Raw genomic sequence first — 105589 nt, 5'->3', positions numbered from 1 at the left:
CAAAGGAAAGATTGCTCTGAGCTGGGAGTCATCTAAGGCAAACTTAATCTGTCATAATTTTCATAATGATAATAATACTTATAATCATCAGAGCTATGGCATTTTTATAGAACTTTAAAATTTGAAAAACATTTTACAAGTAGTATCTCATTTGATCCTCACAATAAGCTTGGAAGGGGGCAGTTAGATGGTCCAGTGAACAGAACATTCATTCCTGAATTTGGGAGGACTTGAGTTCAAATCCAGCCTTGGACATGTAACACTTCCTAGCTGTGTGACCCTGGGCAAATCACTTAACCTCAATTGCCCGGCCAAAAACAATAAACAAAATTAATTGGAAGGTAGATACTATTATTATCCCCCATTTTATAGATAGGGAAACTGAAGCAACAGCAATAAAGTGACTTGCCTAATATCACACATTTGAGATTAGATTATGAACTCAGATATTCTTGACTTTAGATCTAACTACTCAAGTCCCCTAGATGTCAATGGAATTAATTCAATTGTTTTTTGGGGGAGTTTGGGGTTTTTTTGTTTTTTGTTTTTGTTTTTTTGTCGAGGCAACTGGGGTTAAGTAACTAGTGGGTAAGAAACAAGATATCTTATGAGGTTTCAATGATCCAAATTTACATTTCTTTGAGTAGAACATGCACAGGAAAGTATATGAAACCCTATGTAGACAGAGGGAAGAGAAAAAAGAAAGAAAAGAACAAACTAGGGGCAAGTAACTGAGACAATGAAATATTAGGGTGTTCCCCTTTCAATTTAACCTAATTTGCCTAAAGTTTTTTTTTAAAAGCCAAACAGGCTAGAAGTGATATGGAGCCAATAGAGTTTACAAGGTAGTAGGCTGACCTGCTCTTTAGGAAGATCACTGAGTAGAGGATGGACCTGAGTGGAGAAAGCTTTGAATTGGAGAGATCCACCACTAGCAGGCTATTGCAACAGTCCAGATATGAGGTGATAACAACCTGTATCAAGTGGTAACAGTGTTAGAGAAAAGAAGGGGGCACGTGAGAAAAATATTACAAAACTAAAATGGGTGGTCTTGGGCAACAGATTGGGAAAGAAAGCCTCAACTTCAAACAAGGGTGAGGAAGAATTTTGGGAATGCAATGACAGGAAATTTTGGAAGGGGGAGGCTTTGGAAGGAAAGATAATGAATTCAGTTCTGGGCATACTGAGTTTAAGATATTTATAGGACATTCGATTCAAGATAGCTAATAGATAATTAGAGATGTGAGACTGAAAGCAGACAGGTTAGGGCTGGATAAGTAAATCTGAGAATTATGTAAATATATGCATATATATTTATATACACACATATGTATATCTGTATTTAACATAGTAAGTTCAATTCATAAATTCAATCATTGAATCCATAGGAGCTATATATTTAACATAGTAAATTCTGTTTATGAATTTAATCATTAAATCCATGGGAGCTGAAATGATCACCAAATGAAAAAGATGGCCCATAACAGAGCCCTGTGGGACATGACCTGGATGAAGAGATTTCAAAGAAGACTGAGAGAGATGGTCAGGTGGGTAGGAGAACGAGGGGAGAGAGGAGATAGCAAGAAGAAAAGGGTGAACAACAATGTGAAAGGTTACAGAGAGGTGAAGAAATATGAGGATTGAGAACAGGCTATTGGATTTAGCAGGTTAAGAGATCACTGGTAATTTTGGAGAGAATAATTTCAGTTGGGAAGCCAGATTGTAGAAAGGAGAGAGTGAGAGAAAAGGAAGTGAAAGCACCTAGTATAGAGGGTTTTCTCAAGGAGATTAGCCACAAAAGGCAGAAGAGATAAGTGACCATAGTTTCGGGGGACCAAGGGGACAATCTGCTGAAGAAGATGAGATGGAATGGGATTTTTTGTGCAAGTACAGGGGTTTGCCTTGGCAAATACCTCTTTGTGTGTGAGATAGAGGTGGAGGGAATAGGGGCAGCAGGCTTGTGGCTGATATGAGATGAGAAGGGGGAAAAAAGAGAGTGTCAACAAATAGCCTCCTTTTTTTTTTTTTTTTTTTTGTAAAAATATAAGACAGGATTCTCAGTTAAGGTGTTGAGGAAGACTTATGGGAAGTCTGGGGAGGAATGGAAAAGTTTGGAAGAGCTATTATGGTAAGTTAAAAGCATTGAAGGCCATTGAGTGATTTTCTGCACTTTTGTTCAATAGCTTGTGGACGTCCTACAATTGTTTTTGGTTGGTCAACTACAAAACTTTTTTTCCATTGGCTGAGTAGACAGAAATGGATTGAACTTTGAAGAGCCTGAATCAGCACCTACCAGACTTTTTATAACATTCCTATCTTGTGACTTCTATAGCATTCCTTTCTAATGACTTCTAGTGAGAGATCCATGCTCTAAGGTTGTATAAACGGCCTATCTCTCCTTGAAGCCATATGGCCCTGAGAAATGGGCCTGAGTCCTTGGTGCTTTAATCTAAATACAAAAAGTAAATACTTTAGCTGAACCAGATTGGGCCAGGAGCATAAAGTGCTGAGGATCCAGGAGCTCAGGAATCTAAGCAACCATTGCAGCCAGTCCAGCAGTGATGCCCTTAGTTGCGAGTCTGGGAGTCCAGCCCTCAGAAGCAGCAGCAAAGTCAGCTTTAGATATGAACTTGTTAGGACCAATGTTACCTAGAACTGAGATAAATGGTCAGCCTGCCTTCCCACAGCTGCTGGGGACATGCACTGATGAGAGGAAACAGATACTCTAATCCTTTGTGTTGGAGAACATCAGTGAACTGCATGCTCCTTGACCCGATCTACATGGAGGGGTTCCAGCCACACAAATTTTCTTTTTTTTCTTTTTTTTTTTTTTCACACAAATTTTCTATATGTAAGCCTCTCTAGTTGGGACCTCAGCATGATGTACCTAAATGTACCTGGAGAAGAATGCACCCATTTATGGTAAAGACATTTAGTTGCTTCTTTTCTGACTCTGCCAAACATTTCTTTCAGCTAATTGTGTCTTTTAATTGATAACTGAAAGGAAAACACATTGGTGGGGGCTAGTAAGCAACGCTTTAGACGTACAGAATGACAGAATGCTTCTGAAAAATCTGTCCCGCAATTTGGGGAGGGGGGGAGATGGTTATAAATATAGCAAAAGATAATTTGAAGAAAGAACTAGAGGGATCAGGTAACACTTTATGGTAGTGCCTGAATTGAACTCTGAAGGAAGATAAGAATTTTGAAAGCAAAAAATTGCATTCCAGAGATTGCATTCCAGTTTGTGAAACTACACAGAGGCAAAACACATGATGGTGGTCCAAAGTGGCTGAACTATAAGTAGATATAAAGACATAATGTGAAATAAAGCTGGGAAAATATGTATTGGTGAAATTATGGAGAACCTTGAAGGATAACCTAATGAATTCATATTTTATCCTAGGGAAAATAGGAAACTAATAAGGCTTTTTAAACAGAGGAGTGACATGGTCTGACTGGTATGTGAAGAAGATTCTTTTGCAGCTATAAGAGAAAAAAAAATAACCAAATGCAGAGAGAATTATTAGGGTACTATTCTAACAGTTCAGGCTTAAGGTAATGAGGGATGGAATCATGGCTTTCTGAAGTGATCTACATTTACTTAGCCAACAACCTAAGGAGCAAAATATCAATGATGGAGGAAGTAGTAAAATCTAAATTAAGACAGTGAGAGAACCCGAACATTTTGCAATACATATTTATTTAGACTCACAGGGCCTTCTTTTGCACATTTTGCTCTTTCAGTCTGCCCTGATGGGCAAATGGGCTTCCAGGCTTCTCCAGAGAATCTCCACCCTTCCAGAAACCCCAAGTTATACAGCTCCCATTCCCTCCTGGCAGCCAACCCATGTTGCCACATGTGCCGGAATCCAGCAGCCTTGCCTAAGAGCTCTTTCTCTCTCTTCCAGTTTCCATGGAGACGCAACAGTTTACTTTTTCCCCAACTGTAAGCCATGGTTATTTTTGAAACACAAAACTCTGAGCCAGGTCACAGCTGGGATCTGGATGATGCAATGACGTTCATATCCACCCTTTTCTCCCACAGACTCTTCCTTTCTGCAGTCGGGGATGGGGGTGGGCGGAAGAGGGAAGCAGGCACTTCTCAGAGATTTTTCACTCTTGTGTAATTCTTCCTCATAAAGTTAAAGCCATGCCCTATAGTACCTTCCGATATTTGAAGCTATGAGTAAATACCTGAATGGATCATGGTCCCAGGATCATAAATCTAGAGGTGGAGAGGCCCCTGACAGGCCATTGAGTTCAACTCTTTCATTTCACAGACCAGGAAACTGAGAGTAAATGAGGTGAATTACTTTGCCCAGGGAAACACAGCTACCTTAGCATCTGAGATCTTCCTGACTCCAAGTTGCATCATATTGCTGTAAAGACTCAGGTTGACTCAATGGGGTTACTTCTCAGTGGCTGGTTTTTGGAAAATATGCTTTGGCCAATTCCAAGACTTGTGATGGAGAGAGCCATCTACACCCAGAGAGAGGACTATGGGATCTGAATGTGGATCACAACATAGTATTTTCAACTATTTTATTGTCATTTGTTTACTTGTTTCTCATTTTCCCCCTTTTTAGCCTAATTTTTCTTGTGCATCATGATATGCTCACATTAAAAATTATACTTTTTAGCCAGACAGCTCCCCCAAATTGGAAGACAAAATAAGGAGCTCTGAATTGTAATAGGCAAACCCCAATTTGAGTAACAACTCATATTGGCTTAAGGGTTTAAGGTTTGCAAAATACTTTTCTACATATCTTATCTCTGGATTCTGACAACAGCCTGGTAAGATAAAGTGCTATTAACTATTATTGCTATTAATCATTTTGCAAATGAGCTAAGCAAGATTCAGAGAGATTGAATAACTTATCCAGGGTCACACAGCTAATCTCTGAAGATGCATTTGAACTATCTTTCTATGTCCAAGTCTATTCCACCCAGCTGCCTCTCTAAATTTAAGAAATTCTCCTTCCAAATCCTTAAATCCCTGAAGTCTCCAGGCTGTAAATGCCTAGGCAAAGGAGGCGGGAAGGGAGGAAGGTGGACTCAAACTTGTTATTGGGTAACACAACCTTAGAAGGGGATGTTAAATGAGGGATTCACAAGTTCCATTTAAATGTCTGCTGACACTAGAAGGGAAAATTCCAAAGAAATAGTTGTCTGGAGCTTAATGGAAGACAATTGAAGCTCTAATCCCCTGATATAATTTAAGAATAAGGGAGTACAAATTGGCAGAATTGCTGTTAGAGGAGGAGGAGAATGGGGAGGAGGAGGAGGAGGAAGAAAAGGAGGAGGAGGAGAGGACGGATGCATTAGAGGTGTCAGGAGTTAGCGCTTAGCTGTCAGTTCCCTCCCTGAAGAAGGGTGTTAAGATGACAGCATTTTTAGCATCTTTGTTTGGATGAGCTAGGACTAGGAAGGAAGACAATTCTGAGTATTTCTTTCTTTGCCTTTCTCCCCAGTGGGTTCCAGGTGTGTTTTCATATTCCCAAAGGCATCCTGGAAGCTTTCTGCTTAGTAAGGCTTGTGCTCCCCCCAGGCCAAAGCTGAATGAGAAAAATTATTGGTTGGGTAAAACAGGGAGATTAATCCAGCCCAATGAACAGTTTGGGACCATAGAAATCCATCCCTTGAGCTCTGGTGCTGATAACAGCCATCACACACAATCAACCAGCTGTAAAACAAAAGCAAGGAAGTTCTTGCTGCCCCGAGCCCTCCCTAGGGTTTTCCTGGATGAGGGAGATGAGGCGCACACACACTAGAAGCCCCATTTTGGAAGCAGCATAGATTTCTATATTCTCACACAGCCTTCAGCCTGTGATTCTTAAGGTTTTCAATTGTACCTACTCACCTGGCACTATCTGCGTTCATCCCCTTTCTTCCTAAGCCAGGATTGCAGCAGGAAGGATCTCTGTAAGAGTGATAGGTTCATAGACTTAGAAGTGGAAGGTGACCCTGTGAAGTGATAGGTGATTAAACTGAGGCTTGGAGAAATGAAATGACAAGGTCACCTTGGCCAAGCGGGAACTAGAGTCTGGGTCCTGGTACTTCAGTATATCTCACTGCTTCCCATGACAAGTGAGCCAAAATGACATGGGAGGATTTTTTTTTTTTTAATGTCATAGCCTTTTCCAAATGTAGCCACTTCACATTTACAAGTTTAGTAAGTGGCTCAAAAGGCAGTAACACCCCTAAAAATGACTGACATTTAGATAGCACCTGAAGGTTTTCAAAGCACTTTATATACATTTTCTTATTTGATGCCATAAAGTAGGCTCTATTACCTCCATTTTAAATATACTTAGATCAAGATAGGTTATAATCTGTCCAGGATTGGAGCAGGGAGATTTGAACCCAAGGCTTCCTGATTCCTGATTTAGCTTTCTAGTTATTACCCATACTACTATAGTAATGGCCAAAAAAAAAAAAAAAAAAAAAAAAAAAAAAAAAAAAAAGTAGACCAAGAATCCCTCTGCCCACAAAGAGCACTGGGGATACAAAGAAGAGCAAAAGACATCCCTTTCACTTGGCTCTTTTCAGCAATGAGGTGATTCAAGTCAATTCCAATAGACTTGTAATGGAGAGAGCCATCTGCATCCAAAGAGAGGACTGAATGTGGATCATAACATAGTATTTTCACCATTTTTGCTGTTTGCTTGCTTTTTTCCTCTCATTTTTCCCTTTTTTATCTTATTTTTCTTATGCATCATGATAAATATGGAAATGTTTAGAATTGTTTAACCTATATGAATTATTTGCTGTCTAGGGGAGTTGGGAAGAAGAGAGAGAAAAATTTGGAACACAAGATTTTACAAGGGTGAATAATGAAAACTATTTTTGCATGTATTTTTTAAATAAAAACTATTATCAAAAATTTATTTAAAAAGACTCATCCCAACATGTATTGGTCAACCTTCCATCTGGGGAGGGTGGGGGGAAGGAGGGGAAAAATGAGAACAAAAGGTTTGGCAATTGTCAATGTTGTAAAATTACCCATGCATATATCTGGTAAATAAAAACTATTAAATAAAAAAATACATGCAACTAGCAGTATATGTTATATGTTACACATATAGACCAATGCCTGGCACATAGTAGATATTTAATAAATGATTATTGATTGACCAAAAAAAAAAAAAAAAGGATTCATCTCTGTCCTCAAGGAGCTCACAGCTTAATGGAGATTAGTCAAGTTTTGCCTCCCTTCCCTCCCCAGCCTCTTGGGTTTTTTTGCTCTTTTGGGAAAAGTTGAAACTCATGGTTAAACACTGGTCCAGTGGAACCTAAGAGCTGGTCCCAGGCTCAAGAAAACATGGATTTAAGTCCAGCCTGTGACACATTCTGCCAGAAGACTCCAGGCAAGTCAGACCCCAAACCTCTCAGTGCTCTAAGCAAGTCTCTTGGACTATAGATTGCAGAGAAAGTATAAACTGCCAGGGTGAAACAATTTTCTCACAAAATCTTTTAATAATAACAGAAAGATTGGCTTTATAATTTACAACAAAGTATTTATGGGGCAGCTAAGTGGCCTAGTGGACAATGCATTGGTCCTGGAGTCAAGAGGATCCAAGTTCAAATCCACCCTCAGACACAACTAGGTGTATGATCCTGGGCAAACTGACCTGACAAACAAAACAAAAAAGCCCCTAAAGTATTTGCTCTGTGCTTTCTCATTTGGACTTCACTAAAACCTTGTGAGGCTGGTGCAATTATCCTTATTTATGAGGAAACAGGCAGAGATGAAGTGATATGCCCTTGGTTACAGACCTAATTGTATCTAAAGTCACATTTGAACTTGGAGCTTCCTGACTCCAAGTCTAGTGTTCTATCCACTGTACTACCTAGCTGCTTGTCAATATGGATAAAATTATAGGTTAACCTAAAAAAACCAACCAAACAAACAACAACAACAACAAAAAAAAAAAAAAAAAAAAAAACCCGACCCTGCAGATTCTTAGTTATGCACCTATTCTCTCCTCAAAGACAGCAAGATGACAAAACAAATCCCACATTCTGTAGACACCTTCAGGCAACTGGTTAGAAATAGCTACTGGAGAACACAGGTATTTCTATTTAATTTTTACTCCCAAAGAGTATCAATTCGGGGGTGATCCTGACGAAGGAGATTCCTTTCATTCCTTTGTCATCCCTACTATTATTATGAAACTAAAGGGAATGTTCTTCCTTAGCCAGAATAGCCTAGGAGACCCTTTCACAAATTTCTTAAATCTTAAACATGGAAAGAGGCCATCTTTAGAGTTTGTCTAATCCAGCTGGCACCCCCCCTCCCTCTATGTTGTTGTTGTTCATTATTTTTCAGCTGTGTCTGACATCTTGGCAAAGATACTAGAGTGGTTTGTTATTTCCTTCTCCGGCACATTTGACACCCTGAGGCAAACAGGGTGAAGTGACTTGCCCAGTCACATAGTTACTGTCTTAGACCAGATTTAAATTTAGGAAGATAAGTCTTCCTTACTCCAGGCCCAGCACTCTATGCACTATGGCTCCTAGCTGCCCACCTCTCCCTCTATATTTGGCAACAAGGGTTGCTTGTCAACAAGTCAACAGCAATTATTCAATACCTATTATGTGCCAGGCACAGTGCTGAGCAAGTAGGGGTCCAAAGAAAGGCATCAAAAGTCTCTGCCTTCATTGACACTTCCAGTCCAGTGGGAGAGACATGTTAAGGAAATAAGTTACATATAGAATAGAGAAGTGATTTTAGAAAGACACACTTGTAAAAAAAAGCAGTTCTTGAGTTGGGTCTTGAAAGAAAGTCAAGAATTCTAAATCAAAGATGAAGGAATGAGGACATTTCCAGGCCTGAGAGGTAGCAAGTACAAAGACCCTGAAATAGGAAATGGGATACCCAGTGTGAGGAAGCCCTGTGTCTATACAATTGGATCAGAGTGTATAAAGGAGAACAAAAATATATGAAGCCTGGAAAGGTAGGAAAAGGTCAAGTTTTGAAAGACAATGGCATTCTCTCACTGGACTAAAGGACATCTTTTCTAGTTGAGGAAAAAAAAGACAGCTGCCTGGATAGTAACTGAGAGAAAAGCCAGGCTTTCAGAACAATTATAGAAGAAAACATTGGATCCCAAAGGCAACACTTTCGCTCCTATCCTATTAGAAATTTCTTATACCTGTATTAATTCCTTCATCAGATCTACAAAACTCAATCTGGTTCCTAGGCTTCCAAAATGTCCCACTTCCCTTGGGTTCAAGTTGGAGTAAAGGTGGGTTCTTCTTCTTAGATATCTTCACAGAGCAGTTTATTCCCAGGAGGGCTGGCTTTACAAAAAGAACATTTTGAAATTCTGGACTTAGTTGCAGGACAGAACTAAGAGATGCCATGGAAATATACTTGGGAGTAGATACAGAAATATTCCAGAAGGCTATTTGGGAACAAAAACAAACTGCCTCAAATAAGGTAGAAAGTAATTTTTCAAGGTGAATATGAAATAAAGAGTTTCTGATTAACGAAATCATTTGACATTCTCACTGACTAGTTATAATTCCCTTGCTGCATTTTTTCCTAAACTAGGTTAATTTAACAACTGGTATTTTGTTGTTGGAAGGCAGAGTGATACAATGCTGGATTCAGAAGCAGGGATCTAAATTTGAATTCTCCCTCTGCATCTCACTATCTGTATACACTCTCTACCTCAATGGTTCTGCTTCTTCATCTTTTAAATGAGGGTGGTTCCAGCCTCTTTCTACTTCTATGATCTTAGGATGTCTCTGAAATTTTCTGATTTTATTTAAATTTGTCTTCATCTTTTTCTGTGTGTGTGTGTGTGTAGTGTGTTTAAATTTATTAATTTTCAACATTTATTATTATTGCATTTTGATTTCCTTTTATCCTTCCTCTTCCTCCCTTACCCTCTCCCCAAGAGGGAAATAATCAATCTGATAAAGATTATACATGTACAATTACATTAAACATATTTCCACATTAGTCATGTGAAAAAAAATAAACAGAAACTAAAAGGAAAAACAAGGGAAAAAAAATGAAAATAGTATGCTTCGATTTGCATTCAGACTCCATAATTCTCTCTAAATGTGGATAGCATTTTCATCTTAGAATTTTTCTAACTAACTATCAATGCATGCTGATAATTTATTAAATCAACAGGAAGCTACTGTTCTCACTAAAAAGTCCCAGGCATTAGGATTCAGAGAGTTCAGAGGAAAGAAAGAATAGTGAACAAAAAATGTTTAATTATTTTTAATAGCGTTTTCCCCCCATTGCATGGCAAGACAATTTTTACCATTCATCTTTACAAGATTTTGAGTTCCAAATATTTCTCTCTCCCTCCTTGCCTTCCTTCCCCTCTTCCTAAAATGGAAGGCAATTTGATATAGGTTATACATGTGTTACCATATAAAACATTCTCATATAAGTCACAATTATGAAAAAAGAGAAAAAAAACCATGAAAAAGAATAAAATAAGTGAAAAAAGTATCCTTTTGTGATATAAAAAGTATCCAGACTCCATCAGTTCTTTACCTGGATGTGGATAGTATTTTCCTCTGCAAGTCCTTTATACTTGTCTAGATCATTCATTCATTCATAGTAGATCATTCCATAATGCTGTTGATGCTGATACTGTCTATGTTTTCCTAGTTTTGTTCATTTCACTTTGCATCAATTCATACAACTCTATTTTTCTGAAATCTGCCTGTTCATCATTTCTTATTGCATAATTGTATTATATTATATTCATATACCACAATTTGTTCAGCCATTCCCCAGTTGTAAGCATCTTTCAGTTTTCAATATCTTGCCACTATGGAAAGGGCTACTATAAATATTTTTGCACAAATGGGCCTTTTTCCCTATTATTTGTTCTCTTTGAGATACAGACCTAGTATTGGTAATGCTGATCAAAGGATATATCCTCTAGGCATAGTTTCAAATTGCTCTTCAGAATGCTTAAGGTCCCAATTTTCCCACATCCTCTCCAATATTTAACTTTTTCCTTTTTTGTCATATTAACCAATATGATAGGTGTGAGGCAATACCATAGAGTTGTTTTAATTTGCATTTCTCTAATCAAAAGTAATTTGGATTGCTTTTCCCTACGCCTATAGATAGCTCAGATTTCTTCCTCTGAAAACTTCCTGTTTATATCCTTTGAACATTTGTCAATTGGGGAATGACTTGGATTCTTTTAAGTTTGACTCCATTTTCTACAGATTGAGAAATGAGGCCTATATCAGAGACATTTGCTACAAAGATTGTTACACAGCTTTATGCTTTCTAATCTTGGTTGCATCGGTTTTATTTGTGCAAAAACTATTTAATTTAATCAAAATTATCTATTTTACATTTCATAATACTCTCTATCTTATTTGGTCATGAATGATTTTTTTCCTGTGAGGCAATTGGGGTTAAGTGACTTGCCCAGAGTTACATAGCTAGTAAATATTGTCTGTGGGCAGATTTGAACTCAAGTCCTCCTGACTCCATGGGCCAGTGCTCTATCTACTGTGCCATCTAGCTGCCTCCTCCTCTCCTTCTCTCTCCCTCCCCCCCTGACTAAACTTCAGAATTTGGATATTATATCACTTGATAGATATATATATATATATATATATATATAGTATTGATATTACTTCATTGTCTATGGTATCTTTTAGCAAGATATAGTTTCCTTCCTTCTCTCTTTTCATTTGGTCTATTTTTGCTTTTGCTTTATCTGAAATCAGATTTTTTAACTTCAGCTGAGCTATAATAGATTCCACTCTAGCCCCTTATTTTACTCTGTGTGTCTCTCTGTTTCAAGCGTGTTTCTTATAAATAACATATTGTAGAACTATTTGTTTTTGAGCCACTCTGTAATCCACTTTTGTTTTATGGGAGAGTTCATATCATTCACCTTTACAATTATGATTAGCAATCATGTATTTCCCTGTATCTTATTTTTCCTCTCTCCTTTCACCCTTTCTCTCCTTAACATTATTTTGTTTCTGTTTATCATCTCCCCTGATCTGCTCTTTTTCTTTCAGTCCCTCTTTGCCTTTATTTAATCTTCTCCCCTCTTACTTTCCTGTTGGGTAACATAGGTTTTCATATTCAAATGATTATGTATTTTATTCCCTTTTCAAGTCAGTACTGATGAGAGTAAAATCCAAGAGATGTCTATGATCCACTCTCCCATCTTTTCCTCCACTAATAGGTTTTTTGCACCTCTTCATGTGAAATAATTTACCCCATTCTACTTTTCCCTTCTTTCTGTACCTAATGCATTATTTTTTTGTCATTCTCTCAAATTCACTTTATACCCATACCCATTATGTATTATAAGTATCATCTTCTCACATATGGATGGAAACAGTTCAACTCCATTGAGTCCCTTAAAAAAGGGACTCTCTTTTTAAGAGTTCTCTTGGATATTGATTAGAAATCACATTTTTGTTCAATTCTTGTCTTCCCCTTGTGAGAGCTTGAAATCCTATTTCACTGAATGATCATTATTTCCTTTGAAGTATTAAATTTAATTTTGCTGGGCAACTGATTCTTATTAGATTCTTTGCCTTCTGAAACATTTTCCTTAACCTCTGATCCTTCAAAGTTGCAGCTGCTAAGTCCTATATAATCCTAATTGTGGCTCCCCAATAATTTGAATTGTTTCTTTCTGGCCACTTGCTTTACTTTTTCTTTGACCTTACAGTTCTGTAATTTGGCTATAATGCTCCTTGGAGTTTTTGTTTTGAGATCTCTTTCCTTAAGTGATCAGTAGAGTCTTTCAATACTTATTTTGCCCTCTAATTTCAGGATATCATGATAGTTTTCCCTGACAATTTCTTGAAAGAGGCTGTCCAGGTCCTGTTTTTGATTTAAGCTTTCAAATAGTTCAGTGACTCTGACATTATTTCTCCTAGATCTATTTTCCAGGTCAATTGTTTTTCCAATGAGGTATCTTATTTTCTTCTGTTTTTTCATCCTGAATTTGATGATTTTTTCTTGATGTTACATAGTCATTGACTTCTAACTGCCCAATTCTGGCTTTGAAGATGTTTTACTCAGCTTTTGTACTTTCTTTTCCACTTGACCAATTCTGCTTTTTAAGCAGTTTTCTTTTTTCAAACTTTTTCCCCATAATTTTATTGTATCATTTTCCTTTCTTTCCCCAAGTTTTCTTCTATCTCACTTATATGGTTTTTAATCTCCCTTTTGAGCCTCTTCCATTAATTCCTCCCCCCCTCCCCCCCGCTTGATGCTACTTCCTGTTTTACTTTGGGGATTGTTTTTTAACATCACTAACCTCTTCCGAATCTGTGTCTTGATCTTCCCTGTCACCATAATAGCTTTCTATGATCAGATTCTTTTTTTGTTGTTTTTTGCTGATCTTTTTGACCTTTTTCCTTTCTTTTAAATTTGAGCTCAGCTTCTAGGGTAGAAAAGGGACTGTCTCAGGCTTGTGCCAGGAACTGCAGATTCTGGCTGTTTACCTGGTGCAGGAGTGATGTTTCCCTGAGGCCCCCAGCGGACCCTTGTATCTGGTGCTGGCTGAGGGGATAGGGAAATTGGAGGCTGTAGCAGTCTGGCAGTTTACCTGGTACTAAGTCTAGCATATGCTAAGGCCATTGGGGTATTTCTGCATTTCCCCAGCACTGAAGCACATGAAGAAGGTCTGGTCACTAGACTGCCTGTTTTCCCAGGGCTATGTTGAAGCACATGATGGTTCTCAGAGTTCAGAATGCCCATTCCCCTGGCTATACTGAGGCATGTGGGGGGATCGGTGTTGGCGTTTACCTGTTTCATAGCACTGGGGCTCAGGATCTCCCACTGCTTTGTTGAAGTGGGGTTGTTACTGGCTTGCTGAGAAGCTTCCTGTTTTAGATTCTCTTTCACCTGAAACAGACCTTTTTTGCCAATCTTCCAAATTTCTTGGGTTAAAAGATTGTTTCATCCCACCTTTGTGCTGGTTCTGATGTTCTAGGATTTGTTTGGAGGTGACTATGGAGGAGATCCTATGATTTACTGCTTACATCATCATCTTGCCTCCAATTGTCCAATTGTTTAGGACCCCATTTGGAGTATTCTTGGCAAAGATACTGGAGTGGTGTGCCATTTCCTTCTCTGGCTCATTTTACAGGTGAAGAAAATGAGACAAACAGGTTAAATGACTTGCCCAAGATCACATAGCTAACAGAATGTCTAAGACCAGATCGGAACTCAGGAAGAGAAGTCTGACTTCAGGCATGGCACTGTATCCCTTGGACCACCCAGCTACCCCCCAAAAAAAAAAACCAAAAATAGGGCTGGAAATTGGGACCTAGGAAAAGGGCCAAGAAAATGGATGGCTAAAGTTTTTAATTGGAGGGATTCTATTTCTACTCTGAGCAGGCTTAAAACCAAAACAAGAATGATTAAGATTAGACAAATATTAAGAATTTTATTTTATTAAGAATCTCAAAGCAGTTGACTGAGTTACAGAGGAAGGCTAAAGAATCTCCCTCTTCAAACTCTTTGAGATTAAAATGGAACTACACCAGAACAGGTTGAGTTACCAGATGGTAAGTGTGAGAAAAAGGGATTTTGGATGCTTTTTGGTGGATCCTGCTAGGCCTAGATTTACAGGATAGAATCAGTGACATAACGATAGTCTTCACTCGGTAACAACAATGTGGGAGAGGAAATGGTATGTAAAATATGGTCACAACAGACATAGACAATTGCTTTTTTACTGCTAAATATGCAGAATGGTAACTCAGTGGTTCTGTAAAGACCCGTTTTTCATTAGAGCTAGTCAAATATGGTGGTTCTCAACTTTACCCAAAAGCGGGACCTTGGCACTTCCTAAAACAGCTCTCCAAGCAGCCTTTTTCACTCTAATTAATTGTTTCAACCTTTCACTTCTCTTCTTATAACTCTACTAATTTCTTATCAGATCTACAAAACCCAATCTGGTTTAAAGGCTTCCAGATTATCCCGCTTCCCTCCCACTCATAAGTACCCCAGCTGCCCCTTCTGTTCTAGCCAAACAAATTACTAGGCACTTCTCTCCCTCCCACTGCTGCCTCCACATCTTCCACCCACTGTCTAAAATGTCTTCCCACTTCCATCTGCCCAAGCCATCCCTCTTTTCTCATTCCCATCATTTCCAAAATCCACCTCCTCCAGGGAGCCTTCCTCAGTTGATAGGATAGATTAAGATAGGATAAGGATAGCAGCAACTCCATTCTCTAATCAAAATTGATGGTATGGATTGCAAACTAAACTTGAAATCAAGGAGAACGTCCCTTGCCCCCAAAACACACACACACACACACAAGAGGTTCCCTGGGATTTACCCTATTTCAATAGAATGTTCTTTTTCCAAAGACAAGGAAATCCTACAGGGTCAATCAATAATCTGATGGAGAGGCAACTGTGGAATGGTGCAAAGAACACTGTTTGGATGGATAAGTGGATAAAAAAGCATTTATTAGGCATTTACTATGTTCCAGGCACTGAGGCAAGTGTAAGGAACTTAGGATTTAAGATTAAGATTTCAGATCCAAGCATACAGCCTAGCACATAGTAAGTGTTCAATAAATGTTGATTGGTTTAACAAAAAAAAAAAAAAAAAAAAAAAAAGCTGGGAACTAGGTAAGACGATATGGAAATTGCCAGGAAGAAATGTGAGAGTGAAAGTTCACATCCACAGCCCCATGGGAAAAATAAAAGATTTGTGGGAGGGATGAGGGTGGCCAGAGTGGAGGCAACATGGATGGATACATCCATCCATAGCAATGGATGATGTATCTAAGTATAGAGAAGATAGACTATAAGTTTTGGGGGGAAGGAAAGGAAAATCTCTGCAGAAAAAGGAACCTTCAAGGACAAAGAAACTGAACTATAGGGTTGTATAAACAGACAGCTCCTCAGTCTGTATTTAATTCAGCAGCATGACAGGCCTACTGACTTTATCTTGAAGGAGACTAGCATTATTAAGAAACTTTCTGCCTGCTGGAATATTTGACAAGAGTAAATATTTCACTGTTACAACCGATCTTTGGAATCTCCATACGTCCCCAAGATTAACCCTTCTAATCCCAAACTTAACAAATTCCCCCTCTGAATCATCTGCATCCTTTTCCTGTTGCTTAACTTCCCAAATAAGGAAAGTGGATGAGCAATCTCAGTCACCTCCTTTGGCTGCCTGAAATATCTCCTCAGACTGTGTAAAACCCCACATCTATATGCATCTTTCCTTGTTCTGTGGAGTTACTGTAGTCAACTCCCCATCAGCTGAGGCCAATTAAAATTTTTCTCTTCCCACATTTACTGCCCTTTAGTCAAACTGACAAAAGATAGGAGCTCCAGCAGGATCTTAGGAGTTTGAGGAATTCCCCAATATGAGTCCTTCCTGGAGTCTGGAGACCTTCCCAAATGAGTTTCACCTCCAAATTATGTTCACTATGTTCCAGATCCACATAAATCCCATGTCTAGTTACTTCATTGTATCCCTGTTGATGTGAGCTTTCTCTCTACATTTTTTGCTGACCTTGCTGTTGGGAGGTTGTATTTACAATGGATATTAATTTTCTTGACTCATTTTAAGACAGTGGAAAGAGCACCAATGTCACCTCTGCCACCTTGCCACCTGTGTCAGCTTCGGGCAAAACTCTAAAGCTTTCTGAGATTCCACTTCTTTATCTATAAAAATGAGGAGGGAAAATGAGAGCCCTTCCAGTTTTGAGTCTGATCCTATGAAATAATATTCAAAATGCTATTCAGAGCAGGGATTGTTCCTTTCTTCCCTTTTCTCCTTTCCTTCCTTTATTTTGATTGATTTATTTTGCATTTATATGCCTTGTGCTGAACCTGATAACATAGTTCATTGCCTATAAAGTAACAAAATCAACTGGGATTCTTTCCACTCATACCAGGATACTCTGGAAGCTTCCTCCAACTGTACTTCCATCTTTAAAGAGTTCTCTATTTTAATTCCTTCATTTGCTAGGAGGTTCTCTTTCCATTCTTTCCAACCCTTGAGGAAATGGGATCCATCTGTTCAGTTTACAAACCCCTCAGAAGCCAAAAGGTCTGAGCCTTACTTAGAGTCCAAGGCTGCTTTCAGGAGAAGCTTGGATGGCAAATAGAAGTTTGAATTTCAATAACAAAGGGTTTGGCCCAACCAAAGTTGCTACCTGGCACAATGTTTCCAGGGAGGCAGGCAGCCTGACTCTGTGAATTGGCTGGTCCTTCTTATGCCCTAGGAAGGCACACTGAGACCTCAGTTTCAGGTTTGGTCAAACTTCCCATCCTTAGACCTGCAAAGGGATATATTTGAACTGGCCACTGTTCAGAATTAATTGTATATGCTCTGGTTTTCTTCCTTTTTCACCCACTGTATTTGTAAACCCATAAAAGTTTGGAATAGTGGACAATGCTAGGCTTGGAGTCAGGAGGACTTGGTTCTTGGCCAGTCTTCAACATCCTAGCAGTGTGACTTACCCAAATCACTTAACCTCTTGTTGCCCCAGCAAACTTTCTAAGACAATAAATGAATAAATGCAGATTTGCATTTGTGGAGGGAGTTTCTACACTAGGAATTCCCCACATGAATAAAATCATAGGTCTAGCCTCCCTATCAAAAAATAAAATAAAGTAGCACACTTCTTGCCTTTCATTCCTGAGACCTAAAGTTCAAATCTCACAAATCAGGAATATCATTTCCATCCATCAGGTCCTTGGGTCCCAGGATGAGATAAGCAGAGAAATCTAGGTAGGTCCTGTTGTAGGGTATTCATTCCCTTGAGGGGTGGGACCAAGTTTCTGTGTTAATTCATATCCTCCAGAGATTAGCCATTAGTGAGTTCTTAATAAAGGCTTGTTGACTGACTGATAGTTAGGAGGGGAAGAAGGTTTAAGGGGGAAGAGCCAATGCCCAGCTCAGAGCTCTTCAACTGCACCAGCATTTGACACACCCACAAATTAAAAAGCAAAACATTTTAATCCATTAGTTCTAAAAATAACAGAGACAGCTTCCAGCCGGTGGGCGCCACACTCTGCCACAGACTGATTAGAGAGCTAGCTTGACTGCAGTAAGTACCAGGCTAAAACCAGTTGATTGGAAGACACAGTTCGAGACAAAACGACACAGACACAGGGAGACTGGCAGTCCCTCTCTCACCAGGATCAAGGGAGCTTCCAGTTGTTGGCTTAAAAAAATATACTTAGAAGGGTCAAATTTCCTCATGATCTCTAAAAACATTTCCTTGTCTTCAAGGCACTACCCTCTCTGACTGTAAGGTATTCAAAAAGCTTGTGTCTCAGCTACCAAGCTATTGAGCTGGGCCCCTGGGCCCCTGGTCCTCTGGACCCCTAGGCCCCTGAGTTTGGTGTTAGTTCGACCAGCACTGACATGTGAGGTCCTATGATTCTCATTTTAGTCACCAAGAGGCGTGAGGAATGGATGCCCACTCATGTTAAGTAACAGCTTGGATAGCACACAACTCTGTAGCGGAATACTGATGATGACGATGGGAGCCTTCTAAAGCAGGGTGGGGGAGAGAAAGTAGACACTCTGATACAAAACTGACAAAATGCCCACGTCCCCAACACAACTCGCTGGAATTCCCTCGGCCATCCTTCCATCGACCACATTCCAAGCACCTGTGCTCTGGTCCCAGGCCCTGCAGGTCTCATGCTTTGGTGATGTACCCTTCTCGAATGAGGAAGTCATAGATTTTCCGAGTCTTGTTCACGTCTATCTTGATGAGAGCTCTAGCCTGTGCCAGTCTCAAGCTGCCCTGTTTGTTGCACTCGTTCACTAGAGCTGATTTGTATTCTAAATAGGCTCCAGGGACCAACCTCACCATCTGACAGAGCTGGAAGACATGGCAAATTTAATAATCGTTAACATCTGTCACTCTCATCATTTTACCCAACAGGTATCACCAAAAAGACAGAGAGTGACTTCATCCCATTGGTATTTCCACAGGAGCCACGGGCTGGCTGGGCCACATTCCACCAAGTGGCTTCTCCTTTAGAACAAGCCCTAAGGGGAGAGAGCCACGTGGGAGAGAAAGCCAGGGCAGGATGCTCAGAGAGCTCAAGAAGGAGGTTGGCTCTGGGCCCGGCACTTATTGGAGGAGACCCAAGTGCTCCTGAGGGGGTAGGAGACCTCTCTCTCCCTAAGGAGATAACAAGCTCCATCCACACTCATCTCTTGGGGCATATGGCCAAATGTGGCAGTGAGGAGGGAAAAGGTACTCTGATTTCCAAAGCCAAGATGCTTTTTAAAGTCTCAACCAAAGGAAAAAACTCCTCGACAGTCTCTTGCTTTGGGGCCAAAATTCCCTGTCAACAGGGGTTGTGGGGAAGGAGGGACGGAGTGTTAACAAATACTATGAGAAAGCAGCAGAGACTCCAATAAATATAGCATTACAGACCTATGTCAGTTCACTGGCCTGCCTGATTTGAACTCCCTTGTCATTCTGCATTGAAATTAATCTCAGTCTGGGATCCTCAAACCAGGGTCAACCAAAACCTTAAACTGTTTCCACTATCCCTAACAGGGACAAAAAGCAAAACAAAACAACCCCAAACCTCAAACATCAATCAAATAAGTTTTTTTTTAATTGCTTACTATGAGCTAGGCATTGTGCTAACTGCTGGAAATATAAAGGCATTTTATGAGAACTTCACTCATCCCCATACCCCCATGTCCCCAGCTCCTTCTAATATGGCCTGGAATAAAATAGGTCTCTCACTTGTGTAGGAAGCTTGATTTTGATTGGTAGTTTAAAGACCAGACTAGATCCTCTGAACATGAGTATGCAAACTCATTACAAGTAAAAACTGCTTCTTTCTTTGTCTGGGACAGTACTAGGCACATAAATATGTGCTGATTGAGCAATTAAACATTCCTCACCCTCAACCCACCCCACCCATTACTCCAGTAGCTAAAAGAGAAAAGAATGTTTCATTTCTATCTCAGATTTCCACAGTACCTAGCACAATGCCCGGCACATAGTAAGTACTTAATATAGAATTGAATTAGCAACTCAGGTATTTATTATTAATATCTATCACTCAGGTTAGATGAGAGAAGGGCTAACCTTTAGGGAAATCCTCACGGAACTTTAAGAGAATATTGAAAAACACAAAAAGAATTGTAGTTTTGACAGAGCTTTTGACAGTGAATCATTTTTGGAAGTAGTCAAAAGAACAATCAAATAAAATGGTAAACAAAATGGGCAATTAGAGTGAGCTATACTATTTTTGAATCAAAACAAATAAAAAGATGAAGGTGTGATCATAACAAACTGATTTTCCTAAGTGACTCCAAGTATCTGCATTTCAGCAACTTAAAAAAGAGGTATTGCAACCAAGTTCATCCTAGAATAAGCTTACAACCCTTCTGGAGGGTTTCTTTTAAAGGACAATACTCATTTAGATGTGAAAGTTCTATTCTGTTGGGGGGGTTTTAAATCAGTCACAGTATTTTCTAGTTATGTATTACCAAAGAAATGGATAGGAGTATCCTTCTACCCTCGCAAAAATCAAAGGTCAGAGGGAAGATATCATAGAGGCATGGAAATGTATTCTTGCATTCTTCTCTGCCCGGAAACACCGAGAAGCCTAGACAGCCCTCTGCCTCCCATTTCTCCCTGGCTGGGTCACGGCTCTGCTATGCCCGGCCCTGAATTCGGCTCTTGGGACAGATTAATTCAGTGAGAAACCAGCCCCAGAACTGTGGATCCTGCTCCTTTTGTTACCTCTTTTTCCTTCTCATTTAGCTTCTCGGTGCCTGGGAGGCCAGTGAGATTCAAGGGAGGTGCACTCCGTCTACCTAAAGTCAATGAAAGAAAGAAAGACACTCAGTAAGCCTGGCAGTTGCACAGGGGCACATGCAACACTGGGGACCACAAGAGCACAATGAAAAGAAAGCTAAATTTGGAGGCAGAGGACATGGGTTCCAATCCCAGGTGGCTCTGCTACTTTTAGCTTTGGGTAAGTCTAAGAGCCTTTTAAATGAAAAGGTTGAAATAGATGACATCTAAGGACCTTTCTGATTCTAAATCAACCAACCAATTAATAATATTAAGGACCAATTAAATGCCAGCCAGCCACTGTGCTAAGGGTTGGGGAGACAAGAGACAAAAATGAAACATTCCTTGTTCTCAAGGAATCTATATATGTATGACTCCATACAAAATAAAGACAGGATGGTTCTGAAGGATGGCACTGGCAGCTAGAGAAAGAATAAGAAAAGGCTTTATGTGGGAGGTAGTGGATTGAGCAGAGCATTGAAGCAAATGAAGGATAGGTGAAGATGATGTAGTCAGACTGGCAAAGAAAATATTGGTATCTTAGTCTAGAGACTGTTGGCCTGGACCCTTGGGCCTCTGTCAGCAAACGTGCTATATACACAATGCTTTGGGCATGGTAGCCAGAAGACCAAAGATGGAACTGAGACATTTCCATCCCTCCTGGGCACCGCCCTGTCCCCATCCCAAACACACATACAGACATTTCATGAAATTCACACAATAATAAGGAAAGGGAGCAGCCAGGTGAGGCCCCCACAGCCTCCTACTTTAAAAGGATTCACTTGAGGAAAAGATGCTTTTCTATTCACCTTAATCAAATACTCCAGTTAAACATTATCAATTCCCATCTTAAACTAAAATAATCAGTTCTAATATTTAAGGGCTGGATGTCTGGGTAAGTCACTTTTTGACTATAGCAGCTTCTACCAATGAAGCAGGAAATCCCATCTATCATTTTTAGAACAAACTTTATTGAAATCTTGTTTTTTTAATCCACTTTCATTTCCAAATAGCACCATGCCCCTGCCTAGCAGGCTATTTCTTGGAAATGTAGAATAATAGAAAAAAAATTTGAGCAAAACTAACCAACCTATCAACAGAGTTTGCCACTCTATGCAGTGTTCCATATCCATAGTATCCTACCTCTGCAAAGGGAAGGAAATGTGGTTTTTGTTTTTCTTGGATTAGACCTGTCTTTTCACTGGCCAGTAAGAAACTTCCCTTTAACAAGGCAGAATTTTATCTCCTTAGTAACTTCTTGGGTCCTGGGAGCACTGGTAGGCTAAGTGATATTTGTCCATGGTCACCCCAGAATGTGTCAGACTCAGGCCTTGAACCTGGGTTTTCCTGACTCCAAAGCCAGGTCTTGATCCACCACTCTCTAGTATTTTCCTTCTTTCTTCACCAGGACTGAGTCTAGTCAGTATAATTAAGCAACATTCAGATTTGAATTTCTGTTCTTTCCCTTTGCATGGTTGTTGTAGTCACTAAGTATTTTGTTTTCCTGATTCTCCATACTTTACTCTGAATTTTTCCTAATTATTACTTCTCAAAACACAGTAAATCTTTTATGATTTATTTAGCTATTTCCCAGCTCATGAGTACCCTGTTTCCAATTTTTTGCTGCCACCAAAAATGTTGAAGAGCAGTTGGAAGACTTAAGAACTAGTCCTTCCTACTGCCACCTCTAAACTGCCAGGCTGAAGGAGACATTGGTTCCCCCACACAAGCTTGCCAACTAACTGACTTGCAGGACAGGACTATAAGGGTAAATTATCCAGACACTATTTGACTTTAGATCAAAGGGAGACTGTTAGGCTTTCTTATTTACTATATGAGGGAATATCTGCTCTTTCTATACCTGCCCTGTTTACCTGAGAGATTCAGGTAATGAGGCACTCATAATTCAGGGTACAGCCTAGGGTTACCTCAAATACTGGAGTAGAGAGTCAGAGCAGCAGATCCTGGGAAAAATGCTGTCCTAAATAAGGCTTTTCATCTGAATCTGGAATTATGATTCAAGAACAGAAGAGAGTAGAGAGTAGGGGAAAAAAGGGTACAAGAAGTCTGTTTAACCTCTGAGGCAAAGGGACTGTTAACAAAGGCCAGTCTGTTAGAAAACAGGCCCTTCTGTAATCAGAGAGGATGAGGGCTTCTTTCTAGCCAAAAGGCCTAACCAAACATGGTCTGGAGGAAAGACAACCATTAGAGAGAGAGACCACCAAAAGAGGGCTGAAGTCTAGGATATCAGTTTTAAGGAGACAGAGAACAATACAGAGAGGGCAGAGGAAAAAAGGGTTCAAAAGCCTACAAAGCACAAAGTGCTGAGGTTAGCCCAGGAAACCTCAGGGAATAACTGAAAGAGTTAAAAAACTAAGGTCAAATTTAGGGAATCAGTGCTTCAAGATTTAGGCCCAAATTAGTCACTCTGGGGTATGTGTCTTTCTGAACTTATCTGCCTAAGATTTTTTTTTTCCAAGTTTCTATCAAATAACCTAGATCTGACCTTTCCTGTTTTATTATTGAAAAAATAAAAAAGCAATTAAAAGAAAATTGATCTGTACAAAATTTGGTGCAAGACATGAGAGTAAAACTGGAATATGTACAACAAATAGATAAGAAGAAATAACAGGAAAAAAAAATTTCTCTCTCCCAGCAGTGGAATATCCTCTGAGCAGTTCATTTCAATCAGAAGCCTTGAGAGATCCTTTTATGACTGAGGTCATGTCACTTAATCTACCTGAGCCTCAATCTCTTCATTTGTAAAATGAAAGAGCTGGAGACCTGATGGCTTCTGAAGCCCTTTCCAGCTCTAGAACTATAATCCTATGACTAATTGTGAATGAGATGGTAATAGCTTCTCCTTCAAGTCTTCAAAATGCTGAAAAAGCTTAGGGTGAAATATATATATACATATACACACACACATATATTCACATATGTATATAGAGAATATTCATAGCAGTACCTTTTATGGTAGCAAAAAACTGGAAACAAAATGGGTGGCTCATTGCCTAGGGAATGGTTCAACAAAGCAAGGTCTATGAATATAAATGTCTGGGATAATAACTAAAGAATTCAGAGAATCATGAGAAAGCCTGTAAGAACCGATACAGAATGAAGCAAGCAGAACCAAGAGAACAATACTGCAGCAATACAAATAAAAATAACACTGAAAAGCAGCCAGACTCTCATTGATTTTAATGATCCAATCCAGTCTAGGAGATAGAAGATGAACTTTTTCTCCTTTAGAAAGAGAGACAAAAGGGAACTAGGATTATATGATGTTCTATATACTATCAATACTATCAAATATGGTGATGGGGTTGATTGGTTTTTCTTAATTTTTTTTTCTTTTTCACTAGGGAAGGTTTTATAGAAAGTAGGCATATTTGGAAATGTCCATAGTATCAGAAACAAAAGCCACCACTAAGTCTTAGGGTGGAATTTTTTGGTGTTTAAATCCCCCTACGGGGAGATCCTGCCATGGAGTGGTCTGTCCTGGTTAAGTAAGAAAACAATTACTCCACACTCCATGCAACCAAGTAGAAAAGAGACAGAATTATGTTTAAAAAAAAAAAAAAAAAAAAAAAAAAAAGCACTATCATCCTTTATATCTTCTAACCAGTATTTGATATGATACCAGACATCATAGATAAAGTATGCTGGGTTCACTCTCCAGGCTGTCCCATACTGAAGAGGGAAAACACAAGAAATGCACACACACTACATTTATGAAGTATTACATCACCCTTGGGTTTCTGGGAAGGGACATTCTTCTTGGTTGGCATATAGGCTGTATCACCTACAATTAAGAGGCAGTGTGGTGTAATGGCTAGAGCACTGGACTTGGGAGCCAGAAGACCTGGCTTCTAGTCCTGGCTCTGTTATTTACTAATTGAATGACCTTCAGCAAGTCACAACCTCTTTGAACCTGTTTCTTCATCTGCAGAATGGGAATGATAATTTTTTCACTCTCTACCTTCCCAGAGTTGCATGAGGATTTAGAAAGTTAATGTTTTGTGTCAAGTGTTCTGTCCCCCATAAAATGCTCTGCATATTTTTATTACTGCTATTTATCTAGACAGGATTATTCTCACACTTTGCAGCAATAACCACAATAATATCTATGAGTAAACAAATTACACTACATTAAGTGTCAAGTGGAAAACAAACAAAAAATCTCCCCCACCTGCAGGTCTTCCCTCCCCAGTCTCAACATAGTTGGAAGAGGAAAGGAAAAGGAAACTCTATGAATCTGGTGACAAGAACCAAGGAAATACAGTAGTATTTGGACACATGGGTCACACTAGAACACACAGACTCTGGCCATAGGCCAGAAGATATCCTGAATTGATGCTATTCCCGCCACTCTGGATCTCAAGGATGAAATGGTAATCTTAAGGACAGACAGGCAATCACATTTTCATAGTCACTCCAGTTTGAGATATAATTACCTGAATTTGAAGACAGTGGAACTGAAGGATTCAAGCCTGAATCACTATAATGAAGAAGAAAAATTTGAGCTTATGTTACTTCACATCAAGAAAGTAATGATCACAAAAATGGCCCTTGGGAGTCTTCTGCTATTCCAATGATCATAACAAACTCTTATTTTCTAATCATCACTCTGAATGACCAGAATGAGGCTGGGCCAGTATCCCTTAGAGAGCACATGACTACATTTATCCACGAAGCAGGAAAATTCTCCTGGGGGAAATACTGACCTGGACTATGTGGGACTGTGTGAGGGCAGAGCATACTATCCTCAGCTGAAGTCCTAAGACCTCACTGAGATGGGAGGAGTATCTGTATACATTTTAATAGGACCAAAATGACCAAGCAGAATAAGAGGACAGTCATATTTCCTCAAATTAGGAATAAATCACTGTTCCTTCAATGGGCTGTTTAGTTTGAGAAAATTCTTAGGGCAGAGGGGTGAGAGTCAGCCTGATGTGATGGGAAGACTACTGCCTCTGAAGTCAGGGACCTGGCTCCATTGTGTGACCTCAAACCAGCCACTGCATCCTGTTAGGCCTAAGCTTCCTGAGGAGGTTAGGATAATCTCTAAGGGAGGCTGGGCACAGGGGAAAAAGAGGTAGATTCGAAGTCAAGAGGCCTGGGTTCAAATCCTCCCCCAGATACTAATTAGTTGTATGGCCCTTGGGCAAAGCCCTAATTTCCTTATCTGTAAAAAGTGGGTATTGGACTAAATGGCCCCAGGATCCCTTTCAGCCCAAAGTCTGTCAATCCCATAACATCTTCCCCACTCTAAATCCTATGACACTGGGCTCTACAGGCCCCCAATTCCCTCAGCTGTGGACTATGGCCATACATGTCAGCTTGCCGACGGAGCCACTGTTGGCAGGCGCTGCTGTCCTGAATGTACTGCAGGACCTCTGACAACATGGTGCGCTTCAGGCGCTCTTCCTCTCGGGTCTTCTTGAGGTGATCATAGGCTCTGGCACCTGAGGAAGAGGCCAAGATTATGAAGCCCCTACCTGCCCGGCCGGACTGCCTCGGCCCTCTGCCCAACCTCGGTCCTGGCTGAGCTGCTGCCACTTTCTTTAACAAAATTACTTTATTCAACTGGAGGAAAATCTAAAACTTTTCTTGACACGGGATGAAGACTGTAAAACTTCCCCAAAGCACAGGCTGTTTTGAAATTTCCCATAGGGTTTTCCTTTTCACTGCATATTAAAAACTCTGATATGGAAAGATACCCAAAGTCTGATCTTATTCCTCCAGGGCTACAGCAGAGAAGATACTAAGGAAGGGGGAAGGGAGGAGGAGGGATAGCTTTTAAAGACTAGAGAGATAACAGGGAGGAAAAGGGAAGAGGAGGCACAGATGTGGTCAAAGATCTTGCCCTCCTCTTTTGTTTGTTTGGTTTTTTTCCTAATTCTCCCCAACCTTTCCTGTTCCAAATAAACTTAACTGAAGGCACCTCAGATTCTTGAAAAACTTGTTGAATGGGGAAGGACCAGATTCTCCATCTCTGAAATAAAGAAGATACAAGCTGGAACCTGGTACCTGATAATCTGTATCAAAAATTAAGAGCTTAAGCACAGGCTCAGGTCTTACAGGAGAACCCTGGCTCTAGAACTGGTGAGGTTCTTGACCTTGTTTGGGCCCTGGATCCCGTTGAGAGAAGTCTGGTGAACCTATAGACCTTTCCCAGAATCAGGTTTCTAAATGCATAAAATAATATGCATGGAATTAAAAGAGAAATAAGTAGTTTTAAAATAATTATCAAAATATTTAAAACAGCAAGTTCCCAGACTCCAAATTAAGAACCTCTGCTCTACATGCATTATCTCTCTTTTTTTTTTCCTCTGATGACATACTTGACTATTTAAGTACATTCCTATCTCAGGAAGTTTCAATCTACGGTTTATGAACTTGTTTTTTGTTTAAAAAAAAAAAAAAAAAACATTCTGATAACTATGTTTCAATAGAATTGATTCACTTTGTAATCCTATGTACCTTATATTTTGTACTTAAAGACAATATTGTGATGAGGCATTCTTAGGTTTTATCATACTGCTCTAGGATTCAATGACCCAAATGAAGGTTAAGAACTTCTAATTGATTGAGGCTGCACAGGAAAAGAAAGAACTCAATCTGTACCAGTAAATCTTGGAATAAAACAAATCTGCTCCAGATCCTGAACAACACCAAATCTGAAATGGGGGCACGGAGATCAATCTGAGTTACTTACTACAAAAATTGGTGATTCCAGCTGTCCTGTACTCCTGAAGCCGCTTGATTTCCCTTCGAAGCTCAAATTCTACTGTCTCCCCCCACAAAAAAAAAAAAAAAATGAAGAAGGACAAATAATAGAAAGATAAAATGATAAGTTGGCAAACAGTTCCATTGGCATTCCCACAAGTGAGTCATTATACATCATACCATAAGAACAGGTTGGGGAGATTCTATTTTGGGAGGCTTATTTTTAAACTCCAGATTTAACCAGAAGCTGATAAAAAAAACCATTACAGATGTTTTCCAGCTGTTGTGTCTAGATGCTTACAGGACTGTTGTTTCTAAGGGAGTTAACTGGCTTCAACTAACTCTCCTGAAAAAAACAAACTCTACTTCTGAAAAGTTCAGGCCCAGGAGACCATATCCTTTCACCTATGAGGTCTGTTTCTGAGAATAGTTGTTGTATCCCTTCTTCAGGGAAAGCACAAAGGACCCAGATAGTATTTCTTTGCAGTTTTTCTCATAAAGGGATAAAAGAGCAGTTTGTTTTCCACAAATTCAAGGTTTTTGTCTACCCTGAACAGACAGATTAAGTTGCATAGGTTGGAATGTTAAGCAATGGAGTACTCTAAGCCTGGAAGGATTTAGTTCTGACAAAGAAATGGCTCAGTCAGTTGGAAGGGCCCCACTCCTGAGGGGTGACCTATGAATAGGGTTAGTCCAAGCTGGGATAGGAAGTGAAGAATCACTCCTCAGGACAAACCACACATAGACAGAGAGCCAAAGAGAACCACAGAATTGGTTCAGACTGATGCACATAATTCTCATGCAAGCAAATATTTAAGTGATGAGACACTGGATAAATATGTTGGTAAGGTGCCTTCCCAGAATCCACTTCTTGGTAATCTTGGGCAGAGTAGCCACATGTATACTGAGCCCATAGTTAAGGCTACACATTTGAGTAATCCAATCTGTGGTGGTTAAAGTCTGCATCTCATTGCCCAGTTACCTGGGGCTTTATGTGATGGTAGAAATCAAGTAAGGGAAGCTGTTTTCTCAGAAACTTTATATAAAGAGAAGTGAATATTGGCAATGCCATCTGGATGATTCATTAAGTCTCAGTGCCACCGAAACACCTTGTGCTTCCCCAGAGAAGTCACTTAGAAAGAAGCTTCTCATTACTCACTCTTCTTCCACCCCCATAGTTATAAAATTATCTCTAGGGTCATAATAGAAGACCTAAGACAGAAATACCCTTCTATTAAATAAAAGTATATGTTAACGACACAGTCTAGAGTGAATCTCCACCTTATGCAAATACACACACATATTCACAAATATTGAAGTTCATTGGTTCCCTACATGCATAACTTTCAATGAATTTGTCATGCTCAACTGGTCCCACGATCCTTGCAAACCGCCGCATTGTCTCGTAAAGATCTTGGACCTCTTTGGGATAACGCCGTTCCATCACTACAAGAAATAACAAAACACAACCATTGATACCACAACGAAAGGAAAGAAGTCCCTAGGTCATCTGTGTTTCCTAAGAGGGAAGGTAGGGAGAAAACAGCAAAAATAATTCATTAAGCACCTCCTATGCATCAGGTACTATGCAAAGTGCTTTACAAATATCTCATTTAAGGAAAGGGAACAGTTTCAAACTACACATGACATATTTGTTCATGAACAGGAAGCAAACAGGAAAAGCTAAGAATGCAAAACATTAATTATAATAAGAACAGTCAGCTTATAACTACCACACATTGATATAATCACACGAGAACATCTCCATAGAGCACAAGGTGACTGTATAGACCTCATGTGACCTGGTCAGAGGACCATACAAAAGCTAATGGGAGATAAAATTGAGGGGCAACACCTGGCTGGTTGAGTCACACTTTTGATGATATATGTTTTGTGTTGTATTAGACCCACCCAAATTCATAGCTTTGTTTACTTCTCCAGAAAACCCAATAGCCAAGCTAAAAGTGTTGTCTTATCTCTGACACCCCCCCATTTTAAATTATGCCTATGTGCCGTAAATAAGGAGCACACTTCTTCATTGTGTACATAGAGCATTTTGAACCCTGATAAAGGCATGAAACTTGGCAGCTACAACCATTGACTGACATCTTGCTGCCTCATCCTCCAGGCAGGCTAGGCCCCCATCCATAGCAGTCAAAACCAACAGCTTTACAAATCACTTCCTTTTCAAGTATCTGAAGCAGTAGGGAAGGGGGCTAGGGCACTGCAGAGGAAGAACAGGACACCTAGGCAGGGCCATACCTGAACTGTTCTCAAGGCTCTCCTGAAATCATGTGTTTTCTCAATTTCTGAAATAAACATGATAGACTTAGGAAGAAACCTCTGTTTTTGCCTGAGAGTAAGACGGTGTCTCCCTTTTGGGGGAAATCACTTCCCAGGCAGAAAATATTCTTCCTGCTAAAAGTCCATGATCTGATGGACAGCTAACAAGAAAGAATCTTCTAAAACTAGATGGAAAATTTATTGATATCCTCTCACTATATGAGAGAGCATAGAATTTAGCCATGAGACCAATTTGTTCTGTACTTCGTCCAAGGAGTTTGACTGTATATGGAAACTTAAAAGTTGACTTTCTCTAAAAATGTGTCAACTTATGTACTCAGTATCCTGGCAGCTGAGCCCTTTACACCCTCCCTAGCATTCAGCAGCAACAAAACTCCCATGTACTTGTAGTACAAAGCTGTTGCTAATGAAGTAACAAAGCTGGGGAGATACCTTCCCATTCAATGATAATCAAAACAGGGATGACCAGGCAATTGCTATAGTGAGTAAAAATCAACACACAGATGGTTTATGAGCTTGGCTGTTTTATCCTTCAATATGCAGAGAAACTCTAATTTCCCCAGCTTTCTTTAAGTTTCAATTAAAATATGACCACCTGCAAAGAAGCCTTTTCTAATCCCTTTTAATGCTAATACCATCCCTTCATTGCTTATCTCCAATTTATCCTGTATGTACATATCTAACAATCTCTCCATCCATCTGTCTGTCTAAATAATGTCTTCCCCATTAGACTGTGAGCATTATTTTTGCCTTTCTTTGTATTCACAATACTTAAAACTATGACTAACACTTGAGGCACTTGATAAATTCTTGTTTGACTTTATCATGGGACCAAAAGGACATCATGACATCAATTTCACCTAGGAGATAGCTCCTTAAAGGTGAATGCTAAGTTACCTTCTAGGTGAAAAGATGAGCCTAGGAAGTACCAATTCAGGATTTGTTATTTATAGTATAAATACTGAGCCAACTATTATTATTAGCATCATTAGATTCTCATCTTATTTTACTGAACAAATTATACTTTGCTGATAGAAAACAGAAAAATACAGCATGAATTTTAATCTGGCTGGGCTATTAGACGTATCCTCTAATGACCCCTTAGGTCAATTCTGTGGCCTTAAATCCATGCCATGAGAAGGTTGATTAAAAGAACTGTGAGTGTTACGCCTGGATAAGAGAAAACTAAGAAGAGATCATCACAGTCATCTTCAAGGACTTGAAAGGCTATTCCAAGGATGACAGAACAGACTTGTTCTGCTTGGCCTCAGAGAGTAAAATAAGAAACAACATATAGGACTTATAAGAAATAAAAAGCAGACAATGTCAAGAAAACCTTCTTAACAATTAGAGCAAATTGAAGGTGGCAATGGGCTGTCTTAGAAGATATTGGGCTCCTCTTTAGTACAGGTCTTCATGAAAAGGCTAAAGGCTCATTGGATGGGTTGTGGTAGAGATTTGGGGGGGGCAGGAAAGGAATAAATTGGATTAGATGGCTCCTGAGGCCCCTTTTTAACCCCTTTTAAAAAGTTACTCCAAATTAGGGTTCATAATAGTTACAGAATTTGACTTTAGCATTACTAACCAAAAGTGTCTAGCATTCCGTTATGTTAAGTCTTTTCTATTTCACAATATACAATTAATTTAGAACATGAATTTTTTATAGAACACGTATATAATCAAAGATCAACATATCTGTGTTATTATTTTTATTATTATTTAATAGATGATTCCAAAACATTTCACCATGCAGTTTTAGAAAGTGATCTAGTGCTCTTCTAGTAATATTCTGACTTTGTCCTTTTAATTTTAGAAATTACTTTGTCCCAAACCAGAGAGGATGCATGATTAGTTTTAATCTAGTCATTCTCTCTGCAAAGAATTCTTCGTCATTCATTCTGGCAGATATTTTAAAATAAATATTTTAATGGTACTTACATTGAAATTTTTTAAGGTTGATTAAGCCATGGTCTCTTATGATCCTAGAATGAAAAAAACCCCACAATATTTAGACATGATAATAAATGTGGTGTATCCTCCACCAAGGAAGGCAGGAAAGGGTAATGGATAGAGAGCTAGTCTCAATCAAAAATGGATCTAGTCATTTGGGTTCAAGTCACTTAACCTCTCAGTAATTCAGCCAACTCTGTAAGAAAAGAGATCTTAACTCCTTGGGTTCCAAGGACAAATTTAGCATTCCATGAACTTAAATATGAAAAAAAAAATTATAAATTCATTTTCACTAACCTCTAACTTAAATTTAGCATTTTTTGCAATTATTCAAAAATATGGTTCTGAGAAAAGATACATAGGCTTCACTACACTGCTCAAGGGGTCCATCTTGCAAAAAGTAGTTAAGAACTCTAAAACTATTAGTTGGCCAGCAGGTGCTAATTTGCCTTGCTAGAGGGAATTTTCTTGCTGGAGGGGAAAAAATTCACCAAAGTCCTAGCCCAATGTTTCCTAATGTATGGAAAAGCCAAAAAAAACTCCTTTGGGTTCTCAAAGATTAGACTACCTGAATGTGAGTTCTGGTATGTTTACCAATTGATTGGTTTGATTGATCAAAAGCTTCCAGGACAGGCTTGGCGATAGACTATATGTCTACTATCTGCAGATCTGCCTAACTAAGACCAGAAACCACTCTTGAAAACCAACTACTAATAGGATAGCTGTGATAAGCATTGATACTATCTAGATTAAATAAGAGAACTAATAAATACAGAAGTAATTTAATGTAGAGCACTGATTTCTATATACAGTATTTATTAGGTTAAAGACACTATATGAAGAGGTAAAGAATAAGGAAACTGAGTCCCCAAAAAAGTGAAGTTATTCTTTCCAAAGCTCTCTGAGCTAATGAATTGAGAACAATATCCAGAATCTGAAGTCTCTGATAAACTCAACTTTTCCATAAATCCTTTTTGCACTGTCCTGCCTTTACATTCCTGCAATACTTTTCCTTATCTTCACCTTTTGAAATTTTACCTGACTTTCAAAGGCCAATAGAAATTCCACTTGTTGCATCAAGTTTTTCTTGATTTCTCTCCCATCTCCTAAATCTAGATGTAATCTCTCCTCAGTGCAAATTTCACAATGCTTTGTACCTCTTACTGGATTTAATCATTCTGTATTCTAGTCCTTTGTGGTATCTGCTAGACTATCAACTCCTTGAGGAGAACAGGCTCTTATTTCTGAATCTTCCCTAATTTTACAATGCTCTGCACATATGCTTTGGTAAATGCTGGTTGCATCATATATTGTTTTCTTGTCTACAGATAGAGTAGTTGCTTAATAAATATTTGTCAAATGAATGAATCAATCTAGGACTGCATTTCCTGGGATAAGGGATGTGTACCTGCTACTTATGAGGAATGCATTCCAGGGCAGGAATACTGTGCTAAGTGAGAGTAAGGAAAACCACTCAAATCACTGAGGTATGCCATATTACTCATGAGAAGGTATGATTAACAGCAATTCTTTTACATAATGTTTTAAACTTTTTACAACAAACATTATTTACTTCCTGTTATGTGAAAGGCACTGTAGGTGCAAAGATGAACTATGAACCATTTCTTGCCTTCAAGGAGCTTCCATTCTACTAAGTGTGGCATTTACATAAATAAGTATAATACAAGATAGAAAGTGATGGAGGCAAAGGAAAGATCAAGACAAATTAACCTAAGAAAAGCTGATCTTCAGAGATGAGGCAGGCAGCATGTGACTGGCCCTTGGAAGATTTTGACAGAAGGGGATGAAGAAAAAGTGCATTTAAAAAGAGTTTAATATAGTGAAAAGGGCACTGGATATGGAACCATACTTGGTGTGACCTTGGAGTAAGTCTTTGGCCTTCATTCTCCTCTTTTGTAAAGGGAGAAGATGGGACTTCAACCCCTTCCAGCTCAAAATGCATGTCTTAGGGCCTAGCTATATGAGACATTTTGTGAGAATGCAGAGAAAGCCATTAAATATATTCCTGTGTAATCCTGGTTTAATGGAGGGAGCAGGATAGTGTGTGGCACACAGTCTGCCAGTGAACCATCAGAGGTTAATTAATGTCAGTGCTAAATGAGGCTAACACCAACATCTGAGCCTCAGCTCTAATCCCCATTCTCTATTACTCTTTGTCCCTAATTGTGTTTCAGGCAGAACAAAAGCTTGTCTTCTCAGGAACAATGAGTAGCTGTTTGCTATTTTAGAGCTTTCTAGCCCAGAGAGCATTCCTTTCCCACCAGGGGCACTGGGCAGATGGGACAAGTTCTAGAGGGAGGGCAACCCTAGGAGGCTCAGAGTCCCCTGCATGGGTGTTCTTCATTATTGTTTCCTGAGCTCCAACTCTAGTAAAGACCGTGTTAATCCACACTGTCTGTCTGTCTATCTCTGGTCACTCTCTCTCTGATAAAGTTCTTCCTTGAACAGATAGATGCACATACACTCCATACAATTTAGATCATCTAACCTAAAGCCATCATTAATCAGAGGTATGAGCTTTGGGGCCCAGAAAGAAGCAATAAGTCTAAGGGCTCAGTACAAAGGCATCAATCAATCAGCAATCATTTATGAAACATTCTTTGTGTGTCACATATTGCACTAGGCAACAAAGCTAAAAACCAAATGGTCCCTGCTCCCTAGGGAGAGACCAAGAGTTCTTCCCAGTTTACAAATAAGGAGACTGAGGCTTGAAGGTATTAAGTAACTTGACAGCAGTGACATAGCTTAGCAAGGGGACAGAACCAGGACTTGAACCCAGGTCTCCTAACTCCGAGTGCCCAGGACTCTCTCCACCCCACTGTTCAATCTCTGTAAGCAAAGTGGGTTCTAAATGCCTAAGTTTGTTTTGGGGTCTACTGGAACACAATCAGAGAGATACTCAGGAATTTGCCTCAAAATTTTCCAGTCTGAAATTCTTTTGAATGAAAGGCTCCTTATACAGAAGAGCGCTTGGTCATAAATGAGAGCATTTAGAAAACAAACAACAAAAAACCCCAATAACCCGTGCAACATAAACCCTCTTTCATTTAGCTCATGCTTCTCTTCAGGGGAGATCAAAACTGCACACCTGTATCATCTCCACTGTCATCATGACATTCCTATGAGGTTAGGAGGAAGTAAAAATGGAACGAGGATTATTATCCCTCTGACAGACGGGAAAATGGAGGCAGAGGGACTAGCCCAACGTCACAGAGTGAGTCATAGCACCAACGTGCCCCATGCATATTTCAATGTCAGGAGATTATAGTTGCTTGAGTAAACTTACTTTTTCCGCCTCTGCCTCTCCTTTAACCTGGAGTGATAGATATCTACCACAGCGATCTTCAGGGCTGAAAACACAAAAGCCATGACAAAAATAAATCTGTTATTCAACCTCCCTGGTCCTTGAAGTCCACGTGGGCAAATGATGCATACTTAATCACTAGACAGTTTATCTCTGGAAAAATGAAAATGTCCCTTAAAGTTCTCTAGCAGCAAATTCTAACCTAGGATCCCAGGCCTTCATGCCTTCTCCCACAGAGGTGCAAATTTGATTATTTGATAAGAGAAAAAATAATAATGGCATCATCTTTTTTGTAGAACTTTGCCTTCATCATTTTGACCATCTCTCTAAAGCAAAAGTTCAATTAAGTATATACACGACAAACATGAGAGTTGGATACCTTAAAGTAATGCAATAAAGTAATCATCAGTTTACCATTGTTTGTATTCTTACAAATCTACAAGTATTCATTAAACACCTTCTATGTAGCAGACACTGTGCTGAGTGCTGGGGAAATGAATGCAATGAATGGAGCAATGCCTGTTTGCAAGAGGATCATAGATGTGGAGCTGGAAGGGATTTTAAAAGCTATCTGGCCCAGCTCCCACATTTTAAATAAGGGGGAAACTGAGACCCATACAGGTTAAATGACGTGACAGATAGCTAAATGTCAAACGGTAGGATTTGAACCAAAGTTCTTTAAGTTTGTAGCTGGTACTCTTACCCATGAAAATGGGACTGATGTAAACTATGGTACAGTGAAGTTAGGAGATAATGTGGAGAGGACATGGAAAGGAGGACAGTATTTTCATCTGCACTGGGACATAGTTGGTTTAATATGGATCTTTTTTCCTCATATTAAAAGCTGCTTTTAATCACTTGAACCCCTCCCCTGATTTTGCTTACCACAATCCTTTTCTAAAATCTTCTGCGAAGCTATGGGGAAAAGAAAGACAAAGGGAAGCAAGAAAGGAAAAAGGTGCCATTGAATTTGTCCAGGGATCAGTACAGACTGTATTAGTACTAGGTTCCAATGCAAAATAGGGAACTGAATAATACAGTAATGTTCATCTATGAATTACTTTTGAGGCTAATTTGACATATCTTTTACTTCTCCCTATTTTATGGCCTTGCATTCATAAATCTATCTCTAGATAGACTCTATCTCTAATCATTTTTCCTCAAACCTAATTATATTTCTCCATCTACCCACTGGATATCTTCCCTTGAATTCCTGGTCATTCACCTTTAAGCTATCATCTAAAGTTGAACTCATCCATTCCAAATCGGTTCCTTCTCTTGATACCCATGTTTCTGTCAAAAGTATCCTTTTGGTGCCAGTAACCTAAAATCAAAACTTATCATTTTTTACTACTCCAAAAGTAGTTACTATGGCCTATTGCTTCTTCCTTTATACTGTATCTCATTCTTGCCTCCTCCTTTCCATTTCCATAATCATTATCCTAGATAAGGTGTTCATTAGCACATCTTAATTACTGAAGTAGTCTAATATTTGATCTCTTTCCTCCAGTCTCTCAATTTCCTAAAAGAGCTTCCATCATTTCATTCCCTTGTTCAAAACCTTTAGGAATTTCCCATTACTTGGAGGATAAACTCAAAACTCTTTAATTTCTCATTCAAAGCACTTCACAATGTGAATCTAATTTACTGCTTCAATCTATCTTCTACCATTCTCCCCAATAAATTCTTTGCTCCAGGCAGAATCACCTTCCTTTTCCTCCTTTTATCCTTGCCTCTGAAGATTCCTTTGTTCTAGCAGTTGTTCCCCATTGAATTCTGTCCATCTACACTAAGACTCAATGTCTTCTAGACTTCAGGAAAATATGAAAATTGCTTTCAGATATCTGAAGAGCTACCAGGAGAAAGAGATATTAATTTTAATTAGGCTGGCCTTATAGAGCCAATGAATGGAAGTTGTACAGAGATAGCCTTAGAACAATCAGAGCAGTCAATAAATAAATAAAAACAATTAGAGCTGCTCATAAATGAAATGACCTGTTTCCAAATGTCATAAGTTCTTCATCACTGTAGGTCTTCAAGCAGACGTTAGACCATCACTTGTCAGGAGGGATGCAGAAAGATTTTAATTCAAATTGAAATGGAAGACTTCTAAGGTCCCTCTCAAGTCCGAGTTCTCTAATTCCTCTATGTTAGCTTCCCTGATCTCTCAATCACACTGGAACCTTTTCTTCTCAAAACCCCTAATATTTACTTAGAGGCATTCAGGTAGCATAGTGAATAAAACATTAGGCTTGGAGTCAGGAAGAACTGAGTTCAAATCCTGCCTCAGACACTTTTTTTGCTATGTGACCTTGAGTCCTTTAATCATTGTCTGCCTTAAATTCTTCATCTGTAAAATGGAAATAATAATAGTACCCTTCTTATAGGAAGATTGTGAGGATCAAAAGATATTTGTAAAGCACTGTGCTAACTTTAAAAAGCTATATAAAAGCCAAATATTGTTGTGATTATTATTGCTACTACTGGAAACTTAGCCTTAACATTTTATAATGCTTCTTATTATAGGTTGCCTTTAACACTGACAAAGTTAGTTAATATTTTATATAAATACATCTTATATTAGAGCATAAATTAGTTGAAGATAAGATAAATATACTTTAGGTCTTTGTACCTTTAGGGTGTCTAATCCAGTACTATTGTCCATTGTGAGTCCTTCATAAATACATTATAAATGAATAAAAGAAAAAAGATAATTCTGTTACTTAATAACAACAGCTTTAAAAGGGAAAAAAAAAAAAGCTTGTGTAGAAAAGAGTCAACACCATTGTTCAACAGGTCCTTATTTTTCATTATCTATAGATTTAATTTCTGTTTTTTCTCTGTTTCCTATTACCATGGTTAAATGAGAGTGGAATGCTTATTTTGAAAGAGTCATATGTGAAATACCCTCAGTCTCAGATTTTTAAATTAGCAAGTCTCTAGAGAGGAAGAAAGCAGTTGGTAAAGAAAGACAAACTCTTGCCAACTCTAGAAAAAAATATGGGGAGCTAGGGTGGGGGAGGGTGATCATGTAACCAATCCATGCTACTCTGAATCATTCTTCTCATTTAGATTTCCATGGATTCTGAAGGCAACCTAAGGTTACATTTTCTGGGTAGGTCCTAGAAATATCTTGATGAATTAGTATCTCCTTAAATAAGCTTTGTGTGGGCTGGTGGGACTTTTTTTTTTTCCCTTCTTTTTTTTTTTTTTTTTTTTTTTTTTTTTGGCTTTAAGGGAGCCAACAGAGATTTTCTTGCCATTATTAAGTGCCAATGTATTCCCCAAAGAAACTGGGCTGGGCAGATGTCCTATCTTGAATGCTTTGAAAAACGATAATGCATTAAGCATTTAGAAAATGTTATCAGAATTAACAAACAATATACCAGCTTTTGGTGTGAGGAAAGACTTTCAGCTGTGTCTGTTGTTTTTTCCTTTCTTCCCAACACTGGAATCATTTCTTCCAATGGAATTGTCCTAGTTCAATGACACAGTTTGGTACAGTCCTCTCCCTAGAGACTAAGGAACTATGGTAAATTCAAATCACAATCCCTTTTTCTTCTCTTCTAAGGAAGTTGAAAGGCAAGCGCAAGTTAAGGTAATACAAACTTAGTCCATGACAGGAATGAGTCATCACTCAATATGCATTGGCACTTTAGTAATGGATTTTATAGTAGGAAAAAAATGTAGAGTGATCCAAAGAGAAAAACCAAGACCAGACCATATCATTAGATCTGCCAATTTGGAACCAAGGTGTATCCTCAAAACTAAGCTGCCAGGAAATAGTCAAAATAGTTGGCATTTACATAACTGAGATTTACAAAGCATTGTACATACATTATCTTTTGTGAGCCTTACAACAATCCTTTAAAGTAGGTAGTGGAAATATTATGTGCACTTTTTATATATGAGGAAAACAAGACAAGAAGTTCATGGTTCCACATCAGTAAGCAGAGGCAAGGTTGGAAGCCAGGACACTTCTGATACCAAGTCCAGCACACTTTTTATTATACCATACTCCTTAAGGATGTCAGAGAAATTGTTCTGGAGACAGCAAATAAGAAAGGAAAGAGTGTTTGGTAATAGGTATCTTCCATCGCTTCATCCTCAGGAAATTTTCAAAATTATAAAACAACTGCCTAAAAGATGTGTATGGATACAAATTAGTTCAGGAGTAAATGGACAGCAAGCCCTGAGACTCAGTCATGAGTATGTATCCACACAGCCCTCCTCTGTTCTGGTCCAAAAAGAAAGACATTCTGAGTTACCACAAAAGGCATCTGGAATTGTATTTTTAAACTTGTATCAGAGTTAAACAGTCCCTACAATAAGCACTTTGCAATTTGCAAAGAAAACACTGGACCCTGCCAGAACAGCTCTTCTACTTTTTGCCTTTGTGATTTTGTATATCAGTTACTGGCCTCCTCTGAGCTTGAATTTCCTCATTTATAAATATCATTAAAAATCCTTTAATAGTTTAAAAAAAAAAAAAAAAAAAAAGAAAAAGAAAAAAAGAAAAAAAAAGGGGGGGGGGGAGAAAGAGTAAGAGAGAGAGAGAGAACACACCATGCTTGAAGGAAGAAGCAAAACTGGGTTTTCATGCCCAGTTAGGATGGTCCCTAGTGGTGTGACTGGGAACCAAAGTGGAAAGAATACTGGGCTAGGAGTTAGAAGCAGACTTGGGTTCTATTCTCAGTTCAAACCTTTCCTAGTTATATGATTCTAAGTAATATAATTTCATTTCTCAAAACATCAATTTTCAATGACATGATGGTATACTTAGAGAACCCCCAAGACTCTGCTAAAAAGCTATTAGAAATAATTCAGAACTTTAGCAAAGTTGCAGGATACAAAATTAATCCACATAAATCCTCAGCATTTTGATACATTAACAACAATCCAACAGCAAGAGATACAAAGAGAAATTCCATTCAAAATAATGGTCGATATTATAAAATATTTGGGAATATATCTACCAAAGGAGAATCAGAAATTATATGAGCAAAATTACGAAACGCTTGCCACAAAAATAAAGTCAGATTTAAATAATTGGAAAGACATTGAGTACTCTTGGATAGGCTGAGCGAATATAATTAAGATGACAATATGCCCTAAACTAATCTATTTATTTAGTGCTATACCAATCAGACTCCCAAGAAACTATTTTAATGACCTAGAAAAAATAACAACAGAATTCATATGGAACAACAAAAGGTCGAGAATTTCAAGGGAAGTAATAAAAAAAAATTAAATGAAGGTGGTCTACCTGTACCTGATTTAGAACTGTATTATAAAGCAACAGTCACCAAAACCATTTGGTATTAGCTAAGAAATAGACTAGTTGATCAGTGGCATAGGTTAGGTTCACAGGGCAAGATAGTGAATAAAAATAGCAATCTAGTGTTTGACAAACCCAAAGATCCCAACTTCTGGGATAAGAATTCATTATTTGACAAAAACTGCTGGGAAAACTGGAAATTAGTATGGCAGAAACTAGGCATGGACCCATATTTAACACCACATACTAAGATTAGATCAAAATGGGTCCAAGATTTAGGCATAAAGAACGAAATCATAAATAAATTGGAGGAACATGGGATGGTTTACCTCTTGGACTTGTGGAGGAGGAAGGAGTTTGTGTCCAAGGGAGAACTAGAGACCATTATTGATCACAAAATAGAAAATTTTGATTACACTCAAATTAAAAAGTTTCTGCACAAACAAAACTAATGCAAACAAGATTAGAAGGAAAGAAACAAATTGGGGAAACATTTTTATAGTTAAAGGTTCTGATAAAGGCCTCATCTCCACAATATACAGAGAATTGACTTTAATTTATAAGAAATCAAGCCATTCTCCAATTGATAAATGGTCAAAGGATATGAACAATTTTCAGATGATGAAATTAAAACTATTTCCACCCATATGAAAGAGTGCTCCAAATCACTATTGATCAGAGAAATGCAAATTAAGATATCATTACACACCTGTCAGATTGGCTAAGATGACAGGAACAAAGAACGATGAATGTTGGAGGGGCTGTAGGAAAACTGGGACACTGATGCATTGTTGGTGGAGTTGTGAAAGAATCCAACCATTCTGGAGAGCAATTTGGAATTATGCCCAAAAAGTTATCAAAATGTGCATACCCTTTGACCCAGCCATACTACTACTGGGCTTATACCCCAAGGAACTACTAAAGAAGGGAAAGGGTCCTGTATGTGCCAAAATGTTTGTGGCAGCCCTTTTCATAGTGGCTAGAAACTAGAAAATGAATGGATGTCCATCAATTGGAGAATGGTTGGGTAAATTATGGTATATGAATGTTATGGAATATTATTGTTCTGTAAGAAATGACCAACAGGAGGAATACAGAGAGGCTTGGAGAGACTTACATCAACTGATGCTGAGTGAAACGAGTAGAACTAGGGGATCATTATACACTTCAACAATGATACTGTATAAGGATGTATTCTGATGGAAGTGGATATCTTCAACATAGAGAAGAGCTAATCCAATTCCAATTGATCAATGATGGACAGAATCAGCTACATCCAGAAAAGGATCACTGGGAAATGAGTGTAAACTGTGAGCATTGGTTTTTGTTTTGTTTTGTTTTGTTTCTCTTCCCAGATTATTTTTACCTTGCGAATCCAATTCTTCCTTTGCAACAACAACAACAAAATTCGGTTCTGCACATATATATTGTACCTAGGATACACTATAAGATATTTAATATGTATGGGAATGTCTGCCATCTCGGGGTGGGGGTGGAGGAAGGAGGGGAAAAACTCGGAACAGAAGGGAGTACAAGGGATAATGTTGTAAAAAAAAAAAAAAAAATTTACCTATGCATATGTACTGTCAAAGAAAATGTTATAATTATAAAAATTAATTTAAAAAAAATCAATTTTCTCACCTGACTGTGTTGTTGCATTAACCATTTCAAAGGAATTGATTATGGAGAACATTTTGTAATTCTCAAGGTGAACTATAATGACCATTATACCTGAATTAACAAAAAAAATTCAAAGATTTCATTGATGGCTCATTTTTTTCTTACTGGCAGGCTGCTTTCCTTCAGGCTTTTGTCCTGGGTGACCCATTGGCCTGAGTTCCTCTCTCCCTGGGCAGGCACATGGTTTCTTGTGCTGCTGTGACAAATGGTGACTCTCTTCTTCCAAAGTGGTCCCAAGACTTGCCCTTCCCCCAGACATCATGAAAGCTTGACAAAGTATTAGTCTTACTTTTCTTTCTAAATTTCATGGCTTAAGGATATTTTAGAAGACATATTAAATACGATCCTTCTATCTAAAAATTTATATGAGAACTCCCATAAAATAATGGTGTTGAAATATAAGAATAATGTTCCTATCATCACTTTCAATGTTATGCTGACATAAATGATTAATAATAATAATAATAACTCATTTATCTAGTACTTTGAGTAGTAGATTAAGTTTGCAAAGTGCTTTATATAAAATGATCTCATTTGAATCTCACAACAGACACATGCTAAGAACCATGTGACTTTTCTATCTGACTCGAAACTGAAGCTTTCTTTGGGTGCTGTCTCCCCAATTAGAATGTGAGGGTAAGAGCTCACATTTGTATTTTGCCTGTGGTTTTTATTTGTATTTCCAGTGCTTAGTATAATGTTTTGCACAGAGCTAAGTACTTAATAAATTATTTCTTCATTCAGATAGAATAACCCCTGTTTCACAGATGGGGAAACTAAGGCTAAGAGATATTAAGTGACTTGGCCAAAATCACAGAATTAGGATCAGAGAGAGAATTCAAACTTAGGTCTTCCTGATCCTAATTCAGATACTTGTGACATTCTACCACATACATGATCTCTTCACTCCATACATATATACATACATATTCTCATTATACACATGGGAACATGTGGTTGAAATAAAGTCAGATTTAATAAAATCAAGGCATTTTTAATGATGTTTTACTGTATTTCCCATTAGGTTGGGCACACTTAGGGAAGCTCACAGCTTAAGACAGAAAGAAGAATAAGGGTAACGAGTTCAGCCATCTGACAAATTCTTTTCTTTATTCTTTTAACTTCCAAGACACTAACCTACCATATTATTTTCTGGGATCTGTGTGGGAAGGACTTCATGAAAAAACATAAAGAGATTGTATTAGAAAAATTCTATAAATACTGGTGATAATCGGCCCTGTTATTTGATCATCTCAGTAAAGTTGAAACTTGTACAACTGGCTTTAGGGAAGGAAAAAAAAATAAAAGAGAAGAAAGAGAATGCACAGGCCAGAAATAAATGGGAAGAGGGGAAAAACTGAAATCCACTCAGAGTAAAATTCATATTCAAAGCCAACTCTTTTCTTTATAAATTACATTCAGAGGGATGCGACTGATTACAAGATCTTAAATAACTCAGAGACTACCACAGTAATGCAAGCAGAATAGCAAAGAGAAGAGAGACAAAGTCAAGTATAAGAATGACTGCTTCAAGGTTTTTCCTTAAAACAGCTAGGAGAGAGGGAGAAAGAGCAAAAAAGCCAGACAGACTGCTGAAAAAAACCAAATACCATCACTTAACAAGCAATACACACTGATGCAAGACAGCTGAAATCCCCACTTTGGAGAAAGAGCAGTCTCTGATCACATGGGTGACCAATGGTGAAGGTTTTTAAATCACTGGCCTGAAAATATTTTAAGAGGTGGGCAGAAGTCAGAGGCATTCCTGCCCACTACATTATATTTCTGAGACTGTTCAAAATAGCAGACAACATGCTTCTATGTTTCTGACAGCAGGCACTTATTACTTGCCTGAGGGAGGTGGGGTGTTGGGGAAGGAGAGGAACTGACTTGATGGCCCCAGAGTAGCCAGACCAATTATAATCTCTGTTGCAATCACAGCAGTAGAAACCTGTGGGTCAGGTATTCCCTGGAAGAAGGGGGAAAAGCTTCTTTAGTCTTTTCCTCCGTGACCTCCCTTCTCAAGATGCATGCCATTAATATGATGTGAACCAATGGTATGATTAAATGAATAAAAGCTCCGGTCTTGGCTCATTCCCTCACAATAGGACCTTAGGCAAATCGCTAGTGTGAGTGGGTGTGGGTGAGTGTGTGTGTCTCTCTCCCCTTCTATGAAATGGTTTTTTAAATACCTAATCCTACATCACAGGAATGTTGTAAGGTTATATGAGGCAACTAATGTGAGAGATTTCTTTGGAAAAGCCACAAAAATCCAAGAAATGTATAATATGCCTATAATGCTTTAGACACAAAACCAACAAATTATCAACAAGGGTGAAGTATTGTCAACAGATGAATGGATGAATGGACTATAGAGGCCCAGGCTGGATCTCTTAGTGCTAACACACAGGAAGAAGGAATGGACAGATAGGCGGTACAATGGACAAACCATAAGAAAGACTTATCTTTCTGAGTTCAAATATGGCCTCAGACACTTCCTAGCTGTGTGATCCTGGGCAAATTACCTATTCCTGTTTGCCTTAGTTCACCTGTAAAATGGGCTGAAGAAGGAAATGGAGAACTACTCTAGTATCTTTGCTAAAAAAAAACAAAAAAAAAAAAAACAAAACCCAAAATGAAGTCTTGAAAAGTAGAACATGACCAAAATGACTGAATATAGTAACAAAGATTAGAGACACTGATCATAGCGGACAGAAGAAAACTTGAGGTCTATGTCTTGGGGAAACAATCTTGCTAAATGTCTGTTTCTCAAATAGGAGAAAGGTAACCCAATATTGGAAGAATCCTTTGGAATTCTATTGAAAAAATCATTCTTGCCTACACTTTGAGGAACTGGTAGTGGCAATGGAAGATGCTACATCCAGTACTTGGGAACTCACAAATGCAAAAGTTTCATGAAAGGGTACTAACACAGGAAAAGGCTTATCATGGATAAGAAGTTAATCTTAAAGAGCATAGTAATCTTAAAGAAAGAATCTTAAAGAACATGGAATCATAGGAAGGAAAGCTAAAGATCTCCTGTGTTATATCTTCATAAAGCAATAAGGGCTTCCCTCTTGGTAAAAGATGGGACCATAGTAAGTCCTACAATCTTCTTTCCCTCATTCTCTAAACCAGGGGTTCTCAAACTACAGCCCGCAGGCCAGATGCAGTCCGCTGTATTATGGCAAATGGGCTGAGGGGCTGAGACAGTGTGAGATTTTGTCCGGCCCTCCCACAGTCTGAGGGACAGTGAACTGGCCCCCTATTTAAAAAGTTTGAGGACCACTGTTAAACTGTTTGCAGATGGGTCTTATTGCTCCATTTCCAGAATCAAAAGATCATAGATCTAATTGAGTTAGAAGTGTCTAGAGAGGCCATCTTGGATTCCTACCTTCTCATTTTATAGAGGAAGAAACTGAGTGAGCCCCATGGAAATTAAGCCCAAGGTCACAGAAGCAGTAATTGGGATTTGAACCAAGTCCCACTCCACTCCAGAGGCAGCACCCTTTCCATTCCATCACACATTCCCTCATTAGTCCTTTCTTAAAGATCTTCCTAAAGAGGCTAAGATGCAATTAATTGTCCCTCCATTGTGAACCAGACCTCCACAATGGAACATACAGTTTGTTTTTATTAAATAATAGTATGTGGCATTTAGATATTGCTTCTTAATCTTTGCAAAGACCTCTGTATATGTCATCTTATCAGTTCATCACAATCCTGTGAGATAGGTATTACTAGCACTACATTTTTACAGATGAGGAAACTGAGGATCAGAGAGATAAAGATTCTTTCTCACGATCACAGAGTTACTTTAATAGTTCTTCCTCACACAGGCCATCATTCTTTCCAAGAGACTGTCTACAATAAACTCCATGAGTAAAAACTCCATGAATCAAAGTCTTTGTTGGGGTACCACAAGGGGTAGCTTGGTTTGGAGGCATCAGCTATTCTTCCACAGGCCACCAAGTTACTCCTTTTAAGTACTGATGCGTGGGAAAATTTAAAAGGGATGCATTTAACACTAACTAAAATTGCATAATGGGGTAAAGCAAAGGTAATAAAGCCACTTTAGGTTATGTACCATCTTTTTATCCAAAGCACACACGCTGACTAATCAATGTCACCTTTCTTTATTAGCAGCAAAGGGACGAAAGGGAGGTTCCAGTGGCTCACCTAAGATCATTTAATGAGTCAGAGGCAAGACTGGGGCAAGGCCATAGTGTCTCTATTTCCACTGCAGTCACAGGGCCATGGTAGCTCTCGCTTCCCATTATCCTTCACCTATCTTTGGAAACCTCCCTCAGCTTCTCTTGTCCTTTTTGTCTTGTATTCCTGTTATGTGTTGGGAGGAATGAAACTGCACAGAGGAGCTCTCCTCATGCTGTGCCAGGGGAGGAGTCATTTCCCAGCCCACTGACCCCCTAAAACAGACACTATGTCCTGCTGCCTCTCAACTTCTTTATAGTCCAAGCATCCTTCAGAAGTGCCACAGCTGAAGAGCCTGAGTCTGCCAAGTCACTTAGAGACCACCATGAAGGGTATAGAAAAGAGACATGGAACTAACTGAGGAGTCCAGAAGGCACAGGCTCAGGTCCTGCCTCAGACACTCCCTGGCTGTGTGACCCTGGACAAGGCAACCCCAATTGTCTCTCTGCTCCCCCCAAAAGATCTGCTATGCATTGGTAGAAGGAGTTCCCTATACTAATGAAACCCTAGGTCCAGCTCCTATCCTAGTCCTTCAATGTGTCCATCACTGTGCTGCATGCTGAAAAGTAGTGAGTAAGAGAAGGCAGGAACCTTCCACTGGAAGATGGATTGGGAATCAATTAGGTTTCTTTTAACCTTACTCATTTTAACCTGTTAATTGCAGTTCTGACAATCTCATGTCCAGAAGAGGCTAACAGTAAATCCTATGGATTCTCAGAATGGTAAATCAAATGAAAAACCAAACACAGTCCACTGTCACTGTGGCTGCCTTGTGAAAGAAAGGCTCATTCAGGAGCAGCCACTAGTTGCAAAGTCAGGAAGACATGGGGTTCAAGTTTTATTCCAGATGCTGACTAGCTGTGTAATCCTGGGCAAGTCACTTAATCTCTACATGCCTCAGGCTGTTCCTGTAAAATGAGGTTGAATATGAAGGCCTCTCAGGTCCTTTCCAGCTCTAAATCTATGATCCAAACACAGCAGCAAGCCCCACTCTCATTAACTCCCATTCACATCATGTTTTAAAGTCTGCAATTTTCCACACAATAATTCTATAAATTCCCTTATAAAGGGTATCATAAGCCCCACCATATAGAAGCACAGAGAGATTATGTGTCTTTAGTGACACAATTAGTAAGGAAGAAGTGGACTCCAGAGCTCCTGGGTCTAGTGCTCCACCCACCCCACCTCACATCATAAAGTCAGACTTGTGCCTTCCAGGGGTTCAGGTTTCTAAAGAGCATCTTGCAGAAGACGTTTTCTACAAGGCTGCCCTCTTGTAACATGGTATCCCAGCAAAAAGGGCTATAAGCCAGGCAGTACATGAGGTTCTAACTAAAGTTGATTTGGAAGAGGGATTTTGGAAGAAGGAACCCCAGAGGAGGTGAGAAAGAGCAATGTCATGAATCACTGAGACTGAAAAGGAAAAGATACTGATGGATAAGATAGAACAAATACAAGGAAGGTGACAAGCCCCAAAATGACTGGCTGTTAAGCTTTCCTCTTTTAGTTGAAACTGACTCACTTCGTCTTTCTGCAAAGTCGTGTGGGAGGGAAGAGGAGGGAAAGAAATTGCCAAGAAAACCTCTAAGGTAATATGTTGAGAAAATTTTTTTTAAGTTAAAATTTTCATGGAGGCTCTCTTGGTCACAGATAGACTCTATCAAATTCCTAGGGTGCCCCCCTAGAATGAGCAGAATCAAGACATCCTCTCAGTGACAGAATAGGCTTTAGTTTAAAATGAAAAAGTGATTTAGGATTCAAGAAAGATCTTCAGATTAGAGCTGGTCATCTAGCTCAAAGGGATATTTATTTACCTCATGTGTATTTTGTAATTTTTCATCTGGGTTTATGTGGGAATCTTCCCCTCCTTCCTAATAAAATGGAAGCTCTCAAGAATTGTTTTATCCCTGGTCCTCTACAACTTAACAATGCCAGCACACTGTGAACCTCTTAACAAATGCCTGTTGATTGATGAATTGGGTGATGTTTTCTCCTCCAAGAGGATGTAAGTGTCTACAGAGCAGGGACCTATGTGTCCCCAACATCTAGCAGAGCATCTTGGGTATAACCTAAAAGTCTGCTGAATTGAATTCCTTCTAAGATAGGATAATCAAGGATTAGAATGCTTAAATGACCTGCCCAAAGTCACAAAAAGTTGGGGTTGGGAATGATGACAACAAATCCAGTGTCCCACCTGGCTGCTTCTTCCCACTTAAGGAATGGCTTAAAAGGAAATGGGTAGTCTAGCTGTGTGACCCTGGGCAAGTCACTTAACTCCAATTGCTGCAGCAAAAAAAAAAAAAAAAAAAAAAAAAAAAAGGAAATGGGTAAAAGAACACTGACAAAAAGTGAAGAAACTGAATGGAATTTGTCCTTGTTATTTATTAGCCGTATCCTGTTGGACTTTGGATTGTTGAGGAAGAGCACAATGATGCTTGCAGTTTTTTTGAATATGCAATTCATCATGGATGGTCAGGAAAAGAAAAGGGACAGTATCTCCCATTCTTTAGGGCCCTTTGGGATTCACAGTTTAAGTAATCAGAAAAAGGCAGAAACAAATTATAGGAAATTGGGGCAAAAACTCTAGAGATGTAAGCAAAAGGGTATGGAAAATTCAACAGTATTTGTTGTTCCCTAAAGGCTCCTCTCAGCCAAGAGGAAGACCATACAACTAGTGATACAGGAGGTTTCAAACCCTGTCCACAGGATGATTCACTCCACCTTCCTCAAGGCCTTACTCAGCCTTTGGCCAAGAATATAAAATGGGAGCATCTGGATTTGAATCCTACCTCTCTGGCTTCCTACCTGCATGACTTTAGGCAACTCATTTTAGAGAGCTAGCCCCTTCACCATCCAGGTGGCCATTTGATGATTAGATGGTGAATCTTTTTGATCACAGATACTCATAAAGATGTTCTACTAAGGAGGAAAAGATTGCAACTGGTGTAGGTGGAGGGAGTACTCACACTGATGGAATTACGGATCCCTAAAGTAAAGTAAAGTTATAATTTAGATCAAGTAGCAAGAGAGACACAGTCTAGGTCCTCATCTGTAAAATGTAGGGATCAGATCAGATGCTCTTTAAGATGCCTTTTGTTCCTACATCTATAATCAGAGGATTTTGACCAAAAGCTTCCCAAACTCACCATGTAAAATGTCTGAGTCATCTTCGACAAAATCAATATCTCTCAAGTCCCATTCTGCATAATTGTCAAACTCCTGTGAAAACAGACACAAAGCCCCAGCCCAACCCCATCCACTTGAGTTAATTATTTAAGTTTGGACAGGATCCCAAAGGAGATAGTATTAAGTAGAGCACCTATTACAAGCATACTACATAGCAAGAAGCTAGAATAGCCTTTTTTAAGTAATTAATAGTAAAGTAAAGGGAATCTGGGGATGGGATACGGGTGTTACCCAGAAAAAAAAAGAAAAAAAACACTTAGCAATGGTAACATAAAAGCAAGTACTCCTGAGAATTCCAAAGGAAATAATCAAGAGAAGCCAAACATAAGCAGTTTAGTTTCAAAAATAAAATTGAAGCCCACACCCTGCAGCAAACCCCCAGGGTGCTAAATGCCAAGGTAACAATGTCAGCTTTAATTTGTTCCCTGAAAGCTGTGCTCCTCTGTTATACTATGTGTTGGCAATGTACATAAAAGGCAATGCTAGTTGTGTTGATGGGTTGGTTCACAAGCTAAATGAATGAGTGGTAAGGGCAGTTAAAGTATGATCAGACACCACAGATGTAATAGGAAGTCCTAAGGTCAGGACCATTTAATGGCAGGTCAATAAAGTTTAAGAGGGAATCTGCAAGATTATTAAATGTCGTGCTTAGAGATGTCACAGCTTAAAGAGGACCCTGAGGTCTCAAAGGAGTATTTTCATTCTGGCAGATCCCATCATGTTGGAAAAACTTCAAATACAAGTCAAGAAGCAGAGAGAAAGACAGACAGAGAGAGAGAAAAAGAGACACAGACACAAACAGTAAAGACAGACAGAAAGAAAAAGATAGAAAAGAACAGAGAGAAAGGAGAGGAAGAAAAGAGAGGGAGAAGAAGAAAGAAAGGGACAAAGAGTATGTGTATAATCCAGGAATCAACCAGGCTAGCCCTATCACCATTCAAGTGAGTGCATTTGGTCATTTGGTAACTGGATGGTAAATCTTTTTGAACACAGATATTCATAAAAATTTTCCTCTACAGAGAAAAGGATCGTAATCTGTACTGCTAGAAGGAGTGATTACATTGATGATATTATGCATCTGTAAAGTAATACAAGACTATAATTTAGATGAATTAGCAAAATGGCAACAGCATGAGCTGCTGGACCCCTTTTGCTTCCATGGTTCTTAAATTATGTCAAAATTCATTCTTATAAGCAAATATGGTTTTATATACATTTTTTTTGGATCAGGCCTATGATTTAATTAGTGTGGGGAACTTTCAATGGAGAAACTCCTTCATACAAATCAGATCAGCACATCCTTTGTCATTTATTGTCTCAGAGAATTGCCAAGGCCACTGAAAAGTTAAGTATAACATAACCAGAAGTGGACTCTATGCCTAAGACTTCCTATCCAGCTCTGTAGCTCTTTATCCTTCTGCCCCTGCCTAATAGAGAAAAGGCCTTTAGGAAATGTTTATTGAACTGAATTAGTGTGAAGACAGTAATGACTACTTTTACTACAACATAAGTGAGGCTGTCATGTGTAATAGAAAGGGAAGTCAAAGGATGGCCAGCCTACACTTCCCCAATGGGAATTTCCAATACATACATGTGAAAATGCATTCCCCTGAGTTTCTTGAGGACAGCCCACTCTCAGGCCTGCCCAACTACCAGGTTTGAAGTCAGAGTTCTCAACTGAAGCAAATCCTGTCTTTGTGCCCAAAGAAAAGTTAAGTTTTCCTACCTCAATGAAGTCTGCCCGGGCTGGCATATACCCTGCCATGTCCCGAGAAAGCAGCGAATCAAAGGCAGGCCTTGGAGGATCATCAGTAGCTGAAAGAGTATGAAGTTACATATTAACACACACACACACACACACACACACACACACACACACACACACACACACACACACACAAAAGAAAGCAAAAAGAAATTATTCAGAAGGGGATGCAAAAAGCACAATTTGTTACTACTTTGTTAAAATACACGATGTTTAAAAATCACATCATAAAAATTTACAACTTCTACAATCCTTTTTTAAATTTTTACTACCAGTGCCAAATTCTCTCTCCTTCCATCTCTTCCTCTACCCATTGAAAAGGCAAGATTCAACCCTCTTTTTGAGTTTTTCTAAGTATATCAAAATACTGATGACTATTAACTGTATAATAGGAATTGGGACTGGACCTGTAATTTCATTAGCAAAGGGAATTCTTGAACAAGAAAACTCCATCAATGCAAATTGCACCTTCTCCAAAATGTATACTCTCAGAAAGTTAGCAAAAACACTAAGAGGTTACTGTCTTGCCCAGGGGTCTGGGCAAGTTATTATATGTTAGAGGGGAATGTGAACCCAGTCAGAATTTAGGATTTTAATCACTTAACAAAACAGTTGTATGAATTTGTAACTATGCCTAAAGGGTTAGAAAACTGTGCATACACCTTTGGTCCAGCAGTGCCATTACTGGGTCTGTATTCCAAAGAAATCATAAAAGAGGGGACATGTGCAAAATGTTTGCAGCAGCTCCTTTTGTGGTAGCAAAGAATTGGAAAATGAGTAGATGCCCATCAATTGGGGAATGGCTGAATAAGTTACACTATATGAAAGTAATGGAATATTACTGTTCTATAAAAAAATGAGGAACGGGCTGATTTTAGAAAGGCCTGGAAAGACTTATATGAACTAATGCTGAGTGAAACAAGCAGAACCAGGAAAACACTGTTCACAGCAATAACAAAACTGTGTGATCAACTATGATGGACTTGCTTTTTCTCAGTAGTTCAATGATCTAAAACAATCCCAATAAACATTGGATTAAAAATGTTTATGACTTTCTATGTTCCACTCAATGAGCTCAGAGAGAAAAGTACGGAGACTGAACGTAAATCAACACATGCTATGTTCACTTTTTTTTTCTTCTATATTTTTTCTCTGGTAGTTTTTCCTTTTTGTTCTGATTTTTCTCTCCCAACATGATTTATAAGGAAATATGTAAAAAAAAAAAAAAAAAAAAATGAATCTACATCTATAACCATCAAAAAAATTGTTTCTACATGTAACTGGGGAAAATTAAAAAAAAAAAAGAGTTGCATGAGAAAACAACACAAATAGTAACACAACACCAAGAAGGGATGTACAACAGATAAGATCAAGAAATGCTCAAGAATAAATGAAAAAATAAAGAATCTTTATGTTCCTCCTCACTTCAACTACTTCAGCACAGTAATGTTTTTATTCAACACATTTTAAACATTCTTTAGCAAATCCACTTAGGAAACCTTAGGGAGAATCCCTACGAATTTTTCATTTAAACACTAAATGTGAGGAAGAAAACTTTTATAATATTCTCCAACCCAAAATATTCTCCAGACCCAAATATTCACTCTTCTTCCTCATGTTCCTCACTCTGTAGAACAATTCCCAATTTACTGATCTCAGATGAATATTATTGAATTTCCTTTTCATTTTCCATTGATTATAAAGCTCTGAATCAAACAGCTATAAAGCTGTGGCTGAGGCACTTTGAGGCTAGGAGTGGGGGTGTGGCAGAGGAGAGAAATACGCTGGTATCTTGTTACTCTTGTACTTTAAGCCATTGAGAAGCAATGCCCATTCATAATTCATCATGTTTTTAGTTATGCTTATAAAGGGGCCCAGGAGTCCCTAAGCCACAACAAACTAAAAATACATTATAAAGAAAAGCCACCTTTACTGGTACCGACAAAGACAATGCATTGCCACATGGCATTAGTATTGGATGATTAATAATCAAACACAGTGCATGTCCATAATGTGCCTCTCAAAATAAACTCTGCAGGGGACACGCCAACAGCCTTGTCCTCATGATGGCCCAGTGAGGTGGGTCACTTTTTTTCAGGTCTCATCTTACGGATGCAGTCACTGAAGATAATTGATATACCTGATGGGGTTCAACAAGTAGGCGTGGAAGGGCAAACAGGACTTAGGCTCCCTGACTCCCAAGCAAGCATTCTATCCACAGAGATGTGGCCCCTCCCTGCCACCTCATGGTATCGGTTCTGAACAAGTGCCCTGGCCAACTCCACCTTTCTCTCTCATCAGGCTCTCCCAAGTCCCGGAGCAGTCAGTCATCCAACCATTATTATCCGTGATTGCCAGAGAACAGGCTGTGGGACAAGCCCAGTGTCCTTTGCAACACTAGGCAGACACTTACACTGGAATGGAATAGCTGTATCGGCAGTTTTCGCCTCCTCTGCTTGCTTGAGGTTGAGCAGGGTAGAAGCAAAAAGAGGATTGTTGATGAAATGTTTCATGTAGTGTTTCTCACATTCTTCCTTGGTCTTGGTGCACATCTGATTGGCCACATCCTGCCTAGAGGGAGGAGGGGGGGGAAACTGTATATTGGGGGGTGAAGTGGTAAGGGGCCTTTCAATTGTGGATAACTTTAGGCAGCACAGTCTGCTCTTGCCTTTTTTAAAGTCATACCTATCAGAGGACTGAATCTGACACCAGCTGTCCCAAACTAGCATATAAGAGGCCGCAGCAGATAAATGAGACAGGTAGACATCTGATCTGAATCCAACTTGAACTTTGTAATTTAGCCAGTTGAGAAATACAAGCAGAGGACTAGAAGTCCTCACTTTACTACCACTTATAATGTTACTTACTAACCCTAGCCCTAAAAATCTGGGCCCAGTGACTTGCCACTAAGGAAAGAATCATTACCCAAAGATGGACAGCTCTGCTGCTTGGATTTCCTTTTCTGACTGCACTGGGATGAAAGGGATATCACCAACCTTACCCCATTTCATTTGGGACTGCACTGGGGTAGGGAATAGGGAAAAAGATGATGAAAGGATTAACTCAAACCTGCTTTGAAGGAGGAGAAAAATATGAAGGACAAGTCAAAGCCAGCCAATAAAATTCTCAAGAACAGACACCACCTTTTCACTCTTACCATTCCAAATAATACTAGAACCACAAGAGCAACTCAATAGAATGTAAGTTCTTTGAGGATATAATATTTCCATTTTTGTCTTTATATCATCAGCATCTTCTAGAATATCATCTAGGGGTTCTCAAACTATGGCCCGTGGGCCAGATGCGGCCCAGTGAGGACGTTTATGTGGCCCGCCGGGTTATGGCAAATGGGCTGAGGGGCGGAGACAGAGTGTGAGTTTTTGTTTTTACTATAGTCCGGCCCTCCCACAGTCTGAGGGACAGTGAACTGGCCCCTTATTTTAAAAGTTTGAAGACCACTGTTCTAGAACTTTGTTTGGCGCATACTTAGTATTTAATAAATCCTCATTACTCAAATGGGCACTTGATTAAAAAAAGTTGCAGAATAAATTAATTTTTGAAGAAAGAAGAATCTGGGAACTATTGCGAAGCCTTCAGCCTTTACACAGAAGCATTGAAGTCAGCAGACCAGATAATAAGTCTGAGCTTATTATCTCAAGAAAAAGACCTTGCATGCTGGACAGTTCTGTCCAACACAACCCAGGACCACAGCCTGAGAGTAGTGAAAAAATTTTAACTCCACTAAGGAATTTGTGGAAATTGAATCACCAAAAAGTGAGAAAGATCTACCCCAAGAGTCCGACTCCCTTAAATGAGATTCAGCCTTGTAAAGCACAGGAGGAGTTGTAAAAACAGACAGAAAAATGACCTGTTTAAGAAAATGAAACTCCCCTTATGTTCAGAAAAGAAAAGTCAATGCTTTTTGTGAGAATGTAATCAAACAAATGTTATATAGATCCCCTTAAGCATCCTAATTCACTCTGTGAGTTCATCCATCAGCAAGGCACAGAAGGAAACTAGAATAGTAGTAATGGTAACAATAATAACAATCACAACAAAAATAGCTCTCTCATTTATATAGAATTTTAACGTTTGCAAAGTACACATGTCCTTTCATTTCATCCTCACAACAACCCTGTGAGGTGGTAGTTGTTGTTTAGTTGAATCTGACTCTTCAGACTGTCCATGGAATTTTCTTTGTAGATACTGGAGTTATTGGCCATGTCCTTCTCCAGGGGATTAAGGCAAAAAAAAAAAGGTTAAATGATTTGGCCAGGGTCAAATGCCTAGGAAGATGCTATTATTTACCTCTATGTTACAGATGAAAAAAGTGAGGGTGAGAGAGATTAAATGATTTCTCAGGATCATGCAGCTTGCTATGTATCTGAGGCAGGATTTGAATTCGGGTTCTCCTGATTCCCAATCTAGCACTTTCTCTACTGCCTCAGGGAAGGAAGCCAGAGCAAAGTTCCAAGCAGCCAGAAGCTTGCTTCCAGGACTCCTCATTCTGAAGGCCCTGTCTATCCGGTGGCAACTTCTCTACTGCAACATGATGAAGAAAATACCATGCAGGGCAGGGCAGTGGTAAAACTCTCACCAGTTTCCAAAGCCACAGTCCATTACAGCCTCCAGAAGGGCCATTTCCTCTTGAGCAGTCCAGCTGGGATCAAGAACAGGAAAGTCTGAGGTCTGAAGGAAAAGTGATTTTACAAAAATCAATTAACTACACTGGTAGAAATGGGTCCTGGTAACTCTGACCATTATTTCTGGTCTTGTTGAATGCTTTGCATTAGAATGGTGCCAAGAGATGCCTGAACTGAATTCCCCTAAGTTGTCAGCCTCCTACCTCCACTTCCCTCAGTATAAAAGCCTCTCAAGAAAGCATGATCATCTGACCAAAGATGGGGACAGTCAGTGCTGGAGGAGTGTGGAGAAGAGCTGTGAATTGGTCTGGACCTTGTAGAATTCAATCTGGCCTTATGCAAAAAAAGGGATTAAAATGTCCTGTTTGACCTAAATATCCTATTCCTGGAAAACATGTTCCAAAGAAGTCATCAATCTGAAGGAAATTCCCATATACATCAAAATATTTACAGTAGCAATTTTATAGAAGGAAAGAAATGGAAACAAAGTAAATGCTAATTGATCAGGGAATGGCTAAACCAATGAACATAAATATAACTCAGCTGTTAAAAAAAACCCACCACCAACAACAATATAAAGACCACAGAAATGCCTGAAAAGACTTAAGATGAACTCATAAAAAATGAAATAAATGGGGGGGGGGAAGGGCAGCTAGGTAGAGCAGTGGATAGAGCACCAGCCCTGAATTCAGAAGGACCCAAGTTTAAATCTGGTCTCAGACATTTAACACTTCCTAGCGGTGTGACCCCAGCCTCAAAAAAAAAAAAAAAAAAAAAAAGAAAGAAAGAAAGAAATGGAACCAAGAAAATAATATGCACAATGATTACAACATGTAAAAAATAACAATAAAATTGAAATTGAGCTCTTTAAAATAATAACGATCATGCGTGGTCCTAAAGAAGAGAATAGAAAACTGTTCCTTCTTTGAAGAGGTGAGCAAGTATTGGCATGTGTTCCACATAACATCTTAAATCGCACTTGGTCAGTGTAGAGACTAGTTTTGTTGAATTGTTTTCTTATTTTTTTTTCCTTGTTAGAAGGGATGGCTCTCAGGAAGGGAGGAAGAAGCATTTTGTTAAATGTAGGGGATTTATTTATTATCAATAAAAGTATTTTAAAATGTTAAAAAAAAAAAAAGAAAAAAGAAAGTTGCCAGCCACTACTGTCAGGTAAGGAACAGGAAAAAAACAAAAAACAAAAAAAAAAAAACCACACACATTAAAATACTATCACAAGAAACCCTCTGCATGTCTAAACTTATACATGCCTTTTCATATGAATATTAAGAGTTTACTGACATTACACTATCTTTAATGAGGGACTTAGCACTGTTAGGAACTAATCAGAACAAAAGAAACATGACATAGTTCCCACACATGGAGCCTTAAAGTAACTACTACCAACCTGAGGACTAGGAATAGGACACTTAAATACATCATGTCATACATCTACTAAAAGTCCTGACAACAATGTAAAGTGTTTCTATCACTGTCAACCTTTGAAGACAACAGATAATCAAATAGATGTAGAAAACTTTATAAGTTTGCAAAGTGGTTTCCTTAAAAACACCTTGAGAATTAGGAAGTACAAGCATTATTACTCTCATTTTGTAGATGAAAAACAAGGGTTCTTTCCTTGCCTCATGTCATATGACAAGGAACTATCTGAGCTGGGATTAAGACCTGATTCGATATATAACCTATTCTTTCCACTACATCATGTTGCATCTCAAGGGACTTAAAGATTAATCTACCATTCCTCACCAAATGCAAAATGAGGCAAACAAGTTAATAATGAACATCTGGTTAGTTATGGAAGGAACTACTCAAGAATGTAATAATCAAATTACAAAAAGGTGCATAGCCTATGGGATTTCTGATTCATGCTCCACCTGCCACAGCACAAATAACTTGTTAATATGAAGTTAAGAAATGATTTAGATCCCCTCTCTCTCCAATTTTTTTGACGTGATCTGAAATTTCTTATTTGGAAAAGCAATAATCTTTGTTACTGGTAGAATATAAAATTTGGAAAAAAGATGAGAAAGCCAATGGGAAAGTTCTCCATATGAATGGAAAGGCCAGAAATGTATAAAATCTTAAGGAGCAACTGACATCTACCTACAAAAGGCCTCTCCTATGACCCCATGATGCCTAGTCATCCTTTCTCTACCCCAAAAGTAATAGGATTTTTAAAACACACACACACGTATATGGTAACAAAGTGTTACCATACTATAAAAAGGTTGTGTATGTGGGGAAGAGGGAGTAGAGAGAGAAATGGATGATATAATTGGAAAAACTAAATAAGGAAAAAGTTGAACCTACAGAGAAATTTGGTTTCCAAGGGAGATGAGGCCCAAACCAACTGACAAAAGAATCTGGCCACTTTAACAGATACATCCTTATAGTGGAGAAATGTGACTCATCAGGCCAAGCAAGTTTGAGTGAATCATCTCTTTCAGACCTTTACTCTCCTCTGATCTCATTCTGTATACCCATCAAATGACTTTTTAAATCTTAATTCAGTTCTTCAAGTAGATTTTCCTACTGGGAAGATAAAGCAGTCTGTAAGTATTAGAAATGAATATTTTGCTCCTTCACATTTTATATTCCTAATTATAAATTAATAAATTGACATTCTAGTGCCAATCTTTTGTGAGTTTGAAAAATATGATCTAGTTTCTCCTGAATCTATGCAACTCTGACAAAGTTGGATGGTAAAAGCCAGACCCCAGAAAACAGAAGGAGTAATGAACCAAAAGTAGTTCTATGGGAGGGATTTTTAACCTTATTTCTTTTTTCTTATTTTATTTTAATAGTATTTTATTTTTCCAATCACATATAAAAATAATTTTCAATATTCACTTTTATAAGATCTTGAGTTTTTTTCTCCCTTCCTCCCTTACCCCTCCCCCCAAGCCAGCAATCAATCTTATATAAGTTATACATACACAATCATTCGATCTGCATTCAGTTTCTGTAGTTCCTTCTCTAGATGTAGATGGCATTTTCAATCCCAACTCTATTGGAATTGTCTTGGATCACTGTATTGCTGGGAAGAGCTAAGTCTATCATAACTGATCATCATATGATCTTGCTGTTATTGTGTACAATTTAACCTTATTTTCCTCATGGATCTCTTGAGCAGTCTAATCTGAGACTATTAACTAAAGCCTATTAACACCTTCTCAGTATAACGTTTTTGAATGCATAAAATAAAAGAACAGGGTTACAAAGAAAACAAATTATATAGAAAAAGCAATCAAAAGGGGGCAGCTAGGTGGCGCAGTGGATAGAGCACCAGCCTTGAATTCAGGAGGACCAGAGTTAAATCTGGTCTACTTAACACTTCCTAGCTGTGTGACCCTGGGCAAGTCACTTAACCCCAGCCTGGGGGTGGGGGGGAGAGAAGCAATCAAAATACTTAAAAAACAAGTACAAAGACCCTAGGTTAAAAACTCTTGGACTATAGAAAAGTTCTCTTTTAATTGTCTTAAAATTACAAAAAAAAAAAAAAAAAAAAAAAAAATCATGATTTCAAAACCATATTGTAAACAAAAATTTCTACTGGTTTTTCTCCATCAAAGACAGTGGAACCACCACAGTTGGAATATGCCATCACAAACCCAAAAGTATTTAAAGAGAAAATGGAAATGATCAAGAGAATGAAGACCAGAAAGGCAGCCAAATTAGATCAAGTATCTAGAGGAGATTGATGCTGGAGTTGATACAACTGTGAGAGTTTTGGGGGACTGATTCTAAAGGGAAGATACCAAAAGAATGGAAAAAATTTCAGATCTTACTGACAACAAAAAAGTTTATCAAGAGAATATCAACAATTATCAACCTGTGTGTCTAGCTCCCATCAATATAATGAATGGATGAGAGTATGTGTAGAGAACAAAGAGGCTTTCAAAAATTTAACAATGGAGCATATCTTTGCTATTTCGAAGTTTAGTAACATCCCACTGTGCTTATTGATTGGTGGTTACCCCTTTTTCCCCAGTTTAAAAAAAAAAAAGCTTTTAAACTTGTAGAATGAAATAGTTCCAAGTAAATTACTTTCAAATGTATTTAAATGAAGTACCTCCCATAGATATATCACGATCCCTTGAGATTCTTTAGAACACATAAAAATAATATGAGAATAAAAAATAATAATATATTATAATAATAAATAATATAAAATAATAAAAAAAAATAAGAAGTAATCCTGCTCAATGGTCTTACAATAAACATAAGGAAAACCAAAACCAGGGAGATATATTGGGAGAATGCCAATAGTCTTCTCCACTGTGATGAGAAAGATCTAACACAGAAACCAGGTGAAGGAGGGGTTTCCTGTGGATGTGAGATACTTCAACTGTTCCAATTTGCAGATGACATTGGGCTAAAATGTAGCAAGCCCCAATACAATGCAGAGCTTCCTGGGAAAACTGTATAATCATGCAAAGGTCTGCCCATTCACATAGGACACACCAAGTGATGAAGAAAGTCTATTACCCAAATCTCAATATGCATGGACATCTGAATGGACATCCAATAGAATGTGACCAATAGCATGGACAGTACAAATGGATGATGAGCTGTTCCCAGAATTGAAAAGAAGTTGAGAAGTTGAAAAGAAGCACTTGAGAGAAGTACAGGTTGAACAATGCTGGGGAAACTACAAAGCACTTTTGTCAACACCAAGTTTCTCATAAAACCAAAATTTTTCAATACAAAATTTTATCTGGTATTTTTCTGGTATGATGGTAAAACCTTGGAACAGCATTGCTTCTGAAGAACTAAAGATAAGATATTTATAGACGTTCACAGAAAGGTGTGACGTAGGTGTGAACAAGAAATTCCAAAGAATAAGAATGAAAGAGTTAAATATAGTAGAAAGAGAATATGGATTAATTATACGACAAGAGTGAGATATAATGGGGATTTCTACAAGGTTCTATTAATACCCTCAAGATGTTGAAGAAAAGTGAGAAAAACTTCGAGCACAGTGGCTGAACCACCTATGGGAGACTTTTGGAAAGCCATGGATAGGAGCTGCACTGGATGGCCTGGCATAAATGGGTGATCTGCAAGGTGGAAGAAATACATGAACTGATGAGATCACCTGACAGATGTAATTAGCAGATATCTGTGTACCTTAAAAAAAAATCTCCAAAGCTCATTTGCATATAATACGCCCAAAAATAATCATTTAGGAAATGACAAATGTTGAGGAGCTTCAGGTAAAAACACTAATTTATTGGTATGATTCAGAATTGAGAGTAATTTGTAAAAGCAATTCTGTAAAGCAATTTTGAATTATGCCCCTAAAGTCATTAAATTATAAATGCCTTTTGATCCAATGATAATAGTACTTGGAATGTATCCCAAATCAAAGAAAGAAAAAAAAAGCACCCATATATACCAAAAATTTATAATAGCTTTTTTCACAGTAGCCCCAAACCATAAATTAAAGGGGTACCTATTGCTAAATAAATTATGGTGTAAAAATATGACTGTTATTGTGTCATAAGAAATTATACAATCGACAGTTTTAGAAATAAATGGGAAGGACATGGGAACTGATGCAGAGTCAAGGGAACAGAATCAGAAGAACAATTTATAGAATGATTACAATACTATAAAGATAAACAACTCTCACAATTTAAAAACTCTGATCAATGATAAACAACAATTCCAGAGGGCTAATGATGAAGTACTTCTGAGAGAAAAAGTGACAGGCTCAAAATGCAAAAACAAAACAAAACAAAACAAAATGCATTATTGGACTTGGCCAATGAAGGAATCCACTTTGCCTAAGTATGCATATTTGTGATGGTTTTGTTTTTTTCTTTTTCTTTGCTTTGAAGGGGAGGGGCAGTAGGTAGGAGAGAATAAATGCTTTCTAATTTATAAATAAATGTTAAATTTATCTCATAGATTTATAGAGCTCTTTAAGATCTGAAGATCTCTGAAGCTATTCTAAGATCTTGGAGGCTTTGAAGGGCTCCATTATTGACGTGTGAAGTAAAAGTTTTAAGCCAAGATATCTTAGTACATGAAGAAGCTTCTTTAAAAATTTACTGGGCCACTATTATTGAAATCAGAAAAGATAAATACAGAGGAAAAAAATGCCAGAAAAACAAACATGGTAGGAATAATAAAGATGGATTACAATAGAACTGAGGCTGAGGAGAGTTGATGTCTTTTGGGCCCTTTGCTGTGACTGTGAAAATGATGTGCTGGCACTATTTCCTTTGATCCTCCCAACAACCTTGTGAGGTGGTTAGGATAAACAAGTTAACCGAGTATCAAGAAACAAAAGTAACTTGCCTAAAGAATAATGGATCAGCAGTCTCCTGACCTAGGCGTCTGTCTCAGTGGCTCTACTAAATGGGTGATCTTGGGCCATACCCTTCTTTGGGCCTCAGCTTCCTAATTTTCAAAATGTGCGAGTTCCTAAAGGCCCCTTCTTCTAACATTTCTGAGAACTTGTTCTCAGAAATCTATGTTCTTACCATTATTTCATAAGTGTGATCGCTTTGATGCTTCTTATACTCAAATCCTCGGGTAAAGCACTGTAAAACAGAAAAAATAAGTGACTTATAAGTTTATCTAGTGCTTCTTTACAAGTTCAAGAAAGAATTTTTTTTTTTTTCATATTTGTGTAATATGTATGGAACAGTATGGAATTGGGGACCTGAACTTGTGAATTTGTTGGAAACAATCAATTTTCAACAAAGGAAATGCTCTCTACAATTGCAGGTAGATACCTTCTTTGCAACCTAGGATCTTTAAGAGTTGTGTAGAGTACCAAATGTTAAGGCATTAACCCTGAGGGACCCATATCCAGGAATGTGTTAGAGGAAAAACCGAATGCAGGTCTCTCTAGCTTAAAGATCAGTTCTCTATCTGCTATGCCATACTACTTCCCAGTTTTCGTGATTCAAAAATGCTTTTGAAGCCTTTTGTTTGAATCAATCAAACAGGGTACTGGCTGCCTTAGCCACTGACTGATTGGCCCTCAATAGGAAGACAAATTCAATGGTCTTAACATCAGGCTTCTGCCTGCACTTCTAGGGACCAGTCCAACTCCTTCTGGCTGCCTGGACTAATCTAGTCAGATAACGTCATGTCTGCTATCCAGCTTTCACTGCCATCAGGTTGAGAGAAAGCAGTTATCTTGGGTTATATCAGGGGCAGCATATATTTGCTTGGCATATATTTGCTATCTCAGTGCTTTAACTTTCCTAGATGTATCTAGATGTGACTTCAGAGGACTGATTGTGATGTCTCCTGCCTCTGAGTAGAGAGGTGCTGAAGGTACTGCAGGTGAGAAGATATACATGTTAGATACTGTTTGTTTGCTCAGCTATTTTTTATTATAAAGGAAGGCTACTGGTGGGAAGGAAAAGTCACTAGAAAGTGACAGTGATTAAAAAAAAAAAAAAAAAAAAAAGGAAAGACCATAAATAAAATGTCTTAGAAGAAAAAAAGAATAAGAGATGCAAATGTCTGGGCTACATTGTGAGTTACCTGCAAGCAAAGGAGGAATGGAGGAGGTCCACATTCAGCACATTTAATATAGGGCTCCATGAGATAGGAAGAACATCCCCGGCAGGGAGGCTTATCAAAGGGATCATCTAGAAAAGAGGAAAAAAAAATTTTAATTATGGCTATTTTTGTCTTAATTTTGTTTTACATCATCTATCATCTTCTTTTCTAAATATATTCCACTGGTTCCCTTCCAAAGAGAGCCAACTATTATAACAAAAAAAAAAAAAAAGGAAAAATTAGTTCAACAAAACTAACCATTCATCAAGTGAATCTGGCAATATATGCAAGATTCCATGTCCATAGATCCCTACTTCTGAAAAGAAGAGGAAAGATATATTTTCTCTCATCTTCTTCATGACCAAGGTTTATCATTAATTATATAACATTCAGGAGTTTATAGTTTAACTATCGATCCTAATTTTTAAATTTTAAATTATAGACATGGCTTTAATTATTGTGTAAATTTTTCTCCTGGTTCAGCTTCTTCACTTTGCTTTAGTTTATAAAATTCTTCCCATGAAAAGAAATGGAACTTTATTAGAAGACATTCAAGCATTCCTGACAAATAGTCCCAATACTGAATAGAATGTTTACAAAACAAACATAAGAGACAAGAGAAACCTAGAAAGGTGAATATATAAGAAGAACTGAAAGGGGGGCAGCTAGGTGGCGCAGTGGATAGAGTACCAGCCCTGAATTCAGGAGGACCTGAGTTCAAATCTGGTCTCAGACACTTAACACTTCCTAGCTGTGTGACTCTGGGCAAGTCACTTAACCCCAACTTCAGAGGAAAAAAAAAAAACCTGAAAGGTGTTAAATGATGATTAAGTGCTTATACTCTAATAGGAGAAGAAAAGAGTGTCCCTTAAAAATCGAGTCATAAAAAGAATTTAAAAAGAAGAACAGATCCAGGATGTGGGTTTGCTCTCTTTTATGGTTTTTAAAAGAGAAAAGGAAAAGGAATATGAAATATCATGAAGGGAAAGGAAAAGAAATAATTCCAATTAAAATAATTATAGAATGTATTAAATATCTGCCTATCTACACACCAAAAAATAGGAATTAAATGAGTTTAACTACAAAATTAAAAAATATGACTTAAAGAAACGGACTTAACAATAACCACAGTAGTCTAGTATTTGATAAACTCAAAGACTTCAGCTTCTGGGATAAGAACTCACTATTTGATAAAAATTGCTGGGGAAATTGGAAAATAATGTCAGAAATTAGGCACTAATACCTCACACTGAATACCAAGGTAAGGTCAAAATGTGTTTATGATTTAGACATAAAAGGTGATCTACAAACAAATTAGGAGAACAAGGGAATATCTACTTCTTAGAACTGTGAAGAAGGAAGAAATTTATGGTCAAAGAACCAGAAAACTTTATGAAATACAAAATGAATAATTTTGATTATATTAAATTAAAAAGGGTTTGTACAAACAAAACCAATGCAGACAAAATTAGAAGGGAAGCAGAAAACTGGGGGGAAAAATGTTATATTCAAGGGTTCTGATAAAGGCCTTATTTCTAAAATATATGGAGAATTAACTAAAATTTATAGGAATACAAACCATTTTTCAACTGATAAATGATCAAAGGATATGAACAGACAATTTTCAGATGAAGAAATTAAAACCATTTTTAGTCATATGAAAAAATGCTCTAATATAAGACAACTCTGAAGTACACTACACAGCTCTCAAATCGGCTAAGATCACAGGAAAAGATAATGACAAATATTAGAGGGGATGTGGGAAAAGTGAGACACCAATACATTGTTGGTCGATCCAACCATTCTGGAGAGGAATTTGGAACTATGCCCAAAGGACTATCAAACTGTACATACCCTTTGATCCAGCAGTGTTTCTATTGGGTCTATACCCCAAAGAGATCATAAAAAAGGGAAAAGGACCCACATTTGCAAAAATGTTTGTGGCAGATCTTTTTATAGTGGCAAGAAACTGGAAACTGAGTGGATGCCCATCAGTTGGAGAATGGCTGAATAAGTTATGATACATGAATATTATGGAATATTATTGTTCTATAAGAAATGATCAGCAGGATGATTTCACAAAAGCCTGGAGACACTTACATGAATTGATGCTAAGTGAAGTGACTAGAACCAGGAAAAGACTGTACGCAGCAACAAAGAAGATTATGTGATGATCAAATCTGATGGACATGGCTCTTCTCAACAATGAGGTGACTTAGGCCAATTCTAATAACTTGTGATGGAGATAGCCATGTACACCCACAGAGAGGACTATGGAGACTGAATATGGATCACTATAAAGTCCTGTCATCTCTCAATTGTAATACTTCTCTGGGAGGAGGTTTCTTTTCTGTATAATCTTTTCCTCTGTGAGCAGGTTTCTTAAGAGGCTTCTGGACCCTTCCCCTCCAAAAATGTGGGATTGCTGGACTTGCGAATCCACGTGACCTCTTCTCTTTGACTCAAACCAGACTGCCATCTCAACTCAATGTCCCAGTCTAGACTGACTCTTCAGACTCAATGTTGCCTTCTTTTATCCTCGAAGAGAATGTGCTTGTGGGAACTCCTTCAACCAATGAACTTGGTCCTTTTTAAAGGCGTAAACTCCTTTAAATATGAAAACTCCTTTTTAGAAGTCTAAAGGTGTAAACGCCTTTTAAAGGTGTGAACTAACGGTGTGAACTCTGAGCTAGAGAATTGTTTAGATAACCTGAGTTAGCACCTAGTAATCTAGTAATCTTAACAGATCACAACATAGTATATTTTCATCTTTTTTGTTGTTTGCTTACTTTTTTGCTTTCTTTCTCATTTTTTCCTTTTTGAACAGTTTTTTTCTTGTATAGCATGATAAATGTGGAAATACATGTAGAAGAATTGTACATAGGATTGTATATTGAATTACTAGCCATCTAGGGGAGAGGACTAGGAAAAGGAAGGAAAAAAAATTGGAACATAAGGTTCTGCAAGGGTGAATGCTAAAAACTATCTCTGCATGTATTTTGAAAATAAAAAGCTATTATTAATTAAAAAAAAAAGAAATAGACTTAAATAATTAGAGATTAATTGCTCATAGTTAGGCTGCATCAATATAATAAAAAAGGCAATAATATCTGTAACATGCTCTCCTGGCAGTTACAATTACTAGGCTGTCCTAGGCCCAACAGAATACCTTTGACCACTGTCCTTTGCAGTGTCAATTCTACCCGGCTCGCCTCCTCTGAGGCCTTCAAAAGTCTCTGGCCACGATCTCTTGAATCTATAGCTTAATAAGCGGTAGCACGCAACAGCCACATGTAATCTTAAAAGCCTTTATTATACCTACTCACATAATGCCCTAACTGATGCCCTGACTTGTTGGTTCCCTAGTGAACACCTGGTCAGAAGACCCACGTGTTCACTACCAAAATCCTTACCTCTTTTGGCTACCCATCTTGGCTTGGTCACCCAGGGTAGGGAGCCAGGGTGAAGAGCACCAGGTTAAAGAGAACGACTGCTGCCTGCAGTGGGCTTATAAAGGACCTGTGAGGTCACACACACAGCCAATCAGCGAGAGAGTCACCCATTACGATGCTATCTCATCCTGGCCAAGATCCCACCCAAGGGCAGTCCTAATATCCAAAGAAATTACTTCTGGGCCTCAATCTCCCGATGCACTGTGGTGCCACCCATTTAAAGGGCCCTTACAAATATCTAATTTAATTAGAAAATTCAGTGCCTTATTATTCAAATTCCCAAAGACATACTTTACAGAATGAACCAAAATATTAACAAAATTCATGAAGAACCAAATTTCTTAAATTTTTCCACTGGCAACCCCCACATTCACTTATGAGACCCCATTTGAGGCCTATTTTTTTTTTTTCTTCTGAGGCTGGGGTTAAGTGACTTGCCCAGGATCACACAGCTAGGAAGTGTTAAGTGTCTGAGATCAGATTTGAACTCTGGTCCTCCTGAGTTCAAGGCTGGTGCTCTAGCCACTGCGCCTACCTTGCTGTCCCTTGAGGCCTATTTAAACCAGTTTAAGAACTGGGATCTGGAATAAAAGGTAAAGAATCTCAAAGGAAACAATGAAAAAAAAAGTGGAAATAAGGGATGCCCCCAACAACCAGATCAAAAATTATACTGTAAAACAGTATCAAAGCTAGTTGGTATTGGTTAAAAGAAGAAAGTTAATCATGGAATAGATATGGAAAAACTATACATATTCAATAAAACAATCTTTATTCCCTTAAATACTTACTATTCGACAAAAATATTTGGAAAAACTGGAAAGTAGTCTGGCAGAAATTAGGTTTAGATTAATACCACACAACATATTCTACAGTAAATTCAATGGATATATGATTTAGATATAAAGATCTTCTCTACTTTGATTATGATATGAAGAGGAGATATGATATTTTTGCAACTACACATAAAAGAATTTTTTAAGTAAAAAATGAAAGGAGATGATTAAAAAATGTGACAATTGGCAGCCCTTTTTGTAAAGGCTAGAAACTGGAAAATGAATCAATGCCCATCAATTGGAGAATGGTTGGGTAAATTATGGTATACGAATGCTATGGAATATTATTGTTCTATAAGAAATGACCAACAGGAGGAATACAGAGAGGATTGGAGAGACTTACAGGAACTGATGCTGAGTGAAATGAGCAGAACCAGGAGATCATTAAATACTTCAGCAATGATACTGTATGAGGATCTATTCTGATGGAAATGGATATCTTCAACAAAGATAAGATCTAATTCAGTTCCAATTGATCAATGATGGACAGAATCAGCTACACCTAGAGAAGGAACACTGAGAAATGAGTGTAAACTGTTTGCATTTTTGTTTTTCTTCCCAGGTTATTTTTGCCTTCTGAATCCAATTCTTACTGTGCAATAAGAAATTCAGTTCTGCACACATATATTATAGTAGGTTATACTATAACACATTTAATATGTATGGGACTGCCTGCCAACTAGGGGAGGGAGTGGAGGGAAGAAGGGAAAATTCAGAATAGATGTGAGTGCAAGGGATAATGTTGTAAAAAATACCCATGCATATGTATTGTCAAAAAAAAAAATTATAATTATAAAATTAATTTAAAATGTAAAAAAAAAAAGTGAAAATAATCACAACTTTAGCAAAGTTGCAGGATACTAAATAAATCCACAGAAATCCTCAGCATTTTTATGTATCACTAACAAAACCCAAAAGCAAGAGATACAAAGAGAAATTCCATTTAAAATAACTGTTGATAGTATAAAATACTTGAGAATCTATCTGCCAAGGGAAAGTCAGAAACTATATGAGCAACACTACAAAACACTTTCCACACAAAGTCAAATCTAAACAACTGGAAAAATATCAAGTGCTCTTGGATAAGTCAAGCAAATATAATAAAGATGACAATACTCCCTAAACTAATGGTACTTATTTAGTACTACATCAATCAAACTACCAAGAAACTATTTTACTCACTTAAGAATAATAACAAAATTCATCTGGAAGAACAAAAGGTCAAAAATTTCAAGGGAATTAATGGAAAAAAAAAAAAAAAAAAAAAAAAGCAAATAAAGATGGCCTAGCTATACCACATCTAAAATTATTTTATAAAGCAGTGGTCATCAAAACCATTTGGTATTGGCTAAGAAACAGAGCAATTGATCAGTGGAATAGTTAGGTTCACAGAACAAAATAGCAAATGACTATAACAATCTAGTATTTGACAAACCCAAAAACCCCAGCTTTTGGGATAAGAATTCACTATTTGACAAAAACTGCTGGGAAAATTTGAAACAACTATGGAAGAAACTAGGCATTGTCCCACACCTAACACCATATACCAAGATAAGGTCAAAATAGGTTCATGATCTAAACATAAAGAATGATATTATAAACAAATTAGAAGAAGATAGGATAATTTACCTCTCAAATCTATGGAGGAGGAAAGAATTTGTGACCAAAGAAGAACTAGAGATCATTACTGATCACAAAATAGATAATTTTGATTATATTAAGTTAAAGAGTTTTTGTACAAACAAAACTAAAGCAGACAAGATTAGAAGAGAAGCAATAAACTAGGAAAACATTTTTACATTCAAAGGTTCTGATAAAGGCCTCATTTCTAAAATACAAAGAGAATTGACTCAAATTTATAAGAATTCAAGCCATGTTCCAACTGATAAATGGTCAAAGAATATGAACAGACAATTTTCAGACAAAGAAATTGAAACTATTTCTAGTCATATAAAAAGGTGCTTCAAATCATTATTTATCAGGGAAATGTAAATTAAGACAACTCTGCAATAACACTACACACCTCTCAGATTGCTAAAATGACAAGAAAAGAAAATGGCAAATGTTGTAGGGGATGTGGGAAAACTGGGACACCGACACATTGTTGGTGGAACTATGAATGGATCCAACCATTCTGGAGAGCAATTTGGAACTATATTCAAAGTTATCAAATTGTGCATATCCTTTGACTCAGCAGTGTTTCTACTGGGCTTATATCCCAAAAAAATCTTAAAGGAGGGAAAGGGATTCACATGTGCAAAACTGTTTGTAACAGCCCTTTTTATAGTGGCTAGAATTAGAAATTGAATGGATGCCCATCAATTGGAGAATGGCTGAATAAATTGTGGCATATGAATGTTGTGGAATATTATTGTTGTGTAAGAAATGACCAGCAGAATGATTTCAGAGAGTCCTGGAGAGACTTACATGAACTGATGCTGAGTGAAATGAGCAGGACCAAGAGATCATTATAGACGGCAACAACAAGACTATATGATGATCAATTCTGAGGGATATGGCCATTTTCAACATTGAGGTGATTCAAACCTGTTCAGTGATGAAGAGAGCCATCTACACCTAGAGAGATGACTGTGGGAACTGAATGTGGACCACAACATAGCATTCTCACTCTTTGTTATTGTTTGCTTGCATTTTGTTTTCTTTCCCAGTTTTTTTTTTCCTTCTTGATCCAATTTTTCTTGTGCAGCAAGATAACTGTATAAATATGTATACATATATTGGATTTAACATGTATTTCAACATATATAATATAACTACCTGCCATCTACGGGAGAGGGTGGGTAGATGGAGGGGATAATTTGGAACAGAAGACTTTGTAAGGGTCAATGTTGAAATTACCCATGCAAATGTTTTGTAAATAAAAAGCTTTAATTAAATTTTAAAAATAAAGACCTAATATCCAAGACATATACAGGAAATTGATATATAAAAATAACAATTTCCCAATAGGTAAATGGTAAAAAGATATAAACCAGAAGTTTTTAAGAAGAAAAGGCAGCTATCAATAACCACAAAATAAAATACTCCAAATTCCTAATAATAAGAGAAATGTAAATGAAAACAACTTTAATATTCCATCTCAAACTACAAAATGATGAAAAGGGAAAATAAAAATTTGCTGGAAGATTGTAGGAATGTGGGCACACTACAGCATTGTTGGTCAAGCTGTGAAATGGTCTAACCATTCTGGAAGCAATTTGGAATTATTTCCCAAAAAGCATCAAACTATGGACAACTTCTGATTCAGTGGTAACACTTATAACTATTTACACCAAAGAAATCAAAGATTCACACACACACACACACACACACACACACACACACACACACACACACACACACACATATACATACATATATGTATATGTTATAGCAGAACTTTTAATTGAAATGATGAACTTCAGATAAAGTAGGTGACCATCAACTGGAAATAACCAACTGAACATGTTAAGATAAAAGAATATAAGTAGAAAACTTCTATACTATAAAAAACGAGGAAAGGGGGACTAGCAGTCCTACATCTCCAAGAAACCTAGGGGGACATATATGAACTGAAGCAGAGAGAACAATCTGCTGTATACAATGATTACAATACAATTTAAAAAGAATCACAGTCTGATCAAAGTCATGACCAACTGTGACTGCAGAAAGCTGATGATGAAGCATGTTTTCCAACTTCTGTCAGAGAAGAGACTGATTGCAAGTGAAGAGGAAGACATTTTCAAATTTGTAAATTTGTTTCAATAGACTGTTTTGAATGATTTGTTGTAAGGAAGAACGCAGATGATGAATGCTGAGTGTGGAGTTCAGAAGACCCGAGTTCAAATCCAGATTCAGAACTAACTAGCTATGTGACCCTGGGCAAGTCATATAACTTACCTCTGCCTCAATTTACTAAACTGTAAAATGGGAATGTCTTAAGGCTCAACTGAAATATATTTGTGTTTAGCACAGTGCTTGGAACATCATAGGTATTTAATAAATATTAGTTCCCTTCTCTTATTCTGGGAAAGAGATTTGAGAAGGAAATTGAAGAGAGATTTTAAAAAATAATAATAATCAATGAAACATCTAAAGAGGACAGACAACCAAGTAAGAAATATCATCTTAAGAGATAGTAATTACTAGATAATACTAAAGAGTACCAAGCAATCTAAGTACTTGACAATAAGTACCAGATGGCTACTAGTTACAATTCTATATACAATCTTGTTCTGTTCTTTGTTAATGGAAACAATGTTTGTCAAGTTCATTAAAAAAGAAAATTTAGGAAAAAATCAGTATTCCCATAAATCTCTGTAGTATTTTAGTGGTAAGGTAATACTGTTATAGTATTGTAACACAACTTGTTTTAGCTGTTAACCAAATGATCAATAACTACTTTGTTTCCAATTATTTGCTGCTACAAAAAGTGCTGATATAAATATCTTAATGTATATGGTGCCCTTCTTTCTAACTTTACCTTTTTGGAATAAATATGTAGCAGTGGGATTTTTAGACAAAAAATATAATAGATGTTTTAGTCATGGGGTGTGTGTGTGTGTGTGTGGTAGGGGGAGAAGTAAGAATAATGCTCAATTGTTTTCCAAAATTGTCTGACTAGTAAATAGCTCTACAACCTATAGTGATAAGTATGTGAATATTTCTAAAACCCTTCCACCTTTTCTCATCTCTGCTTATTTGCCATGCAAGAGGTGGAAATATCAAGAGTTGTTTTGATTTCCCTCCCTCTTACACTTAAATAACTTGGAATAATCTTTTACATTGTTTCTTTTTAAGACTTATTTGTTCTATGGAGTAAATAGTTTTCAGAATTATATATTTGTGTAGTTCCATATATGTGTGTGTGTGTGTGTCTGTATCTTGAATATCACACCCTTATCACAGAAATTGGAGAGATAATTTAAAATAAGTTTTTTTTTTCCTCAAATCAAGAGTTAGATTCCTTTTCTATTCTAATGGAATGGATTGTGTTCCTGGAAAAAGCTTTGCAATTTCAACTAAAATTATCTGTTTAATCTTTGGCAACAGCCTCTCTTCCTTGTTGAGTTAATACTCTCTCTCCTAGTCACGGCTGTGAAAACTACCTGTTCTGGTTCTCTTCTAATTCTTCTTTTACAGCATGACTTTTAATATTCAGGTCACATAGACACTTTTCATTTTATTGTAGTATTTGCCATAAGATGTGAATCTAAAACTAATTTATCCTAACCTGCTTTATAGTTTTCCCAGAAGTTCTAGTCCAATAGAGAGCGCTTTCTCAAATAATTTATGTTGGCAGTTTTAATCAAATAGTGAATTATTGAGTTTGATTGTTTCTGATTCTTCCTTATCTAGTCTGTTCCACTGATGCACCTTGTATTTTTTTTAACAACCAGTGGCAAACAGTTCTAAAGATTACTGCTTGACAGTGTAATTGGAGGTCTGGGCACTCTAGCCCCCACTCCATTATACTCCTGAGATCCAACACTTTTCGTTCCTGTAAATATATGTTGTTACTGGTTTTTCTGGCTTTGTATTGCATCCCCCATAGTCATCATACACTGAAAAGAGCTCTTCACTATCACTGAAAATCTAAGGATTTTATAGCGACCACTCAGTGACCTTCGATACACACATTCAATAAGAGATGAGCTCAGACATACAAAAGAGGTACTCTCCAACATCTTATCTAGGCAGTTCTATGACCAAATACCCATAAGATTGTCAGTAATTTTTTTTTGATTGTCAGTAATTTTTAAAAATAACTGCTTCACAACAAACTGGGAAAACATTTTTACAGTTAAAGGTTCTGATAAAGGCCTCATCTCCAAAATATATAGAGAATTGACCCTAACTTATAAGAAATCAAGCCATTCTCCAATTGATAAATAATCAAAGGATATGAACAGACAATTTTCAGATGATGAAATTGAAACTATTTCCACTCATATGAAAGTGTTCCAAATCACTATTGATCAAAGAAATGCAAATTAAGACAACTCTGAAATACCACTACACACCTGTCAGATTGGCTAAGATGACAGGAACAAGTAACAATGAATGTTGGAAGGGCTGTGGGAAAACTGGGACACTGATGCACTGTTGGTAGAATTGTGAACAAATCCAACCATTCTGGAGAGCAATCTAGAATTATGCCCAAAAAGTTATCAAACTGTGCATACCCTTTGATCCAGCAGTGCTACTACTGGGCTTATATCCCAAGGAAATACTAAAGAAGGGAAAGGGACCTGTATGTGCCAAAATGTTTGTGGCAGCCCTTTTTGTAGTGGCTAGAAACTGGAAAATGAATCAATGCCCATCAGTTGGAATTGGCTGAGTAAATTGTGGTATATGAATGTTATGGAATATTATTGTTCTGTAAGAAATGACTAGCAGGAGGAATACAGAGAGGCTTGGAGAGATTTACATGAACTGATGCTGAATGAAATGAGCAGAACCAGGAGATCATTATACACTTCAACAACCGTATGAAGCTGTATTCTGATGGAAGTGGATATCTTCGACAAAAAGAAGATCTAATTCAGTTCCAATTGATCAATGATGGACAGAATCAGCTACACCCATAGAAGGAACACTGGGAAATGAATGTGGACTACTTGCATTTTTGTTTTTCTTCCCAGGTTATTTTTGCCTTCTGAATCCAATTCTTCCGGTGCAACAAGAAATTCGATTCTGCACACATATATTGTATCTAGGATATACTGTAACATATTTAATATGTATGGGAATGCCTGCCATCTGGGGAGGGGGTGGAGGGAGGAAAAGGAAAAATCAGAACACTAGTGAGTGCAAGGGATAATGTTGTAAAAAATTACCCATACATATACTGTCAAAAAAAAAGTTATAACTATAAAATAAAAAAAAAAATAATTGTTTCAATTTCTACTGATAATGCAAGTTCCACTCTGTATCAAATGCTATAATTTACTGAGAAATTGACAAAGCTCCCATCCTCAAGAAGCTTCCAGACACAAGAATGATGGAAACTAATTAAAGAAACCAAGAGGGGCAATCATTGAATATTTTTTGCATGATTATTTATTAGAAGGGAGGGTTTAACTTAGAGGGAAAAGAAATTTCCATAAATGACTATAATGTAAAAACAAAAGACATCAATAAAATTTGTTTTTTCTTTTTAGATGTACTTTCAAATGTACCTTTGGGTATAGATACAATACATTCTCCCATGTATGCAAATATATGCATGCATACAGACATATATACAGACCTATACCCACCTGTGGATGGGGTATATATATATATGGAGGGAGGATTCATGTATATGCACATGTGTATGAATGTAAATCTGTGTATATATGTACACGACACATAGATATACAGATCTATACGTGTATGTGTGTGTATATATATATATGTGTGTGTATGTGTGTGTGTATATGTGTGTATATGTAAATACACACAAAACACACACATACCAGAGTTGGTAAAAACAGAGGAATACTGGTTCCCTTCCCCTTTGCTACTCCCAGAAATGAACTTCTTTAATGGTTAGGCCAATTATATGAATAGCATAATGGAAAATTACTGCACCAAAAGAAATAATGAATATGAAGTATTTAAAGAAATCTGGGTCACTTTGTATAAACTGGCATGGATGCAAGCAAACAGGATCAGGACAATTAATGTGATAATAATAATCACATAAAAGGCAAATACTACTGAGGGCTTTCAGAACTCCAATTAATAGAGTATCTATCTTGACTTACAATTATTTTGGAAAGCAATTTAGAATTGTGCAAAAAGAAAAAAAAAGTGACAGAAATATCTATCCTTGCTATGGTGAAACAAAGTTCCCTCTCCTTAGCAGAAAGTGATAAGCTGTGGATACAGGAGGTCTGTATTCTGCCGTAATGTCCAATGTGCTGATTTGTCACTTAATGGTAAGACAATATTCAATTTAGTGAGGAAGGGATGCTAGAAAAGGAAAAAAGCACAATGGAAGATGACAGCAATGTAAAAAAATTGTGCTTTTTAAAAAAAAAAAAAAAAAAAAGAATGAAATGTGTTCCTCATAACATATTCAGAAATACAATTCAGAAATCTAAGACACCTGAGGTTCTAAATATTAAGAGGCACACTGGAAAGATCTACATGAACTGATATTGAGTGAAATGAGCAAAACCAAGAAAACATTGTACACAGCAACAAGTTTATATGGTGATTAACTATGGTGGACTTAGCTCTTCTCAACAATGCAGTGATTGAAGTTAATTCCAAAGGACTCAAGATAGAAAGAGCCATCTGCATCCAGAGAGAGAATAATGGAGACTGAATGTATATAGAAGTATAGTATTTTTGTTTGTTTTTTCTGAATTTTGTTTCCTTTTGGTTTGATTTTTCTTGTATAGCATGACAAATATGGAAATATGTTTAAAAGGATTATACACATTTAACCTCTATCAGAATGCTTACTGTCTTGGAGAGGGGGGAGGTAAGCAAGGGGAGGTAGAAAAATTTAGAGCACAAATAAAAATGAATATTTAAAACTATCTTTACATGTATTTGGAAAAATAAAATACTACTAAAAAAAAAATATATATATATATATATTGAGAGGCACAAACCTGCAGTCCCCTAAACACAGCTTCCTGCAATTTGAGTTGCCTTAGAAAGGTTGTTTTCTGAAATGGAGGATAAAAGTTTGAGAAAACATAAGCTCTGAAGAAAATGAAAGGAATTTCTAGAACGTAGGGCATGGTTCTCCAGGATTTTTAATGTATTATGATAGCATTTACCACCTGAAGCCCAGAAAACACTGTTCAACAACCAACTACGCCCTAGTCATGATGTTTCTAAATGAAATTCTAGAGAAAAGTGACTGGGAAAGAAATATGCCCTTTCTGATATAGGCCTTCAAATCCATGCATAAGAATAGAATGGCATGGAATCAGAGAAGGGACCTCAGAGTTTATCCAGCTCAAGTTCTATTCAATCAATTTTCTCCTGGATGTAGGGATTACTATCTACAACATCCTAAGCAGTAATCTGGTGGCCTATTTGAATGCCTCTAATGACAATGAGACAATTTTGTGCCCAATTTCTTCTCATATTAAATTTGATTTAAGGATGGATGATGCATTAAATATTTAACACTTCATTGCAGAGGCCAATATTTTGCCAAAGAAGGCTGGTTTTTACAAAACCCAAGATAATTTTCTTCCTTGGTCCTCTATACCTTTCCTATATATGGCTGCTTATTCTTCTTAAGTCAGGTTTGAGAATCATGAGATCACATATTTAGAGCTAGAAGGACCTCAGAGGACATCACATTCAACTCTCTCAATTTACAGATAAGAAAACTGAGGTTCAAAGAGGTAAAGCAAGTTGCTCAAAGTCATAGTGATGGTTTTTAACCCAAGACCTGACGCTTTCTCCATGAATTTTCAATGTTGAAATTTTAAAAAGTAAAATAACCCTCAAAAGGAGACAGCCAGAATTAGAAAGAAATTGAATGGGGATTTCCTTGAAAAAACACTGCCAGGAGAATAGAAATGATCATTATTAAAGCTTTTTTCCAACTCTTTGCCCAATGAATCCCCCAAATGCAATAACAGAATTTTATGTTTCAAATGTCAAGAATATTCTACTGTGAAACTGGGGAAGGGGAATGGAGAAAGGGAAATTTTCTGAATGAAAGAAACTGCCTGAATTTATCCAAGAAGATAATTTCTTACAGATTTCTTTTATCCAACAAATATTATTGCTAATAATCCTTGACTCCTTAATTTAAGTCTTACTCCAAAGTCCTATTATGATATAGATATGATCCTAGGTTCTTAAAGGCAAAACTAGAGTTCTATCTCTGAAAAGGTCCCCCCAACACAGAAGTACTGGATTGCCATATATGTGTCTGAGGATCAGTCTAGTGAAATTCAAAGAATCTCCTCAAAAAAGGGCTGGCCAGTAGCTGATAAATTGTTTTATTACTCACAGAAATTCATCAAATTATTCAAGACATGGAAGAACTGGGATCTAAACCAGTAGAACATGAACTCATCTTGATAAAAACAAATGCTTAAAATAATGATTTATATGGTTTTTGCAGTTATTAGGTCTATATTCTAAAAAAATAATAAATTGCACCTAAAAAGAGGCACTTTCTTTTTCCTTCAGTTAGCATGTTATAATCATTGGTATATCACTAGCTTATCACTCAGGCTATGTCTTGAGAGATTGTATTGGTAAAATTGTATTACTGTTTTTTAACATAACTTTAATTTTAAATTATTTCTCTCTTCTTTCTACCACACAACATGCCATTCCTTCAAAGGACAAAGATGAGAAAAAAAGAAAAAAATTAGTTAAAAACAACCAATACACAAACTAAGCCCAACAGTATATAAAATGTTCCGTATTCACAGTCCCCTAACTCAACAAAAAAAAAAAAAGGAAACATATTTTCTTATTATTTTTTGAGGAAAAAGTTTGAGTTTTATAATTATACAGTGCTGATCTTCATTGCTGTCGATATTCCCATTAATATTGCTATAGTCATTGAGTATTTATTATTTTTCTGATTATGTAAATTTCACTCTGTTACAAAGTTCTAGAAATCTAAATTTTCCCACATTTCTCTACATTCATCAAAGAAATCTTACTGCTTTTTAAAATCAAGGTTTAGCCTGAAAAGACTTAAATGAAATGATGCAAAAAGAAGTAGGCAAATCAGAAGACCATTGTACGCAGTAATAGCAATACTATACAATGATAAACTGTAAATGACTCAGCTATTCTCAGTAATAAAATGATCTAAGACAGTTCCAAAGGACTCATGATGAAAAATGCTATCAATATTAAAAGAACGAACTATGGCATATAAATGCAGATCAAAACATACTATTTTTCACTTTTTTTTTTTTTTTTTTTTTGGTGGAGTCATTTTTGGTCAGTCTTCTTTCACAATATTTCTAATATGGCTATGTTTTGCATGTTTGCACATATAGAATCTATATCAAATCTTTACCATGTCGTCCTTTAGGTGCAGTAACAAAACAAATAGTGTTGCCTCTTCTTTAAGGTCACTTCCATTGATAAAATCTTACATTTCTGGTTAATTACTCTCTTACCATTCTGTGTAGAGTAAAACTTTTCTATCCAACTTGTCAACCAACAAGCATTTAAGTGCTTACTATGAGCTAGGAACTATGGAACTAGGGATACAAAAAAGAGCAAAAATGAGGTATTTGTTTTCTTTGTATAGTTTGATATAAGTAAAATTTAGTATCTCAGCTATTTCCATTGAATTCAAAATCTCAACATTATAACAAGATGATGGTTAGTGGCTAGACAAAAGATCATCCTGGGGATTTCATTGGACTGCAACCTCAATATGAGCCAGCCATATGATCTGTCAGCCAGATAAACTAACTGCATCAAGAGGCCTAGTGATCACAATAAGGTGATAGTCCAACTGTGGTTCACATCTGGAGTATCCATTTCTAGTTGCAACATTTTAAGGACTTAGATTAATACTTAATGTACAACAAGAAAATGGTATTTACACACATATATTGTATCTACGTTATACTGTAACACATGTAAAATGTATGGGATTGCCTGTCATCGGGGGGAGGGAGTAGAGGGAGGGAAGGGATAATTTGGAAAAATGAATACAAGGGATAATATTATTTTAAAAAATTACTCATGCATATATACTGTGAAAAAAATTATAAATAATAAAAAAAAAATTTAGTTGGTATTATTTAAAAAAAAAAAAAAAATCTTTACCATGTCAGGGAAGGGGAGATGGGAGGAAGAGAAAGAGAGAATGTAGAACTCAGTTTTTTTAAATGAATGTTAAAAGTTGTTTTTATATGTAATTGAGGGGAAAAAATAGTGTATATATATATATATATATATATATATTTAATCAAGGTTTTTGGGGGAAAAATAACTTTTTTTTTTTAATTAAGGTTTAGGAAGATTTTTTAAAACACTTCAAAACCTGAAACAGGAACAAAAGAAATGAACACCACATAATTCTAATGACCAAGGTTGGCTGCAGAGAACTAAGAAAATGCCTTTATCCTTTTGTTACCAAGGTGGGAGACTATGGATATGTAATGGTACATGCTGTCTGTGCAGTATGTCTGTGTTGATGTATTGATAGGTTTTACTGACCTGTGATCTTTTCCTTTCTTTTAAAATCTTTGTTACGAAGGTTGACTGGTTAAGTGTTAAATAATTTAAGAAATAAATGTGATTTAACATGTATTGGACTACCTGCTATGTAGGAGAGGAGGTAAGGGGAAGGAGGGAAAAATTTGGAACAGAAAGTTTTGCAAGGGTCAATGTTGAAAAAATTACCCATGCATATGTTTTATAAATAAAAAGCTACAATAAAATAAAAAATGAAAAACAAAATGTTTAACCCAGGATCTAGCAGCGTCCACATTAAAAGAACGAAGGGCCTGGAACATGATATTCTGAAAGGCTAAGGAACTTGGTATGCAGCCAAGAATAACTTACCCAGAAAAAATGAGCATCGTTTTCCAGGGAAGAAGATGGACATTTAACGAAATAAATGAATTCCATCAATTCTTGATGAAAAAACCAGACCTACACAAAATGTTTGATCTTCAAATACAGAACTCAAGAGATTTCTAAAAAGGTAAAAAGAAATCTTGAGAACTCTATTTCTGCCATAAAGATATGTAAAGAGCACATGTATATATACATATATATAATAATCTATAATATATATATAATATAATAATCTAAAATCTATAATATATATAATAATACATAATAAAATATATATATAATTTGTCCTAGAAACTAGAGGTGGAAAGGAAATTATATCATAAAAAAGGTAAAGTGGTGGTACTACATCTCATGAAGAGGCAAAGGTAACCTATTATGTCTGAGAGAAAGAAAGAAGGGAGACGAACATAGTGTGTATCAATAGACAGATTCGATTTATGGTGAAACTTCTTCCACTTCATTGAAAAGTGAGAGGGAAGGAGTAAGCTAAGGGGAAGGGAATACAGAAATTGTGAGGAAAAGGGTTAAAATAAGGGGAGGAACTTTAAGGTGGGGAAGGGATACTAAAAAGGGAAGGCTGTGAAAAGCAAGTGGTGTTCACAAGTTTAATACTGGGTAGGGGGGTAAGAGGGAAGGAAAGGAGAAAAGCATAAGCAGGGGTTAACAGGATGGCAAACAATATAGAATTAGTCATTCTAACCATAAATGTGAATGGGGTAAACTCCCTCATAAAGAGGAAGCAGTCAGCAGACTGGATTAAAAGTCAGAATCCTACTATATGTTGTTTACAGGAAACATACCTGAAACAGGGAGATACATTCAAAAGGGTGGAGCAGAATCTACTATACTTCAGGTAAAGCCAAAAAAGCAGGGGTAGCCATCCTCATCTCAGATCAAGCAAAAACAAAAATTGATCTAATTAAAAGAGATAAGGAAGGGCATTATATCCTGCTAAAGGGTAGCATCAATAATGAAGCAGTATCAATATTAAACATATACGCACCAAGTGGTGCAGCATCTAAATTCTTAAAAGAGAAATTAAGAGAACTACAAGAAAAAATAGACAGCAAAACTATAATAGTGAGAGATCTCAATCTTGCACTCTCAGAATTAAATAAATCAAACCACAAAATAAATAAGAAAGAAGTCAAAGAGGTAAATAGAATACTAGAAAAGTTTGATATGATAGATCTTTGGCGAAAGCTAAATGGAGATAGAAAGGAGTATACTTTCTTCTCAGCAGTTCATGGAACCTATACAAAAATTGATCATATACGAGGGCATAAAAACCTCAAAATCAAATGTAGTAAGGAAGAAATAGTAAATGCATCCTTTTCAGACCACAAGGCAATTAAAATTACATTTAATAAAAAGCCAGGGGAAAATAGACCAAAAAATAATTGGAAACTAAATAATCTTATACTAAAGAATGATTGGGTAAAACAGCAAATCATAGACATAACTAATAACTTCACCCAAGAAAATGACAATAATAAGACATCATGCCAAAATGTGTGGGATACAGCCAAAGCAGTAATAAGGAAAAGTTTTATATCTCTAGAGGCCCTACATGCATAAAATAGAGAAAGAGAGGGCCAACGAATTGGGCTTACAACTAAAATACTAGAAAAGGAACAAATTAAAAAACCCCAGACAAACACAAAATTTGAAATTCAAAAAATAAAAGGTGAATTGAAATAAATAATAAAATAATAATTGAATAAAATTGAAAGTAAAAAAACTATTGAATTAATTAATAAAACTAAGAGTTGGTTCTATGAAAAAACCAACAAAATAGACAAAGCCTTAGTAAACTTGATTAAAAAAAGGAAAGAGAAAAAGCAAATTGTTAGTCTTGAAAATGAAAAGGGAGAACTCACCACTAATGAAGAGAAAATTAGAACAATAGTTAGGAGCTACTTTGCTCAACTTTATGCCAATCAATTCGATAACTTAAATGAAATGGAAGAATACCTTCAAAAATATAGCTTGCCCAGATTAACAGAGGAAGAAGTAAGTAGTCTAAATAGTCCCAACTCAGAAAAAGAAATAGAACAAGCTATTAACCAACTTCCTAAGAAAAAATCCCCAGGACCAGATGGATTTACATGTGAATTCTACCAAACATTTAAAGAACAACTAACTCCAATGCTATATAAACTATATGAAAAAATAGGGATTGAAGGAGTCCTACCAAATTCCTTTTATGACAAAGACATGGTACTGATACCTAAACCAGGTAGAGTGAAAACTGAGAAAGAAAATTAGATCAATTTCCTTAATGAATATTGATGCTAAAATCTTAAATAAGATATTGGCAAAAAGACTTCAGAAAATCATCCCCAGGATAATGCACTATGATCAAGTAGGATTTATACCAGGAATGCAGGGCTGGTTTAATATTAGGAAAACTATTAGTATAATTGACCATATTAATAATCAAATTAATAAAAACCATATGATCATCTATGATCTGCATCATAGATGCAGAAAAAGCATTTGATAAAATCCAACATCCATTCCTACTAAAAACGCTTGAGAGTATAGGAATAAATGGACTATTTCTTAAAATAATAACAAGCATATATTTAAAACCTTCAGTAAACATCATATGTAATGGCGATAAACTGGAACCTTTCCCTGCAAGATCAGAAGTGAAACAAGGTTGCCCACTATCATCATTACTATTCAATATAATACTAGAAACTCTAGCCTAGGCAATAAGAGCCAAGAAAGAGATTTAAGGAATTAGAGTAGGAAATGAGGAAATCAAACTATCACTCTTTGCAGATGACATGATGGTATACTTAGAGAACCCCAAAGACTCTGCTAAAAAGCTATTAGAAATAATTCAGAACTTTAGCAAAGTTGCAGGATACAAAATAAATCCACATAAATCCTCAGCATTTTTATACATTACCAACACAATCCAAGAGCAAGAGATACAAAGAGAAATTCCATTCAAAATCACTGTCAATAGTATAAAATATTTGGGAATATATCTACCAAAGGAAAGTCAGGAACTATATGAGCAAAGTTATGAAACACTTGCCACAAAAATAAAGTCAGATTTAAATAATTGGAAAGACATTCAGTGCTCTTGGATAGGCTGAGCGAATATAATTAAGATGACAATATCCCCTAAACTAATCTATTTATTTAGTGCTATACCAATCAGACTCCCAAGAAACTATTTTAATGACCTAGAAAAAATAACAACAGAATTCATATGGAATAACAAAAGATCGAGAATTTCAAGGGAAATAATAAAAAAAAATCAAATGAAAGTGGCCTAGCTGTACCTGATCTAGAACTATATTATAAAGCAACAGTCACCAAAACCATTTGGTATTGGCTAAGAAATAGACTAGTTGATCAGTGGCATAGGCTAGGTTCACAGGGCAAGATAGTGAATAAAAATAGCAATCTAGTGTTTGACAAACCCAAAGATCCCAACTTCTGGGATAAGAATTCATTATTTGACAAAAACTGCTGGGAAAACTGGAAATTAGTATGGCAGAAACTAGGCATGGACCCACATTTAACACCACATACTAAGATTAGATCAAAATGGGTCCAAGATTTAGGCATAAAGAACGAAATCATAAATAAATTAGAGGAACATGGGATGGTTTACCTCTTGGACTTGTGGAGGAGGAAGGAATTTGTATCCAAAGGAGAACTAGAGACCATTATTGATCACTAAATAGAAAATTTTGATTACACTAAATTAAAAAGTTTCTGCACAAACAAAACTAATGCAAACAAGATTAGAAGGGAAGAAACAAATTGGGGAAACATTTTTATAGTTAAAGGTTCTGATAAAGGCCTCATCTCCACAATATACAGAGAATTGACTTTAATTTATAAGAAATCAAGCCATTCTCCAATTGATAAATGGTCAAAGGATATGAACAGACAATTTTCAGATGATGAAATTAAAACTGTTTCCACTCATATGAAAGAGTGTTCCAAATCACTATTGATCAGAGAAATGCAAATTAAGACAACTCTGACATATCATTACATACCTGTCAGATTGGCTAAGATGACAGGAACAAATAACGATGAATGTTGGAGGGGCTGTAGGAAAACTGGGACACTGATGCATTGTTGGTGGAGTTGTGAAAGAATTCAACCATTCTGGAGAGCAATTTGGAACTATGCCCAAAAAGTTATCAAAATGTGCATACCCTTTGACCCAGCAGTGCTACTCCTGGGCTTACATCCCAAGGAAATACTAAAGAAGGGAAAGGAACCTGTAAGTGCCAAAATGTTTGTGGCAGCCCTTTTTGTAGTAGCTAGAAACTGGAAAATGAATGGATGCCCATCAGTTGGAATTGGCCAAGTAAATTGTGGTATATGAATGTTATGGAATATTATTGTTCTGTAAGAAATGACCAACAGGAGGAATACAGAGAGGCTTGGAGAGACTTACATCAACTGATGCTGAGTGAAATGAGCAGAACTAGGGGATCATTATACACTTCAACAATGATACTATATGAGGATGTATTCTGATGGAAGTGGATTATCTTCAACATAGAGAAGAGCTAATCCAATTCCAATTGCTCAATGATGGACAGAATCAACTACATCCAGAAAAGGAACACTGGGAAATGAGTGTAAACTGTGAGCTTTTTTTTTTTCTTCCCAGATTATTTTTACCTTCCGAATACAATCCTTCCTTTGCAACAACAACAACAAAATTCGGTTCTGCACATATATGTTGTACCTAGGATATACTATAAGATATTTAATATGTATGGGAATACTTGCCATCTAGGGGAGGGGGTGGAGGGAAGGAGGGGAAAAATTCGGAACAGAAGAGAGTACAAGGGATAATGTTGTAATGAAAAAAAAGTTACCTATGCATATGTACTGTCAAAAAAAAGTTATAATTATAAAAATTAATAATAAAAAAGTTAGATAAAAACAAAATATAACAATAAAAATAAGAAAATTGCTAGTTAAAAAAAAAAAAAAAGGAAAAAAAATTTTCAAACTTTCAGATGACCATTCTAGCTTCATAGTCTGGTAGTTTTCTTCAGGATTTTCCACTAATTTCAGAACAAGGGTATCTTATCACTACCTTACAGGAACTGAGCAATGAATAGAAACATGTAGGATTTTTATCTGGTCTGATGCACTTCAAACCATTTCAGAATCAGATGCACAAAAGGCCTTTACAGATGCACAATGTTTCCATTCCTGCCTTCAAATAATGGTCCTAAATGCAACCAAGAGTCAGCTGAAGTCATACTTACTACTGAAGGAGCCCAATCTGTCCATCCCCACACTGGCAGAGGCTACAGCTCTGGTGGTCCTCCAAGTGGGAAGTCTCCTTCCGTCTGATCCCAGTGGTGGCCAACAAATCCCTGGGAAAGTAGCAATCCCTGGAAACAGACAAAGTCACTGCAGGTGGCCTGAGGGAAAAGAAGGACAGGATGAAGAAGTGCCCAGGGTAACAGAAGAAGAACCAGAATTCCTAGGTGCCAGCCCCAGGCCTGCCCAAATTATTAGCAAATCTCTGTAGTTATTTTGTATGTATTTATATCTGGTCCTATTGTCACCCTGACAAAATATAAATCCTTGAGGGTAGGAACTGTTTTAATTTTTGGTTGTGTATTTTCAGCACCTAGCCAGCAGGTACTTAATAAACGTGTTGAATTGTTCTCAACTCTTCATCACTCCTTTTGGAGTTTTCTTGGCAAAGGTACTAGAGTAGTTTGCCATTTCCTTCTCCAGCTCATTTTATAGATAAGGAACTTAAGGCAAACAGGTTCAGTGACTTGCCTGAGTCACATAATGAATAAGTGTTTGAGGCTAGATTTGAAGTCACAAGGATGAGTCTTTTGGGTACCAAGTCCAGTACTCTTCCACAATGGAAGACAATTATTCTTGATACTATTGGGCTTATATCCCAAGGAAATACTAAAAAAGGGAAAGGAACCTGTAAGTGCCAAAATGTTTGTGGCAGCCCTTTTCGTAGTGGCTAGAAACTGGAAAATGAATGGATGCCCATCAATTGGAGAATGGTTGGGTAAATTGTGGTATATGAAAGTTATGGAATATTATTGTTCTGTAAGAAATGACCAGCAGGAGGAATACAGAGAGGCCTGGAGAGACTTAAACCAACTGATGCTGAGTGAAATGAGCAGAACCAGAAGATCATTATACACTTCAACAATGATACTGTATGAGGATGTATGCTGATGGAAGTGGAAATCTTCAACATAAAGAAGATCTAATAGAGTTCCAACTGATCAATGATGGACAGAATCAGCTACACCCAGAGAAGAAACACTGGGAAATGAGTGTAAACTGTTAGCATTTTTTGTTTTTCTTCCCAGGTTATTTTTACCTTCCGAATTCAATCCTTCCTTTGCAACAACAACAACAACAACAAAATTCGGTTCTGCACATGTATATTGTACCTAGGATATACTACAACATATTTAATATGTATGGGAACACCTGCCATCTAGGGGAGGGGGTGGAGGGAGGGAGGGGAAAAACTCGGAACAGAAGGGAGTACAAGGGATAATGTTGTAAAAAAAAAAAAAATTACCTATGCATATGTACTGTCAAAAAAAAAGTTATAATTATAAAAATAATAAATTAAAAAAAAAAAAAAAAAAGAAATGAAGGCACTGAGAAGTGACTGGAGAGCAACCCATCAGAGAGGGAAAAGGAGATGCAAAGACATGGGTGTCAGTGGGTTTTAACATATTTCCATCAAATCAAACCCCTTCATATACTCTATTATTCTAGTCAAATTGGCCTATTCCCTTTTTCCAGGACTAACCGTCTGCTAACCATCTCCCACCTCTAAGTCTTTGCACAAGCTGTATCTTCCACTCTTGGAATGCATTCCTTACCCTCCTTCAGTATTTAGCATCTTATGCTCCCTTCAAGACTCAGCTCAAAGTCTTCATCTCCTACAAGAAACCTTTCCTCAACTCCCCATTTCATCGGTCATTGCTTCTCCCCTTCCCCCATTTAGAGTAGTTACTTATCAGTGTAAATGTCTACACCTGACAGGTTTTTTGCTTTAGCCTTATGGCCTCAGCTCCTAAAGTGGCAGGAATATAATACACACACCTGTCGTACAAGCAAGTAACACACATATTTGTTGAATTGATTTGTCCGCACTGACTTTATCAATTGGATGGATTTCCAGGAGGGGCAGGTCTTCAAAGGTAAATAAAGAATGGGATGTGCACCAAGGGATTGCCTGTCATTCAGCCCAACACCTAAATGCAGGCTTATCGAGTTCAGATTCTGCTCCTTTCACATCCAGAATTCATAACCTGGAGTCTGGGAGTTTGGGGGGTTTTAAACTAATAAACTGTAGTCCAATCTCACTGATTACCTTTGTAATCCTATGTAATTTCTTTTGTGCATTTAAAAACGTGATTCTCAAGGGACTTGACCAAATTCTGCCAAGAGGTGCACAGAACATCAGATGGAAGGGGGATCTGGAATTGATGAGGCAGCAGCCTCTCCATCCCCACTGAGGACCGTCTGGCCACCCATCAGAGAGACTCTTACTCATGAAGAACCCTAACCCTGAAGAATAATAATAGGCAACATTCATCACCTCCTCTGATCCTCACCACAGTTCTGGGAGGGGAGCACTATCATCGTTCCCATTTTACAGAAGAGAAAACCGAGGCAGACCCGAGTGACTTGCCCACAGCGGCTAAGGCTGGATTTGAATTCCCGACCTCTCTCTGCTCTGAGAAGGGTAACAATGCACACTGTACCCTGCAGTTACAACACAGTGCCAGACCTAGAATGAGTGGCGAACGGGACTCCAACAGGGCTGAACTAGGAAACCTTGGGCAAGTCACGGAACCCGTTTGCCTCAGTTTCCTCATCTGTAAAATGTAAAAAAAATATATATATATATGTATATATATATATATATCGCGATGCCCCCATGGCTGTAGTGAGGATCGAATGAGAAAATATAGTCATTATTATTATAAAGTTATAAGGCCATAGATGTGGAGCCGGATGAAGGCCAACCTGTTGCAACTTCCTCCCTTTACAGGCTAAGAGGTTGAGGGACTTGCCCAAGGTCACACGGTAGGGCGAGAGGATAGGTAATTTTTGGAAGAAATGGGAGGCTCCCATTCCCCAGATGGGAAAACTGAGGCTCAGGGAGGGAAGGGGGAAGTAAGAGGGGAAAGGTCCTCAGCGAAGGGAATGCTGGGAGGTCAGCGGGGTCGCGTGCGCTGCTCCCAGGGAGCCCCCGCGCGCTGGCTCGCTCCAACCTGCCCCGCCCCGCCCCGCCCCCTCCGCTCTCCTCCCGCCGGCGCGGTCGCTGCGTGACCACGCGTGCTTCCCCGCTCTTTCCACTACGTCGGCCTCGACGCCTTCCTCGGCCCGAGACCCCGCGCCCCTACCCGCCTAAGGCCGCCAGCTACGTCCCCTCCTTCCCCCACCTCCGGGTCCCCGTGCCCTACCTCCTCTCCCTCACCTCGTGGCCTCGTGCCTCACCTCGCCGCGTCCCCCTCCTCCAGACCCAGGAAGCCCGGAGCCGTTCGCGCGCACGCAGGCCGGGAATGTGCGCGCGCGCCTGTGGCCCTTCCCCTCGCTGCTCCGCGAGCATGCGCGCTTCCCCGGCCTTTGGGGGCTTGTTCTACGCTTCTTAAGTGGCTGCCGCCTACCTGGGCGGTGCGTGCAGGTGTTTTAAATCAGGCTCGCCCTGTAGATCCGGAAGAAATAGCTTTCCACGTAGAATTCACGCATAAAACCCCACAAGCGTTTGTGAAACACCTACTGTGCGCCGCGCCGGCGCTGTGCCAGGAAGCCAAGGATAAAAACCCTCCATCCCCAGACTCCGGCGTTTCCTCTGGTTCTCTCCCGGCCCAGGAGTGCGCTTTCTCGTCTCTGTTTTCTGCCTTCCTTTGAGCCTCAGCTAAAGCCTTACCATCTGTCAGAAACTTTCCCGGTCCTCCTCAATCTCGTCAACACAAGATTTTCCGTTGAATGCTTATTATCTCGAATGTATCTGGTCTCTATTTTGTTAATATGGAGTTGTTCCCACCTTAGAACCCCTTGAAGGGAAGGACTGTCTTTTCGTCTTTCTTTGGGTGATCCGTGCTTAACGCGTGCCTGGCACACAGTAGGCCCATAATACGCGTTCTTTGATTTGAAGCAGCTCCTCTCTTCAAGGAGGTTGCATTATCCCGGGGAACAGAGCCTGGGCTCCAAACAGTACGAAATACACTGACACTAATTTTAACAGCGATAGAGAGAGATAACCGGGGACAATGATGAAAGGCCAATCCAGATTCCTCAATCTGAAGCCGATTTCATTTATTAAGTGTCAATTATGTGCAGTTACTCTGCAAAGCACCTACGTCCTGCTCACTTATAACTTTGTGACTGTGGACACAAGTAGATGATCTAAGTCCTTTTTTATAATTTTTTATAATTCTGAGTTATTTATTTAATTCTATAGTCCTGAGCCATTGATCCTTTCCAGGCCTCAGTTGTTTCATCTGTAAACCAGTGATAATGATACATCATGTATTTGAAAGGGAATATTCTATCCTTAACATGATATACAAATGGGAGTCTGATTCTGATTATTATTAATTACTATTAACAGAAACCTAAAAAGAGATGAAATGAAGGAGAAAGTTGCCCTCCTTGAAATCAACCCAAACGATAGGGCTTTCCCAATTTTTCTTAGTTATTTATAGATTAGGGGATTTAGAACTGGAAAGGGATTTTAGATATTACCTGATCCAAGAAAATCATGTTATAAATAAGGGAAATGTGTATACATATATTGTATTTGACTTATACTTTAACATATGTAACATGTATTGGTCAATCTGCCATGGGGGGGGAGGAGGAGAGGAAAAACTGGAACAAAAGGTTTTACAATTGTCAATGCTGGAAAATTACCCATGCATATATCTGGTAAATAAAAAACAAAATAAATAAATAAGGTAAATGCCTAGGGTCACAGGTATCAGATACAGGATTGGAACCTAAGCTTTCTTTTCTTTTTCTTTTCTTTTTTTTATTATTATAGCTTTTTATTTCTCTGATAATAACCAAAAAAAAAATGTTGGCAATTTGCAGGGAGAACACATGGTGAGGGGCCTATGCACCTCCCAGGTAAGCTTGAGTGGGAAGTGAAATACTATTGTCTACTTCCTATGTTCTTTTGTGAGGACACGTCAGAGACTGCAATCCTAAGAATGGACATTTCCAGCCTTGTGGGTAAGTCTGGCTTCAAGAGTTTTCAAGTTCTCTAGTCTCCAAAAGATTTAGGATTCTTGTGTCTGAAGATCAGACCCTCCCATAAGTGATTAAAAGCCTATGAGACCCAAGAAAGCTAAAGGACCTGATGGTTACGTCAGTAATAACACAAGGAGAAGAGAAACAGGATCATAGATTTAAAATGAAAATAAAATTTTGAAGAAATCATTGAATATCCAAAGTTATTGAGACTGAGAGAGATCAACAGACATGTGCCAAAGGTAGGATTTGAACTTAGGTCCTCTAATTATGAAGCCCAGGCTTTTTCAATATGGATAATTAATCATCTATTACTACAAAGAGCAAACAAGGTGGGGGGCAGCTAGGTGGCACAATGGGTAGAGCACCAACCCTTAAGCCAGGAGGACCTCAGTTCAAATGTGGTCTCAGATACTTAACACTTTCTAGCTGTGTGACCCTGGACAAGTCACTTAATCCCAATTGCCTCAGTGAAAAAAAAAAAAAAAAAAAAAAAAGAGTAAACAAGGATGAAGACTGATTTGAATGGATGCATGAGAGATAACTATGCTCAAGGGAGGAAGGTAAGATTGGGGAGGGAAGGAAAGAGGGGAACAATTGTTGTCTAATGTTATTGTTATAAAGTCTAGCAGTCCATGTGTTTTGCCTAAAGCAGTGGTACAGGTTTAAAAGGATAGGAAAATATGAATAAATGTAAACTACCATTTATTGAACAGGAAAATTAAAGTGGACCCATTTGTCATGCCAAGAGAAAGGAAAGGGAGAAGCATTTATTGAGTACCTACTACATGCCAGGCACTTTGTTAAGAGTTTTAAAATATTATTCATTTCATCGCCAGGACAGTCTTTGGAGATAGATGCTGCTGTTATCCCCCTTACACAGTTGAGAAAACTGAGGCAAACAAAGATTAAATGACTTGAGCAGGATCTCATAGCTATTTTAGTAGCTCTCTAATTAAGTTTATACTCCTTAACTCTAGACCTAGCATTCTGTGATCTCCTCGGAATTGTCTGTGGGTAGCCAATCCCAGCAGGTACCATCTGCCCCCTGGGGCAGATGAAGGCAGTTTTCACCTTCTCACCTAGATTTTAACCAATTTGAGAATATCCTCATCTCCTCTCCCTTCCTTGCCCTCCTCCAGGCAGCTCTAGGATGACCTGTTACTTCTCAATATGCACCCAAAGGCTCTGGAGACATAAACCTCATGGAAGCATCAGAGGGCCTAGAGGAACTCTGTGAGCTCAGTAGGTTTTATAGGTTGGGAAGATGAACAGAGATGTCCCAGAGACAATGTGTGACATCATTGGTGATGTTCCTGGAAGGAGAGAAAGCTAGGGAGTTGGGCTTCCCCATGATGGAAGTATACCTTCCATTTGGGATTTCCATCAAAAGATCTCAGTGGCATAAGTGGACCTTGTTTCATTCAACCGACAGTTTTATGACACTTTCAGATTGACAGAGTCTTTGCAACCAGTCTGTGAAATAGGTCCTGTGACTTCCCTTCTTTTTAGAGTCAGAGGACAATGGATGAGGAACACTGTATTATCTTGTCTTAGATTATTTGGTTTGGTTGAACTGGATCTGGAATCAGGAAGACCTGAAATCAGATCCAACCTCAGACACTTGCTAGCTGTGTTCCTAAGCAATTCATTTAACAAACATCTCATGACCTCAGGTCCCTCACCTATAAAATGGGGATAATAATGGTCCCTACTTCTCAGGATTTCTGTGAGGATCAAATTTGTAAAGCACTTTGCAAATATTAAAACTACACAAATATAAGTTACTATTACTATATTACTCTAGTGCATAAAGGGAAGAAGGTGATTTAAATTTATTTAAATACTTAAATAATTAAATATCCCAATAAATTTTTAATTAAATAATTAAATGTATGTATTATTTTAAATGAAGATGATGTTAAAATCAATTAAAAATAAAAATAATTAGGTGATACAAGTGATAATATCCACATTTTTCAGCTGAGGAAAATTAGATTTCAAAAGGTTAATTGACTTGTCCAGGAGCACATAGCTAGTAAGTATATAATGTAAAATACCAAATCTTTGTTGCTCCAAACTTTTTGGGAAACTAATGAGCTCATAAGTGATTAATTTAAAAAAAAAAAAAAACTGTTTGGCAGTTTACCTCTATTAAGGTAAACTAGCATAAGTTAGTACCTGGAGGTACTCAAAATGATTTTGTAGCTTTTATCTACTGGCATTATTGACTAGGAAATATACTAGGGTTGGGGATTAACAAAGTTGTAAAGTTGGAAGAACATGGCCTGAGGGAAGAGGAAGAATGGCAAAATGGAAACAGTTGGAAGAATCAGATTCACATGCAGACCCTGTTACTTCTATTTGTAGAATTGTGGGTAAGTTACTTAACCTATGTCAATATCAGTTTATTTCATCTTTAAAATCAGGGATTATATTTGATAATAATTTTTTTTAATTTTCAAATTAAACACCCCAAAAAAGAGCATTTCTATTCTCACAGCAGAACACCAAAAATGGAGGCTCTCTGAAATTGTGAGTCTCCATTTCATGCTGCTTGCCTTGACTCAATCTCTGAATTGGAACTCTATTGCTAATATCCTATGGATTTGGATCCAAAAGTACAGAACAGAATGGTGTTGAAAGGACAAATAAATGGGGAAAGACTGGGTAGGAAGTGAAACTGAACCAAAAGTCACAGAGAAAAAAAACCAGAACCAAAAGACCAGAGCTCATAATTGTTGAGGGCGGTAGCCCCTTGATATTCCTTGTTTGATCTACAACTTCCTTTGGGACTTGGACCTTTGATACAAGATCTGGTCAAACTAGTCTGGGCTTGTACCCAGCCCCCCACTGGATCTGTGCTGGCTTGGATAAAGCCTGCCAAAAATCTGGCCTTCTAGGAATTAACCTGAGCTCCGCCCATTACTTCTTCAAGCAGATAAAAAGAGCAAAGCTAGAACCATCTTTGGTTCAGAGATTTGAAAGATGCTAGCTAAGATGCTTGCATCAGAGATTCTCTGTCCCCGTCGCTTTTGGTGTATATCTTCCTCTATCAAATGCCTTTTACTAACCAGACCTTAACCTTGCTTCCTAACCCTGCAATAAACATCTTTTACCCATCTAGGTTTTCGGCCTGTAAATTCATTTACAGGGGACTCTCACCACCACTAGACCTGATTTAACTTTGTATCCTTGCGCCGAATCCTAAGGGGGTTGCAGGGGAGCTCCATGTGACTCACTGTAGCCCAATCCTGCCACTAGACCTCATTTAATCCTATTGAGGTATATAAGAGAATAAGAGAAATACACATCAAAACAACCCTAGAGTTTTAACATGTACCTTGCAAATTGGCAAAAATGACCAAAAAAAAAAAAAAAAAAAAAAGGCAACAGTTAATGCTAGAGGAATTGTGGGAATGTAGGCACACTAATACATCGTTAGTGGAGTTGTGAAAACCATTGCCATGTTTTTTTCTAAAATTCTTTCTTCCTCATTTCTTAAAGCAGAACAGTATTCCATCACAATCATATGCCACACCCTTTTTGTAGTGGCTAGAAACTGGAAAATGAATGGATGCCCATCAATTGGAGAATGGTTGGGTAAATTATGGTATATGAATGTTATGGAATATTATTATTCTGTAAGAAATGACCAGCAGAAAGAATACAGAGAGGCTTGGAGAGACTTACATGAACTGATGCTGAGTGAAATGAGCAGAACTAGGAGATCATTATACACTTCAACAACAATACTATATGAAGATATATTCTGATGGAAGTGGATATCTTCAACATAGAGAAGATCTAATCCAGTTCCAATTGATCAATGATGGATAGAATCAGCTATACCCAGAAAAGGAACACTGGGAAATGAGTGTAAATTGTTAGCATTTTTTGTTTTTTTTCCTGAGGTTATTTTTACCATCCGAATACAATTCTTCCTTTGTAGCAACAACAAGATTCGGTTCTGCACATATATATTGTATCTAGGTTATACTATAACATATTTAATATGTATGGGAAAGCCTGCCATCTAGGGGAGGGGGTGGAGGGAAGGAGGGGAAAATCCAGACAGAATGGAGTACAAGGAATAATGTTGTAAAAAATTACCTCTGCATATGTACTGTCAAAAAATGTTATAATTATAATATTAATTTTAAAAATTAAAAAAAAAAAACAATCATAAGCCACAACTTGTTCCAGCCCTTCTCCAATTAATGAGCATCCCCTTGATTTCCTATTCTTTGCCACTAGAAAAAGAGCTGACTATAAATATTTTTGTACATATAGGTCCTTTTCTTTTTTCTTTGATCTCTTTGGATATAGACCTAGTAGTGATATTGCTGGGTCAAAAGGGATATACAGTTTTATAGCCCTTTGGGCATCGCTCCTAATTGTTTTCATAATGGTTGGACCAGTTCATTATTCCACTAACAATTCATTAGTGTATCACTTTCCCTCATTCTATCCAGCATTTGTCATTGCAGATAAGTATGAAGTAGTATCTCAGAATTGTTTTAATTTATACTTGTCTAATCAATAGTGATTTAGAACATTTTAGAATATACTATAGCTTTGATTTCTTCTACAAACTGGTTGTTCATGTCCTTTGGCCATTTATCATTAGGAATTGGCCCTTAAATTTTATAAATTTTACTCAATTCTATGCTCAACATAAATTTGAGAAATGATGTATTTAACAGAGAAATTTGTTGTAAAATCTTTCAATATTATTTCATTGTCTTTGAGTGAAATATAGTTTTATTGATTATCTCTTTTAATTGGTTCTATTTTTGCTTTTGCTTTGTCTGAGATCATGGTAGCTACTTTATGATATGTGAATTCTTTCTTTCTGGTTACTTATTTTTTTTTCTTTGATTTAGAAGCTCTGGAATTTGATTATAATGTTCCTGGAATTTTTCATTTTGGGATATCGTTCAGAGGTGATCATTAAATTCTTTCTATTTCTATTTTGCCCTCTGCATCTAAGATATTAGGGTAGCTTTATTTGATAATTTCTTGAAATATGATGTCTTATGATTCAGACCAGTTCCAGGGATGTGAGCCATCTACACCCAGAGAGAGTACTGTGGGAACAGAGTGTAGATCACAACATAGCATTTTCATTTCTTTTGCTATTATTTGCTTGAATTTTTTTTTTCTCATTTTTTTTCTTTTTGATCTGATTCTTCTTATACAACAAGATAATTGTATAAATATGTATGCCTATATTGGATTTATATATGTATGTATATATATAGCTTTTTATTTACAAGACATAGGCATGGGTAATTTTTCAGCATTGATCCTTGCAAAACCTTCTGTTCCAACTTTTCCTCTCCTTCCCCCCATTCCCTCCCCCAGATGGCAGGTAGACTAATACATGTTAAATAGATTTACATAGATTTACATTTAGTTTTGCCATATTTAGCTTATATTGGATTACTTGCCATCTAGGAGAGAGAGTTCGGGGGGAAGCGGGGGAAATTGTTACACAAGGTTTTGCAATGGTCAGTGGTGAAAAATTATCCTTGCATATCTTTTGAAAATAAAAAGCTCCAATTAAAAAATATAAATGTGATGTCTAGGCTCTTTTTTTGATCATAGGTTTTAAGTAGTCCAATAATTCTTAAATAGTCCCTCTTTGATAAATTTTCCAGGTCAATTGTTTTTCTGGTGAGATATTTCATATTTTCTTCTATTTTTTCATTCTTTTGAATTTGTTTTATTGATTTTTAATGTTTCATGGAGTCAACTTCTGCTTGCCTAATTCTAACTTTAAAGGAGTTATTTTCTTCAGTGAGAGTTGTACTTTTTCCATTTGACCAATCTTGCTTTTTTTAAGATATATTTCTTCAGCTGTTAACTCTCTTTTTATACCTTTCTTGCATTACTCTTTTCCCAATTTTTCTTCTACAACTCTTATCTCTTTCTTTTATTCTTCCAGGAATTTTCGTTGGGCTTGGATCCAATAAGCTTTTTTCTTGGCCCTTGTGGGGAAGGCAGGGCGGAAGTTGTGCTTTTTACTTTGTTGTTATCTTCTGAGATTATATCTTGTTGGTCTTCCCAGCCACTCTAGTTGCTTTTTATGGTCAATTTTGTTGTTATTGTTTGTTCATTTTTCCAGTCTATTTCTTGATATTGAATTTTATGTTAAAGTTTAGCCTACTCACCTCTGGGTAGAGGGGCACTGTTCTGAGCTTCAGATTTTTTGTTTGTGTGTTTGTTTTTTGTTTTTAATGCTGCTATTTTCAGAGCTGGTTCTTGAGATTTTCAAGTTTTCATTGATACTGGGAAAAATAAGGTCACTGTTCTCCTGGTCTGAACTTTTGTTTTTACCAAGTAAGGGCCCTTGCTCCCCTGCAGCTACATATCTTAGAGCTACTCACCACTTTGATACTGTAGCTAGGGTTCCTGCTCCCTTGTAACTGACAATAATGCTCCTCTCTGTCCTGGAATTGTAATTTAGAACTGTCTATGGGCAAGAGAGGGGTGAATTAGCATCAGCTCTACCCAGTGCCAATAAGGTCTGCTGTGATTCTTTCTGATCAGTTGCACAAGAGCTCCTTAAGTGACTGTTGTGCTACTGTTGCCACTGAGGCATATGTGGGCTCCTGACAAATCTCCACCACAGTGTTACAGAATTCTTCTGACTTCCTCTTAAGTTTCCTTAGGCTGGAAAACTATCTCCCTCTGACTTTTGTTGGCTCTGACACTCCAAAATTTTATTTGAGGTGTTGTTTTAAAGTTATTTAGAGGGGAATGCTGATGGAGTTCAGTAGGGTGACTACCTCTACTCCATCATATTCTAAATCTGTGATCTTAAGAGCCTATAGCTTTAGTGCATTAGAGGAGAATGAAGTCTTATCAGTGGAAAGTGTATACTGGTTACTACAGGAGGATGAAGGCCTTTATTAAAAGCCTGAGAATGAAGAATGTTTGTTTACAGTAGAAAAGGAGAATCAAAGAGACTTTTGAAGTTTGAACTGGATAGGGCTGATGATATGTGAGAGAGAAGAAGTGGAAAGGTATTTCTGATAATTTGTCATTAAAGAAAGAAGCTGGATTCTGAAGAATGAATACTGGTCCTAGACTGAGGACCTAGATTCTAATTCTATTTCCGATGCTGACTGCTAGGGTGACCATGGATAAATTGATTAACCTCCCTGTGCCTCTATTTCCTCATCTACAAAATGAGGGGACACCTTCCAGTTGTACAACTCTAACCTGATATAAATGTTAGGAACTAGAAGAGAAGAAAGTATTGCAAAATGAATTCCATTTAGAGTCAAAGGTCTTGGATTCAAATCCTTATCTGTGTAACCTGGGTAAGCCATTTGTTCTTCTGTGTGCTTCAGTTTTTTCTAAAATAATGAAGGTAGATCAGATGACTTTTTAGTTCTCTTCCAGCTCTAAATCATAGATCTCACTATTTTAAATCATTCAGAGGGACAAGTGGCAAAACGTAGATACTGCAGGTTTGGTTCCAGACAACTGCAATAAAGTGAGTCACACAAATGCTTATATAAAATTTATATTTATAGTATACAGTAATTTATTGAATATGCAGTAGTACTATGTCTCAAACACAATGTACATAACCTTAATTTAAAAATACTTTATTGCTAAAAAATGCTAATCACCATCTGGACCCATCAGTGAGTTGTAATCTCTTTGCTATTTGACGGTCTGCCTCCATGGTGGTGGCTGCTGAAGGTCAAGGAGGCTGTGAGAATTTCTTAAAATAAGACAATGAAGTTTGTTATATTCCTTTTACCACTCCACTCTTCCTTTTACTTGAACACTTAGAGACCATTGTTAATTTCTTTCTTTTCTTTTCTTTTCTTTATTTTTTTTTTAAATTTTTTTTTTTTCTGAGGCAATTGGGGTTAACTGACTTGCACAGGGTCACACAGCTAGGAAATGTCTGAGGCCAGATTTTAATTCAGATCCTCCTGACTTCAGGGCTGGTGCTCTATCCACGTACCACCCAGCTGCCATGATTGGCTTAATTTCAATATTGTTGTGTCTCAGGAAACAGCAAGGCTCCAGGAGAGGGAGAGATAGGAATGGCTGTTCATGGAGCTCAGAACACACCCATTTGTTATTGAAATTCTGTTTTATATAGGCACTGTTTTTAGAGCCCAAAACAATTACAACAGTAACATTCAAGATCACTGATCACAGCTCATCATAACATATATCATAATAATTAAAAATTTGAAATATTGTGAGAATTACCAAAATGTGATGGAGACATGATGTGAACACAAGCTGTTGGGAAGATGGCACCAAGAGACTTGCTGGATGCAGAGTTAACACAGACCTTCAATTTGTACAAAGTATAACATTGATGAAGCAAAACACAATTAAAAGAATGTTGGCAGAGTAAATTCAAGAAAAAAGCTTGTAAGAATGAATTAACTCAAAGATTCCAATTGCAGTGTTGACATAATAGCACTCCTATGGAATTTAGATCCCTGGTCAACTTTCCCTGGAAGTTGGAAGCAGGCTCCCCTTGATTCTGTGACATTCCATATGTATCACAGGATACTTAATTTAGAGGAACTTTAGATACCATTTAGTGCAATCCCTTCATTGAAGGAATGCCCAGAAAGATCCAGCAGGGATTGACAGAGGGCTCAGTGTAAGACGTAGGATTCAAACCCAGGTTTTTCTGGCTTGAAGCCCTGCGTTCACTATGCTCTGCCAAGTTGTCTGCTAACAAGTGGCAGAACTGGAATTTAATTATTTTAATCCTCTAAAATCAAAATCACTTGGAAAGTTTTTAATGTATTGCATATTTCCAATAGGATATACAAAACATCATTTCAGGAGCCATTCTAGTTATACATAATACATTTTTATGTTCTTTTCTTTAACAAAATAACTTGACATCTATAAAGGGTACTAAAAAAAGTATTTCATATATTTCATAGCCCTTGAATTCTGAAATCTTTACTTTTGTCAGGGGAAATTTAGTAATTTTGCTGCACTTATCAGATGGAAAAAGACCCTCAGCTGGCATGATTTGGTTGTTTAAAAAGATTTCATATTTTCCCTGCCCCCCAAACCTCAGTAAACCAAGAAGTTTATGTTATTGATGTTCACAGTGAGTGCTTGGACTAACTCTGCTAAAGGCTGGTCATCAGCCCAGACTTAATATCCTCAGCCTCAGATATCCTCTAGATACTCAGGACCCACCAAAGAGAATGGCTATATCACACTCTATAGAAGCAGCAGGCAGAAGGGGAGAGCAAAATTAGGCATTACTAGCTCAAGCTCCTAACTTCCAAACTACTACAGCAGGAAAAACAAGCAGCTCTGGAGTTTACCTCTCTCCAGGAACATTTATTACATCAACACACATCATCTCTTGGCTGCCTTCATATCGTGCTACGTTCCTCTGGTTTCATATTTAATTCAATTGGACAAACATTATTAAATACCTAACATATGCAAGACACTGGGAACACATGGATGCATGAGTACCACAGGCAGGGGTTCTCAAACTAGGGCCACAGGCCAGATGTGGCTTGCTGAGGATGTTTATGAGGCGGGGGTTATGGCAAATGGGCGGAGGGGCAGAGATAGGGTGTGAGTTTTTGTTTTTACTATAGTCCGGCCCTCCAACAATCTGAGGGACAGTGAACTGGCCCCCTATTTTAAAAGTTTGAGGACCACTGATTAGGGTACCATAAATTCGAGTTATCAGGATGGAAAGAGCACTAACATTTGTGGTGAAATGGTGAGTGAATCCTGGAAGGTGTCAGCTGAAGGAAGGAAGGTGCAAAGTAAAGTGGGTATAGCTAGAACAAATTTTACCCAGTGACAACAACATTGTAAAGATAAACAACTTTTGAAAGAATTAGGAGCTCTTATCAATGTAATAACCAATCATGATTCCTGTGAAAATGTCACCCACCTCCTGAAAGAGGAGTAAAAGACTGAGTGCAAGGATTTTTGCTTTTATTCATATAGCCGATGCAAAAAAAATTTTTGACTATACAGGTTTGCAATAGGGATTTTTATTTATTGACTTATTTATTAATTGGAGGTAAAATAGGAAGCAATTAAAGTAGATGTTTACTAATTTTTTAAATTTTAGTTAAAATAAAACAAAAAAAAAAAGTGGAAAAAATAGAGTACTTTGGAGGAAGAGCAGGTTGTGCAAAAAATGAAAAGACCCACTTTGACCATATTGAGTTTGAGATGCCAACAGATATATCATGATTTAACTGACACTTTTAGTTAAAAATCACCAAGAAATGTTAACTTTATTTCTAATTAATTATATGATACTTGAAATTCCTTTGTTCAGGCATAGAAACTTGTTGCCAAAAAGAATTATTTGGGCTGTTCGAGTTTTGAGGAATCCCAGAATATTAGGTTAAATAGAATGGAATAAGCATTTTATTTACTTAGCACCTATTATGTGTCTGGAACTTTACTAAGAATCTGTACAAAGATGTAATATTCTCTGCTGAGATTTTCTTGGGGTTTCTGAAGGCAGCCTTTTTTTCAGTTCAGTAATCATCCCAAGTGCAGCTAGTTGTTAAAGCCCAGATCCTTTATTGTCTCCTTCAAAGTCTTGTCTCCTTTCCTGGGGCCTAGTTAGCTTTCTTAGAGTCCTATATCTCTCCTTGGTTCTAAGAGCTTGAGCTCCCAGATCTTCCTTCTTTGGCTTCTGAATCTCCCAAGGTTTGTGCTTCAGCCTGCAGCCATAACAAAGGTGGAAGATGGAATGAATCTGTCTCAACCTTGGAGACTTGTGCTTGTCCTTCTGGACCTGAGAGCTTGTAGCTTATATTCTCTACACTGAGTATACACCAATCATATTACTAGGAAACATTATTTGTTGTAGGATTAAATTAATCATACTGAACCATGCTAAATTAGCTAACTATTGTCTCTACCAATTCCACTACTTAGTACCTTGCAAGAATCCTTTGTTTCAAAGTCAAAGTTCTGGCCCATAACACAAAGATGATCTCATTTGATTCTCACAGCAATCCTGTGAAGTAGAGGCTATTATTACCCCCAATTTATAGTTGAGGAAACTGAAGATAAATAGATTAAATGACATGCCTAGTATCACACAAGTAGTACCTAAGGTTGTATTTGAATTCTGGTCTTCCCAACTTCAAATCAAGAACAATATCTGCTGTACCACATACCTGCTTAACTAGAAGAATTTAGGCAGATTTGATGATATATATCATACAATTTCTTCTAATTTTTCAATCTTTGATTTTGTTTTAATATTCCTTGTTGTCCTCACTTCCAGTTGATCAATGATGGACAGAAATAACTATACCCAGAGAAGGAACACTGGGAAGCGAATGTAAATTGTTAGCACTACTGTCTATCTACCCAGGTTACTTATACCTTCGGAAGCTAATAATTAATGTGCAACAAGAAAATGGTATTTACACACATATATTGTATCTAGGTTATATTGTAACACATGTAAAATGTATGGGATTACCTGCCATCCGGGGGAGGGAGTGGAGGGAGGGAGGGGATAATTTGGAAAAATGAATTAAAAAAAAATATATTCCTTGTTGTCTCATTGAGTCATAATTTTTTGGCCCATTCTAATTTTCAGGGAATTCATTTCTTGGTGAGGTTTTATCCCCAAATGTTCCAAGCTATTTTTTTTTCTCCTTATTTTTGCCTTTCTTCTTGTTATTTCTTTCAATGTTACATTTTATATATCTTGTTTTATTGTTTCCAGGTACTCTTGTTCTTGTAGCCAGGTGATTCTTTTCTTTTCTACTCTATTTGGTCTTATTGTAGTTATTCTTTTCTTTGAGTTTTCCACGTGGCCTTTTCTCATTAGGAGTTATTTCTTCACTCTCTTCTGTTCCATATTGTGTTCTACATTCTCTTCTGTTTACTCATATTTCCTCAGTTTCTAGATTGGGGCTTTGTGATTGTTTCAGACTCATACACGGTGTGAACAGATCTTGCTTGTCCAGGGTATAGTGGTTAAGATTAAGCCTCTTCTCCTTCAGGAATTTCTAGTTTTCAGTTCGCTCTTCTGGAGACTGAGTTTAGATTTTAACCTTGGTTCCTCTTTCTCTGGCTCCTTAAACAGTTTTGATTAAAGAGTTGGCTCTCTCCCTCTGACTGTGATCCTTCTAGGCTCCAAGCAAATATTAATTGTACTGGCAGCAGGCCTCCTCTAAGATTCCAAAGCTGGTGCTTTACTTGCCAGTTACTGCCCTGGCCCCTTCTTTTATTATATCTCTTCTGTAGTCAATCTGCCAAGACAGTGAGTTGCACAGATGTTGTTCTGACTTTATTTCTTGCTGTGGTTCATGTTGGATTTCCTGTTCTTTGGGGTTAGACATGACCCCCCCCCCCCAGATTATGGTCTGACCATTTCCTGTGGTGTCTCGAGCACTGGCCCCATTGATACTAGTCTGGCCCTGTCTTGTGTATGGAGGAGCTTATAGCAATTTCTCTTAATTTTTTTTTTTATTACTATTGCTTTTGTTGCATTTTTAGATCTTAACTGGAATTCTTGGCTCTAAGGCAATTAACTTCCACAATTCCCATAGATAGCTTTGAAATTTGAATTGACTTTGATGCAATTATCCGTGGCAAAATTTCCTGTTAAAATATGTTGCTTCTTAGATTAGTAGAACTTGAAGAAAATTTTTGATGAGTAGTCCACCCCTTTCATTTTTACAGAAAATGTAATTAAGGCACAAAATAGTAAATAAACTTGTCAAAAGTCACATAATTAGTTAAAAAACAAAACAAAAAATGAAAAAAATAGAGCACTTTAGAGGAAGAACAGGTTGTGGGAAAAATGAAAATAAATTGATCATGTCCAATTTGAGATATCAACAGATATCTCATGATTTAATTGACACTTTAGTTAAAAATCACCTGGAACTGGAAACTAGGTCTTCTGATTTCCAATCTAGTATTTTTTTTTCCACACTAACAAAAGAAAATTCTGATTGTCTAGCACCTACTTGACATAGAAATTAAAGGAATAGGTCCTAGTTTAGGAACTAACTCTGAAGTTGTGGACGAGAGACCTTCAACTTTTACTCATTTTATTCCCAGAGTTTAGCACAGTGCCTGACATATTGTTGGCATTTAATAAACCTTTATTGGTTCTTTTAATTTTTAAAATAATGAGGCATTGTGTGTGATAGCACATGCCTATAATCCCTGGTACTGGAGAGGCTAAAGTTGGCAGATACTTTTAGTTAGAGAGTTTTGATCTATATTGGACTAAATCAATCTGGTGTTTATATAAAGTTGGCATTGATTTGGTGAGCTGGCTGGAAGGTGAGATGGGAATAGACTAGGTTGCCTGAGGAGGGATGAATTGATCCAGGCCAGATAAAGAAAGGGAGAAAAAGAGAAAGAGAAAGGAAGGAAAGAAGGAAGGGAAAGGAAAAAAGGGAAGGGAAAAAAAGGAAAGGGAGGGAAGGGGAAGGAAGAGGAGGGAAGAGGAGTAGAGGCAAAGGGAGAGGAGGAAAGGGAAGGGGCACAAAAGGGAAGGGAGGGGAGAAGAAAGAGAGGAAAAAAGAAAAACAGAAATTTTAGTTATTCAAGCCTCTTTAATCCAGGGAAGAAAACAGAGGAATGTCCCCAATGTTAAAACAGTGCCTCAACACAGACAAAGGGATAGTTCAAGACAACTTAGAAGGTTGTCAGGAAAGGTCTGGTTCATTGAGGTGAGAGTTGAATACTGTAGTAGCTTCTGGACCTCCCATCCAACAGATAGTAAGGGGGTTGGATAATTAGTCAGAAGGTATTATATGGATTCTTTTGCTGGCATTGGGTGAAGGATTTTATTATATTGGCCATATAAGGTCTCCAGTTGCAGGCCTAAGGCAAGGAGGAGTACTACTATCCTAAAACCTGTGGCTACAGTGGAATGGAAACTTTTCTCACTGTTCCAAAGTGAAAAAGAGTGTTTGTGATCACTCATGAATCATAGGCCAAGAGGGTAGTGATCATCTCTTTTTACAGCATAGCAATCTTGGAAGAACTGAAAACTTTACAGACTCCCAGAATTAGCCTTCTACCCCAGGAGCAAAGCCAAACTTTAATATAAAATCAAGAAATAAGCTAGAAAAATGAACAAATGACAAAAAAGTTACAATAGTGGCAGGAAAGCTCAAAACACAAACTCAGAAAAATACAACAAAATCAAACCAACTACATCTGAAGCCTCAAAGAAAAATGTAAATTGTTCTTAGGCAAAAAAAAAAAAAAAATCTGGAAGAACTGAAAAAGGATTTAGAAAATCAAATAAGAGAAGGAGAGGAAAAATTGGGGAAAGAAATGAGAGTGATACAAGGAAATCATGAAAAAAGCATCAAGAGTTTGGTCAATGCACAAAAAAAAAATTGAAGAAAATAACATCTTAAAAAAATAAAATAGGTCAAATGGTAAAAGAGGCATTAAATCTTAAGAACCCCTTAAAAAGAAAAATTGACCAAATGGAAAGAGGTTTGAAAGCTCACTGAAGAAGATCATTCCTTAAAAATTAGAATTCAGCAAGTGGAAGCTAATGATTCTTTGAAATAGCAAGAAATAATAAAATAAAATCAAAAAAGAAAAAAAGAAAATGTGAAATATTTCATTGGAAGAGCAATTGATCTGGAAAATAGACCAAAAAGGAATAATTTAAGAATTATTAGATTACCTGAAAGCCATAAGCAAAAAAACAAACAAACCTAAACATCATCTTTCAAAAAATTATCAAGAAAAATTGCCTTCATATACTAGAACAGACATGAGGAAGCAATTTTTTTTCCTTAGAGCCATTTGGATATTTAAAACAAAGTAAAAATAGCTGAAAAATAGAAGAAAATGTGAAATATATCATAGGAAAAACTGACCTGGAAAGTAGATGAAAAAAAGATAACATAAGAATCACTGAACTATTTGAAAGCATAAACAACAATAAAAAAAAGTATATTCATCATGCTTCAAGAAATAATTTAAAAAAAACTGCCCAGATGTCTTAGAACTAGAGGACAAAGAATTCAAAAGAATCTACCATTTATTTTCTGAAAGGAACCCCCAAATAAAACCTTCTAGTATACTGTAGCCGAAATCC

General features: G+C 37.5%; 1 protein-coding gene across 12 annotated transcripts; it reads right to left on the bottom strand.

The window, feature by feature from the left end:
- Positions 1 to 787: 787 nt before the first annotated feature.
- On the bottom strand, positions 788 to 88888 carry TADA2A (transcriptional adaptor 2A). Of its 12 annotated transcripts, XM_074262079.1 has the most exons (18): positions 88712 to 88888; positions 85491 to 85649; positions 81024 to 81138; positions 63393 to 63499; positions 62375 to 62434; positions 55820 to 55911; positions 53636 to 53793; positions 51184 to 51272; positions 49418 to 49490; positions 35084 to 35147; positions 31765 to 31808; positions 28858 to 28968; positions 27512 to 27583; positions 26126 to 26258; positions 25248 to 25291; positions 24542 to 24595; positions 20737 to 20810; positions 17948 to 18843 (listed from the first exon to the last, which is right to left on the bottom strand). In XM_074262079.1, the coding sequence occupies exons 3-18, from the start codon at positions 81040 to 81042 to the stop codon at positions 18658 to 18660; spliced, it is 1380 nt and encodes a 459-aa protein (XP_074118180.1). In that variant the 5' UTR covers positions 81043 to 81138; positions 85491 to 85649; positions 88712 to 88888; the 3' UTR covers positions 17948 to 18657. The 12 variants fall into 12 exon arrangements, 10 of the variants coding, with proteins under 10 accessions (XP_074118174.1, XP_074118180.1, XP_074118177.1 ...); XR_012481281.1 differs by lacking the exons at positions 24542 to 24595; positions 81024 to 81138 and adding an exon at positions 788 to 811 and having other exon boundaries at positions 17962 to 18843; positions 88732 to 88830; XR_012481280.1 differs by lacking the exons at positions 24542 to 24595; positions 81024 to 81138 and adding an exon at positions 789 to 811 and having other exon boundaries at positions 17962 to 18843; positions 85491 to 85619; positions 88732 to 88847.
- Between the last annotated feature and the right edge of the window lie 16701 nt (positions 88889 to 105589).

The sequence above is a fragment of the Sminthopsis crassicaudata genome, chromosome 4, assembly GCF_048593235.1.
Source record: "Sminthopsis crassicaudata isolate SCR6 chromosome 4, ASM4859323v1, whole genome shotgun sequence".
NCBI lineage: Eukaryota > Metazoa > Chordata > Mammalia > Dasyuromorphia > Dasyuridae > Sminthopsis > Sminthopsis crassicaudata.
This window is presented reverse-complemented; position numbering and strand designations above follow the sequence as displayed.

What these genes read in the sequence shown, in the direction of transcription:
- TADA2A (XM_074262071.1), bottom strand. Translation starts at nt 88,843, where the DNA reads ATGCTCGCGGAGCAGCGAGGGGAAGGGCCACAGGCGCGCGCGCACATT. An exon ending in GACTGTGGCTTTGGAAACTG is followed by an intron (nt 53,794 to 55,819) that starts GTGAGAGTTTTA and finishes TCCTCCCTCTAG; the next exon opens with GCAGGATGTGGCCAATCAGA. An exon ending in TCCACTGTCTTCAAATTCAG is followed by an intron (nt 24,596 to 25,247) that starts GTAATTATATCT and finishes TCTTAATTGTAG; the next exon opens with GTGATACAGCCTATATGCCA.